This window comes from Ceratotherium simum, chromosome 3, assembly GCF_057802395.1.
Source record: "Ceratotherium simum simum isolate JZ-2026a chromosome 3, ASM5780239v1, whole genome shotgun sequence".
NCBI lineage: Eukaryota > Metazoa > Chordata > Mammalia > Perissodactyla > Rhinocerotidae > Ceratotherium > Ceratotherium simum.
In genome coordinates this window covers 92,995,572-93,139,750 of record NC_141902.1, presented here as the reverse complement: position 1 = coordinate 93,139,750, position 144,179 = coordinate 92,995,572, and the positions used below count along the sequence as shown (strand labels likewise).

Below are 144,179 nucleotides of genomic sequence, written 5' to 3'. Positions count from 1 at the left end.
TCTAGAGGGCCCCTGGAAAATCTCAAAGAATTTGCTCTCTCACCTGGTAAAAAGAGAGGTATTAAATTGATTAGATTTATTTTATATGTTAAATTACATGGGAATCATTGTAAAAAAAATAATGTTAACCTTCTTTAAGTTATATTTGTATGGATATGTGTTATTAATATAAGTGTCTCAGCAATTCTATGAAATTCCTAGAAATTTGTTAATGTCCTTACTGTCCATGTAATCAGTCATAATTCCAGTTATTATCTTAAAATGTTGTATGCCACAGAAGTAACAAAATTTCCTTATCAATTGCATTATAATGAACTCTCATCAGATCTTTAACCATGGCATTTTAAGTCTTTTGTCATTCATAGACAATTATTGTTTCACTCTGATGCCTTCCTGAAATCTTTTACAATTAGCTATAATCCCAAAGTACTTAATCTTCAAAGAGGTTCATGGAAAAGACTCTGACAAATACTCTGGCGTACAAGTTTCTGATAACTTTAAGATCTTACCACTGGACTGGATAAGAATTTCCAGGACTCTAATAAAGAAGCTAAAGGATTCATAGAATTGCTAATGCAAGATCAAGCAGAACAAGAATTAATTACATAGAACTGAATAAACTGATGAGGATGATTACAGATTCTTTATGGTCTTTTTGTTTAAAACTTTGCTGGTTCTTTAACGTTCTATTTTCTGGACCTAAGAAACACTTTTTCTCTTTTCTTATTAGCTATTTATAACTTACAGCAGTTCAGTAAATTATACCATTGTAAACAGAAATAGAACATCGATTTTTCTCCTGACCTGCTATAGACTGAATGTTTGTGTTCCCCTAAAATTCTTATGCTGAAACCTAATTTCCAATGTGATGGTATTTGGAGGTGGGGTCTTTGGGAGATGATTAGGTCATGAGGGTGGAGCCCCCATGAATGGGCCTTGTGCCCTTATAAAAGAGACCCCAGAGGGCTCCCTCACTCCTTCCATCATGTGAGAACACAATGAGAAGACAGCAGTGTATGAACAGAAAGTGGGTTCTCACCAGACACCAAATCTGCTGGCAACTTGATCTTGGACTTCCCAGCCTCCAGAAGTGTAAGAAATAAATTTCCATTGTTTGTAAGCCACCTAGTTTATAGTATTCTGTTATAGCTGTCTGAATGGATTAAGACACTGCCTGATCCCTCCAGAATTCAGAAATTCTTATTGAGCCTTGTAACCAGTATACTGGGGCAACAGCAAAGCTGTAGGGTTTCCAATGCTAGATCAGAAGAAGCTTTGCGATTTCTGCCTTGTTCTCTTAAAACACTCTATATAGGAGCCCTAAGGTGCCATATAAGAAATCTGGCTACCCTGCTGGGAAGACTATGTGGAGGGACCCTGAGACAACATGGAGAGGGAGAAAGGCCAAACTGAGCCCAACTTTTCAGCTATTCTCCACAGAGCACTAGGCATGAAAATGAAGCCTTCTTGGACCTTCCAGCCTAGCCTGGCTGCCTGCTGAATATCATCCAGTGACCCTTGTCAATTCTATATAGAAGCTGAAACATCAGTCTTGCTGAAATTCTTGACTCCAAAGATTGTGAGATATATTTAAAGTGTTGTTTTTTTTTTAAAGTCACTAAGTTTTAGGGTAGTTTGTTATGCAGCAATAACTAGCTGGAACAATAATAATATAGGTCAAAAACCTTCATTCTATTTATTTAGTTGTTTGTTTTATTTCAGTTGCACAGAATTTAGATTTTCTTCAATTGGTCTGTGCAAAGTCTCTTTTATTTTATTTTACTATTTTTTCCTCTATACCTCTGGCCTTGTAGGCACCCACTCTAGGTATATACCCTTCCAATCTACCATCTATGTTTGTTTAGATATATGTCTATTCTTGAAAATACACAAAGTCCTATTTTTTGCACATACTTTTAAAGTTACATAATTAGTACTGTACTATAAATCATGTTCTGTGTTTTACTTTTTTACACTCAACTTGTAAGTTTCTGAGATCTCACCATTTGCTTCATGGAATCTAGGTCATTTTTCCTGAGTGCTACATAGCCTTCCATCAAAAAAATATTCTACCTTTTCCTCATCCATTCTAGTGGTGTTGAGCCTAGCTGGCTTCCAGTTCCTTGTTATCACACACATCATTGTTGTAAACCTGAGGAATCTTTGCAAGATAGCTTTTTGGGACATGAAGAGGAGAGGGGGTATGTCCTCAAGAGAGAAATTGCTGTGTTGTAGGGACTGTGTGTTCTTAATTTCATTAAGTACTGTCAGGCTGCTCTCCAGACAGCTGCACCACTTTATAGTCATACCAGTTAAGACCCAAGGGCTCTTTATTCCCACATATTCTCCAGAACTTGATAACATCTAACTTGCTGATTTTAGTAAACTGGTGTCCGTTGTTTTGATTTGCAATTTTCTCACGCCTGGTGAGATAGAACATCCCTCCATGTGCTTACTAGCTAAGTGTGTTTCCCCTTCAGTGAATCATCTATCAAATCCTTTGCCCATTTTAAAAATTGGGTTTCTTGTCTTTTTCTTGCTGATCTGCAGTTCTTGAACCTTCTAGCTATGACTGTTCTTGGCTTTGCACAGATTTTTCTCAGACTGTTGTTAGTCTGCTCACCTTGTCTGTGGGGCACTCTGTTGAACTCAAATCTTTAAATGGTGAAATATTTTGATTTTTTTTTTGTCTTTATGCAATTTAAAAAATCTTATTTAAGAGCTGATGCCCTCTCCGAGGCTATAAAGCTATTCGTCTGTTTTCTTCTGATCGCTTTTACCCCTGAACCTCCACCATTCCTTCTGGGACTCGGGGTCACCTGTCAGCAGACCCCACGGCATCTTCAACCTTTTCTCTGAATACTCCCTTCACATGCACCTTCTTGCTCTAAATGCATCCTGCCTCTCCCCAGGAATGCTACTGAACCCAGGGCTACTGATTACACTCTTGAGTGCTTTGGGATAAATTAGAAAAAGGTGTCCCCTCTGGGTGACAGAGCCCTCAGGCACAGGGATGGTGAGGGAAGTGTGGACTGGATTTCCTCTTCCTGCTGGCCCTCTCCCTGGGCACCCCTGTGCAGGGCACACTCCTGGCCAAAGTGTGGTTTTATCCTAGCCCCTGTCAGCTTTTACCTCAAAAAGCTCACTTCTTAAGCACTGTACTCTTTGACCACCTCCTCCCATAGTTCCTGCTCCATCAATGCCTCAACCTGCAGGAACCTCCAATCCATTGATCTCCACTTTCTCAGTGGGCATTCACCATTCCCTCCCACACTCCCACCCAACTACCCTCGTTACACAGTTTAGCTTCCACTATCACATCATTATAACCACTCCCTTGCACCCTCAACTCTCCTGGCAAAACTCTAACCCAGGTTACATCCAACCTCCCACTAACGTAGCTACACATGAACCAACTGCTGAAAATTCATGATCATGCTGAATCCTCTTCACTTTTGTGACCTAACATCTCAATGTCCTTATTGACTGTTCCTTCAGTAAAAACTATTTGCCAATTCTGTTCCATGCTGTATCTCCAGCACGTAAAACAGTCTTGTCACATAAGAAGCACTCAGTAAATATTTTCAAAATGAATGAATGATGGTGGCCTCCAGGAAGGATGTTTCCAAAGTAATAAAAAAAATTGATATATTACCAGACATGTTTGATAGTATTAAGAGGAGTTTTAGAGTTCTGGTAGAGAATTTGGGTATGCATTAGTGATAGGCACAGAGAAAAGCACACAAATTTAAAAATAAAGCAATTACTAATTCCAGAAAAACAAAAAGTTATTTCCAGAAAAGAAGTGTAATTATAGAACCCTACCTGGCTCAGCTATGAATGTTTATTTAGTCATAATAATGTAATCATTGAAAAATGATTTAACCAAAAATTGTGACATAACTATATTGGTTCAATGGTGAGTAGGGAGAGAGGAGGAAGGAAAAGTGTTTATATGTGGTGATGGTAGGGTAGCTGAGTGGGGTTTGTGTGTGTACACGGTAGCTAATCCTAATCTTCTGTAGAGAGAAATCAAATGATAATGTCCTAAACTGAAAAATCAAGAAATAGGTGTTTATGCATACTGTTTAGCAGATGAGGTTGTGTGTGTGGGGGGGGGTGGAGTTTTCCTTGACCCTCTGCGGGTCCCTGGCTGGGTCTGAAAATTAAACTGACAAAGACAGATTAACAAGAGAAAAGCCTATAAATCTTATTGAATTTTCACATATACATAAGAGCCTTCACAAGAGAATGAAGACCCAAAGAAGTGGCCAGAGCAAGAAGCTTTTATACCTTTTAAACAAAGAAACAATAAATTTGTGAAGAATTGACAAGACAAAGGGGTTGGGGTAGGGATAGTAAATAGTAGAGAGGTATCTAGGATGATAAGGATTAGTGGAACAAGGTTTGTTTACACAGCCTTCTGGGCCCTAAATCCCCTGTCTCTGGTGATAAGAATGTCTTCTTTCCTCCTGGGACAGAGAGGGTACCTTTCACACGGGAAATTTGTGACCTGTTTCAGGGAAGAAGGGTGAGCGAGGGGAGATCAGAGTGGCCTTCCTGATTCTGCCATTTTTTAAAAAATTCCTTCAGCTTAAGAAATGTAGTTTGTAAAGGTGCCATATTTTGGGGTAGTGTGTCCTGAACCCCCTCGAGGTAAATACTAGAAAAAAAGCATACTGGAGTTAAAAATGGTTGCTGTTCAGCAATGAGACTAAGCAGTGGGGTGGGAGTAGTGAGACAGGGACTGTGGCTTTCCGTGGTAAGTCTTGTGGTTCTATTTCTCCAAAAAGAACTATTTAGTAACTAATAGAACTACTTGTAATAAATGATAAAAAATGGAAAATTTGAAAAAATTAACTTCTATGCTGCTAAGAACTGAGGCCATTTTGGAAAATAAGATATTATAATATTATGCTAAGATAAAAATACAGTAGCATGTTTCTCCAAAGAAGATAGACAAAAGGTCAACAAGCACATGAGAAGCTGCTCAACATCACTAATCATTAGGGAAATGCAAATGAAAACTACAATGAGATACCACCTCACACCCATTAGAACGGCTACTATCAAAAAAACCCAGAAAATAACAAATGCTGGGGAGGACGCAGAGGAATTGGAACCATTGTGCGCTGTTGTTGGGTACGTATAATGGTGCAACTGCTATGGAAAGTAGTATGGTGGTTCCTCAAAAAATTAAACAAATAAATACCATATGACCCAGCAATTCCACTTCTGGGTATACGCTCAAAAGAATTGAAAGCAGGATGTCAAAGAAATATTTGTACACCCATATTCAAAGCAGTATTATTCGCAATAGCCAAAAGGTGGAAGCAACCTAATGTCCATCAAAAGATGAGTAGATAAACAAAATGTGGTATTCAACCTGAAAAAGGAAATCCTGTCACATGCTACAACATGGGTAAACTTTGAGGACATTATGCCAAGTGAAATAAGCTCATCACAAATAGACAAATACTGTATGATTCCACTTATATGGGTACGTAGAGTAGTCAAATTCATAGAGGCAGAAAGTAGATTGGTGGTTGCCAGGGGCGGAGGGGAGAAGGACGTGGGAGTTGTTTAATAGGTAGAGAGTTTCAGTTCTACAAGATGAAAAGAGATCTGGAGCTGGATGGTGGTGATGGTTGCACAATTATGTGAATGTACATAATGCCACTGAACTTTACAATCAAAAATGCTTAAGAGGGTAAATTAATGTTATGTGTTTTTTACCACAATTTTTTGAAAAGTGAGATTATTTTACAATTACAACAAAGTGCCAAATTTGGAACATATGAATATTATAAGTAAACATGAGCTTAAAGTTAAATTATGTTTAACATTTTTTTTTTTTAGATTTTATTTATTTATTTTTTCCCCCCAAAGCCCCAGTAGATAGTTGTATGTCATAGCTGCACATCCTTCTAGCTGCTGTATGTGGGACGTGGCCTCAGCATGGCCGGAGAAGTGGTGAGTCCTTGCGTGTCCGGGATGCGAACCCGGGCCGCCAGCAGCGGAGTGCGCACACCCAAGCGCTAAGCCATGGGGCCGGCCCTATGTTTAACATTTTTTAATGAAATAAAATAAAAATTAAATTTTGTTGGGGTCCACCTGATGGCCAAGTGGTTAAAGTTCCGTGTGCTCTGCTTCGGCAGCCTGGATTTTTGGGTTAGGATCCTGGGCACAGACCTACTCCACTCATCAGCCATGCTGTGGAGGCATCGCACATGCAAAATAGAGGAAGGTTGGCACAGATGTTAGCCAAGGGCTAATCTTCTTGAAGCAAAAAACAAAACAAAACAAAACCCAAAAAGAGGAAGATTGTCCATGGATGTTAGCTCAGGGCAAAACTATCTCACCAAAAACATAAATTAATAAATAATTTAGTTTTGTCCAATTGTACCTTTAACAAATTGGTCCCTATAAAACTGAAATAGTATTGCAAATTTATAGACCTATAGAAATTTTCTACTTAAACTTTCTGGATAAGATATTTAAAGTGTACCCACACATCTATGGACAGCTAATCTTCGACAAAGGAGCCAAGAACATACAATGGAGAAAAGAAAGTCTCTTCAACAAATGGTGTTGGGAAAACTGGACAGCCACATGCAAAAAAATGAAAGTAGACCCTTACCTTACACAAAAATTAACTCAAAATGGATTAAAGACTTGAATGTAAGACCTGAAACTATGAAACTTCTAGAAGAAAACATAGGCAGTACGCTCTTCGACATCAGTCTTAGCAACATATTTTCAAGCACCATGTCTGACCGGGCAAGAGAAACAATAGAAAAAATAAACAAACGGGACTACATCAAACTAAAAAGCTTCTGCACAGCAAAGGAAACCATCAACAAAATGAAAAGGCAACCTAACAATTGGGAGAAGTTATTTGCAAACAATACATCTGATAAGGGCTTAATCTCCAAAATATATAAAGAACTCATGCATCTCAACAACAAAAAAACTAACAACCCAATTAAAAAATGGGCAAAAGACCTGAACAGACATTTCTCCAAAGAAGATATACAGATGGCCAACAGGCACATGAAAAGATGTTCAACATCATTAACTATCAGGGAAATGCAAATCAAAACTACAATGAGATATCACCTCACGCCCGTCAGAATGGCTATAATTAACAAGACAGGAAACAACAAGTGTTGGAGAGGATGTGAGAGAAGGGAACTCTCATACACTGCTGGTGGGAGTGCAAACTGGTGCAGCCACTATGGAAAACAGTATGGAGATTCCTCAAAAAATTAAGGATAGAACTACCATATGATCCAGCTATTCCACTGCTGGGTGTTTATCCAAAGAACTTGAAAACACCAATGTGTAAAGATACATGCACCCTTGTGTTCATTGCAGCGTTATTCACAATAGCCAAGACTTGGAAGCAACCTAAGTGCCCATCAAGGGACGAATGGATAAAGAAGCTGTGGTATATATACACAATGGAATACTACTCAGCCATAAGAAAAGATGAAATCCAGCCATTTGTGACAACATGGATGGACATTGAGGGTATTATGCAAAGTGAAATAAGTCAGAAGGAGAAGGTCAAATACCGTATGATTTCCCTCATTAAGTAGTAGATAATAACAACAACAAACAAACACATAGAGACAGAGATTGGATTGGTGGTTACCAGACGGGAAGCGGGGAGGGAGGAGGGCGAAAGGGATAATTCGGCTCATGTGTGTGGTGATGGGTTGTAATTAGTATTTGGGTGGTGAACATGATGTAATCTATGCAGAAATAGAAGTATAATGATGTACACCTGAAATTTATACAATGTTATAAACCAATGTTACTGCAATAAACAAAAACAAAAACAAACAAAAAAGAATGATAAAAACCTGGTGACTATAATTGATAACACTGTATTATATAATTGAAATTTGCTAAGGGAGTAGAACTTGAATGTTCTTACCAAAAAATAAAAGGTAAACATGTGAGGTGACAGATGTGTTAATTAACTCGATGGGGGGAGTCCTTTCACAACGTATATGTCTATCGAATTATCACATCATACACTTTAAATATTTTACAATTTTATTTGTCTATTATACCTCAATAGAGCTGAAAAAATTAAAAAATAAAATAAAAACCTTGGGGAAAAAAAGATTTTTAAAGTGTATTATTTTTCTAATTATTATTGACAGTAATATTCATATATTTTAATATTAACTTTATTTTTTGACAATCTTATGCTTTGGGTATTTTGAACAAAAACAATACTGACTTTGAAAATATCTCAATTTATCCAAAGACTTATGAATAACTGGAGTTCAACGGATTATTGCCTGTGATAAAAGATAATGTCATAGATAAAATAAATGTATACATTAAATTTTTAAAATGAGTCTGTATCTAGCTATACAACCTAAAAAGCAAAAGAATTTTGTCTATACCTTGAAAGTGTATATTTCTCCATATTCCAACCTTTATTACTCACCTAAAACTCGATCAACAAATAGGTATTCTTTCTAATATGTCCTTAAGGATATAGTAAAACTCCATTTCTTTTTTTTTTTTTGTGAGGAGGATCGGCCCTGAGCTAACATTTGCCAATCCTCCTCTTTTTGCTGAGGAAGATTGGCCCTGGGCTAACATCCGTGCCCACCTTCCTCTACTTTATATGGGACGCCGCCACAGCATGGCTTGACAAGCGGTGCGTTGGAGCGGCCTCCAAAGCGGAGCGCGAGCACCTAACCACTTGCACCACCGGGCCAGCCCCTCCATTTCTTTTTAAAATAACCAGTATCGTGTTACAATGATGCTAATAATAAAAATCATCTAGACCTATACACTCTAAATCAGTCCCAAGAGATGTAAGCCCAAAAGAAAAGGAAAAAGCACTCATGGCCACAGTACAGTCCCTACGTGAGCTCTAACTCTGTATTTTTGTCTAATTATAAAATAAACTAGCTCTTCCTAAACCCAAAATGTTATTAGGTACTAGTCAGATAATTTTGTGTTATAGGTTTGATCTCATAGTTTTCCCATGTATGATTTAACTATGTTTTAAAATTAAGGCTTTTATAGCTCTAAATAAGATAATAATTTAACATAGTTTGCTCTAACAGTCTCTCTCATACATATGTATAAATGTGTGCTTTGTGTAGAGAATACACTTACTTTACATTTATCTCTTCCCATTTTCTGAACTATTCATTTAAAAAATTTCTGTCACAAACCACATTCTTTTAGAAAGTTTAGTGTACTATGTTTCATATGTGTGATTGTATACACATATATGTGAATCAGGACTAAAAAGAAACAACAAAAAGTCCTCCTAGTTCAGAATCGGGGGAGATAAACATAAAGTCTACTCTAATAAACAGTAGACAAACGGAGATGGTCTAATAAGAATTCTTATACAGGAACTTCCACATGTAACCCACATTCAACCAGAGAGAAACTGGTCTAAATTCTTGTACATGGCGGCCCATGTTTTCCACCCATCTCGTAAAGGAGATTTCTTTTCATGTTAGCAACTAAACACGTCTGCCGAGTATGGAGGAGTAGCTGAAAGCTCTACCAAGTATAAATTGTAAGTTATTAGAACACTACCACCTTAAATTTGAAAATAAACGTGAACAATTGGATCACGCTACGGGAGCATTCACACAATCACAGCAGAATCAGGAGTAATCACCAATACCAATCACCAGGTAGATGCATTCACCATATGGCTGCCGAGGACAACTAGAATGCTAAATTTTATTATGCCTTCACTAGTTATATTATCAGTGCTGATATTATATTTTATCTCAGGATAAAACAAGTAATTATAGCTTTAATCAGATTTTTAGTTAAGGCCCAAATCACTTAATAAAAGGAAAAGGGTAGCAAATTTAAACACTGACGACAAAAGACTATTGAAAGAGCCCAACCTGCCGTCAGGATGCACTTGTCCATTGATGGCATCAGGGCCACGAACTTTAGTGGCCAAATTATAACAGGAATCTGCTTCACTTGGAATTAGCAAGACTTTTGGAATACAAAATAGGATTTTGAAAAATAAACTAGATGAATTTTGCCCAGAATCCTAATTCAGATGGCCCGATGCTTTGTCATTCTACAGTCAACAAAAAGGTGGAACTCTCCCTCTGCAGTCAGGATAAACCCCTTAGATATTCTCTGCAGATATTTATCTAATGTAACCATATTCACTGATCTATTGAACACACTCTTGCACGTGTTTTTGAACACATTAAAAGGTTTTTGTTTGAATGTATTGATTATACTTGAACATTACTATATTCACAGGAATCTTAAACACTCCCATGAGAGCCCCATCTTAGAAACACAGCCTTCCTTAAAACAACACTATAAACATATTCAGTATACATGTATTTTCTCATACCAAAATATGGAATAGATAAACCACAAAATAAATAAAATGATTACCTATAGTGGAGGAAGGAGAGAGGGTAGAAGGGACAGAGGTAGAAACTATACTTCTCTGAATATACCTTGTTTTGTAGATTTGACTCTAGAGTTATGTGAATGTTTAACATAAGAGTAAAACAAACAAATCAAAATGTATTGGCAATTTGTGTCTTCCTTTCTGCTTTCTTGATCAGTCTGTCTAAAGGTTGATCAATTTTATTGGTCTTTTCAGAGAACCAGCCTTTGGCCTCATTGATTTTCTGTAATGTTTGCCCGTTTCCTATTTTGTTGATTTTCGCTCTTATTTCTACCCCTCTACTTTGAGTTTAATTTGCTCTTCTTTTTCTAGTTACTTAAGGTGGAAGGTTGATTTTAGAAATTTCTTCTTTTCTAATGCAAATATTTGCACAGCTATAAATTTCCCTCCAAGAATGTTGCCTATGTGTATGCATATGTGTGTGTGTTTGTGAAGATTTTGTTTTTAAATTACAAATTCAATGTCTTTCATAGATACAAGGATATTCAGATTGCCTATTTCTTCTTATGCCAGTTTCAGTAATTTGTGTTTTTCAGGACTTTTCAGGGAATGCCCTGGGTTTTCAGCGAGGCCCTGCACTCAGGCTGGCTGGAACCCACACATCTCTGAGCCCTGCATGAGCCCTGGGAATTGTGCAGCTTACAGCTCTCAGGTAGTTGTTCTTTGCCTACCTTGCAAATATGGACACTAGGTGAATGCATAGCTTTGGGGTTGGAGGGACCTTCTCCCAGGCCCTCTCAGTGGACAGAGCGAGGGAATATATATAAGCGCATGTCTATATGCATCGTTATATCTATTTCTTTTTTTTTTTTTTGTAAGGAAGATTAGCCCTGAGCCAACATCCATTGCCAATCCTCCTCTTTTTGCTGAGGAAGACTGGCCCTGGGCTAACATCCGTGCCCATCTTCCTCTACTTTATATGGGACACCGCCGCAGCATGGCTTGATAAGCGGTGCGGGGTCAACGCCCAGGATCCCAACCGGTAATCCAGCGGCTGCCAGCAGCAGAGCGCACCCACTTAATCACTGTGCCACCGGGCTGGCCCCCTTATATCTATTTCTTTATCTACCTATATTGAAAACCGTAAGTTCACATGACACCTCCAATTTCAGTCCAACCTGCAGGCGACACTGTCGCATTCTCCCTTTATGTATTCATAACCCCCTTCTCTGACAGTGAGAAACTTGGTTCCCATTGTCTTTGACATATTAAATTATATGATTAATCCCCTTGTATGGAGCCAATCTCTAATTGCTGCTGCCCCTCTCCCCCCTCCCCTGGACGCCTTCCTCACCCCTCGTGGGCTCTGCTGCGCCACGGTCACCTCCACAGAGACTCTTCCCACCCCTCACCTCACACCAAGTCGTACCTCCCCTCAGCGGCCCTCTAACTCTGTTCAGACTGTGATGCCCCACACCAGGCTGCCCCTAGGGGAGGACAACCCCGCCCTGTCTGTGCTGTGCCTTCTTGCCGTGGGCGCCGCCCACCCTACTCGGGCTCTCGTGCCCCGAGCCAAGCTGCCCTCCATGCAGACCTTGCTCTGCCCATCCAAGCTTTAGTACTGAATTTTCCAGGACAGGGAAGGCTGTTCTATAAAGTGCAATATCATTGGAAATAAGATGTTAATTCTCTTGTATCTTCCAATTCGTTATTCCCAAGTGGTAATAACTTTCTATTTGGATTAATCATTATCCTTGATTTATGACACACCCTCCACGCAGGGCCTGCTTTTATGTATTTAGGTAGTTAGTGTTAATGACGTAGTGAGTATACATTAACCCACCAACTAAAACAAGAGCAAAGATCATGACAATAATTTACATCTAACCATGTTCGCTCCATATCTCTCTCCCAGACCTCTCCCAAGGTATCATCCTGAATCCTGTGTTCATCATTTCCTCCATTTCTTTTGTATAATTTTATTGCATTTATATGTATACCTAAAAAGTGTATCTTTTGTTTTAGTTGTTTTCAGTTTTATCAAAAAGGGTATTTGCTGTATGTAATCTTGTGGGCTTTACTTTTTATCTTTATATTTTATTTATAAGATTCATCCACATGGTTTTGTCTCACTATATTCATTCATTTTGACTGCTATATATTTGATTTTATGAATTTACCGTAGTTAATACATCCATTTCCCTATTGATGGGCATTTAGATTATTTCCAGACTTTTGTTTGTTTGTTAAATTGTTTTACAGCTTTTTCTCTTTTTCTTGGAATTTGAAAGTTCCTTTGGGATGTGACAACATGTGAATCCTTTCTTCAGAAAATTTCCCAGCACCTGGGGGATGCTTTTAAATTTAACCCTTTTTAGTTTTTTCAGTCTACAGACCCTATCATGATTATTTCCAGGTTTTTGATATTTTAAATAATGCCGTCATGAACATTCTTATATGTGTCTCTGTGTGTGCATGTGTACGAGTTTCTCTTGGATATGTATCTAAGAGTAGACTTGCTGGGTCAGGATGATTTTATTGTTTTCTAAACTGGTTGCATCAGTTTACATTCTCACCAGCAACGTTGAAGAGATATTATGGATTCACATTCTTTCTATTGCTTGATGGTATCAAACTTTTTAACTGTTGCCAGTCAAATATATGCAAAATAGTATTTCTTTCTGGTCTTGACTTGCATTTACCTGATGACTTTTTAATATCTCTTCATTTGTTTATTGGTATATGTAGTTCCCTTTCTATAAAATGCCTGTTCACATCTTTTGCCTATTTTTCTATTGGGCTATATGCCCTTTTTATATTAATTAATGAAATTTTTTTTTTCCTAGTAAGTATTTTATTTTATTTTATTTATTTATTTTTTTTAATTTTTTGTTTATTGCAGTAACATTGGTTTATAACATTGTAAAAATTTCAGGTGTACATCATTGTACTTCTATTTCTGCATGGGCAAAAGACCTGAACAGACATTTCTCCAAAGAAGATATACAGATGGCCAACAGGCACATGAAAAGATGTTCAAAATCACTAATTATCAGGGAAATGCAAATCAAAACTACAATGAGATATCACCTCACGCCCGTCAGAATGGCTATAATTAACAAGACAGGAAACAACATGTGTTGGAGAGGATGTGGAGAGAAGGGAACTCTCATACACTGCTGGTGGGAGTGCAAACTGGTGCAGCCACTATGGAAAACAGTATGGAGATTCCTCAAAAAATCAACGATAGAACTACCATATGATCCAGCTATTCCACTGTTGGGTAATTAATGAAATTTTTAATGCATTTTTGAGCTGAATTCTTTGTCAGTCTTTGCCTTTTTCTTTCTTTAGGTTTTCCTTTGAGAAAAACTTAATTTTAATGTAGTCAAATTGTCAATCTCATATTTTATTGTCAATTTTTTTGTAACTTATTTGAGAAAATTTTCCCTACTCCATGTTCTAAAGGATGGTCCTCTAAGTTCTCTGCTAAAAACTTTCCAGTTTTGTTTTGAAATCTAAATTCTTAATTCTTCTGGAGTGGATGTTTGTATATGATGTGAGGTAGGGATCTAATCTTTTCCTGCACAGATAACCATTTTTTCAGCTCCTTTCCAGCTGAGCAGACATATTATCTCTGTCATTGTATATACTGTATCAATATCCAACGATCTTAATTATAATAAGTTCATATTAAATCCTGATATCTAGTAGGGAAAATCTTCACACTCTCTGTTCTTTGTCTTTAGAAATGTCCTGGCTATCTTTGGCCTTTTATTTTTCCACATACATTTTAGAATAGTCTTAATAAGTTCTATGGAAAACTCTGTTGAGATATTGATTGAAATTGCATGGAATATATAAATCAATTTGGGGAAGATTGACATCTTTATAATAATATGCGTTCCTATTTATAAGTGTGCTATTTCTCCATCTATGTAGGTCTTCTTTAATATATCTTAATAAAGACATTATTTTCCCTTAGAAGTCTTGAATATCTTCTCTTTAATTACATTTTCTAGTTTGCTGTTGGAGTAGAAAAATGCACCTAACTGACTTTTGTATATTAATCTTTTTTTTTTTTTAATTTATTTTTTCCCCAAAGCCCCAGTAGATAGTTGTATGTCATAGTTGCACATCCTTCTAGTTGCTGTACGTGGGACGTGGCCTCAGCATGGTCAGAGAAGCAGTGCGTCGGTGCGCGCCCGGGATGCGCACCCGGGGCCTCCAGCAGCAGTGTGCACGCACTTAACCTCTAAGCCACGGGGCCGGCCCTGTATATTAATCTTATATCCTTCCATTTTGTTAAACTCTCCTATTGTTTCTAATAATTTGTGTATAGATTCTTTTGAGTTTTCTATGTAAATGATTTATTATCTACAAATAATGAGAGCTTTATTTCCTTTTTTCCAATCATTATGCCTCTAATTTATTTTTCTCATATTATTACATTGGCTAAGACCTCACATACAATGCTGAATAGAAGTGATGATAGTGGGCATCCTGTCTCATTTCTGAGTTTAAAGGGAATACTTTTCAAGCATCTTCTTTTAGAATCATGTTTACTCTAGTTTTTCTTTCTTTTTAAATAAATGTACTTTATCAGATTTAAGAGGTTTCTTTCTACTTCTAATTTACTAAGAGTTTTTTTAAAAATAATGTATTGGTGTTGAATTTTATCAAATACTTTTTATGCATCTATTGAGTGTTTATATGGACTTCTGTCTCATAATCTTTTAATATGGTAAATTACATTTGTGGATTTTTCTAATCATCCTTTCATTCCTGGGATAACTCTACCTTGGTCTTTCTGTATTATCTGTTTTATACATGTTGGATTTGGTTTGATAATATTTTGTTTAGAATTTTTGCATCTATATTTATGTAATTGTCCTTTCTCATAATCTTTGTCTGGCTTTAGCATCAGGATTATGTTGGCCCTGTAGAGTGAGTGTGACAGTCTGTGTTAAATTGAGTTGATCTGTTCCTTGAAAGTTTAGTAGAACTCTTCTTAAAATCTTTAGGCCTGGTGTTTCCTTTATGAAAAGATTTTCAACCACTGATTAATTTTTTACAATAGTTGTAGAAACCGTTCAAACTTTTCATTTCTTCTTGAGTCGATTATGATTAGTTATATTTTTCTGAAAATAAAAATATTTTTGTCCAAGTTCTAAAATTTGTTGGCATATAGTTGTTCATCATAATCTCTTATCCTTTTAATCTGTATTTTCTCTGTAGTTATGTCTCTATTTTCAGTCATAATATTTGTGTGTTATCTTTTCTCTTGAGCAATATTGCTAGAAATTTGTCTATTTTATTTGTTCTTTTTCAAACAGCCAATGTTCACTTTTTGGTCAACTCTGTTGAATCTTTGTTTTCTGTTTTATTGCTTTCTGGTTGTATTGTCTTTTTCTCTCTATTCTCTTGTTCTTTCTCTAACTTCTTAATGTGAACACTTAGCTCAGTAATTTTAAGGCCTTCCTCTATTCTAAGTATTTAAACACCTTGAAGCAAAGATTTGCTGTACCCCACATAGTGTGAGATACACTGTTTTCATGTTGTTCTGTTCTAGTTATTTTAAATTTCCATGATGACCTCTTTTACCCATGTATTATTTAGCAGTTGTTTTAAAGTTTCCAAATATGTATGGATTTTTTCTTACCTTTTTGTAATTAACTTCTTTCTCATCTAAGTTTTGCTCAGAGATTACAGTCTAGATAATACCTATGCATTGACAAATGTGTTGAGGTTTACTTGATCAATTTTTGTTAATGTTTCATGTGTGATTGAAAAAAAAGAAATTGTTTTCTCTCACTGTTGGATGCACAACTCTCTCTCTAGTCTGTTAATTGTGTTGTTCAGATCTTCTATATCTTTGCTGAATTTTTTTCTGCTTAGCCTATGAATACTCAAGAGAGATGTGTTGAAATCTCCCACTTTGATGATACAGTCAAGAATTTCTCCCTGCATCTTATAGGGAGATATATTACAAAAAAAATAAATTTTTGCTTTATATACTTTATTAGATGCCTACAAGTTTAACCTTGCTATAACTTCTTGGAGAACTATGTCATTTATTATAATACAGTGACTTTCTCCATCTCTAATAAGGCTTTGTCTTAAAGACCAATTTATCTAATATTAATATGATTACATTACCTTTCTTTAGTTTATATTTGCCTGATATGTCTTTTTCCATCTCCTTTTAGCTTCAACAATTGTGTGTCCTTGTATTTTCAGGTGCATTTTATATAAATAGTGTATAACTGGATTTTTAAAAATCCAGTATGTCCCCTTTTATCTTTAAAAGGAGTTTTAAAATTATTTTAATTATTAATATAATTGGAAATGTTCCTACCAACTTAATTTATTATTTAAATTTTTGTTTCTTTTTATTTTTTTAAAAATTGATATCTATTGGCCGGCCTGGTGGTGTATCGGTTAACTTCACGCACTCCGCTTCAGAGGCCCGGGGTTCTCAGGTTCGAATCCCGGGTGCGCACCAACGCACCACTTGTCAGGCCATGCTGTGGCGGCGTCCCATATAAAGCAGAGGAAGATGGGCACAGATGTTAGCCCAGGGCCAGTCTTCCTCAGCCAAAAGAGGAGGATTGGCAATGGATGTTAGCTCAGGGCTAATCTTCCTCACACACAAAAAAATTGATATCTATATCTCCCTCCTGATAAGACAATAGTCCCATCATGTTGATATTATGAGTATGTCTACCCTTTAGTTTCATCTTAAATTCTTTTTAAGACAAGTTTGATCACTTTTAATTCTTATATTGCTTGTAGCATCTGCTAGATTTGTCTCTCCTACTGATTATATACTTTATTTAAACGTATTTCTAGTGTGGATCTTTCTGTGGCAAACCTTCTCAGGTCCTGGTATACTTGATGATATTTTTTATCATGTCTTTATATTTATTTATTTACTTATTTTAATAATTTTATTTATTTATTTTTCCCCCAAAGCCCCAGTAGATAGCTGTATGTCATAGCTGCACATCCTTCTAGTTGCTGTATGTGGGAAGTGGCCTCAGCACGGCCGGAGGAGGAGCAGTGCGTCGGTGCGCGCTCGGGATCCGAACCTGGGCTGCCAGTAGCGGAGCACACGCACTTAACTGCTAAGCCACAGGGCCAGCCCAATCATGTCCTTATATTTAAATGAAAGTTTGGCTGGATGTGAAATGTTAGGTTTCTAGATTCTTTTCCTTCAATCGTTTGAAAGGAAGGCTCCATTGCCTTCTTGCATCGAGCACTGCTGTTGAAGTATTGATGTAAATCTGGTCTTTGTTCTTTTGATAAAATCTGTTCTTTTTCTTTTAAACTTTAAAGTTTCACCGGCCGGCCCCGTGGCTTAGTGGTTAAGTGTGCGCGCTCTGCTACTGGCAGCCTGGGTTTGGATTCCGGGTGCGCACCGACGCACCGCTTCTCTGGCCATGCTGAGGCCGCGTCCCACATACAGCAACTAGAAGGATGTGCAACTACGACATACAACTATCTACTAGGGCTTTGGGGAAAAAAAAAAGGAGGAGGATTGGCAGTGGATGTTAGCTCAGAGCTGGTCTTCCTCAGCAAAAAGAGGAGGATTAGCATGGATGTTAGCTCAGGGCTGATCTTCCTCACACAAAAAAATAATAATAATAAAAAAAATAAAGTTTCTCTTTGTCTTTGACATTCCTAAATTTCGCTATTATTTCTCTAGGTGTGGGTTTTCCTTGTCACTCTCCCTTGGCCCTCGTGACCCATTTCAATCTGCAATCTTTCATCTTAGTTTAATCCTGGTGAATTTGTCTCCATTATTTTCTCAGTTATTTCCTCCTCTCCAATTTTTTTCCTCTTTCTAGAGTTTCATCTGTTTTTCCTGTTTAACTATGTTTTCTATCAGCAGTACTTTTTTGTGGTAGGCAGGATAGCATCCTCCCAAACATGTCCACATTTTTATCCCTGGGACCTGTGAATATGTTAAATTACATGGCAGAGGGGAATTAAGGTTGCGGATGGAATTCAGGTTGCTGATCAGCTGACCTGAAAGTAGGGAGAGTATCCTGAATTATCCAGTTGGGGCCGATGTCATAACGAGGGCCCTTGAATGTGGAAGAGGGAAGCACAGGGTTGTGTCACAGTGATGAGATGTGAGAAAGACTCGAGTGTGCTGGCTGTGCAGATGGGGGAAGGGGCTGTGAGCCCAGGCACCTGGGCAGCCTCTAGAAGCTGGAAAAGGCAAGAAAATGGGTTCTCTCCTAGAGCATCCAGAAGAGAATGCAGCTCTGCCCACATCTTGATTTTAGCCCAGTGAGACCCATTTTGGACTTTTATGTTCCAGAACTGTAAGATAATAAATTTGTGTTGTTTTAAGCCACTAAGTTTGTGGTGATTTGTGATAGCAGCAGTAAGAAACGAATATACTTTTTAAAACCAAATACACTTAAAAAATTGTTTTTCTTGTTTTTCTCCTACCATTTGTGAGATCGATCACATTTTCTGTGTGCTGTTTTTTTTCTCACTGATGGTTTGCAAACTCTATATCCTATTTCCGTTATTCTGGTGGTTACCCTTAATGTTTTCACCTTTTCTCAATGTTTTATGTGCACTTAGTGCAAGAGTCCAATCACTGTATGTGTCTTGTTATGAAAAATAGCTGTCTCCTCCACCCCCCCCATTTCCTCTTCCCCAGCAGAAACCACTTTCAATCCTTTAGCTGGTTCTTCTCATGCTTATTTCTTCATCTCTGAGTAATACGCATGCACTGCTACTTCTTGATTTTTCACTTTTAATCATCATCTGTCGACTTTCCACTGGAGAGGATCAAGATCGAACTCTCACTCTCAGTACACACACACACACACACACACACACACACTTTCCCAATCTTCCCAAGCTGGTAGGATGTAGGAGAATGAATGAACAAAATTCGGTATGGTCACACAATGGAGTATCATACAGCTGTGAAAATGAATGAACTGTAGCTCCAGGCAACCACAGGCATGAATCTGGACAGTATAATGATGAGTGAAAAAGCATGTCTCAGACAGCCACACAGTGATACTCTTTTTTTTTTTTTTTTAAAGATTTTATTTATTCAGTTTTTCCCCCCAAAGCCCCAGTAGATAGTTGTATGTCATAGGTTCACATCCTTCTAGTTGCTGTACGTGGGACTCGGCCTCGCGTTGGACGGAGAAGTGGTGCCTCGGGGCGCTCCCGGGATCCGAACCTGGGCCGCCAGCATCAGAGCGCGCGCACTTAACCGCTAAGCCACGGAGCCGGCCCAACAGTGATACTCTTTATAAGACTCTACACCAAGTAAAACAAAACAATACATTGTTCAGGCACCCATATAGGTGACAAAACTATTTTAAAAAGCAAATGAATGATAAACACAAAATTCAGGATGGTAGTAACCTCAGGATGGGAAGAGCAAGGAGCCCATAGAGAGTTATTGGCTAGTTGGATGATGGGCTTATGGGAGTTCATTATATAAATAAATGCATACACAAGCAAATCAAAGTAAGTAAAACGAGAGAACATGCATAGGCTACACAATGTAGTGTGTTCTTACCTATATAAAAGTGTTCACAGCAGTACTGTGCATCATGGCAAAAATTCTGGAAAATTGTATCAAATTAAGTTGTTTTGTAAATAGTTTCCTCTCCTCCGTTTTCTCTGTTTTCTTTTTCTGGACTAATTATTTGACCATTGTACCTCCTGGATTGATCCTCTATTTTCTATTTTCTCTTCTATTTCCCATCTCTTTGTCTCTTGCTGTTTTCTGGGAGATTTCCTCCACTTTAACATCTAACTCTTCATTTCTGCTGCTATGTTTTTAATTTCCAAAAGCTCACTTTTTATTCCCTGAATGTTCCCTTTCTATGGTATCCTTTCTTTCTTTTTTTTTTTATTTTTTTAATTTTTATTTATCTATGGTATCCTTTCTTTGCAGTATATCTGCTTCCAAATTATGCTCTAGGATTCAACTTTCTTGGGTCCGCTGCATCATGTACCATTTGTCCATCTATTTCTTGTCTTGCTGTTTTCCTCTCTACCGTTCTCCACTTCCTTGTGGGTATATGCCTTTCAAAAAATATTTCGCTATAATTTTTACTGTTTTTTTAGGACGTTTTCTACCCTTAAAATTTTAATACAAATATTTAGAGCTGTATTTATATGTCAGTTCTAGAGTTTAATCAGAATTTGTATTATACCTTCAAATAAGGCAAATCTTTTACCCTTTTCTTCCCTCCCTATTTCTCCCCCTCTTCCCACCTCTCACGTTGAAATAATCAGAGATTCTCATTCCAGAGTTTTCTTTTAATCATCACCTCCTTGGATTTATCACAAAATTGTACTGGCTTTTTTGCCCATCTCTACTTCTTATGTCCCACATTTTCCTCTTGGATTCTGCATTAATTATCTATCACTGCGCAACAAATTACCACATACTTAGTGGTTTAAAACAACATACGTGTATTATCTCACAGTTTCTATGGGTCAAGAATCCAAGCAAGGCTTCGCTGGGTCCTCTGCTTCAGAATCTCTCATGAGGCTGCAGTCAAGGTGTTGGCCCAGGCTGGGGTCTCATCTGAAAGTCTGACTGGGGAAGGATCCAGGAGTTAGTTTCTTTTGGCTGTTGGACTAAGGGCCTCAGTTCCTAACCAGATGTTGGATGGAGGCCTCCTTTGGGTCCTTGCCATGTGGGTCTCTCCGCTGAGCATCTCAACATGTCAGCTGGATTCCTTGAGCAAACAAAGGAGAAAATCTGCTAGCAAAACAGAAGGCAGACTACTTTGCTGGGTTCTTTTGGTTAGAAGCAAGTCAGAGGTCCCACCCACACTCAAGAGGAGAAGGTTACACAAGAGAGTGAGCTGCAGGAGGTGGGTGTCAGGCAGGACCATCTTAGTGTCTGCCTGCCACAGACTCCTGTTTTTTCTTGTTGGAGTACCTGCTCTAACCATTCTTTCCTATGTGGTTCTTGGGTAGTAAAATGTCTTAGATCTCAAAGGCCTAAAGTAGATTTGTTTTGTCTTCCCACTTGACTGGTGATATAGACAGGGGTAGAATTCTAGGCTCATAATTTTTTCCCTCACAACTTTGCTGTTATCTTCTTGTATCCAGTGTTGCCAAAAGAAAAGTTGATGTCAATCTAATTGTTTGTCCCCTTTTGGTTGATCTGTTTTTCCTCTCTTAAGGATTTCTCTTTTATCCTCAGTATTGTGAATTGTCAGCACACTGTCTCTAGGTGTAGATCATTTTTTTCTCCCTTCTTGGTTGGTGTTTCTTTCTGCTCTGTGGTTTGCATTTCAACTGTATCCATTCTGCTTTGTGGTTTTTTTAAATTAACAACTGATTGTCAATTAGCCAAAATCTCAAATTAATTATTATTTTTGAATGTAAACTTCTCTTTTATCTATCTGAGGGTATTATCTATAATTAAAGTCTTATTGTTTCTTCTGCTTGTTGGGTTTGGTACCTGTGTTTCAAGGTGTTGTTAATCTTCAAGTATTTTTTGGATGTGTGCTTGTCTTCATGTTTGAGTATTTCTGTTAGCTTTCACAGAAGACTCTGGCAATGAGCTACTGATAGGTATTCTTTTCTTGCTTCCTAACAGAACCCTGATTGTGTTTGGGCAGTCACATGCCCAGCCAACGCAGGTGACAAATCATGATTGTACTAAATCAATTGTTGCAATTCTAATACCTCTCTTTCCCAGCCTCCCGTGCAGCCAGGGCTGGCATGTGACACAGTTTTAGCCAATGAGATACAGCTGGGAACCTATGGAGAAATTTCTGGGAAATCTTTTACTTTATTAAAAAAGGGCACTTTTTTGAGGAAAATTCAATGATACTGGCTCTTTCGCTTTCTTCTTTCCTTTGTCATAGATGTGATGTCTGGAATGCAGCAGCATTTGTGGGACCATGAGGCAGCTATGCCCCAAGGATGGTGACGTGGAAAGGTGGGAAATCTGTTTTCTGGAGAGATACATTGAGTCAGAGGCATCAAACCTGGAGCCACCTCTAGAGAACTCATGACAATGTCTTTTTTGCTTGAGCCACTATTAGTCAGATTTGTTACTACTTGTGTAAAACATTCCTGTCAAATATGGCTAGTGTGTGAACATTGTAACTGTTTGCTACATCCTGAGTCCGCTGATTATGGTGAAGGAATGGAACACTCTGCTGGGTGGGGTGAACCAGCAGCTTATGTCTTTGGCCAGGGAACCTTTATCTTGCTCCTACGTGTCAGTGGCCTTCCAGGGCACTGCCCTGCTTTTTGAGCTCAAGTGCCCGCCTTACTCCCCCTGACCGCAGGCAGATGCCTCTGCTGCCCTCCTCTTGGCATAGCCAGGGGAGGAAAGCGGAGAGCAAGTCTCCTGTTCCTACTGTGATGCCTCAACCAACCACCTTCCAGTGGCCCCAGAGCTTCCTTCCGTTTCTCATATCTACTGTTTCCGAGCTTAGAGCCCCTCGGCTGCTTGACTTCTATAGCAGTCTTGTCTTGCATGTGGTTTATGCTGTGGTTTCCTCCTCAGTCTAGTCTCATTCTCCTGTCTTTCAAGTGTTCCTGATCATTTCTGGTCTACTGAGAACACTCCTTGTTTTCCAGTGATGCCATAGTGTGTGTGTGTGCACGTGTGTGCAAACATGTGTCTACCTCACATCTGATCCAATAACTATGGTTTATATTCATGAAAAGAATAGTCAGCCTTATTTTTAAGTATCTAAATGCTCTTCCAGGGATCTATCTGAAAAAACAGCAGAATTGTGGTCAAAGTTTTATATTCAAAGATTTCCTTTCCAGCATTATTTATGTGATAGGATTAATATCTCAGAGAGTATTGTGGGAGATCAAGATTTGGCCACCCTGAAATATATCTCTTTACCTTGATTGTTTTCTCTGAGGGACATTTGACCTCCCCCACTAACTGCCTAAAGAATTTGACATGGTGGCTCCTTCCTGGAACAGATCTTCTATCATGATGGCTGTAAAGATAATATAGGATAGAGGTTATAATAGGAAAGGCACCAAGCCTCTTTTATCAAAAACTTTGTCTCTCCCTGACCACATTATCTATAGATGACCCTGAGAAGAATTGTCCTCCTGCCCTCTGAAGTCCCAGGCCACTACCCACCCCCAACACGTTCCTCGCCTTTAGCTGCAGTACTTAAGCAAGCAGCTTAGACAGAGGGGCGAGTTGCTCATTTCTGAGTTTCTCCCATGTATACATGTTATTAAACTTAGTATTATTTTCTCCTGCTAACCTGTCTTGTTAATTATTTGGCCAGCCATAAGAACCTTAAGGAAGAGGGCGGAGGGAGATCCTCCTTCTGCCCCCGACAGTATCAAAGGGTCTTTTCAAGTACATGACTTTCTTTCTGTTTAGCTTAAAGCGTCTACCTGCCTAGAAGTGGAAAAGGAGGCATGGGAATGAGAAGGGGAAATACTAAGATTTACTATAATTGATCATTTCTAAGACTTACATTTCTTTGACATTGGAGTTGCTCTACAATCAATGTTGGCTGACAGTGGCTGCTGGCTAGGCGACAGTCATGATGTAGTTGTCCTTGTCTACACATAGCAAACTTGGTCTGAAGACCTTCTATTAACGTCTTCTATAAGGCTTTTAAAAGGCTGGGGCGGGGGGCGCGGCATAAAGACTTGCAGGATGGGTGTCAGCAATTAGGAAGAAAATCCCAGAGGCAGTGACAGATCTCTTCATCTCTGGGTTAAGAGCTCCTGTGTCAACAACACTCTCAGTGCACAGACAGCAATACTGTGGGGAAAGACGCAATCAGCACCAACTCTGAGTTGAAAACGGATTCAGAAGCATCATTCTCTGCATCAGTCTCTTCTGTAAAGAAGTTTTAGGAATACTTTCTAATTTATTTTGCTTCTATTTTCCTTTTTACCTATGCAAAAGAGTGATATATGATAAAAATGTATGTCTAAATAAGTCTAAAAAGAGCTTTTTCAATAAGCATAAACTAAAATTCTAAATGATAAGAAAGCATTGTTTGTAACTTAATTTGCAGCTCATTTTTCTTTCTTGGGAGTACCTAAAATAACAGTGCATCTTACAACTGCTGTCATTCATTTCAGTGAAATGCAAAATTGTAGAAAGTGTGGAGAGAGAAAAAGGAATTAATATCCAGCTTCTGACATTCAAAATAGAATTATGCAGCAAGACATTAGCCTTGCAAAACGGGTGTTTGGCTTAAGAGAAATTCTTCTAAATTCTTTCCTTTTGGTCCGAGGCACACACGCAACCCCCTCCTTTAAGCATTTCAACAGCCAAGCCCAGAAGACCCTCAGCCTGTGGGGTCCTCCCTAAGTGGAGAAGATAATCCTTCCAGCCCTGGAAGGCAGGTCATGAGGCTCGCTGTCCTACACTGGAGGGACGTGGGACAGAGCAGGGTGAAACCCGCCTGTCTCAGGCCCTGGGGAAAGTGGGAAGATGAAAGCAAAGGAGGAGAGAAAGAAGAGAGCAAGTCACGCAGGCTGAGACTTGAGTCAGATCAGTCCGGAACTCTGTGACACCCATGGCAGGGGGGGCTCCACCTCTCTTCCTGCTTGGAGCTCCAGGAGAAGGCTGCCTCATGGAAAGCCCTGTAACTACCTGAGGCACGGTCACATCAATTAGGGCGCAGTTTGACAGGTGGGAGCCCTGCAGTTCTGGCTCCCCCAGCCTCTGTCGTGCCCCCATGGGTGGGTGGGATCCTAACCTAGCTGAGAGTGGGCTGTGAAGTTGCCAGAGGGCATCATTGCGACACAACATCACTCTGGATTCGGAAGGTACCTGAGTGAACCCTTGGCCAAAGACCCCAAGTGTCCCTCCCACCCCTGCCCCTGGGATCCCAGCAGCCACACTGCTTCCCCTTATACTATCTTCCTCAGACACCATGTGGACAGTAGGGGGAGACTGACCATTTGCCTTGTAGAGATGGAGTCTTGCATATAAAGATTATTAGAGAGGACTAAGATTTTAAAAGTAATTTTTTTCCCCCACACTAGCTACATTTTTTCTTCATACCCACAGTATAGTTGCATTGCATTTTGAGACCCTGCTACATTTATAAAAACAAAAGCTTGGAAATGACTTAAATGTGCTGCAATGGGAGAATGGTTTAACAAATTACACATGCATAAAATATAATTTTACAGTTATTAAAATTATGTTATGGACTATTTTAATTATACAATAAGTGGAAATCAGGAAAAAAGTGTGTATATATTGTAAGATCTTAGCTATATATCAAAACTAGAATGGAAGAAATTCACTAAAATGTTAACAACAGTTATTTTGAATGGACAAGTATGGGTGATTTTAATGCTTTATAAGTCTCTGTATTTTCCAGATTTTCGACAATGAGTATGTAGATCTGAAAAAATAATAAATAATAAATTTTTAAAACCAAATCTTATATAGCAAATGTCACAAATGGATTTGTGAAGCCCTTCGCTCTTCTCAAATCAACATAACCCAACTGCGGCAGGTCGTGGGCCACTCGGTGGAGGGACAGAGTACAGGAAATGATCGCTTTTCCCTGTTCCCCAAAATCCAGTCCAAGTATGATGGTTTGCAGGGAAGAGTTGACAGGATATCTCTATAACGCTAGCCCTCAAAGCAGAAATACAGCAGTAGAGTCTCTCCAAGATCGGTCTCAAACGTTACCATTTAACACCATCTGTTTCTTTATGGACACGTCATGAGTAATTTTCCATTCAGATTGGCATCCGTGCAGACAGCTCTGGGAGGACCCCCAATTCTGGCCTTCTAATTCTCAGAGGTAATTTACTTCTCCATAGGCACCTAAGACAAATAAAGATTTAAATACAATCCAAATGTGACTGATCAGGCAGAATGGTGTCCAGCAGTCAGAGCTGAGGAGTGTGGCTGGAGGCCCCTGAAGTGAAGCTCGTGGAAATCACACTGGCCTCTCCCACCTCTGCTCTGTCAAAGGGTTTCCCTACGGTCAGCATGACAACATTTACACCTTTGAATGTGAGGCATTTATCTTCTAAGACTCAGCGTCTTACAGATAGCAGTCTTACAGATAGCATCGAGGATAAGAACACCTAACACCACGTCAGGGGGTCAGGAGTCTCAGGCACCTCTGACACTGCAGCTGCCCCTGGGCAGACCTGTGCCCAGTGTGGAGGCTTCTAGTCCAGGGAAGTTTTATTCTGTTCCTAGAAACAGAGAAGTTTCAGGTGCTCTGGGCAAACCAACCATACCAGGGTGAGGAGCAGTGGACAATTAATTGAAAGAGGACACTCTTTAATATTCTGGAATGTGAGTCTGGCAATAAATGGGAATCCCCTTAGGGAAACTTTGCTTCAAACAGTCGGTGAGAGTTACTGTCACTCAGATGATGCCCTAGCATGGTGGGAGGCACCAGCGTCATTATGCCCTAAGCCCTGAGGGGTGACTGTCACTCTAGGGGCTCTGATCGGTCTAGAATAGATAGATATACCTAGAAAAATAGGTGCAGGGGGGAAATTCAAGGTCATATTGAGAAGAGTTACAAAGGGAACTTGCTCTATTAGTTACTGGAATATCTCATTAAACTGTAGAAATTAAAACTGTGGTATCACATGGACAGATCAGTGGACTAGAATAAAAAGCCAAGAACTATTTGAATTAGAGTATCCATATTTTAAAAAAAAGGATGTGACAAAGATGGCATTTCAAATAACATTTTGGGGATGTATTTAGTATGAGGAACTATTATAGATTAATAAGAATTAGCTCATATTTAATAACTGTGGACTCCATGGCTTATATATATGTTTTCTAACACCCTAATAGCTGCATTTTTTACAATACTCAAAATTGCGATAGAAGCAACCCAAGTGTCCATTGATGTTTGAATGGATAAACAAAAGATGGTATATAAGTGTAATGGAATATTATTCAGCCTCCAAAAGGAAGGAAATTCAGTCACATGCTACAACATGGATGAACCTGAGGTTGCTGTGCTAAGTGAAATAAGCCAGTCACAAAAGGGCAAATACTGTCTGATTCCCCTTACAGGAGGTACCTAGAGTAGTCGAATTCATAGAGACAGAAAGTAGAATGATGATTGCCAGGGCCTGGGGGAAGGGGAAAATGGGGAGTTATTGTTTAATAGGTACAGAGTTTTAGTTTTGCAAGATGAAAAACATTTGGGAGATGGATGGTGGTGAGGGTAGCACAACAATATGAGTGTTTTTAATGCCACTGAACTGCATACTTAAAAATGGTTAAGATGTTAATTTTTTTTGAGTCCCCATTCTATTTTATTTGTTGGGCATTTACTATATGCCAGGCACTTCCGAAAATATAATTTTTTTATCCTGAATACAAGTGTGTAATTTAATAAATCAAAGTGTTGTAAGACTTAGAAGAAATGGTAAGTAATTCCCTGCCTTCCTCCTCCTGCTCCTAATTGCTATTCCTTTTAAGATGTTAAATTTTATGTTTTGTGTATTTTACCATAATTTTTTAAAAATAATTTTATTTATTTATTTTTCCCCCAAAGCCCCAGTAGATAGTTGTATGTCATAGCTGCACATCCTTCTAGTTGCTGTATGTGGGACGCGGCCTCAGCATGGCCGGACAAGCAGTGCGTCGGTGAGCGCCGGGCATCTGAACCCGGGCTGCCAGCAGCGGAGTGCGCACACTTAACCGCTAAGCCACGGGGCCGGCCCTACCATAATTTTTTAAAACTGAAAAGAAGCAAGGGAATGATAAGCACAAAATTCAGAATGGTAGTTAGTTTTAGCTGTGGGAGGATGGGAATGGGAAAGGCAAGGAGCCATAGATAGTTATTGGCAATATTCTAGTTGGGTGGTGGATTCATGGGAGCTCATTATAGAAATGCATATGTAAACAAATCAAAGTAAATAAAATGAAAGCGACCATGTATGGGCTAAACAATGATAGTGTGTTCTTATCTAAGAATTATAATCTAATTACACGCACTTGGGGTCCAAATAGTAAAAATCATTTAAAAAGTGCACTTGAAACGAAAACAAGCAACTATAGGGCCGGCTAGGGGGTGCAAGCGGTTAAGTGCGCGCGCTCTGCTGCGGCAGCCCTGGGTTCGCTGGTTTGGAACTGGGGTGCACACTGATGCACCGCTTGGCAAGCCATGCTGTGGCGGCGTCCTATATAAAGTGGAGGAAGATGGGCATGGATGTTAGCCCAGGGCCAGTCTTCCTCAGCAAAAAGAGGAGGATTGGCAGATGTTAGCTCAGGGCCGATCTTCCTCGCAACAAAAACAAAACAAAACAAAACAAAATACAAGAGACTATAAATCACTCATGATTTATTAACTATTGTTAATATTTTTGCAGTCTTTATATTTATATATTGTGTGTGCATATATATATACATATATTACATGTGTGTGTGTGTATATATATTTGTGCTAAACCTGGAATATGGAACACTCTCTTTTGTAACTTTATTTTTCACCTAACAATAAACTGATAACATTTTTGCATGTCATTAAATATACTTTAATAGTATTTTAAATATAGTTATACAATTCCATTGTATGGATGTACCATAGTTTATTTAAATAAATGACTCTTGCTGGAATTTAAATTGCTCCTATAATTTCCCTATTATTCACATGCTGGGTTTAATATCCTTATAGCTTCATCTTTGCACCTGTCCCTGATTCTTTCCTCTGGGGAAATTCGTGGACACGGAATGGTTGGGGCAAGGATATACTAAAAAAGTTAAGGCCTTTGATATAAAAAAAGTCCAATGATCCTCAGGAAAGGTTTACCAATGCCCACTCCCACAAATGAAATATACAAACCATACACTAGTCCATTTTCTCATATCCTCTTCATTATGAGCTATATGAATTTTTAAATCCTTCCTAAAATATCTTATTTCCCTGGGGCCGGCCAGGTGGTATAACGGTTAAGTGTGCACGCTCCGATTGCGTGGCCCAGGGTTCGCGGGTTTGGATCCTGGGCACTGACTGACGCACCACTTGTCAGGCCATGCTGTGGCGGCGTCCCATATAAAGTAGAGGAAGATGGGCACAGATGTTAGCCCAGGGCCAGTCTTCCTCAGCTAAAAGAGGAGGATTGGCATGGATGTTAGCTCAGGGCTGATCTTCCTCACACACACATACAAAAAATGTCATTTCCCTGATGTTTTTATTTTTTTTATTTTTATTTTTATTTATTTATTTATTTATTTTAATTTTTTGTTTATTGCAGTAACATTGGTTTATAACATTGTAAAAATTTCAGGTGTACATCATTGTACTTCTATTTCTGCATAGATTACATCATGTTCACCACCAAAATACTAATTACAACCCATCACCACACACATGTACCGAATCATCCCTTTCACCCTCCCCCCTCCCCCCTTCCCCTCTGGTAACCACCAATCCAATCTCTGTCCCTATGTGTTTGTTTATTGTTGTTATTATCTACTACTTAATGAAGGAAATCATGCGGTATTTGACCTTCTCCCTCTGACTTATTTCACTTTGCATTATACCCTCAATGTCCATCCATGATGTCACAAATGGCTGGATTTCATCGTTTCTTATGGCTGAGTAGTATTCCATTGTGTATATATACCACAGCTTCTTTATCCATTCGTCCCTTGATGGGCACTTAGGTTGCTTCCAAGTCTTGGCTATTGTGAATAATGCTGCAATGAACACATGGGTGCATGTACCTTTACAAATTGGTGTTTTCAAGTTCTTTGGATAAATACCCAGCAGTGGGATGGCTGGATCATATGGTAGTTCTATCCTTAATTTTTTGAGGAATCTCCATACTGTTTTCCATAGTGGCTGGACCAGTTTGCACTCCCACCGGCAGTGTATGAGAGTTCCCTTCTCTCCACATCCTCTCCAACACATGTTGTTTCCTGTCTTGTTAATTATAGCCATTCTGACGGGCGTCAGGTGATATCTCATTGTAGTTTTGATTTGCATTTCCCTGATAGTTAATGATTTTGAACATCTTTTCATGTGACTGTTGGCCATCTGTATATCTTCTTTGGAGAAATGTCTGTTCAGGTCCTTTGCCCATTTTTTAATTGGGTTGGTAGTTTTTTTGTTGGTAAGATGAATGAGTTCTTTATATATTTTGGAGATTAAGCCCTTATCAGAAGTATGGTTTGCAAATATCTTCTCCCAATTGTTAGGTTGTCTTTTCGTTTTGTCGATGGTTTCCTTTGCTGTGCAGAAGCTTTTTAGTTTGATGTAGTCCCATTTGTTTATTTTTTCTATTGTTTCTCTTGCCCGGTCAGACGTGGTGTTTGAGAAGATGTTGCTAAGACTGATGTCGAAGAGCGTACTGCCTATGTTTTCTTCTAGAAGTTTCACAGTTTCAGGTCTTACATTCAAGTCTTTAATCCATTTGGAGTTAATTTTTGTGTATGGTGTAAGGTAAGGGTCTACTTTCATTTTTTTGCATATGGCTATCCAGTTTTCCCAACACCATTTGTTGAAGAGACTTTCTTTTCCCCATTGTATGTTCTTGGCTCCTTTGTCAAAGATTAGCTGTCCATAGATGTGTGGGTTTATTTCTGGGCTTTCGATTCTATTCCATTGATCTGTGTGTCTGTTTTTGTGCCAGTACCATGCTGTTTTGGTTACTACAGCTTTGTAGTATATTTTGAAATCAGGGAGTGTGATACCTCCAGCCTTGTTCTTTTTTCTCAGGATTCCTTTAGCTATTCGGGGTCTTTTGTTGTTCCATATAAATTTTAGGATTCTTTGTTCTATTTCTGTGAAAAATGTTGTTGGAACTTTGTTAGGGATTGCATTGAATCTATAGATGGCTTTAGGAAGTATGGACATCTTAACTATGTTAATTCTTCCAATCCAAGAGCACGGAATATCTTTCCATTTCTTTGTGTCTTCTTCAATTTCTTTCAGCAATGTTTTATAGTTTTCGGTGTACAGATCTTTCACCTCTTTGGTTAAGTTTATTCCTAGGTATTTTATTCTTTTTGTTGCAATTGTAAATGGGATGGTATTCTTAATTTCTCTTTCTGCTACTTCATTGTTAGTGTACAGAAATGCAACTGATTTTTGTATGCTGATTTTGTATCCTGCAAATTTACCATACTCGTTTATTACTTCTAAAAGTTTTCTGGTGGATTCTTTGGGGTTTTCTATATATAAAATCATGTCATCTGCAAATAGTGACAGTTTCACTTCTTCCTTTCCAATTTGGATCCCTTTTATTTCTTTCTCTTGCCTGATTGCTCTGGCTAGGACTTCCAGTACTATGTTAAATAGGAGTGGTGACAGTGGGCATCGTTGTCTGGTTCCTGTTCTTAGAGGGATGGCTTTCAGTTTTTCACCATTGAGGATGATATTAGCTGTGGGTTTCTCATATATGGTCTTTATTATGTTGAGGTACTTTCCTTCTATACCCATTTTATTCAGAGTTTTTATCATAAATGGATGCTGTATCTTGTCAAATGCTTTCTCTGCATCTATTGAGATGATCATGTGATTTTTATTCTTCATTTTATTAATGTGGTGTATTACGTTGATTGATTTGCAAATGTTAAACCATCCCTGCATCCCTGGAATAAATCCCACTTGATCATGGTGTATAGTCTTTTTAACGTATTGTTGTATGCGATTTGCTAGTATTTTATTGAGGATTTTTGCATCAATGTTCATCAGTGATATTGGCCTGTAATTTTCTTTTTTTGTGTTGTCCTTGTCTGGTTTTGGTATCAGGGTAATGTCAGCTTCGTAGAATGAGTTAGGGAGCTTCCCCCCCTCCTCAATTTTTGGAAGAGTTTGAGAAGGATAGGTATTAAGTCTTCTTTGAATGTTTGGTAGAATTCACCAGGGAAGCCGTCTGGTCCTGGACTTTTATTTTTGGGGAGGTTTGTGATTACTGTTTCGATCTCCTTACTGGTGATTGGTCTATTCAAATTCTCTACTTCTTCTTGATCCAGTTTTGGAAGGTTGTATGATTCTAAGAATTTATCCATTTCTTCCAGATTGTCGAATTGGTTGGCATATAGCTTTTCATAGTATTCTCTTATAATCTTTTGTATTTCTGAGGTGTCTGTTGTAACCTCTCCTCTTTCATTTCTGATTTTACTTATTTGTGCCTTCTCTCTTTTTTTCTTGGTGAGTCTAGCTAAAGGTTTGTCAATTTTGTTGATCTTTTCAAAGAACCAGCTCTTGGTTTTATTAATTTTTTCTATTGTTTTTTTGGTCTCTATTTCATTTATTTCTGCTCTGATTTTTATTATTTCCCTGATGTTTTTAATTTACATTTCTCTGATTACAGCTGAGATTGACTATTAAGATGTTTCCACAGTTTAAGAAATTAACTAGTTTTTAATTGAAAAAATAATTCATGTATATGGTAAAAATATCAAACAGCATAAAAAGATACACTGTAAAACGTAAGTCTCGTTCCCACCCTGGACCCCAGTCCGCCTTAGGCGGCCACCGTGATCAGTTTCTTGTTTCTCACTCCAGAAATATTATGTACATAAACAAGCACACATGGAAACAGAAATGCATTTATATATATATATATATAAATCCTTTTTAACACAACGAGAACATATTTTTAGAGTAAAATACAAATTCTGAGCCCTACCGCTCAGCTCATTTGTGCTGCTCTCCCCGTCACCACACTCCAGCTGGACTGGCCATCTTCGTGGTCCTCAGCCCTCTAAGCCCTTTCTGGCCACAGGGCCCTTTTCCTGGCGCCACGCTGCCTCCACTCGAATGGCACCTCCAGAGAAGTCCTCCCTGACCATCTGTTCTAAAGCTGCCCACTGCACCCCGTCTCTCACTGTCATATCTCTTTGCTGAGTTTCCTTCCTGGCATTTACCACTACCTGAAATGATCTCATTTCTGGGTTGCTTTATTTGTTCATTGTCCCTCTCCACTACCGGGATGTAGGCTTCACAGCAGCTTGGATCGGAGCTGCTCTATTTCTATTCCGCAGTACCTAGGACAGTTCCCAGCATAGAGGAAGTCTCCAATTAATATTTGTTGAATGAGTGACTGTTGGGCACACTGTACCTACTGTACCTTGCTGTTTTTACTTAACAGTAAGTGAAATAGTTTGATGTTATGTGCAAACACACATATGTTGTGTACTATGTATATGCTGAATTCTTTTTTATGGCTGTATGGTATTTCTTTGAATTGATATTTCATAATTTGTTTAGCCAGTCCTCCAATGATGGACATTTAGGTTGTTTCTAGTATTTTGCTATTTCAAACAATGCTCACATATATGTCATTTCACACATGTAGGAATGTATTCCTAGAAATATTTATATTCCTAGAAAAAGAATTGCTGGGTCAGAAGGCATGTGTGTTTGTAGTTTTAATAGACATTGTCAAGTGTCCTTTCAAAAAAGCTGCACCAATTAACACATGTATTTTCCCCAGAAATGTTTGTGAGTGTCTATGTATCCACACTGTAGCCAAATTTATATTATCAAATGTTCTGATCTTTACCAAACTGGGGGAAAATATGGATGAAAGCAAAAATTGGCTTTCACAGAGACTACAATATAAATGGCTTATAAACTATATTAAAAGATGCTCAACCCCACTCAATGGTTTTATTTGCCTATCTCTGATCATGAATAAGTTTCAGCATCTTTTAATATATTTATAAGCCATTTGTAAATCTAGAACAGTGCTACTCCCTTTTCCATGCTGTTGGCATGTCAGTGCAGAGATTCTAAAATTTAGGGAGCCAGATTCATCAGTCTCTTCTTTTATGGCTGAGACTTCAGGTTTTGTTTAAAAAAGTCATCCCACACTGAGATTATTAAGCTTTTTTCCATGTTTTCTTCTGGTATTTTTACAGTACTTTAAAATATTTGTCTTTAATCTCTTGGGATTCAGTTGTCCTGACAGCATTTATTGATCTGTCCATCTCTTCCCTTCTGATTTGCAGTGGCACCTTTATCATAGACTAATGTTTCATGTGCTCCCCGACACCCTTGCTGTGGGGATGGGGAGCCACACATGAATGTGTGAAGCTGCCTTCCTAGAGATTGTATTTTGGGGAAGCCTAAAAATCTTGAGGCGTATGCTATGGGGAGGGAAAGGATGTAGTTGCCTTTGAGAGCAGCAAGAAGAGGTGTCTCCCCAAACTATGAAGAGGGCAGAAATCTGGGGCTCTTGGTCAGAGGGACTCTGAGCCCCCTGTCTCAAGGGCACCAGGAATATGGTTGGGCCCGACGGTGTTAGAGCTTGGGAGACGACTCAAAGGAAAATTTTCAGCCTTATAAACTCAAATTACTATACCAGCTAGAAAGCAAATAAATGGGCTTAGCATTCAACTCAAGAAATGTTAAAAAGGACTACAAAATAAATGTAAGGAAAGCAAAAGGAAGGAATTCATAAAGCTGAAAAGAGAAAATAATGAATTAGGAAACAGAAAATTGCTAGAAGTAACAAATAAATTCAAAGAATGATTTTTGGAGAGAAAAAATTAAAAACTGATAAATAACAATGAAGAAAAAACAGTAAAGCATATTCATAGAAAGATAGTTTTCTAAAATATTAACAAATAATTTTTGTCTATTTCATCTGTTCTGAGCTGAGAGAGGTAAATTAAAGTCTTCCATTTCTATTGTATTTCTGATACACATGCACACATTTTTTTAGATTACATTTCCCCTTCATTAACCAGTGTCACTCCCATTCCAATTCTATTCTCCCTTCACCCTCATGCCCTGGCACCCACTTTAATGTATTTAAATGTGTGTCCATGGTTATGTATGTGTCATTGAATGAAATATAGTGTTACGATCTAAACTGTGTGTCCCCCACCACAAGTTCTTATGTTGAAGTCCTAACCCCTAGAACCTCAGAGTGTAACAGTATTTGGAGATAAGGTCTTTAAAGAGGTAATTAAGTTAAAACAAGGTCTTTAGGGTTGGCCCTAATTCAGCATGACTGGTCTCCTTATAAGAAGAAATTTGGACACAGATGTGTGTGTGCACAGAGAAAAGACCATGTGAAGACATGGGGAGCAGGCGGCCATCTACAAGCCAAGGAGAAAGGCCTCAGAAGAAACCAGCCCTGCTGACACCTTGATCTTGGGCTTCTAGCCTCCAGAACTGTGGGAAATAAATTTCTATTGTTTAAGCTACGCAGCATGTGGTACTTTGTTACGGCAGCCCTAGCAAACTAAGATATCCAGGGTTGGTGTATGGATGTATTTGTTTTTTAATTTACATGTATAATTTAGATACAGACCCAACCTGTTTCTTTTTTTTCACTTAGTGCAATTTCTAAAAAATTTTTCTTTTTGCTTATCATATTTTCTACAGTGGATATGTACATTGGCTTTTTTAGTGTTTTTATTGTGATAAAATATATCTAATGTAAAATTTACCATCTTAACCATTTTTAAGTGTATAGTTCAGTGGCATTAAGTACATTCACATTGCTGTTGGGCATCCGTCTCCAGAACTTTTTTGTCTTCCCAAACTGAAACTCTATAGTCATTAAACAATAACTCCCCATTCCCCCTCCCCTCAGCCCCTGACAACCACCATTCTATTTTCTGTCTCTATGAATTTGACTACTCTAGGTACCTCATACAAATGGAATCACATAATATTTGTCCTTTCGTGTCTGGCTTATTTCACTTAGTAGAGTGTCTTCAAGCTTCATCCATGTTGCAGCATGTGTCAGAATTTCCTTCCTTTTTAAAGCTGAACGATATTCCATTGTATGTATACACCACATTTTGTTTATTTATTCATCCACTGATGGACACTAGATTGTTTCTACCTCTTGGCCATTGTGAATAATGCTGCTGTGGTGTGCAGTGTCTCTTAGAGCCCCTGATTTCATTCTTTTGGATCTATACCCAGAAGTAGAATTGATGGATCATATGGTAATTCTATGTTTAATATTTTTTTTTTGCTGCCTGGTTTTTGTTTTTGTTTTATTGAGGTCATAATAGTTTATAACATTGTGAAATTTCAGTTGTACATTATTATTTATCAGTCACCATATATATGCGCCCCTTTACCCCTTATGCCTACCTCCCAACCCCCTTCCCCTCTGGTAACCACTAATCTATTCTCTTTGTCTGTGTGTTTGTTTATCTTCCACATAGGAGTGAAATCATGTAGTGTTTGTCTTTCTCTGTCTGGCTCATTTTAGTTAACATAATACCCTCAGGCCCATTCATGTTGTTGCAAATGGGATGATTTTGTCTTTTTTTATGGCCATTTTGAGTTAATTTTTGTGTATGGTGAAAGATAATGGTCTACTTTCATTCTTTTGCATGTGGCTGTCAGATTTCCCAGCACCATTTATTGAAGAGACTTTCCTTTCTCCATTGTATGTTCTTGGCTTCTTTAGCAGTCCATAGATTTGTGGCTTTATTTCTGGGCTCTCAATTCTGTTTCATTGATCTGTGTGTCTGTTGTTGTGCCAGTACCATGCTGTTTTGATTACTATCACTTTGTAGTATGTTTTGAAGTCAGGGATTGTGATGCTTCCAGCTTTGTTCTTTTTCCTCAGGATTGCTTTAGCTATTCAGGGTCTTTTGTTGCCCCATATTAATATTAGTACTCTTTGTTCTATTTCCATGAAGAATGTCCTTGAGATTCTGATTGGGATTGCATTGGATCTGTAGATTGCTTTAGGTAGTATGGACATTGTAACTATGTTTATTTTTCTAATCCGTGTGCATGGAATATCATTCCATATCTTTATGTCATCATTGATTTCTTTCAATAATATCTTATAGTTTTCATGGTATAAGTCTTTCACCTCTTTGGTTAAATTTATCCCTAGATATTTTATTCTTTTTGTTGTGATTGTAAATAGGATTGTATTCTTGAGTTCTCTTTCTGTTAGTTTGTTATTAGAGTATAGAAATGCAACTGATTTCTGTAAGTTGATTTTGTACTCTGCAACTTTGCTGTAGTTGTTGATTATTTATAATAGTTTTCTGATGGATTCTTTAGGGCTTTCTATATACAAAATCATGTCATCTACAAACAGTGAGAGTTTCACTTCTTCCTTGCCAATTTGGATACCTCTTATTTCTTTTTCTTGCCTATTGCTCTGGCCCAAACCTCCAGTACTATGTTGAATAAGAGTGGTGAGAGTGGGCACCCTTGTCTTGTTCCTGATCTCAGAGGGATGGCTTTCAGTTTTTCCCCATTGAGTATGATGTTGGCTGTGGGTTTGTCATATATGGCCATTATTATGTTGAGGTACTTTCCTTCTATACCCATTTTACCGAGAGCTTTTATCATAAACGGATGTCGGATCTTGTCAAATGCTTTCTCTGTATCTATTGAGATGATCATGTGGTTTTTATTCCTCATTTTGTTAATGTGGTGTATCATGTTGATTGATTTGCAGATGTTGAACCATCCCTGTGTCCCTGGTATAAATCCTACTTGATCATGGTGTATGATCCTTTTACTGTATTGCTGTATTCAGTTTGCCAATATTTTGTGGAGGATTTTTGCATCTATGTTCGTCAGCAATATTGGCCTGTAATTTTCCTTCTTTGTGTTGTCTTGGACTGGCTTTGGTATCAGGGTGATGTTGGCCTTGTAGAATGAGTTAGGAAGTGTTCCATCTTCTTCAGTTTTTTGGAATAGTTTGAGGAGGGTAGGTATTAAATCTTCTTTGAATGTTTGGCAGAATTCTCCAGAGAAGCCATCTGGTCATGGACTTTCATTTTTGGGGAGGTTTTTGATTACTGTTTCAATCTCTTTGCTTGTTTCTTTTTTTTTTTTTTGTGAGGAAGATCAGCCCTGAGCTAACATCCGTGCTAATCCTCCTCTTTTTGCTGAGGAAGACCAGCTCTGAGCTAACATCTATTGCCAATCCTCCTCCTTTTTTTCCCCCCCAATGCCCCCGTAGATAGCTGTATGTCATAGTTGCACATCCTTCTAGTTGCTGTATGTGGGACACGGCCTCAGCATGGCCGGAGAAGCGGTGCATCAGCGCGCGCCCGGGATCCGAACCCGGGCCGCCAGTAGTGGAGTGCGCACACTTAACCGCTAAGCCACGGGGCCGGCCCCTCAATCTCTTTGCTTGTGATTGGTCTATTCAGGTTCTCTACTTCTTCTTGATTCAGTTTTGGGAGGTTGTATGAGTCTAAGAATTTATCCATTTCTTCTAGATTGTTGAATTTGTTGGCATGTAGGTTTTCATAGTACTCTCATAATCCTTTGTATTTCTCTGGTATCCATTGTAATTTCTCTTCTTTCATTTCTAATTTTATTTATTTGAGCCTTCTCTCTTCTTTTCTTAGTGAATCTGGCTAAGGGTTTGTCAATTTTGTTTATCATCTCAAAGAACCAGTTCTTAGTTTTATTGATCCTTTCTACTGTTTTTTTGGTTTCAATTTTGTTTATTTCTGCTAACTTTTAGTATTTCCCTCCTTCTGCTGACTTTGGGGTTCATTTGTTCTTCTTTTTCTAGTTCTGTTAGGTGTAGTTTAAGATTGCTTATTTGAGATTTTTCTTGTTTGTTAAGGTGGACCTGTATTGCTATGAATTTCCCTCTTAGGACCACTTTTGCTGCAACTCATATGAGTTGGTATGGTGTATTTCCATTTTCGTTTGTCTCCAGATATTTTTTGGTTCCTCCTTTAATTTCTTCATTGATTCATTGGCTGTTCAGTAGCATGTTTAGTCTCCACATATTTGTCACTTTCCTAGCTTTTTTCTTGTAGTTGATTTCTAGTTTCATAGCATTATGTTCAGAAAAGGTGCTTGATATGATTTCAATCTTCTTAAATTTATTGAGGCTTGCCTTGTTTCCCAACATATGGTCTATCCCTGAGAATGTTCCATGTGCACTTGAGAAGAATGTCTATTCTGCTAATTTTGGATGGAGTGTTCTATATATACTATTAAGTCCAACTCATCTAGTTTTTCTTTTAATTCCACTATCTCCTTTTTGATTTTCTGTCTGGATGATCTATCCATTGATATCAGTGGGATGTTGAGGTCCCCTATTATTGTGTTGCTGTTAATTTCTCCTTTTAGGTCTGTTAATAGTTGCCTTATGCACATTGGTGCTCCTGTGTTAGGTGCATGCATATATGTTTATAAGTGTTATGTCCTCTTGGTAGAGTGTCCCTTTTATCATTATATACTGCATCTTTTTGTCTCTCATTGTCCTTTTTCTATCTTGAATTCTACTTTGTCTGATATAAGTATGGCAACACCTGCTTTCTTTTGTTTGCCATTAGCTTGGAGTATCGTCTTCCATCCCTTCACTCTGAGACTGTGTTTGATTTTAGAGCTGAGATGTTTTTCCTGGAGGCAGTATATTGTTGGGCCTTTTTTTTAATCCATCCAGCCACTCTGTGTCTTTTGATTAGAGAATTCAATCCATTTACATTTAGAGTGATTATTGATATGTGAGGGCTTAATACTGCCATTTTATCACTTGTTTTCTGGCTATTCTGTATTTCCCTTGTTTCTTGTCCTGTGCATTTCTGACTGCCGGTTCATTTTGGTGTTTCTGTATGATGGTTTTTTCTTTATTTATCATTTGTGTCTCTGTTCTGATTTTTGTTTAGTGGTTACTGTGAGGTTTGTATAAAAGATCTCATAGATGAGATAGTCCATTGTCTCATAGCCTCTTATTTCCTTAGTCTAAGCAGGTTCCATCCCTTTCCTCTTCCCCATTTAAGTTATTGTTGTCACAACTTATTCCACTTTGTGTTGTGAGTTTGTGATAAAATGAAGTGATTACAGTTATTTTTGATGCTTTCCTTCTCTCTGTCTTTAATGTTATGATTAAGTGTTTGCTAACCTTTTCTGATAGAGAGCTGCAAATTTCTGATTTTGTCTATTTATTTCCTTGCTCAAGGCTTTGTAAACTCTTTTTTTTTTTCAGGTATGAGGGCCTTCTTGATCATTTCTTGTATGGGGGGGTCTTGTGGTCTTGAACTCCCTCAGCTTTTGTTTATCTGGGAAAGTTTTTATTTCTCCATCATATCTGAAGGATATTTTCGCTGGATAGAGTATTCTTGGCTGAAAGTTTTGTCTTTCAGAATTTTGAATACATCATTCCACTCTCTCCTAGCCTGTAAGGTTTCTGCTGAGAAATCTGCTGAAACGTTGATAGAGGTTCCTTTGTAGGTTATTTTCTTTTGCCTTGCTGCCCTTAATATTTTTTCTTTGTCGTTGACTTTTGCCAGTTTTACTAATATATGCCTTGGGGAAGGTCTTTTTACATTGATGTAATTAGGAGTTCTACTGGCTTCATTTACATGTAATTCCCATCTCCTCCTCCAGGTTTGGGAAGTTCTCAGCTATTATTTCTTTGAACAAGCTCTCTGCTCCTTTCTCCCTCTCTTCACCCTCTGGAATACCTATAATCTTTATGTTGCATTTCCTAATTGAGTCAGATATTTCTTGGAGAATTTGTTCATTTCTTTTTAGTCTTAGTTCTCTCTCCTCCTCCACCTGAAGCATTTCTATATTTCTGTTCTCTAAATTACTAATTCTGTCTTCCATAATATCTGCTCTGCTTTTTAAGGATTCCAGATTTTTAAAAAATCTCATTCATTGTGTTCTTCATCTCCAACATTTCTGATTTTCTTTTTTATAGTTTCAATGTCTTTTGTGAAAAAGTCCCTCTGTTCATTAATTTTATTCCTGAGCTCACTGAACTGTCTTTCTGAGTTTTCTTGTAACTCATTGAGTTTCTTTATGATAACTATTTTGAATTCTCTGTCATTTAGATTGTAAATTTCTGTGACTTCAGGATTGGTTTCTGGTACTTTTCATTTTCCTTCTGGTCTGGAGTGTTAATATATTTCTTCATGCTATTTGACAGGGTGGACTTTTGCTGGGGCATAGAGGTAGTATCTGGTTGCAGATTCCACCTGACACCACCGGGGGGGCAGGAGCTGTTTTCTGAGCCCGCCGCATCCTCTGGAAGTTGTGCCTGTCCATTGGAAGCTGTGCCAATAGGGCTGTCTGCATCTGGCTGCTGTACTTTATACGCATAGGCACAGGCACTCTGGTGGGGATTTCCTGCCCAAGCTGACTGGCTGAGCTGATGCACCAGGAGGGATGAGGGGAGGTGGTGCCTTCTTTCCTGCCTGTGCTCCCACTCTGCATTCACTGGCTGCCTGCTTGGGCTGTGTGGCTTGGTGGGGATGCCCCCATGGTTGCTTAGCCCCCTTGGTGTAGAGCATTCCTGCAGGCTGGGAGGCAACTCCAAGAGCAAAAGCATTCCTGTGGAGGGCTGCCTTTTCCCCCTTCTCCTCTCAGAGTCACACGCCAGCCACTAGGCGAAGTCCCATGCCCTAGGTCACTGCCACTGGGGAGGGAGAGGAGATCTGCTTACTTCCTTCCACTGCCTCCTGGGGGGGTTCAGCACCCCCACCTTCAGACATATGACTGTGTGGATCTCTCAGATGTCTATCGTGTTGTGTGGATGTCTTCTGTTGGTTTATGAATGTCCTTTTCATTTTATCTTAGCAGAGAGAGACTAAGGAGAGCTCATTCCATCATGATGCTGACGTCACTCTTATGTTTAATGTTTTTGAGGAAACTTCATATTATTTTCCACAGCAGCTGCACCATTTTACATTCCCACTAGCAATGCACAAGGGATCCAATTTCTCTACATTCTTGCCAACACTTATTTTCTGTTTTTGTTTTTATATAAAGCTATCCTAATGGGTGTGAAGTGGTATCTCATTGTGCTTTTGATTTGCATTTCCTTCTATAGCTTTTTGATTTTTGAATTTAATCTTACTGTATTTGACATGTTAATATTATCTTCATTTAATTTCTTTGTGGACTGTAATCATTAGCATTATAAAGTTCCCTTTTAAAAAAATCTCATTTTGGGGGCTGGCCTGGTGGTATAGTGGTTAAGTGTGTGCTCCACTTCAGCAGCCAAGGGTTCACAGGTTCGGATCCTGAGGGCGGACCTATGCACCGCTTGTCAAGCCATGCTGTGGCAGCGTCCCACATAAAATAGAGGAAGATGGGCACAGATGTTGGCTCAGGGCCAATCTTCCTCAGCAAAAAGAGGAGGATTGGCAACATGTTAGCTCACGGCTAATGTTCCTCACCAAAAATAAATAAATAAATAAAAAATAAAAAATCTGATTTAATGCATTTTGTGTTAAGTTCAGCCTTGTCCCTTATTAAAAGTGTGACTCTTCCATATTGGTTTGCAGTTTTCTACTTGGTCTTTGCCAAGTCCTTTTACATTTATCTTTCTGGGTCATTTTGTTTTAGAAAATTCTTGTATATGATTGTGTTAGATTGGTTCCTCAGAAAGCAAAGCCTGAGACAAAATCTGCCTAGAAAGTGCAATCCTGGGGAAGCCAGAGGAAGGGAAAAGTGCCGAGGGGCAGGAAAGGAGGAAGAGCAAGTCTAAGGGTGCATTACTCAACTGGTCACCACTTGGAATTAAGAGGGAGTCTGATCTTATGGGACCAGCTTCCAAGAGGCTATTTCAACTATATTTCATCACAGTCTGTACAGGGAGAGAAAGGAAGAAGAATTTATCTGCCAGCTTCTGTCCCCCATTGGTCAAATGTTCTCTCTACAGGCATTAACTCCTCTGTACTTAAAGGTTGCCTAGATGGCCCTGGTGTCCCATGCTTCAGCATCAACAAGGACATCCCAGGGCAAGAGGGGACAGACCAGTGACACAGGAAGGCTTGAGGCACTGTTGGATTGTACCCACATGAAGTGAGTTGAAATGCATAGTTTGTCATCTCAGCAACAGCTGGAATGGAACAAACAGCCAAAGGCCCCAGAGACAGGTGAGGCAGAAGGTCCAGCCCTAGCACTACCTCTCAGATCTGCTTGTGCCACTGCCCACCCAACCTGGCTGCCATGCTATAGAATGGGACCTCTGTTTTTGTGAGGAAAAGATCCCTTATTCTCAGAATTTACTTCAAAGTTGTGGCCAGCCACACATCTCTGGAAAGAGTTAAGGCAAGAAGATCAGTGAAACAAGCTACACTCCCCACTATTGCAGATGGTTCCAAGGGTGTAATTTATATTCAGCATGTCCTGTCTCCACCACCCATCCCAGGTTTCCTTTATCCTCAGCTGGTGCCTTGGTTGCTTTGCCTGATGGAGTGACCCACACCATCATCCCCAAGGGATCTGAGTTTTCGCTGCCTTGTCTTTCTCAGTCTTCTCTTGCTCTGGGCCCTTGAAGCTGGCAGTCTTCTGAGTCTCCCAACACGCAGATCACAGCAGTGTTGCCAAGAGTGATGTACACTGACTCCAGTACATAAGAAGCCCTCTAAGCACCGTGCTCTTTCTTAGGTGCAAGGTGCAACAACTTGTCCTTTACTTTAACAGAAATGTCTCAGCGTATCCAAGACTACTAGATCCCTAAAAATTTCACCAGTGTGGTAGACTTTTGAATTCTTTGTGGGCTTTATATCTCTTTCATACGTATTTTACTAAAGCATCTAGGGTACTTGCCAATTTCTGCTCACCAGGTCCAATTAGGATGATGTCATCAGTATAATGGACTAACTTAGTGTTCTGTAGGATAAGATGATTGATGCGCCTTTGATCTGATTTGTGACATAGAGCAAGACAGATGTCATAGCCCAAGAGAAAAATTGTGACTGTGTACTGCTGTCCTTCCCACGTAAAAGCAGGCAGATTTTTATCCTCTCAATGAATGAGGATCAAGAAGAATTCATTCATCAGCTCTAGAGCTGCCAACAAAGTGCCAGAGGCTGGGTTGGTCTGATCCAGGCTGGGCAACTGAAATTGCAACTTGCCAGGTGGTCCTCCAGGAGCTCATGCTGAGATGGGATTAGGAATGCAAGAGGTTTGTTGTGAGGTAACACCTGTGAAAGCTAAAAAGAGAAAGAAGCAGGATTGGGCAAGCAAAGTCTTCAGACCACAGTGCAGATCTAACACCTATAAATGGAAAGGTGGAGGGGAAGCAGAATGGGCCAGGGAGAGCCTCAGAGAGTGAAACAGATCTGGTAAGGTCTAGGCCAGCCCAGTGGGAGCTTCAGAGCAAAAATCAACCATTACAAGTTTGAACAAAAGTTTGAATTGAACAAAAATTTCATGGAACCCAGCACCCTTAAGTCCTTTAAGTCTTTGAGAATGGCACTACTTTCTGCAATTCCTCCCAGGATGTGATACTACTTCTGATTTACTATATTGTCTAGCGGATGAGGAGGCAGTGTCAGAGGCTTCTACTGGCTCTTCCTACCACAATGGCCCCTGGTCCCCAGGTCAGGGAACCAATGCGAGCTTCCTGCTAGCTTCCAAGTAAATCGTTACAAATTATAAATTTGGGAACTAGGGGAATTACCACAGGGTCATTCCACAGACCCACTGGACCAACTGAGAGATAGAGTTGGGTCAAAATTCCATTTACTGCCTAACTTCCATAAGCCCACTCTAATAGGAGTATCATAATGGCATTTTGGGTCCTTTGGTATCAGCATCAGCAAACACTCATATTTAACAGTTCTTTAAAATTCTGGATAGCCCCTTACCCCACTGCACTGTTATCCAGTCAATGGCCACAGATCCCTTTGGCAGAAGGACTGGAGGACTATTTACATATATACTTATGGTGCTGTTTGTGGTTTAATAAAAAAATATTTAGTGTTTGTCCTGGTTCATGGCACAAAGCTCCTAAAAACCTGGAAACTTTCTGAATGATAAAGGTGATAGGGGCATCATTTGCTCCTATCTAATGAGGTGAGCCTTGGTGGGCCCCTGGATGGCTTCAGGATAGGGGCTGGTTGCCAGAAAGACCAAGGCTTGATTAGAAGCTTGGAACTTTCAGCCCCACATCCCAAGCTGCAGGGAGGGGATAGGGACTGGCGATTGAGTTAATTATGACTGGCCAGTGAGTTCATCAGTCATGCCTATGTAATGAAACTTCGAAAAACCCCTTGGAGAGCCTCTGGGTTGGTGAACGCATCCATGTGCTGGGAGAGTGGCCCACTCCAACTCCAAGGGGACAGAAGCTCCTGCACTTGGGACCATTCTAGACCTCGCCCTCTGTCCTCTTCTGGCTGTTCATTCACATCCTTTCTAATAACTGTATGTAGTAGTAAATACAGCATTTTCCTAAGTTCTGTCAGTTGTTCTAATAAATCACCTAACCCGAGGGGAGGAGTTGTCAGAACCCTCGAGTTTGTAGCCAAGTCAGACAGAAGTGTGGATAACCTGGGGACCTGATACTTGAGACTGGTGTCTGAAGTAGGGGGCAGTCTTGTGGGATGGAGCCCTTAAACCTGTGGAGTCTGATACCAATTCCAAGTAGTGTCCTAATTGAATTGAATTGTAGGACACCTGGTTGGTGTCGGAGAATTGAAGTGGTTGGTGTGAGAAAAAACCTCTCAGTGTTCCTCAAGGGGACTCAGCCCCTCTTTCAATGGACTCTGGGTCTGAAAACTGACTCAGGTCTGGGGATTGACAAGGGACCACAATTTTCCATAGCAGCCTTTAATTAATCAACTCTTGATATATGTATGTATATCCTCTTTTATTTATGAGTCTAGTTCTATGGAAGTATCTACTCCCATCAACCACACGGGGCATCTCAAAGATACCAGTGGCTCTGTCTTTCCTCATTGCCTCTGGGCCTTCCTGGGCCTTGAATCAGATGGGGCATTCTCAGGTGTTACATAGTAAATCCCTTCTAAAATTCCCCTCTTTCTGAGCCTTGTAACCACTTCCTCAATACTGTGTCAGGAAAGTTCTGGCACCTCCATCTCATTGTTATGTGCAAGTTTTCTAGCCATCTCCACATACTATCAAGACTAGCTCCATGTATCCTTGCTAGAATATTGAATGCCACATGGCAGGTGAATGCCCCATGTCAATAGATTCTCTCTAATCCAGCCTTATATTCCACTCCCCTTGGTCGTTCATCTCAGATCCACTGCCACATGGCTTCCCTTAGTTCCCCATGGCACGAGTTGGCCAGGACCTGCGATTCCTTGGTGTGTAAGATGATCCTCTGGGAGTAGGGATTGTACCTTCCTGCTCAGGTTGTGGTGAGACCCGATTCTGATTATTGGCCTGGAGGCAATGAGTGGTGATGGAGGCGGATCTTTCTTAAGAAAAGCAAATGACATCTTCCAAGGCCTCTGCTTCCAGTGAGGTCTTTGCACTGTCTCCACATTAGGGGAGGGGCTGGCCACTTCTGCTGGCCAGAAGAGTTCAGGGGAATTTGAGGGTTCAAGGTTTTCTGGCTCATCCACCCAATGTTCCCACCCTAGGGTTCCACTCTTTTCCTAGCTGGGCCTGAATTTGACAGGCGATCTGTCAAAGCTGCACGTTCAGCCTCCTTTGGCAGCTCTGTCACCTTTACAATCAGCTGCTGAGCCTGACTTTTACCAGTTTTCCCTGAAGCTGCAGGAGATGAGAGCCTCCTTAAAAACTGCCATAGGGCTGGCCCCGTAGCTTAGCGGTTAAGTGCTCGCACTCCACTGCTGGCGGCCCGGGTTCGGATCCCGGACGCACACCACACCAACGCGTCACTTCTCCAGCCACGCTGAGGCTGCATCCCACATACAGCAACTAGAAGGATGTGCAGCTATGACCATACAACTATCTACTGGGCAAAAGATAGTTGGGGGAAAAAAATAAATAAAATTATTAAAAAAAAAAACTGCCATAAAGCTCCCCATGGCTTTTACATATCCTTAAGTTGGCTGTTAGCTACCCTGAGCCTAGCATTTTCTTTTTTGCAAGGTTTCTTATGTTGTTAATAAAAGCTGGCCTGCTCGACATTTCTTATAATTATCATTGCCCCACCCCGTACTATCAAATGCTACAGGCACTCCATTTCCCAGCTCAATTTCACCTTCCACCTGCACCTCACCCCAATTAACCACAGATGAAAACCTTAGTAATGCTGATGCCACTTCATGCCAAGGGTTATCACCACCCACTTACCACTAGCAATAGTGTCCCTATTGCCTTCAGAACAATCGGTAATCCAATTTCACAATCCTATCCTGAGAGTCTTCTTTTAAAGACCACCCTTGGGACCAATTGTCTCAGGGGACAAGTGTGGTGTGGCCATGAGGTGAAGTGTGGGGGATTGTTTCTGCGTGAAGTCAGTTGGAGCCCAAGCAGAGTTGGTCACTATGGAGAGGCTAGGACAGGATAGGTCAGAGGCACTGGGCATGTGAGGACGAGGGCTCTGATGTGGCATTAAGAGATGTCTGATAGAAAGGCATGTCATAGATTTCCTTTCCAAACAAGGCTTACCCCATTTGCATTTATTGATGTTGTGTGATGGATAGGTTTAGTTCTCATTCTGGCATCTTATTTGATGTTATGCTTTCTCTCTTGAGTGCTTCCTTTGTTTTGCATTCTTTCCTCTATGATGTGTACGTGTGTTTTCTGCAGGCTATTTCACTGCATTGTGGCAATTTGGCACTCTTTTTCTTCTGGAACCACCAGACTTTGTCAAGACAAGATGTGTCAGATACGCTAAGATGTGATCTGATGCATGAAACCCAAGACTCCACACACACATGCACTCCTCATTTGTCTTACTGTTACATATGTGTGCCCTACAGGAATCCTGATAAGTTCTATTTTGCCCAATGCCCATCACAAGAGAAAAAAAAAGTTAGTGTTTATAATTACATGCACAGTTTTAGCAAGAATGTTCCTGAAAGAACTTCCATTTTGATAGGATTAATGAGAACCAAATCCTCTGCTTACAATTTTACCTGTACGATGCCTGGAAGAATTTTCTACACACCAGCTTCTGGCTCCTTAGGTTTCACACCTTGTTCCTTCTCCACTCCCCACAGTCTCAGCGCCAGGCTCTCAGGGCACGTTTCTGCTGTGATATGACCCATTGCCCTGTTCCTTCGTGTCACACCCTTTGCACCCTACACCAGATGAGTCAGCACAGAAGGTTTAAGGCACTCCTACACCAGGACAGCTGGCAAAAACTGAATGACAGACCACATCAATCTATGCCACAAAACCCAAATTAAATGTATCCCATGTCAGGTTTCCCTCACTCAGATCTACTCCAACCTCATCTGACATGAGGCAAAGGAGAATTTGGGCAAGAAGAGATAATGGTCTTAACTGACTGCACCAAAGCTACCTAATCTATGAAAATTTTACAAAAGCATATGCCTATGTGAACACATTGGGTCCTTCCAACCTCGTCCTTAAAAGGGGCCCACGGAACTGAGGGGCCCAAAGCTTAAGCTGTCTCCATGTTGTACCTTGTGGTTTAATAGAGACATTAATAAACTGCAAATAGGTGTAAGAAAGTTCTAGTTTCCCATGATGTTTGATGCTTTTTAGGAAATAAATATCAAAACCTTTCAAAAAAAATGTTTTCTTGTTCTTTTAGGTTCCCCTGTCTCGTTGGCACCTGGTCAGCTGATTGTGCTGAATGGGGTCTCTGCAAACAGAGACCAATAAGCAGGAGATTAGTCTTCCTAAGAAAGGATGTACAGGGCCGGCCCCGTGGCTTGGTGGTTAAGTGAGCGCGCTCCACTGCTGGCGACCCGAGTTCGGATCCCGGGCTCGCACCGACGCGCTGCTTCTCCGGCCATGCTGAGGCCGCATCCCACATACAGCAACTAGAAGGATGTGCAGCTGTGACACACAACTATCTACTGGGGCTTTGGGGGGAAAAAATAAATAAATAAAATCTTAAAAAAAAAAAAAAAAAAAAGAAAGGACGTACAGCAGCTCTGCCCGATAGAACTTTCTGCGATGATGGAAATGCTCTGTATCGGCGCTGTCCAAAAGGGTAGCCACTAGCCATATGTTGCTAGCTACTGAGCACTTGAAATGTGGCTAGTGAGACTGAAGAATTGAAATTTAAATTTTATTTGAATTATAAATATTATTTAAAATTTATTTAATTTTAATTAAAATTTAAATAGCCACATGTGGCTAGTGGCTGCCATATAAGGCAGTGAAGATTTGGAGCCAACTGAGGGGGAGATGACACAGAAAGGGGAAGGAGGAGAGGGGCATGCCAGCCATGTGGCTGTGACCAGCCTTGGGAGTTTGTTTTTTAAACCATTCTACTCTCTGTTTCTATGAGTTTGATTCCTCCTGTAAATGAGATCATGCCATATTCGTCTTTCTGTATCTGGCTTCTTTCACTTCCAGCTTCATCCATGTTGTTGCAAACGGCAGTTTCCTTCTGTTTTAAGGCTGAATAGTATTCTATTGTATGTATATACGTACCGCATTTTCTTTTTCCATTCATCCATTCATGGACGTTTAGGTTGCTTTCATGTCTTGGCCATTGTGAATAGTGCTGCACTGAACATGGGACGGCAGATATCCCTTTGAGATCCTGATTTCAATTCCTTCAGATAGATACACAGAAATGGGATTGCTGGATCATATGGTAGTTCTGTTTTTAATTTCTTGAGGAACCTCCATACTGTTTTCCATAGTGGCTGAATCAATTTACATTCCCACCAACAGTGCACAAAGGTTCCCTTTTCTCCACATCCTCACCAACACTTATCTTCTGTCTTTTCATAATAACCATTCTAACATTTGTGAGGTGACATCTTATTGTGGTTTAGATTTGCATTTCCCTGATGATAAGTGATGTTGAGCAGCTTTTCAAATATCTGTTGGCCATTTGTATGTCTTCTTTGGAGAAATGTCTATTCTGTTTCTTTGCCCATTTTTCAGCTGGGTTATTTGGTTTTTTGTTATGAGTTGTATGAGTTCCTTATATCAGCCCGGGGAGTTTTGAAGAGAGAGCCAGAGGACAGTCCTGCCCAGAGGGCCTTCCCACCAGGGCTCTTGTATGTCCTTCCTTCTCGGACATTTATGGAGCAGCCAGGTAGGCCAGACAGCGGGTAGGGCCAACTAATCCATTAGGTACAATGCCCAGGGTCCACGAAAACGTTTTAATTTCCTTTAAAATCAGAAGAAAAAAATGAATTTTTAGGCCAAAGAAAATGTTTGAATATATAATATTAATATATTAATCTTTATGTCAACCCAGTCATAAAATATAATTGAAAAAGAATCGTTTTAATTGAGGAAGGAGCCCGTGAAAACAGAAGTGCCTAGGACCCATGAAAGTCATAATGTGTGTGGGGGAGAGGGTGCTTCTTCTACCCCAGACAGCTCATCTTTCACTCCCAGGTATCTACCTGCCACCTCCCCTTTAATAATTTTTTTTCCCCTTTAATAATTTTTTTTTTTTTTTTTGGTTCCCCCAAAGCCCCAGTAGATAGTTGTATGTCATAGTTGCAGATCCTTCTAGTTGCTGTATGTGGGACGCGGCCTCAGCATGGCCGGAGAACCGGTGCGTCGGTGCGCACCCGGGATCCGAACCCGGGCTGCCAGCAGCGGAGCGCGTGCACTTAACCGCTAAGCCACGGAGCCGGCCCTGCCACCTCCCCTTTAAATGCTCCCCTGGGAGGCCACACCTGGACTCCATGAATGGGCCCACTTCTCCCGGGTCTTGGCACAAAGGAGTCAAACAAGAGAACCAAGGATCTTCGACCATCCCTGCGTCAGAACAGATCCCTGCACCCAGGCTTGGAAAATTCACCCCTAGACAGTAGGGACAGTAGGGAGCTGGGGAGGGGTCCAAGAACTGTGCAGGAAGATGGAGAAGGGCAACGCTACGTTCTAGAGTGAGTTCATTAATCTTTATAACCCCTCTGATACTGACCCCATTTTACAGTGGAGGAAGCACGGGCTCAGAGAGGTTGACTAACTTGCCCAAGCTCACACAGCTGGGATTCAAAACCTTGGTATGTCGTTGGCCTGACACCCAAGCTCAGGCCCCTTTGTCACAGATCCCTGGAACCCCTCTCTCGGCCACTGTGGGACCTCGGGAGGGGCATAAAGAGCAGCTTCTGTGCTGATCACCCCGCTCTCCCTGAGGGCTGTTCCCTTTTCTTCATTCCTGCTCCCTGGAAACCCATCCTTCCAGAGCTGATCTTATAGGATCTCTGGGCCTCAATTTCCCCTTTGTGCGTGTGTTGTGGTAGGGGTCTCCCTCCAGTAGCAAGGAAGAGGGAGGGAAAGGGAAGGACGTGGCCTTTTCCCTCTCACCATGCTAAGGCCCTGGCCCCGTCTCTTCCCTGAAGCCCACCTCCCACCGCGCAGCGTCCGCGGGCAGGAACGGGGCTCGGCCCCTTTAAGTGCCGCCCGGGAACGCCCGGGGCCGAGCCGCGCCATTCCCGGATCCGCAGCTGGGGCTGCCGGTCTCGGCGCGTGCCCCCGCGCTTGCCCTCGCCGTGCCCCACGCCCCGGGCCTCGGTCGGGGGAGGATGAGCCGCATCTACCACGACGGCGCCCTCGGGAACAAGGCCGTGCGCAGCGCGCAGCTGCCCGGCGCCTGGAACCCCGCCGCCCACCAGGGGTAGGCCGCCCGCACCGCCGCTCGGACGGCCTCCCTCGGCCCCAGCTCGGCTTCCAACCTGGGCTTCCTGATGGCGGACGGCGCGCCCGGGCCAGGGTGCGGGTGGGAGGACAGGCGGGGCTCGCCACAGCCGCCTCTCGGGCCCCCAGGCCGCTCCTCCCGGCCCCCCGCCCCCGGAGCGCAGCCCTAAGACACGGATGGCTTACATCCCCCCTCGTGTCCCCATACCCTCGCTGGAGTCCGGGGCTCAAGAGGCGGGGCTTCCTTGATGCCGACCTCTGTCTGCCGGATCCGCGTGACTGTGAACCGCACCCTGCCCCGCCTTGCCCAGCCTGCGCTGGCGCCGGACGGGACGGTGTGGGCCTGTGACCAGAACAGCGGGGAGAGTGTGCCTGGCTGCGCTGGGGGAGGCATGGCCTGCAAGGAGGCGTGTGTTGGAGGGGGAGGGCCGGGCCTTGCCATCACGGGGACACGAAGGGACCATTCCGTTTGCAATTCTAGACACTAAATGTAGGGGATGAGGGTGGGTAGGGGCAAGCAAGGTACAGCGAGTTTTCGCTTTTCATCTCCATCCCTTCCGCTGTCCCTACCTCTCTCCCGTTTCTTTTTTTTTTTTTATAATTTTATTTATTTATTTTTTCCCCCAAAGCCCCAATAGATAGTTGTATGTCATAGCTGCACATCTTTCTAGTTGCTGTATGTGGGACACGGCCTCAGCATGGCCAGAGAAGCGGTGTGTCAGTGCGCGCCGGAGATCCAAACCCCAGGTCGCCAGCAGCGGAGCGCGCGCACTTAACCACTAAGCCACGGGGCGGCCCTCTTTCCCGTTTCTGTGGTTCTGAAAATGGAAGCCCACAGGTTCTGCTTTTATGAAAATTGGTATAGGGAAGCAGGGTCCAGCTCCTCTCAGGGACCCTGCGATCTTGGGCTAGTCACAAAACTTCTGAGTCTCGGTTTCTCCACCTCTAAAGTGGATATAGATGAACAGGAATATGAAAGTGCTTTAAAACAGGTGTAAAGGGAAAATACTTTATAGCAGCTTAGACCCCCCCCAAATTTGGTGAAATAAAAATGTAAAATCCTTTATATTTAGTAAGCACTTAATAGTTTACAAAACACCTTCATAGACATGACCTTATGTCGTCATCATAGAAGCAGAGAGAGGCAGCTGTTACTGTCCCATTTTGCAGATAAGAAAAATGAGGCTCTGGTTATAGTAACCCCTGCAGGAGGGGCCCCAGCTTGGTCTTGCAGCCTGACCGGGTTCTTCGCTCTGGGCAGCGCCCCAGCCTTTGGGACCCTCAGGAGAATGCAGGCCCCCTGTGGGAAGCACAGAGAAAAGGGCCGCTCAGTGCTTGGCCTGCTCAGGGGCCGGTGAGTAGGAGATACGCGTGGGACTTGCTTCTTTCTCAGTACAGACTCAGACCTGGGCCATCGAACTGTGTTTCTTCCCTGAGGACTGACAGAACTAGCTGGTCCCTTCTTTCCCTCTCGTTCCCAGGGGAAATGGCCTCCTGCTGGAGGGAGAACTGGTCGATGTCTCTCGGCACAGCATCTTGGACGCCCATGGCAGGAAGGTGAGGATGTTTCCTTGGGGCACCTGCAGGCCCCTGGCTTCACAGTCCTCACCCACCAAGGCATTTCCCTGTGCTTGGCCCGGCCGGTACCAAGACATGGGGTCCAGTTCTTTCCTTGAAGGGCTCACAGGGCAGGTGGGAGGTGGGTCGGGAGATTAGCAGTCAAAACGGGCCACCGAGTGGAAGGGGATCGGTTAGGGCTGTGCTGGGCAGTGGACAGATGGAAGGGCCTGTGTTCTTCCTGGGAAGACAGACCAGTTCTTAAACTCAGGTGGTGTGTTTGGGTCTGGGATTGGGAGGGTTGAGAGCAGGAAGGGTGAATGGATGAGGTGAGAGGTTCAGGACTAAGGCTGTGGGTGCTAAGAGGGCTGCAAGGCCCTCTGGAGAGGTCCTGTTGCCTTCTGATGGAACAGATTTAGAGTACTGGGAGCCTTGCTGGGGTGGGCAGCATGAGTGGCTCTTTATCCTGGGAGGGCTGAGGGCCCAGACTCCTGTCCTCTGGTCTGGTGTTCCTTCTCCCCAAGGCCTGGTGGACAGGGTCAGAGCAGGTTATCGGCCTGTGTGGGTGCAGGGGCAGCAGCCACCTTCCCTTTCTGAATACCAGCCCTGTTCCTGGGAATTCATGTGCACGAATTTGCAAAGTGGTGAATCTCTTGGCATGGGCTTGCTCATCTTTTAACATCACTGTGTTGTGGCTGGGCCTTTTGGAATGTTCGGTTTTTATAAAGCAGGTCACTGGTGTGGACCTGGGCCTCCACATGTGTACAAGTGGGAGCGCATTGAGGTGGAGGAGGGTTGCTGCACTGGGGGCCTGTTTCCAGCCTGAATGTGAGTCTGCATTGCTGACACTGCCTGGGGCTTCAGTTCCCACGTCCCTGCTCTTGTGCACTTGTCCCCTCAGCCTCCTGGGGTCGTGCCCTTTATCACCACCCCATTTTAGGTGTCCGCAGACACACCTGGTGTTCACCATCCTGTACTAGCCGGTGTCTCTTTCTTGAGCACTAGTTCTGAATTTCCACCCCCCTTGCAAATAGCCCCCGCCTCGTGTAGTGACCCCTTTATCTCCTCGGTCTCTACAACTGAGCTCATCGAAATGCCCTCTCGAGGCAGGCCAGAGGCTGCACAGAGCCTGTTTCTCTCACACCTCGAGAGAACAGCCTCCGCTCCCTGCACAGCACTAATTTCATGCCAAGAGATGCTTTGCTGCATCCTCTCCTCCTTAGCTCACAAGTCAGCAGGGTGGGCACACCAATCTGGAGCCCCCAGCCAGCCTGCCCAGGAGAGCCCAGCAGTAGCTCCACGCTGACCTGAGGCTGACCTGCCTCAGCTGCCCGGCTGCCCTTGACAGCAGGGCATTCTCCCAGCCCCTGTCCAAGCCTGCCTCCTGAGTTCCCCCTTCCCACTGGTCATGCAGTAGCCGTCCCGCCCCGGCCTGCAAACCCCACTCTCTCTTCCTGCCCCTCCCCCAGGCAAGCAGTCTGGGCCTATTGGCCTCCCACTTTGGCTGTCCCTCCCCCCGCTCCCTTCCCTTCCTCTTTCCACATCCACTCACCTCACATGGGCCCTCAGGGACTCAGCCTGTCCTCATTAAACCTGGCCTCTGCCCCTCCTGCCTTCTGGCTGCCCCCAATGCTCATTCCTGCCCTGCTGCCAACTTGATTCCTGAAAGACATCTCTGAGCGTCTTGCTGCTGCTGAAAAACCTTTCAGGATTCCTTCTTGTGTAACCAAATAAAATCTACCTCCAAATGCCAACTCAAGGACCGTCTCAAACTGATCCCACTTGCATTCCCAGCCTGGGCTCCCCCGAGGCCTCCAAGGGCCCTGCGTCGCTCAGACATGCACACGGGACCTTGACTCTCATTTTACGTGCCTGTCCCCGGCTTTCAGTATTCTTCCTACGCTTATCCCGCAGTTGCAGCTCTCTCCACCTTTCTAGACTTTGCCTTCTGTTTCTCCCAGGAGGTGGTTTCCTCTTCTTCAGTCTCTAGGAGCATTTCATCCGCCTGCTTTGATTAAAGTAGCTGGCAAACAGCATTTACGGCACACTTCATGCTTTATGCTGTGTTTGCTTCTTCCTTATCTCCTTGAACCCTTACAATAGTCCTGAAAGTAGACGTCACGTTGTCCCTCAGCGACAGAGGAAACCGAGGGTAGGAGTGACTTGCCCAGGTCCCACATCTGCTCGAAGAGGCACAGTGGCTGCCCTCACTCACAACTCCCTTTCGGTGCCCCTTCCATGCACCTTGGCTGCTTCCACTCCTGCTCCACAGTATTTGGGGTCATTGGTACTTGGGTTATGGTTTTCTGGATATACTTTCTGTCTCTGGCTGTGTGGAGCTCTTGGGGTCAGGCCCTGGGCCCACCCTCTCATGGACATCTAGCATGGTTCATTATGTGTGGCAGGTGCACTACTAGACATATGAGTGAAGAATGAATGAATGGCTGTTGGAGTGGGGGCATCTGCCCAGCTTGAATATCTTTTGGGGTAGAAAGTGAGGTTGGGGAGAGCTGCGGTTGGAGCCCTGTGGAGAGTGTGTGTGTTGGAGGGTGGGGGGTGCAGCAGCCCCCTCACTCTCTTTCTGCCTTGCCCCAGGAGCGCTACTATGTGCTGTATATCCTGCCTAGTCGCATCCATCGCCGTAAGTTTGACCCCAAGGGAAATGAAATTGAGCCCAATTTCAGCGCCACCAGGAAGGTGAACACGGGCTTCCTCATGTCATCCTACAGTAGGTATCCTGCGCCTCTCCTCCCTTAGGCCCTCCTTTGCCTCCCACTGTGGCCTTCCTTTGTCTCTGAGAGTCTCTTGGCCCCTAGAAAGTGTCTTCTCAGTGTAGTTGGCCTTGAAGCCCGTGTCTGGCCTGAGGGCCCCTGGGCTGGACTCCTTCCTGCCTCCCATTCACTCAGGGGATCCCCACCTCAGTCCCAGGGACCTAGCTGGCCTTCCCAACGCCTGCCACCTCCTGCAGTCTGGAGAATTGTCCATGAACCTGGTTCTGGGCTCTACCTGCCTTTGTGCAGAGCCTCGGCCAGGCCCCCATGGCCTCCTTTTTTCTGCCAAAATTCTCATTTTGTTCTTGGGTCCTCGGTGATCCCATTCCTCCTCCCAGTGTTTGGCTGTGGAAGGACCTCTTTGCTGTCTGCCCCTGTGTGAGAAGGTTTTGAGGTTGAGTGAGAATCCATTCACCCCTCTGTCATTTTATTCATTTGTGCTTTCAGCCGCTCATTAATTCTCTGAACATCTAGTGAGCATCTGCCTTGTGCCAGGCACTGAGCCGCATGCTGAGGGTCTGGGGACGAACAAGACTCAGACTGGCACTCAAGACATTCTCAGTCTGGTGGAGGAGATGGACAGGCCCGTGCCTGGAGCCCGAGGAGGCTTGGTCAGGGGGTGCTCTGGAGGAGGCAACACCAGTACAGAATCCTGAAAGATAAGCAGGAATCAGCCGGGGTGCCAGGGCTTGGAAGGCTGTTTCAGAGAGGGGCAGCGTGCCAAAGACCCCCTGGGAACTGAGGGCTCCTGCTGCAGGTGAAGAGAAGCCAGGCAGGGAGGGCAGCCTGAGAGGCAGGGGCCAGGTGGAGAAGGACCAGAAGGGGCACTCAGTTCAGGGTGCAGGGGAGCCCTGAGTGGTTTTCAGTGGGTGAGTGATGAGATTGGATTTATTCTTAAAAATCTCCGGGGAGGTGAATAGACTGGAGACCTAGAGGCCTGTTAGGAGGCTGCGATGCAACCTAGGAGGGAGGTAAGAGGGCCGGGACTAAGGACCTGTCAGTGAGAATGGAGAGACTGGACAGACCCAAGATAGAGAGGGACAGTGGTTCTAGGAGGTGAGGCGGTTTATCTGGGGGACGTTGGGCAGGGAAGGGTTGAGGAGGATGGAGCAGACTGCAAGTCCTCCGTGTGAGCAAGGTGTCTGGGGAGTCGCCGCAGGCATCCCTGACGAGGCTCGGCAGAGGTTTTACACTGTGAGTGGACCGTGCTCAGGTCTTTGTGGGCTGGCTGGAAGTTCTTCCCCGGAGTGTGGCCACCTGGGTGTTGGCATGGAGAAGGCAGCCTGTCACACGGCCCCAGGGTTGCTGTGCTGGGCGCCTGTGCACGTCTTCGTGAGGTCTAGGGCCTTGTGAGCACTCCCAGCCCTGCGTGGCCTCGCTTCTAGTCTGGGACCGCCCCGCCCCCACCTGGATATGCAGATAGGGGACTTTCAGGGTAGGAAGGAGAGGCTATTGGAACCCTCCCTGAGCCTCAGGGCTCTGTCAGGGCCAGGATGAGCAGGACAGAGAGAAGATGAGGACCAAAGTTTGCTGCTGGGTCCAGCAGACCCCGCCCCAGCCAGGAAGACCCTGAGAGCCTGGAGAGAACCCTGCCTGGTCACTGGCGTCTCAGTGGGAACGCAGAATTGTGTGGAGGGTTCGAATCCTGCCTCCTCCACTAACTAGCTGTGTGACCTTGGGCAAGTTACTTAACCTCTCTAAGCCTTGATTTTCTTATCTGTAAAACAGAAATAAAAACATTAACACTCACTGAGGGTCGACCATTTGCCAGTGCTGTGCTGAGTGCTTTACGTGCATTATTTCATTGACGCCTCATGTCAGTCCCGTCAGGTGGGTACCATTTTATCCTTATTTGTCAGACACAGAGAGGTTAAGTAACCTGCCTGAGGTCACATTGCTTCTAAGCAGGTTTGCGCCAGGCGGCCTGGCTCCAGAGCCCATGCCCATAAGTCCTCTGCTGTGAGCTCCTTGAAGAGCACTGGCAGGACGAGCCCTCAGAGTCCCACCCCGAGGTGCTTGTGAGCATGTGAAACCCTCAGCCCTCGCCTGGTTCCTAGAAGGCCCTCCCTAAGTGCTTATTATGGTGGTAACAGCCCTCTTGTGCTGTGTGTCTGCAGAGGTGGAAGCCCAGGGGGACAGCGACAGACTCACGCCCGAGGCGCTGAAGGAGCTGGTGAATAAGCCAGAGCTGGTGGCGCTGACAGAGAGCCTCACGCCCGACCAGACGGTGGCGTTCTGGATGCCTGAGTCAGAGATGGAGGCGATGGAGCTCGAGCTGGGGGCCAGTGTACGGCTGAAAACCCGAGGCGATGGCCCCTTCCTGGGTGAGTGGTGCAGCCGCCACTGTGGCCTGATGTTCCCATTTGGCCTGTGGGGGTCCTGGCCTCCTGTTAAGGCTCCCCCAGCCCTCCTGCTTAGAGCTCATGGGAGGAGGCCAGGTCTGGCTTCTATGAGGACATGACCCCTTGAGATTTATTCCTAAGTCCCTGGACAAGTGCCCTGGGGCCAATAGCCTAGACACTCTGGATGCTGGGGTGCCGCTCAATGCCATGGTTCCAGTGGGATCCTGTCCTATCTAGTGTTTTGGGGGTGCCCCCCTAGGGCCACCTTGCACACACCTAGACCTGAAGAGCACAATGGCTTTACCCAGACGTAGAGGATGCCAGCAGAATGGGCCAGCCCCCGCTGTGTTTCTGCCACAGGGAGGGAGGCCATTCAACTTCTTCCTTTCTTTCAGATTCATTAGCCAAACTTGAGGCTGGAACAGTGACCAAGTGTAATTTCGCTGGTGATGGAAAGACAGGGGTGTCCTGGACAGACAACATCATGGCCCGAAAGTCTTCAGAGGGGGCTGCAGTGGAGACCCGAGAGCAGGGGGCTGGGGCAGAGGACGAGGAGTGGGTAGGTCAAGGGAGACAACTGTGGACCTGGCGTGGGCATGGTTTATCTCCGGGCAGGAGTTTTGTACTGGTTGTGGTTGGGTGTAGGACAAGGAGACAGCAGCATAAATTTTACCCCCAGCCTTGGTGGAATTCCATGGAAGGCCTGAGAGTATGTTACCATCAGGAAACGTCCTTAAAGGTACGAAGAGTGACAACCTGGGGCCTTTCTTCTTGGTGGGTCTGAACTGTGCTCATTACAAGAAACCCCCAAAGATTTATAAAAGTGAGGGATGGAAGGAGTGGAGTGCAGAGGGGAACACAGACTTGATGTCATCAAGTCTCCACACATTTCCTCTTCAGGTGACTACATCAGCCATGTCAAGGCGGTAGAGCAGCTGAATGGGCATTTTTTTCTCCTTTGTTCTGGGCTCCCTGCCCAAAGTGGCTGGAAAATGGCTGACTTGGTCCTTAATAGTTTTTTTTTTTTGCCAAGGGTCAGCCCGTTGGTTGATCCTCAGCCTATTCACAGTTGATTTTGTTTTTCTGAAGTATATTTCACCTGAAGATTTAAATTGATGTCAAAAGGCCCCAAATTAAACATTTAAAACAAAGTCACAGAAAATGGCCTATTTATCTAGGTGATGAAGATGATGACATTTGTCAGAGACAGCAGGGGCAGGTAGGGTAGAAGGTCTGGATTCCCTTTTGTCTTAATAAAGTGAGTCTTGGATGGAAAAACCATTGAAGCTGCCAGGCCACCTCCCTGGGCCAGCTCTGATGAGGTGAGGCCAAGGCAGGCGGCCAAGGGCCCCACTGGTACCTCTTGATCACACCCTTGTTTGTCCGATGACTTGTAGAAGACTTGCATGGAAGTGCTCTGCTCACGTCTCTTTACTTTCTCCCCTAGGATGACTGAGGTTAGTGGGAGATGGAGTGCCTCCGGGGCCCACCAGCACTTGAGAATTTCTTCCATTGACTTCCACTCTGGAGCTCAAGGGGGCAGTCCACCAAGCTCACCTGGTTCTTCTCTACAGCCGCCATGGAATACCCTTTGAACAAGCTCTGCTAAAATCAAATCCAAGCCCACGATGTTAGCAGTGTGGCCCATGCTGTGGCTCATGCGAGTCCCTCCCTGGACGTGAGTCTAGCCTTCCTAGACACTTTCATGATGGCTCTTGCCCTGAGTGGCAGCCTTGTTTCTGGACGCAGGCAGTGGGTGAGTCCCCAGGGTAGTCAGAGGAACTGGACTTGCTCTTGGTGCAGAATCGGGGAATATCCCTCATCTGCATTCAGAGTGGCTCAGAGGAGAAGTCAGCGGGGCTCCTTTCTCTGCCCTTGTATTTCCTGCTTTCCTTCCACACCCACCCTCCTCCCCGACACTCTGTGTTGTAGCCTCTGCTCTCCTGCTCCAGCCTCCTTTCCCCGATGCCGCTAATTCTTTAGTCCTCCTCTGGTTCTCTGCCACCTTAGGGTTCCTGTCTCCTGACCTCCTTGGCTGCTTTCCTGGGGATGCTGTTCTCAGGGAGGCCTAGAGCATTCACAGATGTGGCTGGCTGGTCCCCACCTCTCACACTCACTCTGCTGGGCCACATTTTTGATAACACCTTTTTTGTTGTTTTGTACCTTGAGAACTTTCTATGAATGAGTAAATCTTCAGAAAAGGATTCCTCTACAATGACTGGGTTATTGTCAGGTGTAAACAGTCTTCCAGCTGAGCCATGTCCCTATAGGAGGAAGGCCATTTCTTTTTGGTCATGAACATTGCCTTGCTGGGGAGTGTGCCCATGCTAAGATCTGTGAAGAGATCTGGAGTTGAAATCTGCCTATGCTAAGAATGGTGGAGACTTGGTGGCATGTGGATCCTGCTTGCCCCAGGGAAAAGAGGGGGTGGTGGTGAACTAACAATTATTGAGTCCCCTCGTATTTAACACAGCACTAGATGCTTTCCATAATAGTAATTACAGCCACTGACTCTTGAGTGCTTCCTGGTGCTAGAACTTGTGCTAAGCACTTGCAATATCTTACCTAATCATCACAACAATCCCATGAGGTACATGTGATTATTCTCCCCATTTTTTTCATATGAGACTGAAGCTCAGAGGCTCCGTGGATAGCATATAGAGGAGAGAGTAATTTAAGCGCGGGCAGTCAGATTTCAAAGTCCATAGTGTTAACTGCTGGATTATTCTGCTTCCACACGTATACTACAGGGGAAAGGGGGGCCTCAGAGAGGTGAGCAACTTGCCCGGAGTCACACAGCTAATAAGTGGCAGAGCAAGGATTCAAATCCAGAGCTGTCAAAAGCAAAGCTTATTCTCCTTCCCCTGTCCCCTGCTTCCTTGGCCTACAGAAGGGCCTTGGACCCAGGGACCAGAGGAGGGCCTGGCCCTATGGAGCAGGGTTATATTCCCAGACTTTAGGGAAATTGCATAAGCCCTTGACTGCTGATCTGCTGAGGCTGAAACCAGCCCTACAGGTATCAGCAGTTGAGCAGGTGATACTGTGCTTCTAGCATTTATTATTCATGGTTCCAACTTTCCTTTGCCTTCCTGCGTATTTGAGCCTGGGTTCAACAATATGGCTGTGAGCTTGGGATTCACATTTCACTTAGGCCACCAGAAGTCATGAGTCCCTGGACTGCTCGCATGCATCTTCTGTTCTTGTCTTTTTCTTAGTTCAGATCCTTGTGATCTCTCACTTTGACTATTGTGGAAGCTGCCTCCCGGGTGTCCTGTGTCTGAATGGGGCTGTTTCACTGTTGAGCTTGCTGGGACCTCAACCATGGGGGTGGCCAGGGAGGTGGTTAAGCAGGAGGAGGACTGGGGACGCTGACTAGGGGTAGAGGCACCTCCTGAGGGCATCTCCCTGCCCAAAGCACTGTGCCCAAAGGGTATGGCAAGCTCATATGGGCAGGCCACCATTCCAAACAAGGAGGCCCAGTGTGTCAATGGGGGAAGCCCTGGGCAACAAGTGGGCTTGGTATCTTGGAGACGCTCCTGGAAGGAAAAGGCCTTTGAGGCTGGAGCTCAGAGAATGGGAGGGGTGGAAGTGTGTTTGAGATGAAGCTGGAGATTGGGCCTGGCATCTTCTATATGTTAAGTATTTTGGGACTTTATGAAGCTGGTGATCCCAGGGAGGGTGATAAGATCTGATTTGTGTATTTCAATGATCTTTTCAAGATCTTTGTAAAATTCAAAGATATTTTCAAAGTCAGGTCTTGCTACAGTCAAAGGCTTGACCACAGAGAAGCTGAAGGCAATGAGCCCAGCTAGGGGGCTGCGGCAGTTGTTGGGGTGAGAGCTGGGTGGTTTGCTGTAGAGCGGTGGCAGTGGAGATGGAGGAAATTCAGGTATACAGAGAAGGAAAGGGACCTTCCAGCAAGAGAAGAGCTTGGCAAAGCCATGGAGTGGGGGGAGGGGCCTGCTCTGGAATATGCAATTTCTCTACCTGCTGGTTGTGACCCTGTGCCTACACATAAAATCTGATAATGCTTTTTCAATTAGTGTTATATAATCACTTTCCATATTGCTACATAGTCTTCATAACCACTGTTTTTAAGATTGACCACTGTTTTAAGCTATTAAGATTTAATAGCTCTATTTAAACAATTTTTAGATAATTCATTGATTCCCTATTTGGAGCTAATATAATTAATGTGTCAAAAACTGTTGTAAATTATATAGTTTGCTCAGCCCAGTCACCTACCTCCCCCCACCACACACACGCGCACACACACACACACACACACAAACACATTATATTTCTGGGTTATTTCTTTAGGGAGAGATTCCCAGGAGTCAGATTACTGGGAATCTAGGAATTTTGTAAAGTCTTGTTATATTGCAAAATTGCTTTCTAAAAGTGTTGTTCTAAATTATAATTTCACCAGCAATGTAAGAGAGGACCATTTTCATGCTACTCTTGCCAAAATTGGGTATGATAACACTTTTAAAGTGATACTTGATAAGGTGAAAATAATATTTTAATTTTAATACTTTAAATTTAATTAAGCTTTTTCCCCATTAATAGTGGGGAAAAACTGGAAAATTCACAAATATTTGGAGATTAAATGAACAACCAATGGGTCAAAGAAGAAATCAAAAGAGAAATCAAAAAATACTCTGAGACAAATGAAAATGGAAATATACCAAAATCTGTGGGATGCAGCAAAAGCAGCTGTAAGAGAGACATTCAAAGCAATAAATGCCTACCTCGAGAAACAATTAAAGTCTCAAATAAACAACCTAACTTTTATGATAAAACCCCTCAACAGAAGTGGGTATAGAGGGAACATATCTCAACATAATAAAGGCCATATATGACAAGCCCACAGCAAACATCCTACTCATCGGTGAAAAGCTGAAAGCCTTTCCTCTAAGATCAGGAACGAGACAAGGATGCCCACTCTCGTCACTTCTATTCAATGTAGTATTGGAAGTCCTAGTCAGAGCAATTAGCAAGAAAAAAATAAAAGTCATCCAAATTAGAAAGGAAGAAGTAAAACTGTCAGTATTTGCAGATGACATGATATTTATATAGAAAACTCTAAAGAATCCATCAAAAAACTGTTAGAAGTAATAAGTGAATTCAGTAAAGTTGCAGGATACAAAATCAATTACACAAAAATCTGTTGCATTTCTGTACACTAATAACAAACTATCATAAAGAGAAGTAAAGAAAACAGTCTCATTTACAATTGCATTAAAGATTAAAATACCTAGGAATAAATTTAACCAAGGAGGTGAAAGACCTGTATATTGAACAATATATGACATTAATGAAAGAAATTGAAGAAGACACAAATAAGTGGAAAGATATTCTGTGCTTATGGACTGGAAGAATCAATATTGTTAAAACATCCATACTACCCAAAGCAATCTACAGATTCAATGCAGTCTCAAAATTCCAATGTCATTTTTCAAAGAAATAGAACAAATAATCCTAAAATTTGTATGGAACCACAAAAAAAAACCCAAATAGCCAGAGCCATCTGGAGAAAGAAGAACAAAGCTGGAAGCATCACACTCCTGGATTTAAAACTATATTACAAAGCTGTAGTAATTAAAGCTATGGTATTGGCATAAAAACAGACATATGAATCAATGGAACAGAATAGACAGCCCCAAAATAAATCCACTCATGTATGGTCAATTTACGACAAAGGAGCCAAGAATATGCAATGGGGAAAGGTCTGTCTTCTCAATAAATGGTGTCAGGAAAACTGGACAGCCACATGCAAAAGAATGAAACTTGACCAATATCTTATACCATACACAAAAATTAACTCAATAGATTAACTAAAAAATGGATTAAATACTCGAATATAAGACGTGAAACCACAAAACTAGAAGAAAACATAGGCAGTAAGCTCCTTGACGTTGGTCTTGGTGATGATTTTTTGAATCTGACGCCAAAAGCAAAAGCAACAAAAGCAAAAATAAATAAGTGGGACTACATATTAAAAAGCTTCTGCACAGTAAAGGAAACCATCAACAAAATGAAAAGGCAGCCTACTGAATGGGAGAAAATATTTGCAAATCATATATCTGATAAGGGACTAATATCCAAAATATATAAAAAAATCATACAACTCAACAACAAAAAACAAACAATCCGATTAAAAAATAGGCAGAGGACCTGAATAAACATTTTTCCAAAGAAGGCATACAGATGGCCAACAGGTACATGAAAAGATGCACAACATCATTAATCATCAGGGAAATGCAAATCAAAACCACAATGAGATACCACTTCACACCTGTTAGAATGGCTGTTACCAAAAAGACAAGAAATAACAGGTGTTGGCAAGGATGTGGAGAAAAGGGAATCCTTATGCACTGTTGATTGGAATGTAAATTGGTGCAGCCACTATGGAAAACAGTATGGAGGTTCCTCAAAAAATTAAAAATAGAACTACCATATGATCCAGTAATTCCACTTTTGGGTATTTATCCAAAGAAAATGAAAACACTAACTGGAAAAGATATATGCACCCTCATGTTCATTGCAGCATTATCGATAATAGCCAAGATATGGAACTAAGCTAAATGTTCATCAATGGATGAGTGGATAAAGAAGTTGTGGGGCCGGCCCCGTGGCTCAGCGGTTGAGTGCGCGGGCTCCGCTGCTGGGGGGGTTCGGATCCTGGGTGCGCACTGACGCGCCGCTTCTCCGGCCATGCTGAGGCCGCGTCCCACAGGCAGCAACTAGAAGGACGTGCAACTATGACGTACAACTATCTAATGGGGCTTTGGGGGGGAAAAAAAAGAAGGAGGAGGATTGGCAATAGATGTTAGCTCAGAGCCGGTCTTCCTCAGCAAAAAGAGGAGGATTAGCATGGATGTTAGCTCAGGGCTGATATTCCTCACAAAAAAAAAAAGAAGTTGTGGTATATATACATAGTAATATTATTTAGCTATGAAAAAGAATGAAATCTTGACATTTGCAACAACATGGATGGACTTGGAGGGCATTATGCTAAGTGAAATAAGTCAGACAGAGAAAGACCTTATGATCTCACTTATATGTGGAATCTATAAAAAAAAAAAAGAAACCAAGCTTATAGATACAGAGAACAGATTGGTGGTTGCCAGGGGCGTGGGAGAAATGGGTGAAGGGGTCAAAAAGTAAAAAGAAAAAAATACAGTTGATGTAAAATAAAACAGACATAGAAATTTTGAATCATATTCAAAATATTAACTTTACATATATACATATATGTTTATGTATATGCTAATGTATATTATATAGGTATATTATATATAATACATATAAAAACACTGATGCATACCTATTATTTCTAAAATAATAAAAATGCCACATTCTAAATCTTTAAGATTGAAAAAAAAAGAAAATGAGTGCTATAATAGACAATGCAAGTACAAAGTGCTATGATTGCAGAATCTTCTAGAAAATAGATTATTTCTGGGATTATGGCTTCTTGAGTAGTCGTTACTTTTTTTACATTTAATTAAAAAAATTAATACTTTATATAGACTTTTCCCCCATTAATATAGTGAGCTTAAACATTTTTTTCACGTTCATTTCCTAGATGTATTTCATGTTTTGTTACTCCATTCCTTTGCTCATTTATCTACTCAGGGGGAGAGGTCTTTTTGGTTTATCAGAGTTATTTATATTTTAAATATAACCATTTACCATATTTTAACAACTTTTCCATTTTTAAAAATTGATTTTACAAATGAAATCTATATAGATGTATCTGTTGACTTTTTGTGATTTTTATTGCTTCTAAGTTTGTGTTCTCTTTTCAGATGTTAAATACTCAGTTTCACTTTCTTTCATTTTGGTTATTATCTGGTTTTATGTACTCTTTAATCCACTCTGCCTTTAATTTATGGGAGGGTATGAAGCGAGATAACTAAATTGCTTATTTTCAAATTGCTAACCAGTTATCATGACATCATTACAAAATCCTTCCCACTATCAAGTTATGATTTCTCCTAAATCACATATTAAAATTATTTTATACCTAAGTTATCCATTATATTTCAATGTCTCCCTATAGTGACAATTTGAACTAATATAGTAGGTTTTAATAGTAGGTAGGGCTAGGTCCCCCTCATTATTCTTCTGTTTTGGAATTTTCTTTGACATCCTCCTCAACATTTGGAACATTTTGTCAAGTTTCAGTGCATTTTTATTGCCTTTGGCTTTTTTAAAATTAAAAAACTCTGGCTATGAGTAATATATACTTATTTTATAAAAGAATAATATATAACTCCACCACCCAAAGATGTATGTTAAATCACTTATGTAGTACTCAGTGATATGCTGTGCATTGCTCCAAGCGCTTACAAACATTAATTCCTTTTGTTTATAACTGAGGCAAGTAGAATCTTTTTTTTTCAAAAAAAAAAAAAAAACAGTTTTACAGTAAAGGAAACTGATGTTATGCCTGTTTCACAGATGAAGACACTTGCTCAAGGTGCCCAGGTGGTGAACAGAGCCAGGATTTGAATCAGGGCAGTGTGGTTCCAGGGGCCTGGGCTGAACGCTATGATGCCATTCCATCAGACACAATTATTATCCATATTTTGGTGTATCTACTTCCAATCTTTTACAAAGTGGGGTGTCCCTGTACATACTTTGTATAATCTTTTCACTTACAGATATGGCATGGAACATTTGCCCATACTATGGTATAAGTCTTTCACAGCACGATTTTTAATAACTTTAATATTTCTCGTATGCATGTGTAACAATGCATTTAGCCAATTTCTCATTTTGGAATAATTAGTTTGCTTCCCATTTTCCCCAGTAATAACACTGCTGAGATGTACTTTCTTGAGGCTAAATCTTTTCACAGATCCACAATTATTTTATTATAAATTCTAAAACTGGAATTGCTAGGTCTAATGTTCTATACATTTCAAAGGCTTTTGATACATATTGCCAAACAGTCCTCTGGATAGATTTGCAGCTTTATCTGCAGCATAGGGACATGTTTCACCTCACCCCCACTAAGTCATTATAAGAAAAAACAAAAACTACCAATTTGAGATCGCTGGTACCTTTTAAATGGAATTGCATTCAATATTCCTTAATTCCCACTATGCACTATCTACCATGGAGAAACAGCCCTTTTGCACGAGGACATCTATATAATTCCCTGCAGCATTGTATATAATACTGAAAAATAAAAATGAACTTAATGTTCTCCAACAGGGGACTGCTAAGCAGCCGGCATCCGCCCACGGCGGAGCGTTCCGCGCGCTTTAAGGCGGAGGCGGGACCGCGGGTCCAGTGCAGACTGTGGGGACGCGAGGCCTCCGCCGCCTCCCCGGGGAGCGGGGCTGCTCTCAGGGGTTTCTGCTCCTGGATCGGCTTTACGCCGGACTCGGGATTCTGCAGCAAGCGGTCGGTCTGTTGCGAAGAGCACAGATCCAGGTTCGCGCCCTGGCCAGGCCCTGGGTGGGCAGCCGACGGTGGCCGCGTGACGACCCTCCCCAGCCTCGGTGTCCGCACAAGCCCTCCCTCGAGAGCCCGCCGCCCACCCCGGAGCCTTCTTCAAGGCATGCAGGGAGACCGGACCCTTCGCGGTCGGGCCCCTGGGCGCCGGGGCAAGTTTCCGCGGGCCACTCTCAGCAGCGCACCAACCGGAAATGTCCGTGTTGTGGCGGAAGGAGATGCTCCCCGGAAGCAGCCAGTGCTGACAGAAGCGTGGCGGGCAAAGATGATTCAGGCGATTCTGGTTTTCAACAACCACGGGAAGCCGCGGCTAGTGCGCTTCTACCAGCGTTTCGTGAGTGCGGCCCAGCCTCATCACGTCCCTTCGGGGCGGCCGCCCCCCTTTCTTCCCCTAGGCCCCTACGGCGCCCGCGGGCCCGGCAGGTGACCCCTTGGGGCTCCTGCCCCTTGCGTGACCTCAGACCCCTTAACCTCCTTCCGCGGCCCGGGGCCAGTGTCAGGCTTGCTGCCCCCGCCCTCCCCGACCCCGCCCTGGACCCGGCATTTCCGTGCGGTTTGGTGACACTTCCCTTTGGGTCTCAGGGCGCTCTGAGTGACGGCGGGGGTGTGCCTCATTGGGAACGTGAATGATTGCAGTCACTTTAGCATTGGTGGGTGTTGAACGCAGTTCCATGAGGCGGAAGAAATATGCAGCTGCTTAAAAGTTTTTGCTTTAGCCGGAGGGTCTGGAAAAGTGCTTTCTTGGGATTATTTCCCTTCCATGTTTCCTGGGCCTGCCCCGGGACTGGATACCCTGCGCTCTGTCGAGTTGAGGGAAGTCAGTTTAAAAGTGAGGAATGATGAGAAATTATAAATGCTGCCGCGAGAATTTTCCAAAAACGTTTTTCTGGAAAAACGCAAACATCGTTATTTGCATCCTGCCCCTCAACGTTTTCTTTTTCTGGCTAGGTTTCAGAATGTTACATGCATAATTGGTGGACTGGTGGAAGCCCAGAGGGGAAAGACTCGGAGAATTTAGGTTTAGGTCTCAGCTCCACGTTTTTTACCTTTGGGTCTATTGACAAGTTAACAAACTCTTTCAGGCTTTATTTCCTCTTTTGTCAAATAGAAATGAAAAAATAGTTTTGCCTTTTTCATAGGATTTTTTTTAATCTAGATTACATTTTATTAAATAATTATATCGAGGTAAAAATATTAGCATTCAATATAACTGTTTGTATTTGTATTTTTGTCTGTGTCTTTTTTTCCCTCACTTTTAAGTGTTATTGAGATATAAGCCACGTACCATACAGTTCACCTATTTAAAGTGTACAATTCAGTGGTTTTTAGTATGTTCACAAAATTATGCAACCATCACCACAATCAATTTTAGAATATTTTCATTACCCCAAAAAGAAACCCCTACCCATTAGCAATCACTGTGTATTTACCCCTCAATTCCCCCAGCCCTAGGCAACCACTCATCTACTTTCTCTCTCTCTAAATTTGCCTCTTCTGGACATTTTATATAAATGGAATCATACAATATGTGGTCTTTTATGACTGGTTTCTTTCACCTAGTATGATGTTTTCAAGATTCATCCACATCATAGCGTTTATCAGTTCTTCATTCCTTTTTATTGCCGGATAACATTCCATTGTATGGATATACCACATTTCATCAGGTGATGTTTTCACCTGCGGCTCTTGTGTATAATGCTGTTACACACATTCACATACAAGTTGTTGTGTGGACGTGTGTTTTCATTTCTCTTGGTTATACACCTAGGAGTAGAATTATTGGGTCATGTGGTAACTTTATGGTGAATATTTTGAGGAACTGCCAAACTATTTATCAAAGTGGCTGCATCATTGTACATTCCCATCAGCAATGTGTAAGAGTTCCAATTTCTCCACCTCCCCATCAACATTTGTTATTATCTTTTTGATTAAAGACATTTTAGTGGGTGTAAAGTGGTATCTCATTGTGGTTTTAATTTCCATTTCTCTAATGATTACTGATGTTAAGCATCTTTTCATGTCCTTACTGGCCATTTGTATATCTTCTTTGGAGAACGTAGGATTTTTAAAATTTTTTTATATATTTTTATATTTTTTTGCAGGGGAAGAGTTGCCCTAAGCTAACATCTGTTGCCAGTCTCCCTCCTTTTTTTCTCCCCACCCCCCCCAAAGCCCCAGTGCACAGCTGTGTATAGTTGTAAGTTCTTCTTGTTCTTCCACGTGAGCCACCGCCGCAGCATGGCTACTGACAGACAAGTGGTATGGTTCTGCTCCTGGGAACTGAACCTGGGCCGCCGAAGTGGAGCATGCCAAATGTTAAATGCTAGGCCATCAGGGCTGGCTTGAGAACATAGGATTTTTATGAGAACCAAATTAGCTCATGAGTGAAAATTACCTTGAAAACTGCAGAGTACTAAAAGATATGAGGGATTATTAAAATAATTGAGTCATATAAGCAATTGGTAGTTTACCTTTTTGTTGAATTAGAAATTAGGTAGCCTCACCATTTCATACCACTTCCCCAGTGACTGCTGCCACTTCCCCCTAGAGTCAGATAAAAGGCTTTAGATTGAAAGATGTTTTTGTCACTTTAAAAAAGTGCTGATGCTTAGCATGTTTTATGTTTCAAAGTACTTAGACTTAACCCTTTAAAGCATCCTGGCATTGGTGAGCTCTGTGAGTTCTTTAAATGGAAACCAGGAAAATAGTGATTGATTCACCTGAACTCAGTGACCAGTGATTAGCAAGTTTGCGTTCATCCATTCAGTAAATACTGAGAGCCACTCTATATCCATGTTGAGTCAAAGTTATGAAAAGTGGTTTCTTCACAATGACATTTTCCCTGTTTTTTTTCTATTTCTTTTAAATAATTAACCAGTTCAAACCTAAATTGAATGCTGTAGAAAGAAAGAGATGAACATTTCTTGAATCTGTTTTCTGACTCTTAGGACAAGTCCAGTCTGAAGGTTTTCTTAAGCTTTGCTACTCCAAGCGTGGTGCCCAGACCAGCAGCATTGGTATCACCTGGGATCTTGTTAGAACTGCAGTCTTAGGACTTACCCCAGGCCTATGAAATCAGAATCTGCATTTTTAGCAACAGTCCCAGGTGATTCATTGCACATTAAGCTTTGAGAAGCACTGGTCTAGAGCTTTTAATTACTTTTTTCTTAATGACTGGTTTCTCTTTCCCATCATTCTTTTTTTAACCATACTTACTATGAACCTCATATGTATAAATAGAAATCGAATGGGAATTATCGAGAGATTCCATCACAGTTGACCTTTTTCATGTGTAGTAAGTGAATAGTAAGTGAAACAAAATATTTGTAGCTCTGTGATTGTCCAAAATTCTAATCTGTAAGTACAACTTTTTCTTTCTCAGTAATACTTTGTTGATGAATAACACAGCATCTTATATGTAATACCTATATTACCAGTACAAAAGATGGCAAATTCAGTTTGTTAAAACATGTGCATGATTACATCTTGACCTCCTAGAAGTGTTAGACCTGTTGACGTTTGTTATTTACCTGGCATAGATGTTTTTAGGGGAAGACACAATATTTCAGGACCAGACTTTCTAGTTACTCTTTGACCTTGTATGAGAGTTTATCAGTTCTCCTTTCCTTGTTTATTAACTAGTATATAAATACCAGCTTACCTATCAGGACAGTAGTGGCTAGTGACTATATATCTAGGTAAACATACCTTGTCTTATTTTCTGTAACAGAGCCTTGTTGTCCATCTTCCCATGGATTCACTCTTTATTTTTTCTCTACTCATCATTTTTATCTTCTCTGGAAACTGATACCGAATGTTCAGATTGTTCCCAGCTTGGAAGCACTTCTCTTCCTGTCCATCCCCATCAATGGGACGTCGTTTTCCAGACTTTCCCACTGATTCACTTTATTTCTTTTATTCCATAGCCAGAAGAAATTCAACAGCAGATTGTTCGAGAGACCTTCCATCTAGTTCTCAAGCGGGATGACAACATCTGTAACTTCTTGGAGGGTGGAAGGTAAACAGCTTCAGTTTTCTCCCCATATATCCACTGTTGGGTGACCTTGTCATTATTGCTTCTTCAGGCAGTACTCAAGTGTCAGGGTGGGTACCTGATGCAACTTGAGCTGATCTTAGCATCATCTGCTCAGGAGAGACCCAATTCTGTTCTGGAAGCTGTTGTGCTTCAGGTATTACTCATTTAGATGTTTGATTCTTGAGAGGATGGGCGGAAGAAAAGGTGAGGTAAAGTAGCTTTAGACATCTCTGCCCAACTTGGTTGCCTTTCACCTGGGAGAAATGGCCTATTCTTTGGCCTGCCCCTCCTCTTTCTACTGGTCCTGTTCTCCTTCCTTGTCACTGGGTTTCTCTTTGATATGTTTAATTAATTAACATTTAATTAAGGCATTTAAATGTTTCCCATCTTCCACAGTTTGATTGGTGGCTCTGACTACAAACTGATCTACCGGCACTATGCTACCCTCTACTTTGTATTTTGTGTGGACTCATCAGAGAGTGAACTGGGAATCTTGGACCTCATCCAGGTATGTGTAGTCATCTAATGATGGCAGCCACTTTAGAGAGTTTGCGCTGGACTTTTGAGTAACCAACCTGTAAGATCCTCTTGTCAGTCTCTTTACTGATACTGGTACAAGTTGCCAGACGTCCACCAGATGGTGCTGTGAGAAAGCTCCTGAGGAACCGTCAAAAATTCTTAGAGCTTTTGGATTCATTGGTTTCTACCCAGCCCTCTCACTGCTCTTGGTTTTCTTATACGATTCTGAGACCAATTACAGTGTGTGTGTTCCCTCCCCCCACCAAGCAATTAACTCAATTCTCCTTGGACACTGACCAGGTGTCCCATAAATTTAACTCAATTCTGACACTATCTACCTAGATACCAATCACAAGTCCATGTTGTCACCTGTGCTTCTGATGACTGGCTATAGATTGGAGGTTCCCATGATCTCCTCCTCGGGTTCAATTAATTTGCTAGAGCGGCTCACAGAATTTGGAGAAACATTGTACTTACTAGATTATCAGCTTATTATAAAAGGATATAACTCAGGAATAGCCAGATGGAAGAGATGCATAGGGCAAGGTATGTGCGAAGGGGCGCAGAGCTTCCATACTCTCTAAGTGCTGACACTCTCTCCAAAACTCCATGTGTTCGCCAACCCAGAAACTTCTCCAAACCCCCTCCTTTTGAGTTTTTATGGAGGCTTCATTATATAGGCATGATTGATTAAATCATTGGCCACTGGTGGTTGATTCAACCTCCAGACTCTCTCCCCTCCTTAGAGGTCAGGGGGTGGGACTGAAAGTTCCAACCCTCTAATCACATGGTTGGTTTCCTGGGAACCAGCACCCATCCTTAGCTGCTTTCCAGAAGTCACCTTATTAACAGAAACAAAAGACACCTTTATTACTTAGGAAATTCCAAGAGTTTTAGGAGCTCTGTGCCAGAAACGGAGATGAATGCCAATTAAATACTTATGATTATAAATTACAGTACCACGTGATGTTTTGAAATTTTTTTCAACTATGAAACCAAATGACTTTTAAAAATTTGTGCTTTATATTTTCACTTGTAATTCTAGCCTAAAGCAAAGAAACTTGATGTTTTCGTTAGTCTGTGCCATCTTGACATAGGTAAACATGATTTTAGTAGGCTTTTTGAAAATTAGAAATGACTTACAGATTCTTTTCATTACGTTCATGGAAACTGAGGTGTGTAGGGATACTAGCTTAGGAACCGTTAATGTAGTACAATTGCATCATTTTATACATGAAATTCTAGGTGGGCTTCTTTTAAGTGACTTGAAAAAGCCACTTAAGTAGAAAGCACTCAAATAGAAGCTTGCATTAAAACCTAGTTGGCAACAATTATAGAAAAGAAAACTCTCTAGCTATAAAATAGAAACCTTAAATGCATGCAACTGCATTTTAAGATAAAATTAAAGAAGCTAAATTTAATATACCCAAGGACAAATAAATGGAAATTTTGAGTGTATATTTTCATTTCAAATACACCAGACTCTTTTCTAAAAAGTGATGTTCTTCTTGGGCATAGAAATTTTTAAATTTTATTTATTTATACCCATTCACATTCAGAAAATTGTTTAAAACGATTGATTAAAAGTTCCATACATCATGGGCAGGCCCCGTGTCTTAGCAGTTAAGTGCTCGCACTCCACTGCTGGCGGCCCGGGTTCGGATCCCAGGCGCGCACCAATGCACCGCTTCTCCGGCCATGCTGAGGCCGCATCCCACGTACAGCAACTAGAAGGATGTGAAACTATGATGTACAACTATCTACTGGGGCTTTGGGGGAAAATAAATAAATAAATAATTATTTTAAAAAAATTTCATACATCGTATTCAGTTATACATGAAACTATAAATAAATAATGAGAACATCTAAAAAGATTCATCTCTAAGATAATTTTTAAATGCTTTCTTAACATCTGAGTCAGGTTGGACATTGAGAGTCAGTTGGCATAATAGAAATAGCTCAAGATCCACAATCAGAAAACCTGATTTGAGTCTTTGATCCACCATCTGACTATAGAAACATTAGGCAGTGTATTTTATTGTATTATAGACTATAGAATGCTATAGAAATGTGCATGTGATAAGAGTATATTTGAAAATAAAGGAAATATAATGATATATTTTAAAAATTGAGATGCAGTTATTAGAGGAAGTACACTTCAAATATCTATATTAAGACAAAAAGATGTAACTTTATAATGTAATGGACATTTATTGGATATTTAGTGTGAATTGGATTTGGGAAGATAGGATAGGTAAAAGGTGAAAATGATAGAAACTAAGAGTTTTGATCTTTGAAAAGACAGTAAAATCAATAAGTAGTTGGCCTAATATGAAGAGGATAAAAGCCAGAAATAGAAAACATCAAATGTTTTTAGGGGATGATATCCATGGTTATATAATCAATATACAGTCATGCCCCACATGACAATGTTTTGGTCAACAATGGACCGCATGTACGACGGTGGTCCCATACGGTAAGTGCCTTATAGCCTAGGTGTATAGTGGGCTATACCATCTAGGTTTGTGTAAGTACACTCTAGGATGTTTGTATGACGAAATCGACTAATGACACATTTCTCAGAACATATCCCCGTTGTTAAATGATGCATAAATGTATTTGAAATAGCTGACTACAAAAAATAAACACCCAAATTAGGTCAACAAAAAGGCACTTAATCCAATATTAGGATGAAATAAGACGGGTTAAAAAAAACCTGCCTCATAGATTCAGAATTTTTTTAATGTTGAAGCACAGTAAAACCTCTATGTTACTTACATAAGTTATTTTCTAAACTCAGAATAAAAAATCATACTGCTTAAGTGTATTTTACAGAGTAAATTGGTTGTGATATAAAAGCCTCTAAAAAAAGAAAATGTTACTCAAATATTGCATATTAATATTGGTACAAAATTACTAAATAAAATCTTGGCCAATAATCAGTTGAATCAAGCAGTCATGAGACCTGGCTCTTGTTTCTGACTCTCCAGTTAAGAAGCAGTGTGGCCTTAAATAAATCATTTAAGCTTTGAGGCCTTAGGGGGTTTGTGTTTTGTGTTTTGGCTCTTCTGTGTGTGTTTGTTTTGATTTATAAGTACACTAGATGTTCTTTGCTAGCTCTAAAATTCTTTCTCTCTCAGGAATACTGCATACTAGAAGAATTGATCATTGTGTCCAAATAGTCTTTATCCCAAGGGCGCAAGTTGGTTTAACAAAGAAAAAATCTTGGAGTCTATTACCGCAGTGAGAAAAATAGTGGAAACTAATATAATTGCATCAGTAGATGCCAAGAGAAATGATTATCCAAATTATATTCCTGAAATACTCTTAAATTGGAATAGGGAGCATTTTTATATGATTCTTTAGTGCACGTTTATTTATTTAGCATAAACCGTTGAAGAAATAATACATTTATGTGGCCCAAAATTCAAAAGGCACACCAAGAGTAGTATACAGTGAAAGTATCTTTCTTCGCCTTTCCCAGGGAAGAAATCTACAGGCATTCACGGAAACAAGGGTGTCTCTTACTGTTTCTCTAATTTGAACAAGCACTTGTAATGAGTGATAAAAATAGAAATCAAGAAGTAACATAGTAAAGGAAGAGAGAGATAAGTTATCACTGTAAGGTGGCCTAATTATGTACCTAGAAAACCTAAAAAAAAAAGCAAAAACCATAACCAGTAATTCATGATACAAGCAAAATGGCAGAATACAAGATAAATCCATCAAAACTGAATTTCCTGTTTCTGTGAAAACAGCTATAAAATTCATAATTAAAGAAATTTCACTTACAGTAGTGACAAAGGATATTTGGTGTTTGGAAATTAACTTAGTATGGAATACTTGACATTGATTCCAATGAAACTGTAAAATCTTAAAGGAAAAACATAAAGGAATACTTGAAAATGAAGCTACAAGCCCTCCACTTGTTAGGAAGAGTCAAGCAAAGATGACAATAGTAATCAGTAGGTTATTTTTATTTATTTATTTTTTTTGTGAGGAAGATCAGCCCTAAGCTAACATCCATGCCATCCTCCTCTTTTTGCCAAGGAAGACTGGCCCTGAGCTAACGTCCGTGCCCATCTTCCTCCACTTTGTGTGGGACGCTGCCACAGCATGGCCTGACAAGTGGTGCATCGGTGCGTGCCTGGGATCCGAACCCTGGGCCGCCAGCAGCGGAGTGCGCACTTAACTGCTATGCCACAAGGCCGGCCCTTTTCTTTTTGTGAGGAAGATCACCCCTGAGCTAACACCCATGCCAATCCTCCTCTTTTTGCTGAGGAGGACTAGTCCTGAGCTAACATTCGTGCCCATCTTCCTCCACTTGATGTGGGACGCCGCCACAGCATGGCCTGACAAGTGGTGTGTTGGTGCGCACCTGGGGGCAGCCAGCAGCAGAGCGCGCGCACTTAACTTTAGGCTACGCCCGGGGCCAGCCCCATAATCAGTAGATTAAATGGGAAACCAAGTATAATTCCATCAGGGGATCTTATAGAACTTGGTAAAGGGAAAATTTATCAGGAAAAATGACTGGCCAAGAAATGCAAAATTATGTTTTGAGGGGAAAAGGACAGTAACGTGGGATTGGCTTTACTGGGCTTCAGAATATGTAATGGTTGCAATGAAATTATTATCTGTCTAGAAAATCCAAAACACTCAACTGGAAAACAATTAGAACTAATAATAGAGGTCAGTAAGGGGACTGGATACAAGTTTAACATATAAAAATTAATAGCTTTCCTTTAGCAATAATAAGTTGGAAAATATAATATTTAAAAGGGACCCACTCACAATAGCACAAAGGTCCATAAGATACCCAGGAATAAATGTAAAAATGTTCAAGATCTCTCTATGAAGAAAACTTTAAAACTCTACTAAAAATCTGAAAAAAGAGCAAAATAAATGAATAAAACATACCTTTGCCTGTTGAGAAATCTCGTTAAAATGTCCAGATTATAAATGACTGAAAACCCAGTCAGAATCCCAGTAAGATTATTGTTGTTTTTGAAAATTATTTTTATTGTGAAACATATTGTATATACAAAAATGCAAACCATGCCTATACAGTTTAAAGAATGCTAGTAAAATGAATGCCCATGTACCTATCACCCAGATTAGGAAACAGTACATTCCTAGTACCTTAAGAAGCTTCTGTATGCCCCTCCCCAATGCCGTCCCCCTCCTTCACTGCATTCCTCAGACTTTTGAGTTGATTGTTCCTTTGCTTCTCTTTATAGTTTTACCATGTGATGTATATTTCCTTAAATGAGATTTTGCTTAGTTTGGAAAAACTGAGTGACAAGCACAAACTTAGCTGTATAAGGAAAGGGTAATTTGCCACTTTTAGATGAAGGCTCCCAAGAGAAGATAAGCTGAACAGAGTCTCTGGCTCACGGTCTGGCTTCAGGGTCCCTGAGAGTTTACAAGAGCCCCATCTGGGGAAGTCTGAAGGCAAGTTCATGTGAGTGAATCCCAGGAAACTTATTGCTCGCCACAGTTGGGGTATTGGACTCTGGCTGTCTAGCAGTAACATGGACAGGAGGAATGGACTGCTCTACATTTTCTGCTTCTCAGCTTGCCATGATCTACCTCTGTATTTCAAGAGTGGGTCAAAGCAGAACATTTTGGTGGGGGTAAAATGAATGGTCCCAGCTGATCCAGGCAGCAGAGCAGTAGGACAGTACTAGATAGTTCAATTGTTTCCATTTTCCTTTTTTTAATTAACGTGAATAAAACTACTGTAAGTCTTTACGCAAATTGTTGTGCCTATTCACACCCTGCTGAAAACAGAATTCCTGAGTCAAAGGGAATTAATATTTTTATTTATAATGCATGTTGCTAGATAGATACTCAGGAAGGCTGTATTAAATTATGATGCCTCCAACACTTCTGAGTTTATGTTTCTTCCTAGCTCAAACACTGAAATATGTCATTTTTAATTTCTACACAGAGGTAGAGTGGTACCTCACAAATGTCTGCATTTTTATTCTATTAATCATGCCTACTTTTTCCATGTGTGGGTCTACAATGTTCTTTTTCACGTAAACCTTTTGTAATATAATTGAGGTCTAGATCTTGGTTTATAATTATAATTGAAGTCTAGATCTTGGTTTATAATATATTTCATCTGTTCTAAGATGCACATTTTTTTCACACTTTAATAACTAAAATCAGGATGTGTATTACAATAGATCACATCTTACGATTATAATTGACAGCATTTTTTTCTTAACACAAAAATAATAGTTGGTCTTACAATCAATGAAAAAGTAATTCTCTGTATATTTCTGTTTATTTTCAAACTAATTTTTTCCAAACTTATTTTTTTCTAAACTATTATGTTAGGTATAAGTAATTCATTTTTACCTCCTCTTGTTGAAGAAACCTCAACGTATAATATATTAAGTTTACAGTAAAATCCAAACTACCTCTCAGCCTATAAGGCCCGACAGGATCTGGCTCCTTCATCTTTCTCAATCTGACCGCACCATATACACTCTCATCTTCACTGTACTCCAGCTGTCCCAGCCTTCTTTCTGTTCCTCAAACACAGGTACTTTTTTGTGTGAGGGCCTTTGCACTTGTTCTGTCCTCGGAATGCTCTTGCCCAGGCTCTTTCACTCTTCAGCTCTTCACATGAGTGGCTTCTTCCTCATTCATGACTCAGCTCAAACGCTATACCTCAGAGACTTTGCTAACACCCTATCTGAAGTAACCACATCATCCTTTTTACTTCCTTCAGAGCACTTATGACAGTAGAAAAGATCTTGTTGATTTGCCTCCTGTTCTTCCCACACCCAGAATATATGCCAGGTGAGAGCATGGCTTGTTGACCGTGGAATCCCCAGAGTAGAATGGTGCATGCCCAGTGCACAGTAATCATTCACTATACGTTGATCACATAGCTGTTTAATACATAGTTAGATTTAGTTTTTATTCTTCATTTTGTTCTACTGAGTTATGTTTCTTTTTCTGTATTAGTTTCACACTGTTTTATTTATTGTTGTTAATAGAGGTTCGTGTACCTAGTAGGACCAGTTATTCCCCTTGGGTTCTTTTTCATTATAGGAATATAAATATATTCATGGGTATTTATAACCATTTGTTCATCCATATACATTCTTGCATTATTTGTAAAGGTCCCAAAAGTCACTGTTGGATTTATAATTAGAAGTGAATTAAAAGTAGCGTTTCCTTCCATATTCATTTCTTCTTTCGATTAAAGTTTTGTTGTTGTTGTTGTTTTCAGAAAGTGTCCTAATCTCTCATGGTTTATTCTGGATTTTTAGGATATTAAACTTTTATTCATCATTATATTCGTAAATATTTCTTTACCATTACACAACCTTCCCTTTAATTCTTAACTTGTTAATTTACCATGTTTGTTTGCTATTGCACTTCAGCATAGTTGAAACTATCCGCTTTATGCTGATCTCCTCTACTTCTTCACTAGCCATAAGTTTATATTCCTGTCACAATTGGGACAAAATCCTAAACCATCTGTTTCCAATTAAAAATATACATATTATAAGCTTAACACAAATATTGATTTAAATCTTTTTAACACAAGATTTATTTCAATATATGCTGAGATATGGAACCAAGTTACTTTTTCTTCATATCATTATCCAGTTTCTCCAAATTATTCAGTCTCTCATTGTTTTTCTACTCCTAGTTTGACTTAAATTTCTGTATAAATTTAGGCCTAGGTCTGGAATTTCAAGTATGTTATTTTGTTTGGGGCTTTTTAAACTATACAAGTAGTACATGAATATTTCTTTTTATAAAAGATTCAAACAGTAAGTTTATTAAGTAGAGTGGAGAAGTCCTCCCCCTTAGAATTCATCCCCCTTTCTCTCATACATCAGTCTCTTTTCTAGAGATAACCACTGTTAAGTCTTTTAATGCATGTACACACACACGCACACGTGTGTCATATACATTATTTAATTTTTTAAATGAAAAGTAATCACTGTATACATAGTTCTGTAACTTGCTTTTTTATCACTTAATAATAAGTCTTGGAGCTTTTTCTACCTCGTACATACTTTTTAGTGGTACGTAATTTTCCTTAATATGGATGTATCATAATCTTTTATTCAGTACCCTACTTGTGGGCATTTAGATTTTCCTCATTTTCTCGCTATTGCAAATGATGCTGCAGTAACACCCTTGCACGTGTGTCTATATGCACATGTGTTAGTTTCTTTAGGATAGATTCCTAAAATTGGAATCATTGCTTTAATTAAAGGATGCGTGCTTTTTAAATTGATAGATGTTGCCAGATTGCCTAGCAAAAAAGGCCTGTTTCCACATCACCTCACCAACTTTAAATATTAAGAATATTTTCAAACGTTTACCAATCTCATGAGTAAAAAATTTAAATTCATTGTTTTCCCTAGAGTTTCCTTAAGTACTAGTGTGTATCTTTTAGTGTTTACTGGCCATTTGTATTTGAAAGTGTCTGACATCAGCATGTGTTCACTTTTCCAATGGCTCATTTGTTTTGTTCATTTGTAAGTGTTGGTTTTTCCCCTAACTTTATGGATATTAATCCTTTTTCTATTATATTTATTGCAAATATTTTCTCCTAGTCCATTGGTCTTTTAACTTTATGTACTGAAGTCTGCTGATCTTTTTTGGGGGGGCGGGGTGGGGGGGGGTGAGGAAGATTGGCCCTGAGCCAACATCTGCCAATCCTCCTCTTTTTGCTGAGGAAGACTGGCCCTGGGCTAACATCCCTGCCCATCTTCCTCCACTCTATATGGGACGCTGCCACAGCATGGGCCGACAAGCGGTGGGTCAGTTTGCACCTGGGATCCGAACCAGCGAACCCCGGGCCGCCACAGCGGAGCATGCGCACTTAACCGCCTGCGCCACCGGGCCGGCCCCTGCTGGTCTTTTTAATTATAACTCTAAGGTATAAAAATGTTCTCCAATATTGCTGTCATTTTAATTTTCTTTTGAGAAAACCATTTTTATCACCACCACCCAGCTATTTGTGCTAGATTATGTAGCAAATGGCCAGATCATCTAAAGAACATCTACATAACATTTTTTTCGTGTTTCAAGAGATGAAGATACCATAAAATGTGAAGTACAAAAGTGCACCAGACAGTGGACACAAAAAAATATATGTATGAGATTTTATCCCACCTCAGCTTTTGTATATTTGAAAAGTAGAGTTCGTGAACTAAAAAATGGTGCCCAGTCATGTTTAACAGAAGTGGATTAACCTGATTACAACACTAACACCTGTATCACTGATTTGATATTTACAGAAAGTCATATTTTTCTTTTTTTTCCAACTTTATTGAGATGTAATTGACATGTAACATTGTGTAAATTTAAGATGTACAACATGTTGATTTGATACACTTATATATTACAAAATGATTACCACCATAGCATTAGCTAACATCTCTTATCACGTCACATAATTACCATTTCTTTTTTGTGTTGAGAATCATATTTTTCACTAAATTAAAGTCAGTGCAACACCCACACAAGCTAGAATGCTAGCTGTTTGGTGAACAAGGACCTGACATCAGAACAAGAAGTCTGTAAAGTCCCAAACTTTAAAAGTGTGATCTTTTTCAAACTGTATCCATTCCTCACATTGAAGATGTGAAACCCTGTCCCATTCCTCTTTGTGTGTGGATTTATGATCTTGGCATTTCACATTAAGCATCTGGATTTCCAAATACTTCTTCCTCTTGCTTCAAAGTCTTATAACTTTCTTAATCAACTGAGCTACATCCAGCTTCATCTTCACTCTTAATACCCATTAATTTTCTAAATTTGACATTTTGGTCCTTGTTTTCAAAATTCAATTTATCCCATATTTAAGCAGGCTGGGATTTGTCCCCTTCTTTCTTGCCTTGCTGAAGTGTTTCCCTTTTTTTCTCTTGTTCAGCAAATTTCATTGGATTCATAGCTGCTGGGTTGTACTATCTAGAAACGGCTATTCTGGTCCCCAAGCTTTATCTTGTAGGGCTGTCATTTGAGCTGCCATAGCTATCTGAGAAGTTGCTTGTGTTCTTCATGCCAACAGGGCAGCAACATTGAGAACAAAATCTCCAGTAGCTGCAACTATTTCTTGTTGTTTCTGTTTTTCAGCCATTTTCTTTTCTCATTGTTCTTGTAATTTCTCTGTCCTTTTCTACCTCTTAGCTAAAGCTTCTTGGGCATCCATTGCTGTGTTTCTGCCTCTGAAGAGAGTCAGACTAGGAGTCCGGCTTAAACTTTTGCTAAATCTTCTTGGTTTTTCCCTTCTCTTCTTTCTTTCTCCACCTCTACTTGTTGTACCACTCCTCCTTCTACCCCTATGCCTGTGTCTTGAGCTTGAGCAGGAACGAGATCTGATCCGCAGTTTTCTTCCCAGCTTCAGGATCATGATTTCTTCCACTCCCTGCTTCTACTACGCTGACACCTTTTATGAGACCTACATCTTGAGTGACTTCTGCCTCTTGATGACTTACTTTCTTTGCATTTGTATCTGTCCTCACCATTTTCAGATGAATTTAGTTGCTGTCTTCTTGTATGAGAAGAATGTTCTTTATTATTATGTTCCTCAGATTTATGTTTCTTAGAGAATTTATTTTTGGATTCATGTCTTCTTATTTTGCTCTCTGAGTCTGCAGCATCTTCAGTTCAGTCTCTTCATGCATTTGCATGTTCTTTGCCTGCGTTTGGCTTTGGCTCCTGCGTTTTCTTCCTACATCATCTGACTTTTGTTCTTTCTCTTGACCCTGATTGTGATCATGAATAATGATGTTTCGAGGCTCTAGGAGAAACAGATGCATCTGACTGCTCTTTTGGGGGAAATATGTTTTCTGGAGCTAGTCCATCTCGTTCTGTATCACTGGTCTATTTGAGAACCCAACTGTTAACTATATTGTGTCCCCACAAAATTTATATGTTGAAGCCCTAAACCCCAATGTGACTGTATTTGGAGATGGGGCCTTTAAAGAAGTTATTATGGTTAAATGAGGTCATAGGAGTGGGGCCCTGATCCCATACAACAGATGGTGGTATAAGAAGAGGAAGAGACCCCTGAGAGCTCTCTCTTTCATGCACGTGAACTAAAGAAAGGCCTGTCAAGGACACAGTGAGAAGGTGGCTGTCTGCAAGCCAGGAGGAGAGTCCTCACCAGAAACCAATACTGCCAGAACTTGATCTGGGACTTCTAGCCTCCAGAACTGTGAGAAAATAAATTTCTGCTGTTTGAGCCACACAGCCTGTTGTATTTTGTTATGGCAGTCAGAGCAGACTAATACACCAATCTTAATTTCATTAAAATGAAAACAGCCCCTTGGTACAGTGCTGCTGAGAAATATGGTCTGCCTCTCCTCACATATGCTCTGAGCATCTTAGTCCAGAGTCCTGGCTGCTAGGGCAGCGCCTCCACTTGCTGCTTTTAAGAGTACCAACCACCCAGAAGCTGCCCACACACTGACTAAATTGTTCCCACGAGAGACCCTGATTGCACAAAGCGGATCTACCATTGCTTTTTTTTACATTTAGCTCATTAATATCTGTAAGGTATTTTTACGTCTGCATTGAGATAGGTAAACTGCCTTTATTTTTTCCCCCAAAGGATAGCCATTTGTCTCAACACTGTTTATCAACTAGTTCATCTTTTCTTCCACCAATTTAAAATACAGTCTTTATCAGAAATTGTATTTTCTTGGCATGGGAGGCCCCAAGCACAGTGAAGTGCCGCCCCCCACAAACCTGCCAGGATGGGGGAAGAGGAGGGAGAGGAAGAGGATTTGGTGGTGCCAACCATGGAGGCTACATGAATGTCATGCTGGGTATGGGGGTATGGGAATTATGGTATGGAGGCAACTTGGTGACAGCAGACTATGGTGACTTTTGTACAGACTGCTACGGCTATCATGATTTTGCATGTTCCTAGAGCATCTAAAAGTATTGCACACAAAATCAACTTTTTGCTCCAATTTTCTTAAACTTGAAAACCCAAAGTATTCATGCTGTGTTCCTGTGCTTCACTGGGTTTCTTAACCATGGCTTTTTACTGCAGCTTGTCTGAAACTCTTAGCCTGCGGAATTTAAGACAATGGCAGTTTTTATCATGATTTGCCTTTGAACTTGGTCATATTGAAGTTCACAGTAAGTGGAAAATAATTTTCAGAGAATATATTTTTGTTTGGAATTGCACAGAATTCTGGAGCCAGCATTGTTCAGCATTAAGGCAGAAGCCCACCTTTGCTTTTTATGGAAAGTATTACTTTATTTAAGAGACAGATAATCATGCATTTTAATCTACCTTTGTCTTAGTTTACAGCAGGTTTTGTATGAATTTTTAACCTCTCAACCGATTCTGGTTTATGCCTTTAACAGTACTGAAAATGACTTACCACATCTGAAAAAAAATGTATTTTTTTATAAACGTGTATGTTTCAGTATTTTATATTCTCTCTCACTGATCTATACTTTTATTCCTGTCTTAGTGTTACACTATTTTAATTACCAAAACTTTGCAGTGAATTTTGATACCTAGTAAGATAAGTCATTCCTTATTACTCTTTTTCCAAAAATTCTTGGTAGAGTGTTCTTTCACATTTTATTTTCTATAAGAACTTTAGACTTTGTCAGTTTCGTTTTTTTAAACGTCCTGTGAGGAACTTCCACCCTTCAAAGTTCATTTTCTTCTTTTAAAACTATGAAACGTAAATTTTGAAAGAACGTGTATACACACAAGGACAGAGAGAACAGGAGAGGAGACAATAGCAAGGAGTTTTTTTTTTTTTTAATTGATGTTTTAATAGTTTATAACATTGTGAAATTTTGGGTTGTACATTTTTTTTTGTCCATCACCACATATATGTCTCCCTTCACCCCTTGTGCCCACCCCTGACCCCCATTGCCCCTGGTAACCACAATACAGTTTTCTCTGTCCATGTGTTGGTTTATATTCCACATATGAGTGAGATCATACAGTGTTTGTCTTTCTCTTTCTGGCTTACTTTACTTAACATAATACCCTCCAGGCCCATCCATGTTGTTGCAAATGGGACGATTTTGTCTTTTTTATGGCTGAATAGTATTCCATTGTATATATATACCACATCTTCTTGATCCACTCGTCAGTCGAGGGACACTTAGGTTGCTTCCACTTCTTGGCTATGGTGAATAATGCTGCAATGAACATAGGGGTGCATAAGCCTCTTTGGATTGTTGATTTCAGGTTCATTGGATAGATTCCCAGTAGTGGGATAGCTGGATCATAGGGCATCTCTATTTTTAATTCTTTGAGGAATCTCCATACCGTTTTCCATAGAGGCTGCACCAGTTTGCATTCCCACCAGCTGTGTATGAGGTTTCCTGTTTCTCCACATCCTCTCCAACATTTGTTGTTTTTTGTCTTGGTGATTATAGCCATTCTAACCGGCGTAAGGTGATATCTTAGTGTTGTTTTGATTTGCATTTCCCTGATGATTAGTGGTGTTGAACATCTTTTCATGTGCCTATTGGCCATCTGTATATCTTCCTTGGAGAAGTGTCTGTTCATTTCCTCTGCCCATTTTTTGATCGGGTTGTTTGTTTTTTTGTTGTTCAGTTGTGTGAGTTCTTTATATATTATGGAGATCAACCGCTTGTCAGATACATGTTTTGAAAATATTCTCTCCCAGCTGGTGGGTTGTCTGTTCATCTTGGTTCTGGTTTCGTTTGTCTTATAGAAGCTCTTTAATCTGATAAAGTCCCACTTGTTTATTTTTTCTTTAGTTTCCCTAGTCTGGGTAGGCATGTCATCCGAAAAGATTCCTTTATGACCAATGTCAAATAGTGTGTTGCCTATATTTTCTTCTATGAGTTTTATAGTTTCAGGTCTCACCTTCAGGTCTTTGATCCATTTTGAGTTAATTTTTGTGAATGGCAATAGCAGATGGTCCACTTTCATTCTTTTGCGTGTGGCTGTCCAGTTTTCCCAATGCCATTTATTGAAAAGACTTTCCTTTCTCCATTGTATGTTCTTAGCTCTTTTGTCGAAAATTAGCTGTCCGTATATGTGTGGTTTTATTTCTGGGCTTTCAATTCTGTTCCATTGATCTGTGTATCCTGTTTTTGTACCAGTACCGTGCTGTTTTGATTACTATCGCTTTGGAGTATGTTTTGAAGTCAGGGATTGTGATGCCTCCAGCTTTGTTCTTTTTTCTTAGGATTGCTTTAGCTATTCAGGGTCTTTTGTTGCCCCATATGAATTTTAGTATTCTTTTTTCTATTTCTGTGAAGAATGTCCTTGGGATTCTGATTGGGATTGCATTGAATCTGTAGATTGCTTTAGGTAATATAGACATTTTAACTATGTTTATTCTTCCAATCCATGTGCATGGGATGTCTTTCCATTTCTTTATGTCATCATCGATTTCTTTCAATAATGTCTTGTAGTTTTCATTGGATAGGTCTTTCACCTCCTTGGTAAGATTTACTCCTAGATATTTTATTCTTTTTGATGCCATTGTAAATGGTATTATCTTTTTGAGCTCTCTTTCTGTTAGTTCATTATTAGCATACAGAAATGCAACTGATTTTTGTAGATTGATTTTGTACCCTGTGACTTTGCTGTAGTTGTTGATTATTTCTAATAGTTTTCCCACGGATTCTTTAGGGTTTTCTGTATATAAAATCATGTCATCAGCAAATAGTGAGAGTTTCACTTCTTCGTTGCCTATTTGGATTCCTTTTATTCCTTTTTCTTGCCTAATTGCTCTGGCCAAAACCTCCAGTACTATGTTGAATAGGAGTGGTGAGAGTGGGCAGCCCTGCCTCGTTCCTGTTCTCAGAGGAATGGCTTTCAGTCTTTCCCCGTTGAGTATGATGTTGGCTGTGGGTTTGTCATAAATAGCCTTTATTATGTTGAGGTACTTTCCTTCTATACCCATTTTGTTGAGAGTTTTTATCATAAATGGATGTTGTATCTTGTCAAATGCCTTCTCTGCATCTATTGAGATGACCATGTGGTTTTTATTCTTTGTTTTGTTGATGTGGTGTATCACGTTGATTGATTTGTGGATGTTGAACCATCCCTGCGTCGCTGGTATAAATCCCACTTGATCATGGTGTGTGATCTTTTTAATGTATTGCTGTATTCGGTTTGCCAATATTTTGTTGAGGATTTTTGCATCTATGTTCATCAATGATATTGGCCTGTAGTTTTCCTTCTTTGTATTGTCTTTGTCTGGCTTTGGTATCAGGGTGATGTTGGCCTCATAGAATGATTTAGGAAGTGTTCCATCTTCCTCTATTTTTTGGAATAGTTTGAGAAGGACAGGTATTAAATCTTCTTTGAATGTTTGGTAAAATTCACTGGAGAAGCCATCTGGTCCTGGACTTTTATTTTTTGGGAGGTTTTTGATTACTATTTCAATCTCTTTACTTGTGATTGGTCTATTCAGATTCTCCATTTCTTCTTGGTTCAGTTTTGGGAGGTTGTATGAGTCTAAGAATTTATCCATTTCTTCTAGATTGTCTAATTTGTTGGCATATAATTTCTCATAGTATTCTCTTATAATCCTCTGTATTTCTGTGGTATCGGTTATAATTTCTCCTCTTTCATTTCTAATATTATTTACTTGAGCCTTTTCTCTTTTTTTCTTGGTAAGTCTGGCTAAGGGTTTGTCAATTTTGTTTATCTTCTCAAAGAACCAACTCTTTGTTTCATTAATCCCTTCTACTGTTTTTTTGGTCTCAATTTCATTAATTTCTGCTCTGATTTTTATTATTTCTCTCCTTCTGCTGACTTTGGGCTTTGTGTGTTCTTCTTTTTCTAGTTCTGTTAGGTGTAATTTAAGATTGCTTATTTGGGCTTTTGCTTATTTGTTAAGGTGGGTTTGTATCGCTATGAGTTTCCCTCTCAGGACCACTTTTGCTGCATCCCATATGGTTTAGTATGGCATATTTTCATTTTCATTTGTTTCCAGATAGTTTTTGATTTCTCCTTTAATTTCGTCAATGATCCAGTGGTTGTTCAGTAGCATGTTGTTTAATCTCCACATTTTTGTCACTTTCCCAGTTTTTTTTTCGTGGTTGATTTCCAGTTTCATAGCATTATGGTCTGAAAAGATGCTTGTTATGATTTCAATCTTAAATTTATTGAGGCTTGCTTTGTTTCTCAACGTATGGTCTATCCTTGAGAATGTTCCATGCACGCTTGAGAAGAATGTGTAGTCAGCTGTTTTTTGATGGAGTGCTCTGCATATATCTACTAGGTCCATCTCGTCCAGTTTTTCATTTAAGTCCACTATTTCTTTATTGACTTTTTGTCTGGATGATCTATCCATTGATGTAAGTGGGATATTAAGATCCCCTACTATTATTGTGTTGTTGTTAATGTCTCCTTTTAGGTTTGTTAATAGCTAACCTTGGTGCTCCTGTGTTGGGTGCATATATATTTATAAGTGATATGGGGCCCCTTTTATCATTATATATTTCCCTTCTTTCTCTCTCTTAACCTGTTTTATCTTGAAGTCTACTTTGTCTGATATGAGTATGGCAACACCTGCTTTCTTTTGTTTGCCATTAGCTTGGAGTATTGTCTTCCATCTTTTCACTCTGAGCCTGTGCTTGTCTTTAGAGCTGAGATGTGTTTCTTGGAGGCAGCATATTGTTGGGTCTTGCTTTTTAATCCATCCTGCCACTCTGTATCTTTTGATTGGAGAGTTCAATCCATTTACATTTAGGGTAATTATTGATATATGTGGGCTTAATGTATAGCAAGGAGTTTTTTGAAAGCAGGAAATAATATAAATGCCTGATAATTGACTTGGCAAGCCCAGGGAAGCCACATCCCAGGCCAGTGGCAGAGAAAGCTGATGGCCAACCTGCTACACGCCACAGAACCCTCAAAAGGCACAGAGCAGGCATCACAGAGTCTCACTGTGGTGTGGGGTGGAGTGGACAGGGAAAGCTGTCTGAGAACCAGTCAGGTCCCTAAGTCCTTTCCCCAATTCCAGTTCTCCCGGTAATTGCCTTTCCCCCAGCACAAGATGAGGTTTATTCTATGCAGACGGTGAAAGCAGGCGTCTCTGGTTTGGGGGACAGCAGATGTAGTTGATGGTGCACGTCAGGGGGATTAGGTGAGCGTATGCCCTGTGAATGTTGTACACTAACTTTCCAACCCTTTTCCTGCCACTCAGCTCCTAAATTTCTAGCAGCTAGTCTTTTACTCTTCAGGCAGGAGATTAGAAATTTCTCTGGGAAATCTGACCAATCTAAGGGGAAAGAAATAAAAAAACCTATGGGGCTGGGGGGAGGATCCCCAACAAAAAGCCGTGATTGCAGAGATTCCAATCAGCCTTTCATTCTTATGAATAAAAAAACCAAGGATAATCAGACACCTGAGGAAAGCCTGTAACCTGGAAGATAAAGTCTAAAACTAATAAACAAACAGTACAAAGCAACTTAGAGGAAATAGAGACCATAGAAAGAAAGGAAAACAGTGAAACAAACCAACAAATAAAACTCTATCCTTAAACCACAGAGAAATAAAAGAAGGTCATCAAAAATGAGCTGCTAAACAAACAGGAAGCTCAGAACAAGATGATCTCTTAGAAATTAAAAACCTGAGAGGAAAATGGGGGGAAAATCCCCACCTCATTTGAAGTATGGGAAGATAAGTTAAGGAACTCTCCCAGAATGGGTAGAGATGGAAAATGGGAAGGAAAAGATAAGAAAATAAGGAGATCCAATATCCTAATACAAGTAGCTCCAGAAAGAAAGATTAGGAATGGGGAAGGGAGGAAATTCTCAACAAAATTACTTGACAAAATTTCCCGAAACTGAAGGACTTGAGTTGCTGGATTATAAAGACTTACCAAGTGCCCAGCACTGTGGTTGAAAATAAACCCCTTTTAAGTATGTAATCCTTACAGTGAACTATTCAGTCACTGTTAAAAATGTAAAGAGTTATGAATAATACTGTTATGAAATTGTTGTATGTGTTTTTTGGCATACATATGTATGCGTTTCTGTTGGGGATGTACCTAGGAGTCAAATTGTTGGGTCATAGAATATTAGTAAATAATGTCAAATAGTTTTCCAAGTGATTGGAAATATAATGTCCATTTATATCAATTTATACCCAGTCAAAAACTGAAAACAACTCAAATGTCCCCTCTATAAGAGAATGGATAAATAAGTTTTAGTATGAAATACTATACAGCAGTGAATATGCCAAGGTTTTATGACATCCAACAATATGGAGGAATTCACAAACATTGTTGAGTGAAAGAAGTCAGACAAAAAGGGTATATGTTGTATGACTCCATCTGAGTAAATTCAAAGACAGGCAAAACTCAACTATGATGATAGGAGTTGGGATTGTGGTTACCTTTGGAGAGGGGTGGTGTCTGAGGGGGCAAGTAGGGGGCTTCTAGGGAGCTGGTAATATTCCATTTTAATATGTACATGGTGGTTACTTGGTGTGTACATTCTGAAAACTCATTAAGCTGTACCCTTATCATTTGTATACTTTTTTGTTTAAATGTTATATTAAAAAGTTAAATTAGAGAGCCGGCCTAGTGGCATAGTGGTTAAGTTTGCATGCTCCACTTTGGCGGCCTAGGGTTTGCAGGTTTGGATCCCAGGCGTGGACCTACCGCTCATCAAGCCATGCCGCAGCAGGTGTCCCACATATAAAGTGGAGGAAGATGGGCACGGATGTTAGCCCAGGGCCAATCTTCCTCAGCAAAAAAGAGGAGGATTGGCAACAGATGTTAGCTCAGGGCTAATCTTCTTCACCAAAAAAAAAAAAAGTTAAAGAATTAAAATTATAAGCATATAAATTAAGTTGATTCATTGAAAATTAAGTTGATTCGTGGAAAGGTGTTCTGAAGTTAATGTTAATTGAAATTAGCAGGACAAAACTATGTTAACGCTGTAATAGTGAAAAATTTTTGTACATGTATACATGGAGGTTTGGGGAAAGGACATAATATTGTAAGTAGTTGGTATTTCAGTTTATTATTCTTTTATGTAAATTAGCATCTTATAAAGGAGGAAAGAAAACCACATGTGTCTGCTGGTTGTGTTGCTATTCTAAAACAAGATTGTCCTGTCCTAGATTATTGCCTCAGAATTGGGATAAGCTAATGATTGGTGATCAGCTAATGTTGGTAGTTTTTGTTTTTGTTTTTTTTTTAAGATTTATCATAAGGCAAATAGTAGCATGACTGACCCCTTTACTTTCAAATGTGACATTTATGAAGATGTGATATGTCCCTATTTCTCTTCTTTATCTATTTCTCCTTGTTTCCTAGGTTTTTGTGGAGACCCTGGATAAGTGTTTTGAAAATGTTTGTGAATTGGATTTGATCTTCCATATGGATAAGGTACCTTCTCTCCCAAACCAGAGTTACCAAAAAACTAAGGGCCTAGGACATCTCTAGCCACCTCTCTGCCTTCATGTTCTTTGTTTTGGTTTTTTACTCTAGGGATAGTCCTAGAACCTGTTTTATTTAATAACTTAAGTTTAATAGTTTTGGGGGTATTTTGCCAAGATCTGTTACCAGTTTTAACGCACACAGGATTATTACTGGGACTATATCATGGTTCATCTTTTACAGACAGACTTTTTGGTGTAGGACAATGGTATCACTAGAATGACTGGCTACCAGGCCAAAGGTGAGATAAATAGTTGATTTTATGTTGATTACAAATGAGTTTCCTAGACATAGTCCAATAACAGTGAGGCTTTGGAATAATCTTGACACAGGGGCTTTGACTTTCCTAGTAAAATTTATATTTTTCCTAAAGAGTAATGGAGTGACTAAGATATCAGTAACATACTTTGAGGTCAGGTGATATACTCTAGGGAAACCAACTGTCAGAGGCAGAATTGAAACGTTCTAAAGTACATGTTCTCCGATTTGTGTTGCTAGCATAACTGACATGGCCTATCTCCTCTCATGCCAAATTAAACATGGGAGATAGCCAGCAAGGGGATAGGAACTAGCACATTTATTTTGTCCAACTAGGCACATGCTGTACCCTGTGCTGTTCACTGGTGGAGACTGGTACATCTTAGGTTTGCTTGGTCCTGGTTTTTCTTCAGCTATTTGTTGTCACTACGATCTGTGGCCCTTGGAGGGAGATAATGATTTTTAGGAGACCACTACTCATTGCTAACCATGATCCTTTATTAACTTGTTTTCATCCTGATGAAGTAGGTGTTTTTAGATCCATCTAGAGGACTTTGTTGTCATTTTCCAATAGGATCTCCAGTCTCTGTTAACTCTCCCACGGTTCTCAGATGATACTTTCCGGGCTTACGCAATGAGTGCATTCTTTTTTTTTTTTTTTTTTTTTTAAAGATTTTATTTATTTATTTTTCCCCTAAAGCCCCAGTACATAGTTGTCTGTCATAGCTGCACATCCTTCTAGTTGCTGTATGTGGGACGCGGCCTCAGCATGGCTGGAGGAGTGGTGCCTCGGTGCGCACCCGGGATCCGAACCCGGGCCGCCGGCAGCGAAGCGCACGCACTTAACCGCTAAGCCACGGGGCCGGCCCAATGAGTGCATTCTTAAGGTTGAATGTTGGAAAGGAGTGAAGTTTTCTTTCTCAACATCTCGCTTGGCTCTGTGGCTTGATGAGCAGCCTGATGTGGGAGAATCCCAGAACCCCATTCCTTCTGTAGATACCTGACTTGGGGCTTCCTGATAGCCTCACAAGGCTTCCAGAGCTCACAGGTGCTTTTGAGGTGGTCACTCTCCCTTTTCTAAAATCCCTTTGAAAGGATTTTAGAAACTTCAGAGACCTCTTAGCCCCCTCTTTACAAGCAGTTGGAGTTGCTTTAGGCTTGTCAGTTGTTAAAGGTGCTGCTATCTTGTAATTTCTGTTAAGGAGAGCCATAGTTCAAATCTAGTTTCTTTTTGTACTAGTGGGAAAAAAAGGTTAAAGTTAAAGAGACTTGAGAATGTCGGAGGAATGCCTTCTATAGACCTTATTGTTATCGTTTTAAAACAATCTTTTTTATTGTGAAATACAAGATGTTACTTTTGGGGTTACCACCTAGTTTCAAAGTAGATACTTTTGCAGATGCCACCTGTTGCTTATCAGGCAGGAGATGAATCCACATCTCAAAGCATGGATTAAGGGATAGGTTTTACTAGGGAGAGGGGAAATTCCCAAGCAAGAGAAGAGAAGGAACAGGTCTCCCATCCTCCAAATGTCCCCATGGAGAGGTGTGTTGGGGCCAGTCTCTGCTGGAGTGACTCACCCTCCACCCTCCTCTGTAAGTGTGCTCTCTTTTATCAGGCAACTGTGGGAGTAGCCTTACCTGTGAGGAGGTACACAAACTGTGTGGACACCAGGCAATCTATTTGGGTGCTCACTGCTTATAGAAGTTGTCTGGGAATGCTAGCTGCCCAACTGAAAACTTTGGAGCCTGTGGGATGATACACCTGGAGGAAGCAATTGCAAGTCCCCTGGGAAATTGAGCTTTGGGTCCTTTGCATTTTAGTATACAATTTAGGGTCAGCTTATAAGTTACACACACACACCCCCACACATGCACACACACACCCACACACATATATACAATTTAGAGTCAGCTTATAAGTTACACACACACACACAGTTGGGATTTTGATTGGAATTGCACTGAATCTATAGAACATTTGAGGAGAATTTACATCTTTACAATATTGAGTTTTATCTGTATTATGGTATATCCATTTCTTTAGGTCGTCTTTGAGGTTTCTCAATGAACTTTTATAATTTCTCCCATAGTGGTTTTATATATCTCTTATTAAATTTGTTCCTAGATACCTGTACTTTATGTATGTTTTAAGCATATTCATTTTTTTATTTTTGCTATATAGATGTCACTTTATTTCTGTATGTTGATGTTGAATCCAGAGATTGTGTTAAACTGTTATTAATTCTGATATTTTATCTGTAAACATTTTGCCCATTTATTTCCAATCCTTGTATCTTTCATGACTTTTTCGTGCTTTACTTTGCTGACTAGGAATTCCAGTGTAATGTAGAATACAAGTAGTGATAGTAGGCATCTCGTTTGGATCCTGATTTCAAAGAGAAGCTTTCATTCTGTCACCATGAAGTACAGTATTTGCTATATATATAGTATTTGAAGTATAGTAGGTTTTTTGGTAAATATTCTTTATCAGGTTAAGGAAGTTTGCTCCCTTCTCTTCCTAGTGGGTAAGAAGTATTAGTCATGAAAGGGTATTAAAATGTATCAAAAGCTTTTTCTCCATCTCCTAAGGTAGTCATGATTTTTTGCCTTATCATTCTAATATTGTTTTTTAAATATTTGTAAGGATACCTGCTAAAGCAGTAAAGTAATTCCAGTCCTAACTATTTTATTGGGCATGGCTTTAAAAGGAAATAAAAGGCCATAAAAATGTTCTTTCTCATATGTCTTATCTTCAAATAAGTTCCATAAAATATTTTGCTGCTGCTGCACATTTCTTTTACAGTTTATAAAACTTTATTTTTAGTTGTTCACATGACATCAGGAAATTACTCTCCATATCTCCTGAGGTTTTTGAAAAGGGATGATGTAAGGAGTCAGAATCGCACTCTACTCACCTTTCAAATGTCTGAAGGTGTCTTGCAGCAGGTGATTTTCTTTTAGTGGGATTTCAAGCTTATCTCTGCCCTCACATAGAGCAGTTGCTAATTCAGACATATCTTCTATTGATAGTAGAAAATGGTCTTTTTACTCAGATAGGCAAAGGACCTGTCATAAGATAGTAGGAATATCACCTTGAATGCTATCCTTTTTTTTTTTGGTGAGGAAGATCAGCCCTGAGCTAACATCCATGCCAATCCTCCTCTTTTTGCTGAGGAAGACTGGCCCTGAGCCAACATCTATTACCAATCCTCCTCCTTTTTCTCTCCAAAGCCCCAGTAGATTAGCTGTATGTCATAGCTGCCCATCCTTCTAGTTGCTGTATGTGGGACGCCACCTCAGCCTGGCCAGACAAGCAGTGCATTGGTGCACGCCCGGGATCCGAACCTGGGCCGCCAGCAGTGGAGCGCACGTGCCCAACCACTAAGCCACAGGGCCGGCTCCATGCCATCCTTCTTAATTGAAGAATCTCTCCACCTAACATCAGAACTCCCATCAGTCCCTAGACCTTTACACTCTGCATTAGATTGTCACAGAGAGCTGCCCCATTACCCTAAGCAGATGTGGCTAGAGTAGCAGGCCTGTGTAAGGACCAGATATGACTGAATTCCTGCTGCCCTGGCAATTTGTTTATTTCTAATCTGGAGATTTCTTTTTCAGCTTCCTAAATTGTTTTTGTTAATACTCTTTTTTTAATCACTGCTGCTCTCTTTACTTCTTATCTCTCCTTTTCTTCCTGTCTTAAAGGAAGATTTGCTCCGTTCTGTTTCTAGAGCTAAGTCCTTTTCCTGTCTTTCCCCAATGTACACCACAATCTCGCTTCTTCAGCTCGTCTCTGAGGGGTCTTTATTTGTTCCTTCTTGTGTAACTACAGATCTTTCCACATGGCCCCAGTCTCTCACAGAATCAGCTCTTCCTGTGTTTCTGCTGCCCCTTTTAACTGTCGTTCCATTTCTATCATTTCATTTAACGTAAACTTCTTGAATGAGGGAGTGATTTACACCCAGTCTTGCATTTCTACTTCATCTGTTCCCTTTCTGGAGCCCCATAACCTGGTTTTCTGTCCTACCCAAAATTCGCTGATGATTTCCTAATCCCATTTGCCACTCATCGCGTTCTCTAATGCTTCTGCAGTATTTGATGCTATTCATCATTCCATGGAGCACTGCCTTCTTAATGCTTTTTCCATCTTTGTTTCTGTCACATAGAACCCTCTTGGTTTTACCCTTATTCTCTTCCTACCTTCTATCACTAAATTATGTTGTCATTTCTTACCCTGCTCTTCTCCGTTCCGTGTTTCCACTATAGATCTCATCCGTTTCTCATACTTAAACCGTTATCCATCTAGGTAATTTCCAAATTGGTAATTTCTAGTCCTGATGTATGGCCTGAGTCCTATTCCTATATTTCCAACTGCCTGAAGACATTTCTTCCTCATTTCTTTCTAGCGTCTTATTTCTTCTTGCCACTTTGTATCTGGAGCCAGATTCAGCATGTCTCCTGAAAACCGTTTCTTTCCCCAGCTTCCCTTTTCCAGTGGTGCTACCACCATTCTCTGTCAAATACACTCAAAGCCTTCCCTCCCTCATCCTTGCTTCCAACAGCCAGTCAATCACTAAAACCTGTTGCTTCTTCCTGTAGGGTCCGTCTTATATCTTGTTCTTAGATTCACCAGTTATTAACATTTGGCACATTTGCTTTTATGTCTCTCTCTGTGGATATATACTTCCTGAACCATCTGAGTTAGTTGCAGACATCATGACTTTTCATTCCTGAATACTTCGGCACACATCCCCTAAGAACAAGGACACTGTCTTATATAATATGTTGTGCATAATTCTCTAATTAACATACATAATTGCAACATAATTAATTAAATGAAAACATAATTAACATATTTGGGAAATTTAACATTAATAAATACTGTTGTTCAATATGTAGTTCATATTTAAATTTCCTCACTTGTCCCAGCAATGCCTTTTATATAGATTTTTTTTTTTAGGTGAGGAAGATCGGCCCTGAGCTAATATCCATTGCCAATCTTCCTCTTATTGCTTGAGGAAGATTGTTCCTGAGCTAACATCCGTGCCATTCTTCCTCTATTTTGTATGTGGGACGCCACCACAGCATGGCTTGATGTGCAGTGTGTAGGTCCGCGCCCAGGATCCAAACCCACGAACCCTGGGCTGCTGAAGTGGAGTGCGCGAACCCAACCACTATGCCATCAGGCCAGCCCCCTTTATATAGATTTTTTAAATCCTAATTCTGACCGTGAGTCAAGCACTGTCTTTAGTTATGGTGCCTCTTGATTTCAGTTGTGTCTATCACATTTTCTAATCTCATTTTCTCTTCTTTCTTCTTAATCCTGCACACTGGAATTAGATTTGTTTTCCTAAAGCACTCTTTAGACTTCCTTGGCCACAGACCTGTTTTGGTCCCCCATTATCAAGCCTTGACCCCCTAGCCAGGCGTTCAAGGCTGTCCATAATTGTCCCTCTTCTGTCTTGCCCTTACTTACCATTACTTCTTGGCAGATACCTTCTGCTCCAGCCAGAGTGGACCAGTCTTAGTCACTTTGTAATTCCTGCTCAGAGCCTCTGTCTGCATTGCCTTTTCACATCTTTTTGTAACTGAATCCAGCCTGAGCTTCAAGCTCAGCTCAAGTCGTACCACCCTAAATCTTGTCCTTGTTACCCTGGCCCATCGTAATCTCTGTGGACCATATATAGTGCTGTTTCTGTCCTTTTGTACCTTAGTTTATGTAAGTCTGTGTGTTTTCCCTACTTGATTAGACCGTCCTTATCTTTGTGTTTGCTCTTGTCCCCCTCACTGGATCTGGCATGGTGTCTTTTTCTGAGTGAGGTAGTCTTCAGGTGAGTGTCACTAAAGACTTTTCAGGTCTCTAGCCTCATAAAAGTGTTCATGATTGAAACTGCTGCAGGCTGGAGCAAAGTCTGGTTTCGTCTCTGGGGTAGTCCTCAGCTCTCCAGACTGTGCCATTTGGAGCTTATCTTGCCTCAGGCAGTTGGTTCCCTTTTGCCTTCAGAAATCCCCAGACACAGCTCAATATCGTGACTGAGTTGGGTATTGATGTGAATTATGGTGAGTTGAGTTTTGTTCAAAGAAAACCATGTGAGTAGCCTGATATTCCGATCTACCAGTATCTCAACAGCAAAGCTGGGTTTGGAATTCACTTGGGCTTTCAAGATTTGGTCATCAGAGTCACAATTCAGTGCCTATGTCAAGGTAATTTATCCAGCCTTTTTATAGATTTCAATCTGCAATGGGCTATCTCAGGAGAGTTGGAATGTATGCTTTTGGGCAGATCTGAGCCCGAGAAACCTCATAGTATGGAATTTAAAATCTCTGCTAAATATAGGCTGCAGAAATGGGAAAATGCTGAGGGCTCAAAATTGAAATGAACTGGTGAGCCCTAAGATGAAAGGATCATAAACAGTAATAATGGATTATTATGGTGCTTGTTAAATGTCCCTTCTGGGAAAAGAGCTTGTGATAACAAAGCTCATTAATGCCTTCCACACCCTCGTGATGTTGAAGTAGGTATCCTGATTGCTAGTCTCCAGGAATGGCGGAAAGAGTGAGGGATACATGTTTTGGCCTAGAAGAATAAGACATTCTGTTTGAGTTTTAGTTCATGTGAAAGGTGCTAGTTGGCATGTCTCACTGTCCCTGGCTACCTCTGTTTCTCTTTCTGGATGTGCCTAAGAGAGACAAGGGGAGATGAGGTCTGCCTTTTGTTCCATCGCATCCTGAGCCCTTCTCTGCTAATGCTTGATAGCTAAGAATTTTGTGGCAGAGTATTTTTCAGAGGCCAATATCTTATTCCCTCAGGACAAGTGACAGAGACCAGCAATAATGATTTCTTAAATTTCCAATATTGCTATACTTTGTTTTGAAAAAAGAAAGCAGGAAAAGCTAAGATTGCTCAAAGCTACACTTAATATCTACTATAGTACACACTCTTACTTTCCTTACTTGAACTTTGCACTGCCTCTATGCACAATCTCATTGATTGCCTGCCAATCAAAATTACAGGGAACCTTTTTGGTTTGTTTAATCATTCCTTATTACTGGTTAAGGGCATTAGGATGGCAGTGTACACAAAACAGCAAAATGTGACCTTTAGAGCTGTTTGTTTTTGGCCTTTTCAATAAAACCTAGTATTTGCCAGGATTGTAGTCAATAGTAAATCTTATTACCAATGATATTATTAGGATGTGTTACAGTTAAAACAAATTGTATATCACTTTGATTGCTGATGCATAGGCGCCCTAAAAGGCTGGAATTGAGATTCGGTTCTACTGTTCTTGCTATTATCCTTTAGGATGCAGAAGAGAATGGGCCTACTCTGAGATAAAAAGCAGAATTTCTTGATCCCTAGTTGAGAACCCTTTGCCAGGCTTGATGTTTGTATCAATCTAGGTAGGCTAGGTAATATATAACTCCAAAATTCTAGTAGCTTATAACCAACCAAGTTTATTTCTCACTCATTCATGTGGCCACTGTAGTGTCTCCATTCACTGGAGTCACTTGGTGGTCCAGGTGGATGGACATCCTCCTCAGCATGTACTTCCACCTGGCGCTTGTGTGTTGGCTTTTAAAGTGACACACCCCATTGCGCTCACGTTTCACTGGTCAAGGCAAGTCACATGGCCACACCTAAGGGGCAAGGGATGTGCAGTCTTACCATGTGGCCAGGATGGGGGAGAACTGAAATAGTTTTGACTATTACTAATGACTACCACAGTTTTTTCATTTATTGTCTTAGAGGAAACACTGACATTTGCTTCATATCATTTGGTATCAGAAAAATAGAGGAGAGGCCGGCCCCATGGCTTAGCGGTTGAGTGTGCGCGCTCCGCTGCTGGCGGCCCAGGTTCGCATCCCAGGCGCGCACCGACGCACTGCTTCTCCGGCCATGCTGAGGCCGCGTCCCACATACAGCAGCTAGAGGATGTGAAACTATGACATACAACTATCTACTGGGGCTTTGAGGGAAAAATAAATAAATAAATAAATAAAATTATAAAAAAAAAAAGAAAAATAGAGGAATGCTTTTATAAGAAGAAACATGGTTGAATCTTAGAAAAAGGCATCTCATGTAGCAACTTTTCAATTTCTCTAACAGAATATTTGGCATTTATATCTGATATACTTCCCAAGTAAATTTAAGATGACTTAAGAAATTAAAATTCCCTAACAGAATAATTGCTTCCATATCTGAGAAGCAGGTACCTCCCTCCTTACAGAGACTTTCCTCAAATCGTCTGTCCTTACCTTGGCTCTCTGACCTTGGAAAAGTACTAGTGTCTGTTGACAGTGTTTTTGTCTTTTTTTCTCTGATTATCAGACAAACAACAGTTTATTTTTTTTTTATTTTATTATTTTTTTTGTGGGGAAGATCAGCCCTGAGCTAACATCCACGCTAATCCTCCTCTTTTTGCTGAGGAAGACCGGCTCTGAGCTAACATCTATTGCCAGTCCTCCTCTTTTTTTCCCCCAAATCCCCAGTAGATAGTTGTGTATCATAGTTGCACATCCTTGTAGTTGCTGTATGTGGGACGCAGCCTCAGCATGGCCGGAGAAGTGGTGCGTCGGTGCGCACCTGGGATCCGAACCCGGGCCGCCAGTAGCGGAGTGCGCACACTTAACCGCTAAGCCACGGGGCTAGCCCCAGTTTATTTTTGATAAATTATTTATAATAAATTAACGTTTATTAATGAGAAGGACACTGTGCAAGATATGGAGATACGAAGATGGAAAAGACAGATGCCCTATCCTCAAGAAGCTCATAGTTCAACTAGAAAGATGGGTCACATGGAGACGGTCTTTGATCTTGGAGTAAGCAACATTTTTGGAAAAGGTACCATAAGTTGAATGTAATTTTTCAGTAGGCATGGTGTTATATGAGGGAGCTCTCATCTTGCACTACTTTAATTTATAGAAGTGATCACAAACACTGCATTCAGTCAAATATATATGGTATATCTGCATATTGTACTTCATAAAACTAAAGTATATGTAAATTATTTATACAGAATAATACAGTACCAAATCAGGAGCTCTTTTATTTAATGATTTTTGATGAGAGGTAGAGAAAGAAGAGTGGGTCTTGGAAGATAGGGCTGTTTCTGAGGCCAGGGTCTGAAATGGAGGTGGGCAGGATAGATGGTGGCCCATCTGCAGCTTTTGGCTGGGAGTCTGGGGTCCTGGATATGGAAGCCTGTTAGGTAACCTCCTGACTGAGTGCAGTGGCCCAGGCTGAGTGTGTAACAACATAGGCAAGGCTGGGCGAGCCTCACAGTAGTGACGGCCCTAAGTCAGATAGCTGGGGAAAAACACGAGCAATTTGAGGTGGTAGATCAATGCTAAGTGAGAAGAGCAATGAGGGCTGTATGAATTTTGAGTAGAGCAATCATCAAGGGGAGGGGGAGTCATTGGAAGGGAAGTGAATGTTGATTGGGCAGCTGCCAAGTGCCAGGCATTGTGCTAGGTACTTTATCCCAGTAATTTTTATAAAGTAGGTGAAAATGTCCCTGTATAACAGATCAGGAAGTTGAGGCTTAGGCTCAAGTGCGTGAAACTTAACCATGTTCTTTTCACTAAACCACAGAATTTGAGAATTTTGAAGTGTAAATATCATGATAGATATGATATGTAAAAATTTATGGAATTTGTCGATTTCTGTTTCCAAAACCAGAATTCTAGGAGACAAAGGCTCAAGGTATGGTGGGGGGTGGGGAGGAATGTGTGAACATTAAGGGTGAGGGCCGCTGGAGATTTGGAATTATGCATAAACTTCGGCTAGACAAAGGGTCTGCTGGTGAAGGCATTAGTGGCATTTTGGGCAGTACCATTTTTCATGGAATTGCTAGTGTTTAGCATCCCTGACCCCCTCTGCTAAATGCAGAGGGGTCAGTGGTACGTGGGAGTGGTATGTCCTAGATGAAGAGTACTGGGTTAGAATTCGGGGTGTGTGCATGGGATTAGTCGGAGAGAAGAAGTAGATGGCGATCAGACTGTGGAGAGCCTTCTCCTCTACATTTCTGAGTCCAGTGGACACTTCCTAGTGTCCTTCTCACCAAGCAGTTTTGACACTTTCTCTTTTTTTTTTTTTTATGTTTTTTTTGATGAGGAAGATTGGCCCTGAGCTAACATCTGTTGCCAATCGTCCTCCTTTTGCTTGAGGAAGATTGTCTCTGAGCCAACATCTGTGCCAGTCTTCCTCTATTTTGTATGTGGAACACCTCCACTGCACGGCTTGATGAGTGGTGCGTAGGTCAATGCCCGGGATTGGTACCTGCAAACCCCAGCCCGCCAAAGTGGAGTGCACGAACTTAACCACCATGCCACCAGGCCGGCCCCAGACACTTTCTCATTCTTAAAGCATTCTTTGGTCCTGGTTTCCGTTCACCTGATATTTTATCTACCTTTCTGGCCATTCCATATGGCATTTTGGGCTTCTTACCTCTTAAATGGTCCCCTTCTCTTTTCTTTTAGATACTCTCTTCTTAGGAAATCTCATATAATCCCATGGCTTCAGTTATCTGTCTGCTGGTGACTCCTAAATTACCATCTGAACTCACTGCACTTCAAACTCAGTTATGTCCAAAACTGAATCTCCAGCCCCCTGCGTCTCCAGGCTGACAATCTGACTCACCCTTCAAGGAAGTTAGTCTTCAGAAAACCTTTCCTGATGTTCCCCTCCTTGCCTATAGACTGAACTTGTCTTGTTCCCCCCAGCACCCTCAACTACTTTTGCCGTTGCATTTAACACAGTATGTTGTTTTTGCTTATTTGCCTGGCTGGTTAAGAGCACAAACTCTAGAGCCTTCGTGGCTGGGCTTGAATCCTGGCTCTGCCACTTACAAACTGTGTGACTTGTACCTTAGGAACTTATATGTGGACAGGGAATGGTGATAGTACCCAGCTTATATGGTGGATGTAAGCATTGAATATATGGAAAGTGCCTGGAACAGGACCTGTACATAGTAAGTATTTCATTCTTTGGTTTGTCCCCCGCCCCAGATATTATTAAGGTAAGGATCAGACTGTCTTGTTCACCACTGCATTTCCAGATATTAGCACGATATTTGGCACATACTGGTTACTCAGTTATTGTTGAATTCATTTATCCATCTACTGTTCTAGGGGCTGGGGAAATAGTTAATATAACATTCCTGTCTTCATGAATCTTATATCTACCAGGGGGATGTTACGTGGTGATAAGTGCAGGGGAGAAAGTAAAGCAGGCTGAGGGGTAGGTAGATATGGCTTGATATTTTATGTAGGGTGGTTAGGGAAGGATATCTGGTAAGATGGCATTTGAGCAAACACCTGAAGGAAGTAAGAGAATTGAGAGATATGTGGCTCTCCTGAGAAGAACATTCCAGGTAGCTGGAACAACAAGTACCAAGACTTTGAACCATAGAAGTGAGAAAAGTGGGAAGTAATAGATGAGTTAGGGGTGGGGAAGAGGATTGGATGAGTCATTGTAGGTCATTGTTAACCAAAGAAATTGGTGAGATTCACTACCTCTGGGGAGGGGAGCTAGGTAAGTGTGGGCACTAACTTTTAGAAATGTTGTACTGTCTGCATAAATTGCCTGTTTATCACCCTGGGTCTTTTAGGCCCACTGCACTGAAGACTACAGACAATCTTTTCTCTATGTAAGCTTTATTGCCTAGCACGGTAAACAGTTAAACCACTCTGCTGCTCAGAGGCAAAGTCTGAGCTTGAAGCCAGATAAATTGATAGATTGTCTGCAAATTATCCCTTCACCCTAGCCTGGGAGCTATGATTAAGGCCTGGAGCACACGTGGGGAGGGCCACAGGAGTGTGTGCACAGCAATGGAAATGGCCCAGAATGGCCTTAGGACACATCATGAGAGTCTGAAAGCAGATAGATCTGTGAGCTTAGTGAAAACGGTAGACTACGTTTACATCTCAGTCGTTAAATCTCTGTGGCCTTATATGCTTATGACTTCAAGAATTAAGGTTCATGTTCTGTAGAGAACAGATTGTTGACCCTGTTTCTGAAGTCAGCCAGGTCTGTACCAGGAGACATTTCCAGCAGCTTACAGCAGAAGGATGCGCAGGCCCATCCCCTCCGTGGTTTAACTACTAGTAGCACTGAAGGGAGGACATCCTCTCCTAGCCTGGAGCTGAGCACTTCCTTATTTTTTTGCCCAGTCACTACATAAGTGTGTCCCTTTAGATTTTCAGAATCCATATACCTGAATTTACCCTATAAGTATCATATTTGATGTTCGTTATAGAAGTCTCATGGAAGTAGTGGAAGATTCCCTGCCAACTGGGCCTGACCCCTTGGGTTTTAAGACTGCTATTCTTTTTCTTTCCTAGAGAGTGAGAGAAGTGGGCCCATTCCCCACAGCTCCGTCCCTGGCACCCTGCTGCCTTTCTCTTCGTGCATTCACCTTTGAGCATTCATCTGCTTTGACGCAGATAGGTGACAAACCTACATCTCATTTTGACCCTAGCTAAACACTTGTGTTTCCAGGAGTGTACAGCACCTTTCCATCTGAATGACCTGCCACCACTGCCAACTTAGTGTACACCAAACCACTCATTTTCTCCTCCCTACTCCACCTCCTTTCCTTCCTACCCTGTCACCCACTTGCCCCGTCACCCATTGTCTTCTCTTAACTTTCCTAGTTCTGTCAGCAGTACCATCTTGCTTCAAGGCATGAACTCCCAGATAGGTATGACTTCTTTCAATATTTTCTTCAGGTCCACCTCTTTTCTTTTCTCTATTTTCTCTTCCCGTTACTTGAATCCAGGTAACTAACATATCAGCTCTAGGTAACTACAGCAGCTACATCCAGTCTTTCCTCCAACGTCCCTCCTGTAGAAAACATTTCTCCCATTTTCCCTTCAATCTGCGATCTTCCCTGTGGTCTCCAAGGATCTCTGCATTAGGGACCCTCTTGGCTTTCAGGCTGTCTCTGCTCTGGGACACTGACCTCTCATGCCCATCAGATGTATCTTCCTCTGTCTTCCATACATACATCCCAATTCCCGCCTCTTTGCCTTTGCCCACACCCCTTCCCCACCCTGAATTACTCTCACCTTCCCCTGTCAACCTTTCCAGACTCAGGGCCTAGCTCAGATTTTACATTTGATGAAGTCTCTCTGAACTCCAGTGTTGTAGTTCTCCAAGCTATTTGTCTTCTTGCTCATGCTCTGAAGTTTTTAGTCCTAATTGTTTCCAGTACATTGTAAACTCTTGGAATAGTGTCAGTATGAATACTTCATTGGTTATCTGAACAGTGCAGAGCACTCAAATATAGTTGATTGGTTGATGTGTAATACGTATGTGTCCTAATTCTGTGTGGGTTTTTTTTTTTTTTAATTTTCAAAGTACTTTTCAGATAAATGTCAATTAGCACAGCTAGAGGCCTATTTTTAAAAAGCAGATTCTGATTAGACCTTGACTTTCAAGGTTATGACCTGTGCATGCTCCTGGGTTTCAGTAGGACTCCCTCAGCTTTGCCTCTGCTCCTTTGGGAGATAACCTCTGGATGGACTCAGGAGGAGCCCTGTGTTCCTCGAGTGGGATTCTGCCCGAAGTGGCCTCTCGGGCTTCTGGCTTTATGATTCTAACTGTGTGACTTAGGCAGCCTCTTAAAGACCTCTTTGTGCCTCAGTTTATTCAGTTGTTTTACAGGGATGATACCATATTTCATCAGTTCTCAGACTCCTTTTTTTTGGAATAGTTATGATTTTAACATCTCAAATCACGATTTGTCTTACAGTTGTTGACATTTCATTGTTTAATTAGCAATGTTTTTCTTTTTTAGTGGTACATAAAATAATGGTGTGTTTTATAATCCATGGAGTCTTAGCTTTAATGAAATAGAGTAACATCCACCATTCATAGTTATTTTGAGGATTAGAGTTAGTGAATAATTGCTTAAAGGCTCAATAAATGGTGATTTTGTCTTTATTTTTACTTTTTTCCTACTCTTCTCTCTGCCTCCGATATTATCCCCTTAAATCCATCCTTTACACACCAGCCTAATGACATATTAATAATGTGTTTTTGACTGTCTACCTCTGTTGTTTGAATTATTCAGTGGCTGTCTTTTCCCCATAGCAGTAATTCTTAAGGAGAAAGAGGACATGCCTCACTCCTTCCCCTGCCTTCCTCAGAACCTTATGAATGCCAGATGACACTGAGTGATTGAGGGAAGTGTGTTATGCAAGTGCATTTTCATGAGTTTAGAAAAAAGGTAGGAGACCACTGCCTAAAGAATGGGGCTAAGGCCCCTTAACATTGTTTACAAAGATCTCCGAGATCTCTCCCAGCCTGCTGCATCTCTAGCCTCACCTCTTGCCATTTCCTGCTTTGAACTTTGTGCTGCAGCAGCGCTGAATTATTTGTATAACTTGTCTTTAAGGATGTTATAGCTCTGTAAGTTTTTGACCCACCATGTAAAGGGCTAGAGAGGGTAGAGCAGGGCCCAGGGCCGTTCCAGGAGCAGTGCTTTAGAAGGAACAGGAACTGTGGGGGTGGAGATCATCTCCTTAGAAACATGTTTGTGGATCCAGGCATGCATTTGGAATTTTTTCTTGATGGTCAAATAAATTGTGCTTCACTTACTTAACTGCCTGTCATATGGTCATATTAGGAAGAGTGATAGAATCTCAGGGTAGAGGGCAGGGACTTATTCTTTGCTGCTCCAGGTGGCACAGGGGATGGAAATGGTTGCATTTGCATTGTAGCTCAATACAGTTAAGAACTTTCTGACAATTATTGCTGCTCCACCGTAGACTGGGCAGCCTAGGAACAGTAGTGAGCTCTTCACCAAGCTGAAGGATCTATTCTGTCTCAACAGCCAGAGAATAAATTCCTGCATTGGGAAGGAGGTTGGCAGGATGACTTTGATTATAATTACTACATTAGCTAGTATTCGTCAAGTACTTACTTAAGTGTCAGGCACATAATAGCTAAGTGCTTTAATTACAATGTCTCCTTTATTTCCTGCATCATCTTATTTTATCCTTAGAATAGGCATGTCAGATAAGAACTCTAGTTCTCCACATTTTACAGATGAAAAAACTGAGGTTTAGAGCTAGGACCTGTCAGTTTCTCCAAGGTCACACAGCTATTGTAAGTGGCAGAGACAGAATTCAGACCCAGGACTCGGATTCCAGAGCCTCCACTCTCCATACTGCTATGCCGCCCTTCACGTTCTCTCCTGCTTTAGCATCCTCATCGTGGAAAGGGGTGTATTTGGGTCATGTTTTGTTAGCAGATAACCAACCAGAGAGAGGATAAAATTCAAGAGGACAAGGACTGGATCATTTTCTTTACCCGGTACTGGCCTTAGCATTTGGGACCAGTATTGCCGACAGGCAGCAAATGAGAGAGGGTGAAACAGTAGATGAGAAAGGAAAAAGTCCTGCTGGAACATTTTTTAAAAAGTACAGAGAGGGGACGGCCCAGTGGCACAAGCGGTTAAGTGCACGCGCTCCGTTGCGGCGGCCCAGGGTTGGCCCGGGGTTCGCCGATTCGGATCCCGGGCGCACACAGACGCACCGCTTGTCAGGCGATGCTGTGGCAGTGTCCCATATCAAATGGAGGAAGATGGGCGTGGATGTTAGCCCAGGGCCAGTCTTCCTCAGCAAAAAGAGGAGAATTGGCAGATGTTAGCTCAGAGCCGATCTTCCTCACCAAAAAAAAAAAAAAATTAGAACTCTGAGTCATAATAGGAATTCATTTTTTAAAAAAAGGAAGGAATAACATGCAATGAGTATACTTTGCTCCAGTCAACTATACACACTTAAAGAGCATACAACAAAGGCAGCGAGTGAGTGACCCTTTTATTAAAGAAGAAGAATTATTAGCAGAGCATGAAGACTAGTTAACAAGTTGCTGGGCGATTTGCCATTCCCTCTGCCTGGATGCCTTCTCCATAAACCAGTTAGTTTAAGCCCCATCCCCCCCTAAACTTCCATAGTAGTTTGTACTTGGGTCATGGTGCTTATCACAGTCTTCCTTTTATCATAGTTAATTCCATACATGCTCTATCTTCTTTACTTGATTCTAAGCCCTTTGAGGACAGGGTCCACATCTTATCTTCATTTCCTCTTTCCAGCTCTTAACATTCTGTGATGTTAAGCATATTTGAAAATAGACATTGTAACAGATCACTTTCTTTTGGTGAAAGTGAGTGAATTCCTTGAACCTAATGCATTATCTTGTGTGTAGTGGGTACAGTGGGCTCACATACACATATTCAGCTTATACAGATTCACCTCTAACCATTGGGCAAAAAGAAAGAGTAGACAGGTGCTCCACTCACTGCCTGGAGTGAGTGTGAGGTGAAAGATTTGACTCAGCCTTTCTTTGCCTCTGCTCACGTGTGCCTGTCCTCTCATAAGCATCGTATGGTGCTTAGAGTGATTTTAATGCTTAAAGATGCAACACAGATTTTCAATTTATGTGGTCCCTAAACAAGCCAGCCACTTCATCTAGTGCTCAACTGGGGGAAAAAAAAAGTATTCAGTTCCATCAGTGGAGGAAAAATTAGCCGAGTTGGACTACATAGGTGATTTAAAGAATTTTTGGCAATGTATGGTTTCCGTCTTACTTGGTGACTTTGAAACTTAAATGTCACATAAGATGAGATTCTACTAGATTCATTTGTTTCCATTGAAAGAATGTATGATCATATGAGTGAAAGAGAAAGAAAGAAAGCAAATCAAGGGCTAGAAATTGAGTCTTTTGGAATTTCATGGCAAGAAGACATCTTGAGAAAACCATGGAAATTTGCAGTCTGAAGACAGAGAAAGGTCATAAGATTGGTTCAGGAGACACTAATAGCAAGGAAAAGAGAAAAATAGAACTTTACAGAGCAGGTTGCTTTCTTTGCCTGCTTTCTTTACATTAGCAGAACTGCTTGGGACCAAGGAACCCTGTACGCCTGAGAGTTCCCAAGGATATATCAGCATAGAGTAAATTCATTAATTGACATTAACAGTGGGTGACAAAGAAGAAGCTAGGTCATGTTGAAAATACTCTGTTTTAGAAGTCATGGGAGTGTGTAGTACACTTGAAGGTTTCCATTAAAATAGATAATGGTGTTTTAATGTTTGACTGTTTCATGCATTATTTTGTCTCCCTGGCTAGAAAGTCAGCTTTTCATTAGAACTGATATTTCTTTGTGTGTCCATATTGTTCATTGCAGTTATACCTATGTAGACACTCAACCAACAGTTGTTGAATCTTTTTTTTTTTTTTGTGAGGAAGATCAGCCCTGAGCTAACATCCGTGCTAATCCTCTTTTTGCTGAGGAAGACCAGCTCTGAGCTAACATCTATTACCAATCCTCCTCCTTTTTTTCCCCAAAGCCCCGGTAGATAGTTGTATGTCATAGTTGCGCATCCTTCTAGTTGCTATATGTGGGACGCGGCCTTAGCATGGCCGGAGAAGCCGTGCGTCGGTGCGCGCCCGGGATCCGAACCCAGGCCGCCAGTAGCGGAACGCGCACACTTAACCGCTAAGCCACAGGGCCGGCCCACAGTTGTTGAATCTAATTGCCATGGTGTGTTCATTTGTAGACAAGGAAGATGAAAGGCAACCCACAGGGAATGAGGATAGGCAGTCCTTAGCATGTCTTAAAACACTGATAAAACATTGGACTTTGGAATAAAAGTGGGATTATCTATTAAAATAGGAATAAAAGTGGAATAAAAGAGAGAAGAAGGCATATAAACTAGATTTCTGAAAGGCGTTTTTATGCCTTCTTCCCCTTTTCATTTCTTTCTAAAATGGATAATATGGAAACTAGAGACTGACTCTGGGCCAAAATTACTCAAATGATGTTCTCGTCTCCTCTCAGTGCTGAGTCCACTTAGAGTGTCCTCCTACCCTTTGGCCTATTAAGAGCCACCATACCCTCCAGCATGGACAAGAAGATGACACATACCCCATCCACCAAGAATCTCTTCCCTCTTTACACTCTGGACGCCTTTCCTAGGAATTAATGAAACCAACCAAGCCAAGAAGGGATAGAAAAAGTTAACAGCATTTACCTTTTTATATAGTAGACTAGATCTCTTATCAGTGATTAACAATTCTTTTTTTTTTTTTTTTAATGAGAAAGACCAGCCCTGAGCTAACATCTGATGCCAATCCTCCTCTTTTCTGCTGAGGAAGACTGGCCCTGGGCGGACATCTGTGCCCATCTTCCTCTACTTTATATGGGACGCCGCCACAGCATGGCTCAACAAGCAGTGCATCAGTGCGTGCCCGGGATCTGAACCAGCGAACCCTGGGCCGCCGCAGTGGATTGCGCGCACTTAACCACTTGCGCCACTGGGCCAGCCCCAACAATTCTTTTTTAAAACTTGAGTGTTTTAATATTGGCATCCTTGTGTTCCAATACAGGACCATGCTCTTTTGTATTTGTTTAGTGTTTTATTGTCTTCTGTGTGGTAACACAGTTGTTTTAAGAAAGATATGACAGTATGAATAGGCAGTGGGGTTGTGAGCCCTTGTCTTTTGTGGTACAACAGGCTGTTGTCTTTCAATGCAAAACACGTGGGCAGGGATTGATCTAGTCTAGAGGTTTCTATGGATGTGATTGAGCTTGGGGTGTGGTGTGCATTAATGTACCACTACTGTCTCAGAAGATCTTACCTACCCTCTCTGCCCCTGGAGTTCCACTAGGTGGGTTCCTGCTGTCCCAACATAAAACTGCGTTTCACTACAGTATTCTTCATGGTACTTAGTTGTAGCTGCAGGAGGTGGTACCACATTCTAGGTGGCATTATGGATTTAAGTCAGCTTTTTTGAGCTGCTAATATGAGAACCTTACTTATACCTATAGAGAAATACATTGTAAGTTTAGTACTTAAAAATAAACTTTTGGAACATGGCCAGTTTCAGGTCTGGAGGCTATGTGTTTTTACTAGAGGAAAAAGAATAATTAATGTCTTATCTTCAGGCTCCAGATCACTTTGCTTTTAGTGATGGTCTCTGTCGACTTGGGATTGGATTCAGAACTTTCTGACTTCAGTGAGAAACATAACCAAGGATAGAACTCTTGAGGATGCTGACCCCCCTGTCCTTGGACAGGGTTGTGGTAACTGACTTGTCTCCATCTCCAGCAGTTCCAGAGCTGTGTCCCTAAGGAGCACCTCTATCCTTCAAGTGACACTTTTATTTTCCCTCTTAGACTCTTGTCAATCCTGACATGAAACTAGAAAGCTCGTTTTAACCCACTTTTATCTGTAGAGGTTGACTCAGGCAGTGTCTCAGGTAGTAGAGCATATTTCTCAGTACCAGAATGGGAAGCCAGGCCATTGTCTCCTCATAATCAAGACTTTTGAACCAGGTGAGCCTCTTTCATCCATTCAGCCAGCATTTATGAAGTACCACTGTTACCAAGCACAGTGCTGGGAACTCAGAGATGAATATGACATAGTACCTGCCCTCAAGGAAGATCATAGTTGAGGAGAAGAGACAAAAAATATGACAGTGCACTGAATTAAGTACCTCAGTAGAAATGCGCACTGGGCACAGTAGTATCATTGAGAAGAGGGTGATTATCTCAGCCTAGAGGGGTCTTAGCCTTTCTTGAGTTTACTTGGCCCACGCCTTGGGTATTTGGCACCTCAAATCCTGGACGAATGTCTGATTTTTACAGAACTGCTTGACAGGATCAGCATGAAGAACATTAGAAGGTAATGAGGATTAGGATTAGCAAATCTCAGCAGAGTCAGCAGCACAAGTCCTTGTTCCAGCGTGGACAAGTGCTTTCTTTCCATCAGGAAGTCCCAGCAAGTTAGACATTCGTTTAACTCTCCTCTGATGCTACCCAGTATTATTTTTGCCTGTCTGTGCATTTTCACACTGGGACTGCTGGCCAGGCTTTTCTTGGCACAGAACCTCTGATTCAAGCTCTTCAGAACAGGAGAGTCACACCTTCCAGGAGTCCCAGAGCTGTACCTAAGCACTGTTGAATCCTCAGCATGCACCAAATTTGTTCTTCCTATTTCACCTATTAGTAAACTGGGTCACAGAAGAACTTCCTGGGAGAGCCAAGGGCACAAACTTATGGGTCCCCATCCTGATCAGGACATTCATATTGCCTCTGGGGAATGAGATGGAAAAGGTCTCTGCTAACTTATATGACAGAAAAGAATAATGGGGCCAATTGGATGCCCAGTGGATCTAGTTATAGAAGCAAGTACCTTCAGGGGAGGGAAGACGAGGTGACAGCTTCCTAGAAAAGAAAAATAAAGGAAGACAGATGTCCAGATGTGTGCAGAGGAGAGAATAGAGGCTTGCTGGCAGGTTAGATTGCCTTCAGAGGAATAGAAGTTTTGATTTTGGTAATCATTCCTACTTTTTGACTGTTTTGAGGAGTTGTAAGAGAAAAATTTTAATATGACAAAATTATAAAGACCAATTTTCATTCATTCAAGTGTGGCCGTAAGTTTATGTATCTTGGTCTTGTAGAACATCTGTTTCCACCCAGCATTTTACCTGTTGAGATTTCAGATTCATCACCCAAAGTATTTTCTCAATTTTCTTCCCCTTACATCAAGGTAACCTTTTGGTTTCCTGGGGTTATCTTAATTTTTATGTTCAGATGAAACTCTTCCTGGTCGCGATTATTCCTAGGTCAAATCACCATTAGATTTGTCAAGAACTAAGAAATCAGTAGCACTTTTGTTTGAATTCTCTTAATAAACACTTCTGAATTAATTTTGCTATGTCATTATTTTAGATGGTTGCTGACATAGCAAAAAGCTGTGAATTATTATTACTTGATAATTCATATTTGTTCATTGCACGCTATGTGTTAGGCTGGGCTTAGGGCTCTTGAGGACCTTTACCTCTGCTTTTTTCTATTCTTGTGGTTTTTACTGCCAACATGACTCAGATTTCCCTTTCCCCCGCCTCCCTTTGGTGGTTTGATACTTTAACTCTCAGTGTTCTCTGAGGTGTTTACCTGCATTTCTGCTGGCATCCTCAAGATCAGTCCATCAGTCAACTCCTGTCATTTAACCATTCTTTGTGATCTGACTGTGTGTCTCTAGTATTTTACGTCCATGAGTGTAGTATTGATTCTTGGCGGCCATCTCCCCACACCCATGCTTGGCAACCTCCAACTTTCTCAGGTACCCTCTGTCTCCACTCAGAAAGTGTTATCCATCTTTCATGGTCTACTTCATGTTCAGTGGAAGAGATCTTCACTGACTTGTCACATTGACACGGGCAGTTGGTAAGCTGATCCCTAGTTGCTCATCCTTTGCTCATTTACACCACATGAGTCACTATGTTACCAGAGGTCAGTTGTGATGTTTTCAGACCTGTTGATGCCAGTTACTGGTTAATTAATAATATACAGATAATGAGAAAAGAGAATTGTTCTATGAAAACTAAGGTGAATGCTTTGGAAAGGCAAGTTTACTTAAGAAAAGAAAATGAAGGGCCAGCCCTCGTGGCCTAGTGGTTAAGTTCGGCGCACTCTGCTTCAGCGGCCTGGGTTCAGGACCTGGATGTGGACTTACACCATGCATCAGTGGCCATGCTGTGGTGGTGGCTCACAGTGAGAATAGAGGAAGATTGGCAACAGGTGTTAGTTCAGGTTGACTCTTCCTCAGCAGGAAAAAAAAAATTGAATTAGTTTTGGGCAAGAGAATAGGTTTGGGCAAGATAACTATAGAAGACTAGAGGTGGAGGGTGCCTAAAAATCTAGGATGATTCTGTACTTACTGCTTCACGGAGTGTGAGTTCTCCGTCTACTTGAGAGAAGCTGGAAATTGTAGGTGATGCGTTATGGGAGAATTTTATGCAGGAAAGCTGGCATAGAATTCTAATCAGCAGTAAAGATCTTGTTGGCCTTAAATCAAAAGTTTGGTGGTTCTCAAAGTATTGCTTACAGCAAATGATTTTAGGCTTGGACATTGGCAGAAAAAAGTCACAGTATAAGTCATAATAACTGTATCTTTATTATGTGACTTGTTGGTTTTAGATGCTATCCGTTGACTCTCAGTTATTGAGGATGAGGAACTCAGTGTTCTTATTCTGCCTCCCTCCTTGTTTCCCCCTTGTCTTCCTAATTTTGGCTGGTTGTAGCTTTTCTGCTTTGTCAAAGCATATAGCATTGACCTTCTGTTGTCGCTCTAATCCCATTTTAGTCTTAGTCCTGCTATTAAGTAGATTCAGTGCTCACCGCCAGTCCTGCTGCCATAGTTTTTCCAGTTGTCCCTTGGTTGGCAGAAATGTTTCCTTTTGTAGATTCTTCAAGGAAGGCTCATGGGAACAATATTTGCCATTACTCTTGATTGACAATTGACTGGGTATAAAATTCTTGGGTCACACTTTCTGTTCTTGGGAATTTTGTATGTATTGCTCCTTTTTCTGCTAGCTTTGAATTTTACTGTGGAAATTTTCAAGATTTTGTCCCTCTTTTAAGTGATTTGATCTTTTTGCCAGGTTGCAGAAATCCGTAAATCTTACCTTCAAGGTCTATCTTGGCACTGACTCTTCTGGGTCAGTTTTCCCTGAGATACAATGTGCGCTTTCATATGTAGATCCTCTTTTATTTCAGAAACATCTTGAATTATATCTTTATGTAATCTTTATGAACAAATCTTTACATATTTGTTTCGTTCCATGTTAGGTTTCTTTTATGCATATGTTGCATCTCCTTTGCTGTCTTCTGTACTCTCAATTTCTCTTTATTCCTTTTTTTTTTTTTTTGTGAGGAAGATCAGCCCTGAGCTAACATCCTTGCCAATCCTCCTCTTTTTGCTGAGGAAGACCAGCTCTGAGCTAACATCTATTGCCAATCCTCCTCCTTTTTTTCCCCAAAGCCCCAGTAGATAGTTGTATGTCATAGTTGCACATCCTTCTAGTTGCTGTATGTGGGACGCGGCCTCAGCATGGCTGGAGAAGTGGTGCGTCGGTGCACGCCCGGGATCCGAATCCGGGCCACCAGTAGCAGAGCACGCACACTTAACCGCTAAGCCACGGGGCCAGCCCCCTCTCTGTTCCTTTGAACTCATTTTTCGTTTCATTTTACTTGCTTTTTTTCATTTCTCTCCTTTTTGTTCCTTGCTATGTATTTAGCAGTGTCTCTTCTCCCTTTTGTTCCTTCCAGTTTCATCTTCATTTCTCTACGTTTTTTTCCTGAACTGTGCTAGTATATGTCTTCTTGTCTCCCTACTTCTCTCATAAGCTCTTGGACTTCCGCTTCGAGCTCTTGCTTTATAGTTTTTTTTTTAATTTTGCAGAATATTTTATAATTTTATCTGCTCCATGGCAGCACTTTTCCAGTGTGTAATCTTAGTCTACCTTTTGGTTTTCCTGTTTCTTTCCTAATTTTTTCTTGTGTCTTTATATAGATCCTCTGCAGATTTCATTTTTATAACTGAACCTTAAATAGGTGAGTTTTTCAGGGACCAGCTATTTGCAAGATGCTTGTTTAGGGGAGGCACCAAGTCTTTGTTGCAGGCTGGCTGCAGTTGTTCTCATGATTTAGGGTTCTGGGTGAATTTATTTACCCTTTATTTCTTTCCAGCCAATAGAGATAGGCATCTGTGAGCTTTTCCGCGATGCAAAGGCTATCTTCTCCGCTGCCAAGAGACCAACTCTGTGAGGCAAATATAGCTGGTTTGTGGAGTTTCTCATTCAGCCCCAACTCCAGGTCCAAGGAAGTTCCTGCCTTCCAAAAACAAAGAATGTTTTGTCCCAGAGGGTGTGTTCTTTACCTACAGGAAGTATATTTTTACAGGTCTTTCTGAGCTCTCCAGCCCACGTGTGCTCTCTGTGTAGCATCCTTCCTTCTTTTCCTTCTCTAAAAGAGAAGGAGCCCTTACTTGTGCTCCCTGCTTTTGACAGCTTTTCCACCTATTTTGGGGTCTGGGATTTTGGTTATCTTCTAGTTTTGTTGAAAATTGAGTTTGCATTTTTATTTATTTCTCCTTTTTGCACTTAGAACACATTTAAATAACATTTTAAAATTATGACTTCGTGATGCAATGTTCAAATCAGAAGTCTTAACTGATGTTTCCTTTTAACCAACCACTGATCCCTATGATATCCTCTATTAGGCCTTTTACTACACCTTCTCCATAAGGCCTCCACCACCACACTGTCATCCATCTTTGAGCATCTAAAGCCCAAGGAATAAGCTACTCAGACTTAGGAAAAGCCTTTCATTCATTCAACATGCCTACTCCACACTGGGCATTGTTCTAGGCCTTGGGGATAAAGCATGGAAGGATTCATATAAGATCTTTGACACACCAAAGGCAAGTCTTAAAATGATTCCACACGAGTAGGGGTAAGGGATGAATGGGGTGGAAGACACAGTTTGGGATTTTGAGGGAGTATGGTGGAAAGGGTAGAACGTGAGCTCTGGAGTCAGACCTAGATTCAGTGCTCAGTTCTGTTACTAATATACGTGACGTTGGGATAGTCTATTGACTTTTCCACGTATCAATTTCCTCATATATAAAATGAAGATTACGTTACCTAGCTCAGATGGATGTTGTAAAATTAAAATGTTACATGTAATGTGCTCAGCACATAGTGGATGCTCAACAAGTGCGACTTCCCCCCAGGAAAAAGGAGTTTGTTAAAAGAAGGAACAAATACTAGGAATACTGGTGTAGAGACCTATTTTTTTAATTGTGGTAAAATTGACGTAACTTAAAGTTTACCGTCTTCATTTTTAAGTTTACGATTCAGTAGTATTAAGTACATTTACATTTTTTGCACAACCTGTTTCCTCCAAACTCTTCATTATGAAACTCTATCTCCATTAAACAACAACTCCCCATTCCCTCCTCCCCTCAGCCCCTGGCAACTACCATTCTACTTTCTGCCTCTATGATTTTGACTACTAGGTGCCTCGTATAAGTGGAATCGCACCATATTTGTCCTTTTGTGTCTGGCTTATTTAACTTAGCATAATGTCCTCAAGGTTCATCCATGTTGTAGCATGTGTTAGAATTTTCTTCCTTTTTAAGGCTAAATAATATTCCATTGTGTGGGGCTGGCCCGGTGGCACAAGCGATTAAGTGCGCGTGCTCCGCTGCAGCGGCCCGGGGTTCGCCGGTTCGGATCCCGGGCGCGCACCGATGCACTGCTTGGCACGCCATGCTGTGGTGGCGTCCCATATAAAGTGGAGGAAGATGGGCATGGATGTTAGCCCAGGGCCAGTCTTCCTCGGCAAAAAAAAAAAAAAGAGGAGGATTGGCAGATGTTAGCACAGGGCTGATCTCCTCACACACACACACACACACAAAATATATATATATATTCCATTGTATGTATTCACCACATTTTGTTTATCCATTCATCCATCAGTGGACACTTGGGTTGCGTCTATCTTTTGGCTATTGTGAGTAAAGCTGGCATGAAGATAGGTGTAGAAATATCTCTTTGAATCCTTGTTTTCAATTCTTTTGGGTATATACATAGAAATGGAATTGTTGGATTATACAGTAATTCTATTTTTAATTTTTTGAGGAACCACCATACTGTTTTCAGAGGGCTGTTTCTTGATGGGGAAGTATAAACAGTATAGTTCCCCCGGGAATAATTTTAAGACTAGTCATCTTTAACATTTTGTAAATTATCTAAATATGAGAGTTTCGGCATTAAATCTCCATTTGCGTATAAACAATGAAATAATTCATATTGTATAAAATTTAAGAATGCCTTATGAGAGTGTATATGCAGACAGAAAAGTGGTTAAAAGACTCAATGTAGAGCCGGCCCTGTGACTTAGCAGTTAAGTGCACGTGCTCTGCTACTGGTGGCCCGGGTTTGGATCCCGGGCGCGCACTGACACACCACTTCTCCAGTCATGCTGAGGCCACGTCCCACATACAGCAACTAGAAGGATGTGCAACTATGACATACAACTATCTACTGGGGCTTTGGGGAAAAAAAGGAGGAGGATTGGCAATAGATGTGGGCTCAGAGCCGGTCTTCCTCAGCAAAAAGAGGAAGATTGGCAAGGATGTTAGCTCAGGGCTGATCTTCCTCACCAAAAAAAAAAAAAAAGACTCAATGTAGGCAAATATACTTTATTTGTATTTGAATGTATGCTTTATTACACTCCCTCCCTGAGGTCAGGAGAAATACCCTAGTTACATCTGTTAGTGCATTCCTTCCACTTACTACGGGCAAAATATGGAGAACTGACACGCCAGGGAACTTCATGTGTCAAAATGCCCATGCACAAGCACACAGACACGTCTTTTTTCTTGACTCTTCATTGCCTACAGAGTAAATTGGCCCTCAAATCCTCCACAGTCTAGTCTAGACTCTAGATCAGTGAGTCTCAACTGGGGGTGATTTTGCCCCCCAGGAGACATTTGACCGTGTCTGGAGACATTTTTGGTTGTCACAGCTGCAGGGCTGCTACAGGAGTCTAGTGAGCAGAGACCAAGGATGCTGCTAAACATGCTACAATGCACAGGACAGCCCCACAACAGAAAATAATCCAACGCGAAATGGCAATAGTGCCCAGATTGAGAAACCTTGCCTTAGACCCAGTCTACCTTCCTAGCATTGTCTTTAGCCTCCCTCTTGCGTAAACCTGACATTCTAGCCAGACCCAGGTGCCCCTCATACCATACACCAACTGAATTGCTTCTTACAGCACCTTTCACCTGAAATCCTTCTCCCTGCTTCTCTGATGTCAGAGCCCAGCTTCAGTCCTCGCACATCTCTCTGAAGCTATCTCTGGTGTCTCTAGCTACTGCTCTCTTCCTTCTCTAACCTGTAAGACTATTCCACTAATTTGGCACTTAGTTAACAATACAAAGTGGTACTTGCTATCTTTCCAACTTGACTGAAAGCACCTTGAAGGCCATGTTGATAGGTTTTGATTTGAAATATGAGGTACCACCCCTTATATTGCTCAATGGGCACCTCCGACTTGACCCACCTGGGGCTTCCCATGGCAGCTTTCCTGCCACCGTGGGGTACAGCGGTTGAGTCAGCACAGCCCCTCAACTGTCACAGCAAGAACACTGGGATTCAGCTTTGTTGCGAGAACTGCTAGCTGGATGGAACCTGAGTCCAAATGTGAGCCTCATGCCCAGAAAAGTATTCATGCTGAACCTGGTTCTTATCTAAGCTACAAGATATGGGATGAGGACGGCTACAAGGAATGGACCTATTTTGCCTCCAAAAGAGCACAGGAGGATCTATCTTACGAAGCCTGGGAGACATCCCATTTCGCATGGAAATGTGCTTGGATAGGGATTGTTCTGTCGTAACTGGACCCACTTAATGCCAATCAGTGTTGAAGATGATAATATTAGTAATGAAAGACATCAGTATTTATTTAGAACCCACTGTGTGCCAGGTACCGGGCTAGGTGCTTTACACAGGTTGTCTCATTTAGTCCTCACCACAGTCCTGAAGGAAGCTGAAGCCCTGAAAGGATCATTTGCCTGAGGTCACCTAGCTGACAAATAGCTGAGCTGAAATCTAGCCACGGTCTGTCTGACTCCCAAGTCTGTGCTCTCAGCCGCCACCTCCCTGCCTGAATGTAGCCAGGCACCTCTAGCACTGCTCATGGAGAGAGTCATGTTATGATATGCCGAGACGTGGGGGAAACCCGTCTGGTCTCACTTGAGAGATGGAGATCCAGGGGGCATAGGTGTGCATTGTGAAGCAGGCGCTAGTGTCTGGTCTGACTGCTCTGCTGCTGCAGGAAAGCCCACGAGGTTTCCTTTTGGGCCACACCCTGTGACTACCACCCAGTGCTCTAACCCTTCTTGTTTTTGCCTCCCCTTTAGGTGCACTACATCCTTCAGGAGGTGGTGATGGGTGGAATGGTGTTGGAAACAAACATGAATGAAATCGTGGCTCAGATTGAAGCTCAGAACAGGCTGGAGAAATCCGAGGTGAGTACGCAGCTGTACTTTTGTCCTGGCTGGTTAGAGAAGACCTGGGCAGAGGAGGAGTGGATACACGTGTTGGTTTGTGTTGCTGTGGAACCGTAGGAGTGTTTCATACTCATCTTCTGTCTTCCTTGAGTCCATCAAAACTCACTGATTTGAAGGCCAGCCCTGAAAATTAAACAGGTAAGAATGAGGGTAAAGTGTGAATGGAAAAGCCAAATGGCACGGGAGGGCAAACAACTTCTGGCTCAGGGGGTTATGGCCTATGTTCGTGGTTTGTAATTCCTCCTCTCAAAGCCACACGTTCCCTGGAGGAACCCAGAATCCCCTTCTCTGATTCCAGCGTGGTTTCCTCATTTGTGTGCTGTGTGAGTCTGGTCTCCCAGCAGCCATTTCTTGTTGTGTCTTTCAGACCTCAGAGTAGCCCATTTCCTTATTTCCAGTTAGCCTTATAAAAAGCTACAGTGGAGTTTGGGCTGGGTTTGAAAATAACATACCCCAGTCCACCCCCACATGGTGCTGGGCTTGATACAAATGCTCGCAGTAAGAGACTCAGAGGAATAGAACTTTTGATTCTGGTAATCATTTAGATCTTTTTCTTGTCTTTTGTCCTGTCCCCCTGAGGTCTCTCCATTGCTTTGTCAGACTTACCAGGGAGTGGAGGTTACAGGCATGCACCTTTACATGGGGCAGAAATAGCAAAACAGATTACCTCTTTGGTTATCTGAATGTCCTAAAGAGCTTCATTGCTTTGTGTAACGGAACTTGATCTTGCAAAACCAGGAATTCTTGTTTCTGTGAGGACTGGCCGTCCTGCTGAAGAAGCTTTTCCAGACCACAGCTATTGTGGTAACTATAGTTCTTTTAGAAATGCAGGCTGGGACGCTTCCAGGAATCATAAGTGAGTCAGAGGCAGGGGATTTGGAAACCAGAAGAAATGGTGGTTTGCTGGGTGAGGGTGAAATTGGAGTTGGTGTCCCGAAAGTAGTCAATAAGGAGGAAATGGTTTTGAGAGAGTCCTTGTCAACTTCTCCCCTTCTCCACACATGGAGTGAGCCTGGAGGGTGAGGACTGACCGTAGACACGTTTGCTGTCTGTGTTTTGTTTCCAGTCCTTCCATATCTGTGGGTTCACTCCCCTCCTACGTGTCCTTCCTCCCATCTTGTTGCCACATGACATTTTCAGAGCCAGCTCTTTTCCATTGCACATTATTAGTTGGCAAATAGTTGCTCTAAGCTGTGACATTCCTTTTCCTCTTAAGAATTTCTCTGTGACTGCACTTGTTTATAAGTCATCAGTCTCTTGAGAAAGGGTTTGGTTTTATTTTGGTTTGTAACCTGAAAAGTGCCCTGATACTGAATGTGACTTGGTTAAACCATCTCAGATTAGTTCAACAAGCATTTATTGAGCACCTACTATGTGCCAGGCACTTTTAGGTGCTGGGGCTATAAAACTGCATAAGCCACAACCCGAGCTTTAGGAGTGCAGAGTTTGGATCCCTACACCATGGTCCCCATCTAACCTAAAGATTGTTTTGTTGGCTACCTGTGAGGAATAAGGAGGAAAAATCAAAAACTTGCATTGTATGTACTCAGTTTGGACATTTTCTAGGCCTCCGTCACTTGTTTTTCTTAAGCATTAAACAGATGACACTGAGGGTTTGTCTTATGCCCACCTCTCCTTTCTCCTAGGGTGGCCTTTCAGCAGCCCCTGCCCGGGCTGTGTCTGCTGTGAAAAACATCAACCTGCCGGAGATTCCTCGGAACATCAACATTGGCGATCTCAACATCAAAGTCCCCAACCTGTCCCAGTTTGTCTGAGGGTTGAAGACTGGGCTGAACTGGAGTCCTTGAAACAAGCAAAGCCAAGCCAGTCCTGCAACAGATCCCACTCCAAGCCTTAGAAATCAAGCCTTGGGCCCTGACCCTTGCTGTCTTGGCATGGGGGCGGGAATCCTGTGTCCATTCCTAGCATGTGCTCGGTTCTCACATGTGCAGCCTTGCCGGTCTCTGATACACGTGGCCACTGCCGATGTGAGGGGTCCCTGGCTTCCTCAGTGGGGGGTCAGCATGCCCAAGCCACTCACACCCTTTACCTCCTGCATGCAGCTGCTCCCAGGGATTGAGGACTGTCTTGAGAGGCCCACCTGCTTCCCAGAACCCCACCACTAGGACATTCTCTGACTGGGGCCTTCATCCTTAGCACCACAAGGCTTCTGAGGTCCTGTAGCATTTAGTTTTGCTGGCAAGGTGCCATAGCTAGAAAAGGGCTGACCCTTCAGATTTTGGGATGTGGTGAGTGGCAAACCTGGCAGGATTTTATGAGAACCAGAGTTGCCTACTGACTCGACTAGGGTTGTCATACCCAGCATCCTTTTGTATTAGCCAAGCTTTCTGATTCCCACCTTCTACAGAATACATTTGCCCCAATGCCATGGTCCTACCTCTGCTCTCACAGGTTTTATGTGCAGGACACAATCCAAATCATAAACCTGGGGCATGCCCACCACACTTCTGCTAATAGGGAGAGCACCCCCACACGGCCATCCCTCCAGGGTCTTCCCTCACAGGGGAGAGGCCCAGTGTCTGTAGAAGGTGAAGCTGACAACATGTGGAACACCTCAGAATTGTGACTCTTTCGAGGTTTGAAATACATTCTCCTCACGAGGAGCAGACGAGTCAGTTGCTGTGTTGTGAAGGATGAGTCTTCCGTGTACTGGAAACCCACTGCCATCTGTACCAGCTTCTGGAGCATGAGAGCCTGAGCTGGGGTCACCTGTTCTGGACCTGGCAGAGGGGAAGGTTGGGGATGCGGGAAGCGTGCTGGCGGAGACTGGTCACAGTGCAGCATCTTCTCCCCACGGTGAGAGGGGTCCCTCCCTGAGCTCTGCTTACGGGCACGCCCTCTGCCCCTCAGGTGATGTTCTAGAGCTAGCTTTGGAAGCCTGTAGATGTTTATGTGTGATGACAGTCTCTCTTCCGGTGGTTAATTTAGAGCTAAAACTGCTCCTTGGAGTAGTGCCTCTTGCTCCTGCACTGCCCGGAGGCCAGGTCTCAGGTACAGTGTGAGCTGCCTTGAGATTAGGGGGCTCACTGCACCTTCCTGGTAAAGTCTCCCCACCTGGGGACTTCTCGTGCCTGCTGGCGGGAACCCAGACTGTTTCCCAGGCCTCCTAATGCTGTCTCAGAACCCGTCGGAGATGGTGCCCAACAGGCACCATCTTTTCGCTCTTTGAATAGTGCTTCCTGTGCTTGCTGCCCATTGCTTCCTACACCCTGTTGTCCGCACGCTTTCAGAGCCCCTCAGAAATGGGCGGTGTTGATCGGAAGGTGGGCCCTGTTATGTTGGAAGAGGGAAATGTAGGTGAATATATCTGATGTAAAAACCTCTGATATCATTCTTTTGAAGGGTTTAATTTTTTTTTTATAAACATTTCAGCACATTCACATTCCTCTCTCTCACATTTGCTGAATGTCAAATAGGAACAGAGGAAGGAAACCGATGCTTATTTTGCCCCTACTGTAAGGTGGTATGAGCAAGATCCTTCCACAGTCCTTATAACAGACATTATCATCTCCATTTTGCAGATGAAGAAAGTAAAACTCAGAGGTCAGTTAACGTGCTTTAGGTCACACAGGGCTAAGAATTGACACTGTCTGCTTGCCTAACTCCATAGTCTGTTTTTTTTCACTGCTCAAGATGGCTTCTCCCAATTTTATCTTCTTTCTTATAGATAGGGTAACTGAGTCTCAAAGAGGTTAAGTAGCTTCTCACAAACTGTGATAAAAACAGGCTTGGTTTTCTAAGGTAACCAGTGACACCACCACAGAGTGTGAGAGCGGGAGGGCTCAGCGTGTCTCCCTTGAGCTCACGAAGAGACGGAAGCCCGGAGAGTTACGTGTTGTGTTGAGGGTCACAAAGCTAGAACCAAGCCATTCCTCTTGAATTTATTTATTTTGTGGTTTAATGGAGGATATCCACATGTCCTGGATTTCCTGAGATAGTCTTCAAATGTTTTGCCTGCCAGAAACTAATCGTTCCCAAAAACCATGGACTGGTCCTAGAGCCTCCAAGAGTGGGCATCCCAACAACGTCCCTCACACTGCCTCTAAAAATGGCATAAAACTTAAGCCTGCCTTTTTATTTGGAAAACTCAATCCCTTTGGACAAGCCACAATAATTGTTCATTAACTACTTGAGGTTGCCTGCAAATCCAGCTAGCTTTCTTGCCTGCAATCAGCAAAGCCATAAGCATTTTTTTTTAAGTAAGTTAAGAGGAAATCCTCACTGGCCTTTTTTTGGAGAGGGATAGATACTGCTGCTGAGAGATGTCAGTTATGAACACAGGGGCTAGGCTTGACTTAGGGAGTCCTTGCCCCTAGATGGTTACACTGAGGATTTCCTAAAGTGGTACAGAATACTGGGTTTTCAGGGCTCACTGCCACTAATTAAAATCTAAAATTCATCCATTGTGCAATTTCTAAGTGCCTGTTGAGTGCCAGGCTCAGTGCTAGGCACTGAAGAGAGAGAAACGAGACTCTGCTTCCTACTGTTGTCTCTGCTGAGAATCTCTGAGTGCTCAGATGGAGTCTGACTGGGAGCCTGAATTTGTGGAGACTGGAGTCAATGACTTTGTGTTATATGGGATATTTAAAGGACAGTAACCCATTTCCCACCCCCAGCTGACCCCATCATGCCCTGCTGGGCCGTGCTCGAAACAGCCTGTCTTAGTTCAAGCTGTTGTAATAAAAATACCATAGGCTGGGTGGCTTAAGTAACCAACATTTCTCACGGTTCTGCAGGCTCATCAAGATCTAGTGAGGGCCCGCTTCCTGTTTGTCATAGACAGCATCTTCTTGCTATGTCATCACACGGTGGAGAAGGTGCTGGGTGGCAGTAGAGGCTCCACCCCCGTGACATCATCCAAACCTAATTATCTCCCAAAGGCCCACCTCCAAATACCATCACATTGGGGATTAGACTTCAACATATAAATCTGGGGGGACACAAACATTAAGTCCATACAGTGCATCTAATTACCCTCCTTTATTCCAGACCGGTTGTGCTTGTCACCTCGAGGATTAAGTCAGGATACCAAGTCTTCTAAAGTCCTGTTATTCAGGCCTCTGCCACACACACAGCCAACCCTCCCTCCCCACCACCTCCACGTCTATGGAGCCACCCTAGTGAAGCCCTCTCTGGCCCCAGCTTCATCAGAAAAGAAACCAGGGGAGTATGGCTAAAACCAGGCTGCTGGCTAAGTCCTGCCATGTAGATCAGTCTTTAGTAGGGGGTCTCCTTCGTGTGGCCATCTGTCCATGGCTTTCCAAATAGGATGCAGAGTGATTGGTGCCTGCAGATAAAGATCAGGAGTGAGTGCCATAGCCAAGGTGGAGAGCCACTGAAGTATGAGAGACCCAGGGGGTCGTGGGCTGCTGGAAAACACCCTGGTCATCAGTCTCCCAAGGCCTCTACCCTACCACCGAGAGGGTGCCTATCCCATTGTGGTCATTGTTAGCCTGATGTCCACATGCACTCGTACACCAGTGCATGGTCAGGGCTCAGAGGCTGCCTAATGGTTGTCCTCATGGTTCAGACTTTGCCCTCAGGAGCACTGGGGATTCTGCATCTGCAGTGTTGGCAGCAGCTGACAGATATACAGACAGGCCTCCTTTAAGGAAATAGTTCCGTGAAAATGAATAATCATTTCCAAAACACTTTAAATTCTTTCCTGTTTCAATGAATTAATGTTTTAAAAAGGAAATACATTCATGTAGTTCAAACTTTAAGATAACAAAAGTCTGTTCAGCCGGACTCCCACACTGTTCCCCCAAACCTCCAAGCACCCCCATCCCTGGTAGCAACAAGTGTTTCCACTTTAAAGGAGTAAGAAACAAAGCCCCTGGATTTTTATTACCAAAACTGCGAGTGTGTCTTCTTGAAAGAGTTATGTTCCATTTGACCTCGGTGAGTGACCTCAGCCCGCTACAACCATGCCATTCTCTGTAGGGAGGGGGGCGCCTCCCAGGCCACCTCGTATAAAATAGCCCCCCTACTTCAGCACGACCTCTTCTTGCTCTGCCTTTCCTTTTTCTGACATACCGTGTGTTTGGGTTGTGGTTATTGTCTGTTCCCTACTAGGATGCACGCCCCTCAAGGGCAGGGGCTTGTTGTTCAGTGCTGTTTCCCAGCTGCTGTGAACAGTGCCTGGTACATACCGCTCAATAAAGAACTGTTGAATGAGTGCATAGTTGGACCAGTGATTCGTTCTTACAGTAACTCATAGCTTATGCTCTCCTGGGCCCTGTGCTCAGCACTTAGGGAAGGAGAACCAGGGTAACGGCATTGGGAGCAGCAGGTGGGGAGGGACCAGGTGATGGCCTGTGGAGGATGAGGGAGAGGAGAAAGGCAAAGCTGATGACTGTGGAGCCCAAGTGACTGGAGGACCAGTTGAGAGAGAAGGAGGTGGTTTGGGAGGGAGAAAGTCCAGGGTTTGGATGTGGACATGTTAGGTTGGAGTTGCCTGAGAATATCTGGGGGCAGATGTCCACCAGCCAGCTGGGAACTTGGGAGTGGGCAGGAGAGGAAGTGAGCGTCCATCACAGGGAGATGGTGGTTGAAGCTGTGGGGGCGAGCAGGGTGGCCACAGGATGAGAGGAGGGGGTTGAGGGACAGCCTGTGGGCAAGGGAAGGGCGAGGAGAGTCTAGATAGTGGAGTGACTTCTAGTCAAGGGAGAACTTTTTCAATGAGAAGGCCCCTGCTGAGAGGCCAAGAGGCTGGGCACTAGGAAGAAATGACCTCTCTCGGGCTTGCATTTGCTCTTGGTGGCAGCAAAGTGCCACAAGTGAGGCAGCAAAATAAGGAAACTTTGAAGGGGTGATTCTAGCCAAGTGATGGGGCAGGTCCAAGCCACAAGGAGGTTGTATAAGAGTGTGGGTCCCAATCCAGCTCTGTGACATACAGAGTCCTCACCCATAAAAGGGGTACCAATAACTCCTGCGTCAAGGGGTTGCTGTAAGGATTAACCGAGAGAATTGGTGTAGACCACGAAGGGCTCCATACACATGCTGCTGTCATCATTGGGATTTTTGCAGAGGGAATGGGAGTTGAAGTAGACGCAATAAGCTGGGAGAAGCGTGGTGGTGCTGGGAAGGAGAGACAGCACTGCATGGTGCTCATGTCCTGGCAGAAGGAGGAGGGGGGCACCAAGGTGGGCCTCAAAGGAGTGGGGCTGCAGAAGGATGATGGGGACAGTGGCTGCTGGCCGGGCCCCACCAGTGGGGTCCCAGACCCATATCGAGAGGCCACCTCTGGATAAACTGTAGGGGAAGTGATGGAGTCTCTGGGGGTGAAGCTTTCCTTACAGTGAGGAGTTCAAAGATAGAGCAGCAAGCTTGTGATTGGAGGGACCAGAAGTGCGGGAGACACAGCCTGGAACTCCCTTCCCCCCGCGTCAGCAGAAGTCGAGAGGTCCTGCAGGCACAGTGGAAGGAATCAGCGTTCAGCCAGGACTGTGGTGAGGCCTGTGGCCAGCAGGCCTGGCTGAGAGTTGGGGTCCTGCAGGGACTCCACCCTTCCCATGAGAAGTGGGATCAGTGGGCCTTCTCAAGAGCAAACCTTATATTTTTGCTCAGCTCGGACATCAGCCTGGCCTGAGAGCACTTGGGAACAGGGAGGCCCTCCTCTGCATCCTAGGACTGGGTCACGCCTTCAAGAGGGCAGGTTCAAGGTTTGGGGAGCGGAGTAAGCAGAGACTGAGAGCAGTGGGCAAACTTTGGGGAGGGTGGGGTCAGGGGAGGGAAGGGAAGCCGTGTGCACGGAGGACGCCAGCTTCCCAGAGGCTGCCGGTTTGGGCAGCACGCTCAGAGGACAAGCTCAGGTTAGGGAGTGTGGGCCATGCCCCCAGGGTTTCTGCAGCTCAGGGGGGAAGGTGGGGGAGTGGTGACAGGGGGGGATGCAGAGTGGGCCTCTGGTGGCTGTTAGTCCCTAAATTTCCAGAACAATAAACTGGGCCCTGGTGGATGGGAGGACCCTGGCGCATGGGGAGGAGAGAGCCGCCCCCCCGGGTGATGGTGCCCAGATCAACAGGCTGGATGACATGTGTGGAGCGCTTGCATGCTCTCCAACCTGTAGAAGGGGCTAAGCAAGAGCGACAATAACAATAGTGAAAGCAGCTGTGGTAGACACTATTACTGGTCAAAATATCTGTTGCCTCTCTCTGGGCGAGCCTGACAAGTCCCACACCTTTGACTTCAGGCTTGGTGACCTGACTGGCTCTGGTCAATGCCCTGAGCATAAGTGAGGTGTGCCACTTCTAAGCAGGAACTTCAGGGATCACGACATGGCACTGCCATGTTCACTTTTATCTCTGCTGGGAGACCCACAGTGTCCCAGATCTGGGCTGCTCCGCAGCCTCAGTCACGGAGCGGAGCTGACTTGGTGCAGAGCTGCATCCAACTCATGACAGGCATGTGGGGTGAGCAAGAAATGAACCTTGTTGGAAGCTGCTAAGGTTCAGGAGCTGTTTGTTACTGCAGCATAACATAGCCTCAGCTGACTGCTACAGCGGCTCCTGGACTTGGAGGGCTGACTCTGCACCAGGGGCTGTGCAGTTGATCCTGACAAAAGGGTGCACACTGTGTAATTCCATTTATATAAAATTCTAGAAAATGTAAACTAATCTATAGTGGCAGGAAGCAGATCAGTGGCTGCCTGGGGATGGGGTGGGGAAGAGGGGGACAGGAGGGAGGGATTAAAAGGGACATGAGGGTGTCCTCTTGGGGTGACGGATCTTAATTGTGGGGATGGTTTCATGAATATATACACGTCAGAACGTGTATATTTTATGTACTGTTTATTGTATGACAGGTGTACCTCAATAAAACTGTTTTTAAAGAAAACTCAGCTCAGTCTAGAATTCTAATAAAATTCTTATCACTGTGTTACCGATGAGGAAAATGAGGCTCTTTGGGATCAAATTACTTGCTGATGGTCACACAGCTATTAGAGGTGGATCCAGAATTTGAGCCAGGTGTGCTTGAATCCAAAACCTGTGCCTTGAACCTGGAAGGATTCTGACTGGCAGGCCACAGTGCAGGGATGAGGGTCCCCAGAGACAGCCCCCGCTTCAACGTGGTGTTCCCCGAGAGTCACCTTGGGGTGAAGAGGAGGTGGGCAGATGCCTGGCCCCACAGTTTTCAGAGCTGCCCCACGTCTCCTGGAAGAATGAGCCCGGCACAGGAGCAGTGGGGTTCCGGAGCCGGCTTGTACCATCTTGGGAGGGCCAACTGTTAAAATTACAGGAATTTTGCGAGCCAGTTGTAAAATATAGCCATTATGAAAAATTAAATTATATATGCTTACCATTAAATAAAGTATATTAAAAATAAAGGTAACACTCAAAACTCACGGCTTCCTAATTACATTCCCGCGTCTGGCTGGGACTTCTGCTCTTGAGGTGCTGCACACTGATTGTGTCTGTATGCTGGAGGCACTCGGATTGCGTCTGTATGCTGGAGGTGCTCCGCAGTGCTGCGACCCGGTGTCTCTTCCCAGCTCCGCCTCCTGCAGTAGCTTAAACTTGGATGTGGTGGGTTTATTTTCACCACAGAGATCAGAAAATGCTCAGTCAGGGCTAAGCTCAATCAACATCTAACCGTCATATCTCTGAGCCCTAGGGTCTGGCCACTGCACAGGCCCAGGAGCTGAAGGGAGGGGCAAATACGGTCAGAGGCTGAGGCCCAGGGCTGCCAGTTATACCGCTGATAAAATGGCCAGCACCCTTGAGCCCTGCTGCCTGACAAGTCTTCTGTGCGCTCCCTCACTTAATCCTCACCACAGCCCTCTCAGGCAAAGTGCTGTTACTATCCACAGATGAAGACGCTGAGGCGCAGAGAAGCTACTAGCCCAGCTGCAGGGAATAACTGTCACAGCCAGGACGCAAAGCCTGACTCTTAACGGCCACTGTCCACACCCTGCCCCCCCAAAATTACCAGTGTTGGACATGGGGTCTGGCCCAACCCTCTCCTGAAACATCTAGCAGGTGCAGACCCCAGGCCCCCTGAAGCCTGGAGTGGGCTTCAGTGACCACCGGGCCCACGGCCCTGCTTCTCCTGTGGACAGCCAGTCTTGGGGGCCATGTTTTGTGCAGATCCGAGTGCCGAGGAGAGGACAGACCCATCTCCAGTGACCTAGGCCAAGGGCAGGTGGACTCCTGCCCAGAACAGCCTGGGGCGCCTCTTGGAGGCCCTGGAGCACCAGGGGCCAAGCTGGGCTTGTGGACATCTCAGAGCTTCCTGAGGGCTCTGAAGAGAATTCCAGGAATGCCGCAGCCTGAGGGTCCTCTAGGTTAGAGGGGCCTCTAGGTGTCTGGGGCTTAAAGAAGGGAATTCTAGAACAGGTCTCAGACTGTCAGAGCAAGAGTAGGAAGCCCTGGGGAGAGAGACAAGTTGAAACAGGTCTCCCAGGTCAGAAGGTGAGGCCCCCAGGGTGGGCGGGCAGGAAGGATGTCGGGATTTTCTCTCTGGTGCTAGAGGCAGGGGAGCTGTGATGTGGGGTATGGGGTGAGGGGTGGGTGTGCTCTAGCTGAGCCACACAGGGACTGGGCAGAGGCTGGCTCGCAAGAGGCTGAGGGGCTGAGGAGGACCCCAGGGCCCTGCTGGGCATAGTGGGTTGAAGGGTGGCCCCAAAAAAGATATGTCCAGGTCCTAGTCCCCAGAACCTGTATATGTGAGCTTATTTGGAAAAAGTGTGTTTGTATTGGATCACTCAGGTGAGCCCTAACTCCAGTGACAGGTGTCTTTACAAGAGACACACAGAGGAGAAGGCCAGGTGACCACAGAGGCAGAGATAAGAGGGATGCTGCCACAAGCTAAGGATGCCTAGAGCCACCAGGACCTGTAAGGGGCACTGAAGGATCCTCCCCTGCAGGCTGTGGAGGGAGCATGGCCCTGCCGATTCCTTGATTTCAGACTTCTGCTCCAGACGGTCAGAGGATAAATTTCTACTGTTTTAAGCCACCCCGTCCGTGGTATTTTGTTACTGAAGCCCTAGAAAACCAATACAGTGGGGGTGAAAATGGGCATGTTACAGAGATCCCCCCACTGCACGGGCCGCACCTGGGCTGGAAGGAGGCTCACAGACTGGCAGGCAGGAGATCAAAGGGAGAGCCAGGGAGCGGGGCTGCTGGGTGGAGACAGAGTGGGCTCAGGCTGGGTGGGCAGAGGAAGGCCTGTAGAGGGTGATGGATGGAAAGGACTGGGGGCAGGAGGTGGGCAGAGGCCTGGAGTACTCAGAGGGATGGGAGATGGGGGTCCGGGAGGGACACCCAGGAAAGGGCAATATCAGGCAGGGCACTTCCAAAAGATGGCAGGGCCTGGGAAGGGATGTGGGAGGGATGGCCAAGGAGGCAAATGGGGAAACCCCCAGAGCTGAGGCTTCCTGGGGAAAGAGGCTGATGTCCCTAGGGAGAGGCATGGCCAGAGAGGGCACTAGCTGTGCCGAGCTGGTCAAAGACAGACCCTTCTCAGAGAGCATCTGTGGACGTACATTACTGGGGGCTTCCTATGGGCAAACGTTGGTAAACGCCGTGCACGCTTTTTATCATTTAATTCTCACAACAGCTCTATGACTGTCCCCACTTGACTGATGAGGAAGGTGAAGGCTCCGGGGTAAGTAACCCCTTGAGGTCGGTTGCCCAGCTTGTTAAGTGTCAGACCCCTATAGGAAGCCACGTCTCTGACTGCAAAACTGGCTTCCTGCTGAGCCTGCCCCTCCCTCTCCCCCTGCCTCGGGGACCTCTGCTCCTCCCGCTGGGCGTCAGGGTCCGTTCTGTGCCTTCCACGGCTGGGACCCCACTGGGCCCACCTTTATATCGGCAGGCTCTGTCCCACTTCCTGCCTGGCCAAGACAGATTGCTCTAAAAGCTGCTCTTTGTCCTCCTTTTTTTCAAAAATTGTGTGTTTAATCAATTTTATAATAAAACCCAAACTGAATTCTTGAAAACAACAGCAAGGAGAAATAAGAAGAAAAAGTCTCAGCTCCGGGGAGCACTGACTCCAGCTCCACCAGCTCCTGCCCCAGCAGCAGCCCCGCTTTGCCTCCTTCTCTCTGAACCCTGCCTCCCCTGCCTGCAGCTCCTGGCCATGAAGCCTCCTAAATATCCTGAACTGCCCTCTCCTCCAAGCCCCTCCGTCTCTGCCCTGCCCCCTCCCAACTGCTCTCCCTGCCTCCCATTTGACTCCCCCTCCAAGCTGGTCCCCAAACTGTCCCCAGAGGCTCACTCTAAAAGGCAAATCTGACTCCATCAGTGCCCTTTTCTCAAAATTCATAGAGCCTAAACTCCTTAGCACGGCACCCAAGTTTCCGGTGTCCGGTACGCGCCCTCCCCAGCCTCACGCCCTGCCACGCACCTGACCCGCTGCCTTTGTATATGCTGGTCCCCCTGCGTGGGACCCCCTTCCTCCACCTGCCCATCAGGCCCTCCTCCTCACTGTCATGACAATTGTGTGGAACTTGGTTTATTCATTCACCTGATATGTGCCAACTCTGGGCTAGGCACTGGGGCATGGCAAAAACAGGGCAGACCCAGCCCCTGCACCCTCAGAGTTTCTTATCCCTGCTACATCTTGAGTAGCATCCCAGGTACATCTTGAGTCCCCCAGGACAGGTACCGCCTGAATCCACAGAGCCAAGCTTGGTGCTGCACCCAGTGTGTGCTCCTTAAGTGTTTGTTGACTGACTGACAGAGCAAATGAGTGAGTGAATAACCATAACTCTTTCCCTCTTCACAGTCCTCCCACTCCTGGGCAGGGGCTGTGTTGGCCTCTGAGTTGAGTCACCTGCTCACAGGAGGTGCTCAGTTCTAGAACACACGGCTCCCCTGGGAGAGGGAGGAGTGTAGGGAAGGGGACAGTGAGGGCTGAGGACAGAGTGCTCCGGGTCCTCAAGGCTGGGGGGCCTGGGAGTCTGCACCCCTCTCCCTTCTACTCACACACTACTTCTGAACTCCTGGGGAGAGGCAGGCCTGGAAACGACTGCCCACGTCCCCAAGGGCCTCCAGCTTGGAGGAGCGGACTTCCAGGGAGCGCCCCCACTGAGCTGCCTCCAGCTGGTCCCTGCACCCCCCACCCCCCGACATCTGGCACTCTCCCCAGCTCTGCCCAGCACCTTGAGCTTGGAGCAGGGTCAGGGGCCCCGAGAGGCCCCACACAGTTAGGACAGGACCAGACCCCTACCCTCTCCCCCTTCCCCAATGCGTTCTTGTCTCCTTTTCTTTTTCATATGGTATTTTAATGGCTTTGATGGTGGTGGTGGTTGCTACAAAAATAGTACACGTTTGTTCTAACAACTTAAAGAATACACAAGTATATAAGGATAAAACGGTCGTCTCTCCCCCTCCCCCCATCCCTCCTGCATCAAGTTGACCTGAGACCAATTGGGTTAATCATTTGGCAGGTGCATTCCCCCTCCATCCCAACACTCGTGACACGACAGGAGTGTACGTGCACCAAGAGCTCTTAGGAAGATGGGGTGATAGTAAATGCATTACTTTGGCACTTGCATTTTTTTTTTTTTTTCTGTGAGGAGGACTAGCCCTGAGCTAACATCCAATTCCAATCCTCTCCTTTTTTCTTGAGGAAGACTGGCCCTGGGCTAACATCCGTGCCCGTCTTCCTCTACTTTATATGGGACGCCGCCACAGCATGGCTTGACAAGTGGTGCATCGGTGCACACCAGGATCCAAACCCGTGAAACCCGGGCCGCTGCAGTGGAGTGCGCGCACTTAACTGCTACGCCACTTGGGCCGGCCCCTGGCACTTGCTTTTTTAACTTAAAAACTTACTATGGACATCATTCCAGGGTAACATGTACAGAATTAACTCATTCTCTCTAACTGCTATGTTTCCTGGGGATGTTTAATAATTTATTTAAATGGCACTGTATGGACACTTCGGCCTTTTTTTGCGTGTGAAACAAGGAATACTGCAATAAACCTCCTCCCACTCGTCCTTAAGTTCTGGTTGGGTTCCCTGGGTTTAGAATAAATTCTCTAAAGTGAGGTCACGGGGTCAAAGGGTATGTGCATTTAAATTTTTAATAGGTCTTGCCATTTTACTTTCTCAAGCGCCCAGAGCAATTCACAAGTGTCCCAGGAGCGAATGGAAAGCTGCTTCCCCCCGCCCCGCACGACTCAGGTGTGCTCTCTCAGTTGTCCAAGCCTTTGCCAGTGTCATGGGCAAAAACGGACATCACATTGTTTTGGGACTGTGTTTCCTAAATATGACGAAGGTTGCACATCTTCTCATGTGTCAGTTGGCCTTTTTTATTTCCTCTTCTGTGAGTTTTTGAATCTAATCCTTAGCCCAGTTTTCAATTCTGGCGTCTTTATTTTTAAAAATCATCTTGTAGGACCAGCTTGAACATTATTGATATTAATCCTTTGTTATATGTGTTGCAAATATTATACTCCAGGGTAACAGTTGTCTTTTGCATACAGAAGTTTGTATATACTTAAATTATTTTTAACTTTTTATTACAAAAATTTGAAAACATACTCAAAAGTAATAAGAATAGCATGATGAGCTCCCAGTGTATGCACCTCTCAGCTCCAACAGTGATGGAGACAAGGCAAACTTCCCCTGTGTGAAGTTTTCCTTGTAACGTTGTTTGCGGTGGTTCTTGCCGTCGTGTAGTCACGTCTCTCAGTCTTTCCGCTCGTGCCTTCTGAGCTTCGTATGCTCCTTAGAAAGGCTTTCCCACTCCACAATTATTAACCAGACCAAACCACACATATTCTTCCAGTACTTTTAAAACATGATTGATTATTTTTTAAATGGTGGCATAGTATTTTTTCACATGGAGGACCATCGTTTATTTAACCAATCCTCAATTACTGAACACTAGGTTTTTTCTGATTTTCCTCTATTTTAAATCGTGCTGTATTGAGCAGCCAGCCCTGACTTCTCCCACTTCACCCGGATTATTTCACAGCAAACCCCAGACATCAAATCATTTCATCCATAAAGACAAAAGTTTTACTTTTTTTGTGTGTGTGTGAGGAAGATTGGCCCTGAGCTAAGATCTGCCAATCCTCCTCTTTTTGCTGAGGAAGACTGGCCCTGGGCTAACACCCCTGCCCATCTTCCTCCACTTTATGTGGGACGCCGCCACAGCATGGCCTGACATGCGGTGCGTCAGTGCGCGCCCGGGATCTGAACCGGCAAACCCCAGGCCGCTGCAGCGGAGCACAGGCACTTAACCGCTTGCGCCACCGGGCCGGCCCCCAAAAGTTTTACATTTTTTTATAACAAAAAATCTGTTAATCTTCTGGTCTTTTTGTCCTGCACTTTTAATTTTGTTTATATTTTGAATAGACTGTATTCACATGGTTCAACATTGAAAAAAGCAGAAGGATACATTGAAGAGTTTGTTTCCCACCCTACTCTCCGGCTGCCTAGTTCCTTTGCTGGGAAATAACCAGTGTTATCAGTTTCTTGTGTGCCTTTAGGGTCATTATATACACGTATAAAAGCGAATTATGTGCTCTTCCCCTTTTAAAATACAATAGCTAAGCTACACGATTATATGCTTTTGTTACTTAACACATCTTGGAGATTGTCTCAGAGGGAGCACCCTAGTTCTTGTTTCTAGCTCCACACATTCCCTTGCACAGACGTGCAAGCAGAGGTCGACTGGCCCATCTGGACCTGTGCACGTTTGGGTGCCTTCCGGCACAGACAGTGTTGCAGGGAAAAGCCTTCTACATTCGCCGTTTCGCTTGTGTGACAGGATATCTCTAGGATAGACTTCTGGATGTGGAAGTGCTGACTCAAGGGGGCATGTGTTTATGTTTGATGAATAGCGCCAGATTACCTCTACCGAGGCTGAGCCAGTCACACACCAGCCGGCCGAGCAGGAGCGTGGGTGCCCATTCTCCTCCCACTCCTGCAATGGTGTGTGTTATCACGTTTTGTTTTTTTTATCTCCACTGATCTGATAAGTGAAGAATAGTATCTTTGGAGACATAACTTTCAATTATCTTTTTAAGAGTGTTATTGAGCATCTTTTCACATGTTTAACAGCCTATTTGAATTTTCCCTTTTCCAGTAACTGTTTTTTCATAGCCTTTGTCCAGTTTCCCCCATTTGAGTCATTGTTGGTTCATTTTTAAATGATTTATGGGAACTCTTCATATATTAGAGAAATCAGCCCTTTGCCTATGTTATGAGTTCCAGTTCATGTCACCCCCCAACCCCAGCTTAAAGTTTTTCTTTTGACTTGGCTTGTGGTAGTTTTTGCGATGCAGAAATTTTAATTTTTTTACATAGTCCAATTTATCAATCTTTTCTTTTGAGCCTTCGGGTTTTGTATAATAATTAGGAGGGGCTTCCCCTCTCTGGAATTTTTATTTTTTTAATTCTCCCATGGTTTCATTCAGTATTATAAAACATGATCTGCTTTTTGTGCAGGACAGTATTTCTTCAGATGGGAAGACCATCATTTATTTAACCAATCACCTAGAGCTGAACATTTAGGCTATTTTGGATTTTCCTGAATTAAAACTAATACTGCAGTGGAAAGCCTTGTCCATAAATATTCTATTTTATTAGGCTAAATTCCTGAAAGTGACCTTCATTCCTCTCCCCGAACTACCCTCCAGAAAGTCGGGCTGCACTTCTGCCTCAGGGCATGTTTATTCGTCTAAAAATGCCCTCAGAACCTAAGGCAGAGAGGCGGGACCCAAGGTGGAAGGTTCTTTCTCCGCCCCTTGAGCCTTTCCTGGGCTTGTCAGTCACGGAGAGAATTCTGTCGATTATGCTGGAGGAGGAGGCCAACCAGGAGGAGACTGGAGGGAGAGAAGGAAAACCCAAAAGAGCTGCTGGGGTCTCACTCAGAGCCTACTTTCTCTTACTTTACACACAATTCTATATACCAATAAGCTTGCGACCTGGCTTTTAAGAGTACAGCAACACATTAGGAAGGGGAAGCAAGGCTGCTCCTTACAGGCACCCTGGCCCACTGCGCAGTTTCCAAAGGAAGAGCAAGTGCAAGTATAATAAAACGCAGTCAGTCAAAAAGCAACCAGTCTGGACTGTTCAGTGCGGTGCTAAACCATCCCACAGATCCCAGTAATGCACGAGGAAGAACTGATTAGATTGGGTGATCTCTAAATTTGCTTCTAAACCTGAGATTCTGGGCTGCATCTTGAATGCTGTGGTAGGCAGAATAATGCCTCCCTCCCCAAAGATGTCCTCCTCCGAATCCCCGGAATCTGTGAATATGTTATGCTGCATGGCAAAGGGGAAGTAAAGTTGCAGATGGAATTAAAATTCTAATCAGCTGACCTTAAAATAGGGAGATTATCTTGGATTATCCAGGTAGACACAATGTAATCACAAGGATTCTTAAAAGTAGAGGCGGGAGGCAGAAGAGTTTGTGTCAGAGTGATACAGTGTCAGAGAGACTGGATGGGCCATTGCTGGTTTGAAAACGGTAGGGGCCACAAGCCAAGGAGTGCGGGCAGCCTCTAGAAGCTAGAAAAGGCAAAGAAACGGATGCTCCCCGGATGCTCCTGGATGCTCTCCAGGAGGCAGCCTTGCGGACACTCTCGAATTTAGCCTAGTGAGACCCATTTTGGACTTGATTTACAAAGCTGTAAGATAACAAATGTGCATTGTTTTAAGTTTGTGTTAACTTGTTACAGCAGCCAAGTGAAACGAATGCAAATACCATCTGGTACGGCCCAGAGAGAGATGCGCAGAGAAGCAGCGTGCCCTGCCGCCAGCAGCACAGCCTCTGGAAGCAGAATCCGGATGAGAAGCGCATAGCCCTAGTTCGGGTCTTTTTTTTTTTTTTTTTAACTAGGTCCTGCTGCTCCTCTACCTTTTTAATGATGAGCCCCAGGTATCACGAAAGTTAAATTGCGTCCCCTGTGGAGATTCAGTTATTCACTTAGCCGGAGGACGCCCGCTTTCTCTTTCTGGATGAGTGAGGCTCTCCCCCCAGTTGGAAGGGCGAGGCTCCGTGCCCCACCCCGGGGCAGATGCTGTCCAGATGTGGACGGGCGGGGCCCGGGGGCTGCGGCCACAGAGGGGCTCGGTGAAGGGGTGAGCGGCTCCAGGCGCTGCGAGCCGGGCCGTCGGCGGCGCGGCCTCCCCACCCCGGGGGCTCCAGGGAGGCTGCGGGCGGGCGGGCAGGAAGGGGTTAACCCGGGAGGAGTAGTGGTCGGGTCAGGTTACTTCCCTTTAAAAAGACGGGAGAGGAGGAGTCAGGTCCTGGTGGGGCAGTGGCGGGGGCCCGCTCGTCGTCCCGGGTGGCCGCAGGCAAGTGGAGCGCGGGGCAGGGGGCTGCGGGGGCCGAGGAGGGGGCGGTCGGGGGCGCCGCCGGAGGCGGGGAGGGTCCTCGCCGCGAGCGTGGCAGAGACCCGCCGTCTGCCGCCGACGCCCTCTCCTCGGATGAGTACACTGAGGTCCAGGGAGAGCGGAGAACTCTTCTGGCCAAGATGCCGCCACGGCCCCCAGCGGCCGATCAGCGGGTCAGGGGGCCTCCACCTGGAGAGGTGGCCCCAGGGCGGGCAGGGGGGCCACTGGAGCCTCTGGGGGGGAAAGATGGAGAGACCCCGCTGGTGTTGCGGACTCTGTCCTGCGCGGGTCTGAGGCAGGGTGGGGTGGGGACCGCACCAGCCGGGCTGCGTGATTTGGGCGGTCAGAGCCCTGGTCTCAGGCAGACCCGAGGTCTGACTGTGGCTTAGTCCCTGAGTCTCTAAATGACCTGGGCCTCTCTGGGCCTCGGTTTATTCAACTGTAAAAGGGGAGGCTTCAACCAGAGGGCCCCTCGGGTCATTTGCTTTTGAGGATGGGCGGTAGACAGGTGGGGTTGGGATGGGGAGGAATCAGGGCGTGGCCAAGAGGAAGTGGGTGGGCCTCCAGGTCACCGGAAGACTGGCCCCGCCCCATGGGGGCAGGGGAGCTGGGCAGGCGGGGCCGACTCCTCCCATCTCGCGGTACCCTGGCATCCTGACACCGTGTCCAGCCCTCGGCCACCAACCCACCGCCCTACGGAGCCCCAGAATCTCAGGCTGGACTATCGGTGGAAGCAGGCTGTCGGAGAGAGCTGCTCCCATTTCACAGATGGGAAACAGGCTCACCAGTGAGGGGCAGCCCAGCCTCCCGCCCTGTGCTTCCCCTAGAGCCTCCTGAGGGGTCCGAGGGGGGAGGCCAGCTCCTGACCACTCCCACAACCCCCAAGCCAAGTCCTCCATCCCCTTAGCTTCAAGACTGTTGCTAAGAATTCTGAGAACATAGGTGGGGGTCCCCACGTGGCCAGGGGCTGAAGTATCGGAATTGGGCCTAGTTCCTGGGCTTGTGGCTCTGGTGGAAGATCTGCGACCCTGTGCTGGGCGTTATTTGAGAGTCCAGGAGGGACCGGCATGGACGATGGGCCCGCTGCGCACACTGAGGCCCCTGGGTGCCTTCGGTCATACTGGCCCCCAGCCATCACCCCCAGCCTGGGCCTAACACAGGGTGCTGTCATCAGAGACCCTCTCGTGGCTGCGGCTGCCCCTGGGAGGCAGGGCCTCCTAGCTCCTCCACAGGCCTATGCTGCTAGCAGCCCCCAGCACTGCCCTGCTGACCAGAAGTTCCACTTCCTAGAACCACCCCCAGCTCCCAGTCCTGGTCTGGGGGCAGGGAGTTCATGGCCCATTTGCAGAGCTACCCAGCTCACTTCCATCCCGTTCCCAGTCTCAGCTGCTCCCTGCAGGAGCCACTCCCCCTCCCTGCCCCTTAGCGTGTGCATATAAAATTCAGAAGGGACACACAGTTCCCCTAAAAGATGATCAGACCCCGTGTCCTGCCCAGATCTGCTTTCTGTAACTTATGTGTTGTGCTAAAAGGTGTGTGTGTGTCTCCCCCCATGGTCTCTAACCCTCCTGGGCACTGCACAGTAGAACATGTGGGGAGCTGTGTGGAGCACGCTTTCGGAGGCATGTATAGTTAAGCCTATAGAACCTGCCATTAACTAGCTGCATGGCCTTGGGTAAGTCATTTAACCTCTCTGTGCCTTGGTTTCCTCAGCAGGCCAATGGTGGTGGTAGTCCTGGTGAGGCACATAGGAGGTGCTCAGTTGCACAGATGGGAGTTGCCAGGAAGGATCCACAGCCCAGAATGGCCCCTGCACGGCTGGTGTACTTCCCCCCACCCCACGAGGGCCCCTCTGCTCCTTCCCTCCTTAGGGCCTTGCCTTGGGCTCAAGAGGCTGAGCCAGGCGCTGACTTCCCACTGGGGCCTTCTGAGGTTCTCACAGGAGGGACAAGGTCCAAGGCTCCCAGAGGAAGCACCCTGGGGGCTGGCCCAGGCCCAGCCTCATGCAGCTGTGGGTGGAGGCTTTAGAAGCCTGGGGGAAAGTCAGGGGCCTGAGGGGCCAGAGCATGGCCTGCGCTGGCACCCCAGCCTCGTCCTCACCCCCCACTCACTGCCCCTTCAGAGCAGACAGGTGGGCTTCAGGCTGTCCCGTAGCTCCCAGCCTGCCCGGCCCTGCAGCAGATAGGAGGAGGCTGAGTGAGGGGAGCAGCAGCTTACCCAAGACCCAGCGGTCTGCGAGGGCGAGGGAGCCTGGATCACGCGATCCTCCGCTCTCCCCGCCGCAGCCCCTCCCAGGCTCCTAGGGATTTCATGTTTGAACAGACGGCAACTTGTACCCCCACATCTGAGACAAAGCTGCCTTTTTCCATTCGGTTGATGTCTTCTGCACGTGTGGCTATGCCTTAAATGTTCTCTAGCATGATCGTTGTCAACCTTAATTTTTTTTTTTAATTTAGAAGAACTTTTGTTCCCTGGACCAAGACGTAGATGGGGCAGAAATATATAAACCTGTAGAAAGACTTCTTTAGTTGAGACAGGGCTGCAGGTGCTTGGTTTCTCTCCCATCATGAGGTGAACAGTAAAAGGAACGCACACATTTTGCTCACCTGCAGAAAGGTCCCACCCCTGAGACAGTCTGAATGTGACACCGTCCCCAACCATTCAGGATGGAGAGTGATTCCCAAAGTGAGGCAGCTATACGATGATTTTAGGGGCCACCTAGATGAACAGCTTTTATTTATTTTTCATTTTATTTATTTATTTTTTGAGGAAGATTGGCCCTGAGCTAACATCTGTTGCCAATCTTCCTCTTTTCTGTCTTTTTTCTTCCCAAAGCCCTAGTACACAGTTGTATATCTAGTTGTAGGTCCTTCTAGTTCTTCTTTGTGGGACGCCACCTCAGCGAGGCTTGATGAGCGGTGAGTAGGTCCGTGCCAGGATCCGAACCAGAGAACCCCAGGCCGCCGAAGCAGAACGCACAAACTTAACCGCTACGCCACTGGCCCAGCCCTAGCTTTTAAATCGACAGTCATGAATTGAAATGTGTGTTGGAAGAAATATAACAACACATCCAACCAAGATTTCATGGTCATTTTTGCTCAGAAGGAGAGTAAGTGGTGAATTGCTTTAAAGAAAAATATTAAGTGAATAATGTACAGCAGGATCACAGAGATGGCAAAACTCACAAAGGTGGTTTGTGTGTACAGTCTGGGAGCCCAAGAAGGTGAGGTATTGGAGGGGAAACCTGTCCCGAGGAAAGAGTCTGAATTGCGCTGAGTCCCATCTTTACCTGCTGTCTGTCATCTTTTTACTGATGCGTCCATCCCACAAGCGTGTGTTGCCCCCCTGCTGTGTACTAGGTCCTTGCCTGGTGTGGAGGGTGCTATCCCCATGGCGCAGAGTCTTGGGGGCACTGGGAGGGCTGTCCTGGGACCCCATCACTGAAGTGAGCCTCCAAGACGAGTGGGTGGTAGGTGAGGGAGAGACAGAAGCTTTCCAGCCCCAAGGAGCAGCTCGGGGGTGGGGAGGGCTGGAAGAGGGAAGAGCATGGTGGGCTTGAGGAACCTAAAGAGGCCAGTGGGGCAGAGCACAGAGGGCGACAGAGGGAGAGGGCTTGAGATGAGATCAGAATCACTGGGGCTGGATTGGACTGGATCTATAAGCAATGGGAAAGACGGTGGATGCTGTCATTCATTTAGCCAAGATTCATTGCGTTCCTGCCCTGTGCTAGTCATGGAGGGGTATGCAAAGTCGCAGAGCCTTCCCTCTAGGCGCCTAGGCCTGGTGGCAGGCTTTTGAACACGTGGATGGGCTTTTCATAAGTGCCGTGTCAGAGGTGTAAACAAGAGGCCAAGGGAGCACAGAGGGGAGAGGGCTGCCATGTATGAGAAGGCAGTGACATTTGAGCTGGGTTTTGAAGAATGAGCAGGAGTTTAACAGGAGGAAGAGGAAAGGTGGCAGTGAAAACAGGGTGAGTAAAGGCACAGAGGCGTGAAAAAGCCCAGAGGGTCTGGGGAAATGCCGGCAGCTGGAGCCACAGCGGGTACTGGAAAGAGAAGAGGCCAGAGCGTCAAGTACGCAGAGGTCTTCAGGCTCAAGCCAGAGCTGAGGTTTCGTTCCACAGTGAGGAAGCTGGCAGTGAGGAGCTAGAGACCCAGGTTAGAGCAACAGAGGAAGATCCCTCTGCCAAGGGGTGTGGTGAGCTTGGGTGACGGGGGAGGACAGCGCTGCCACCACTGCCCAGTGGGGTGTGAAGATGGCCAGGCCTGGGCCACGGCAGGGGCTGGAGGAGGGGACCCTTTGCAGTGTTACAGAAGGTGGGGACTGCAGAATATGCTCTCTCTGTGCCCCCGGCCTGGGCTGGCATGGTGCCCGGAACAGCGACCTCTCGTTACAGGGCAGTGGGCTGCCTGCTGCCCCGACTTCGAAGACCAGAGGCCTTTTCCAAAAGAGTAAAGATTCCAGCCAGCTGGGCCCGTGGTCTGTGTCCAAAGCAAACAGGAAGAGACCACAGTGGGCAGGCAGGGCCTCTTTCTTTGTTTGGAGAAGGGATTAGGCCAAGCAGGCTTGTGGATCTTCCTGCTACAGAGACAGGAGGGGCTGCAGGCCAGTCAGGGACAGAGCGAAACTCGGTGCAGGGGGCGCATGGCCCTGGGTGCCAGCCTACAGGGCACCGTAAAGATGGCCTCCCTTGGCAAATTCTGGCCTTGACGGAGGGAGACTGGGAGCACGTGCTACGGCACCTTGGGTGCCACCGTTCCCTCTCACTGTGCCCAGGCTGGAGCCCTCTCCCGCTCACTCGGCTTCCCGCTGGTGCCCCTTGGCCGTCAGCCCGGGAAGTCCGTGCTGCCCAGACCAGGGCCCCGTGGCGGGTTTCTAGAGAGAAGGAGGGAAATGCCAAGGGCTCAGAGCACCCTCAGTCTGAAGGATGGGCACCCAGGATTGCCCTGAGGCACGCACTCAGGCCCTGGCCTCCCTGGCTGGAGGACAGGCAGCCGTCTTTCCCTCCTGCAGCTGTGCCTGAATGAATTAATCTATGCATCCGCTCAGTTCATGCCTGTGTTCATTCACCAAGCCCTCACACAGGCTCAGGATGGCAGGCCCAAGCTGGGGCAGGGAGCAGCAGCTGAACGAGGTCCTTCGCAGCTGACAAGCTGATGGAGCTGTCAGATGCGAGCCCTGAGATGCAGCTGCCCCTAACAGGGGTCCTACCTGTCTGCAGGGGTTGGAGGAGGGCTCAGAGAAGCGGGCAGACAGTTCTCCCAGGGCAAGAGTGGGGGCGGGGACAGGGGCGGAGGTGGGCTAGAAAGACTTCAATGAGAAGTGACTCCTGAACGGACTAATTCATTTATCATTCACCCATTCACCCGTGTGTGCGTTCACTCAACAGATATGTATTGAGCACCTACTGGGTGCCAGGTCCTGTGCCAAGTGCTGGTGAGCAGATACAGCTGAGGACCTGCTTTTCTGGGGCCTGCAGTTGGTGGGGAGACAGTCAGGACTCAAGTCATCACCACACAGACCAAATGGAAAATTACGCTGAGTTATTGGGCTTTGAAGAAGAGGTTTGTGGTGCTGATGGAGCTAATGACCTGGTCAGGGAGGTCGAGGCCTCCTCTCTGAGAAAGACTTGAAGGATGAATAGGAATTAACCAGGGCAAGAAGGGACAGAAGATGATCCAGGCAGAGGGAACAGCAGGTGCAAAGGTCCTGTGGTGGAATGACTGGATGAAGGCCAGAGTGGCTGGGGTACCGTGACAGAGGGGAGCGTGGTGAAAATGAGGCTGGGAAGTGGGCGGGCTGATAGCACCTG

General features: G+C 43.1%; 2 protein-coding genes, 1 long non-coding RNA gene and 1 pseudogene across 5 annotated transcripts; 2 read left to right on the top strand and 2 right to left on the bottom strand.

Annotated features, from left to right (window-relative positions):
• Positions 1-47,969: 47,969 nt before the first annotated feature.
• Positions 47,970-51,919, bottom strand: LOC147917686 (uncharacterized). Its single transcript, XR_015551632.1, has 2 exons — positions 51,792-51,919; positions 47,970-50,269 (listed from the first exon to the last, which is right to left on the bottom strand). It is a non-coding gene; the product is annotated as an uncharacterized LOC147917686 (long non-coding RNA).
• Positions 51,559-60,627, top strand: ARPIN (actin related protein 2/3 complex inhibitor). 2 transcript variants are annotated; one of them, XM_004431949.3, is made up of 6 exons: positions 51,559-51,733; positions 53,235-53,310; positions 55,906-56,038; positions 58,199-58,405; positions 58,819-58,982; positions 59,871-60,627. In XM_004431949.3, the coding sequence occupies exons 1-6, from the start codon at positions 51,642-51,644 to the stop codon at positions 59,877-59,879; spliced, it is 681 nt and encodes a 226-aa protein (XP_004432006.1). In that variant the 5' UTR covers positions 51,559-51,641; the 3' UTR covers positions 59,880-60,627. The 2 variants fall into 2 exon arrangements, with proteins under 2 accessions (XP_004432006.1, XP_087285069.1); XM_087428943.1 differs by lacking the exon at positions 58,819-58,982.
• Positions 60,628-68,082: 7,455 nt separating this feature from the next.
• AP3S2 (adaptor related protein complex 3 subunit sigma 2) lies at positions 68,083-126,252 on the top strand. Of its 2 annotated transcripts, XM_004431950.3 has the most exons (6): positions 68,084-68,228; positions 71,821-71,912; positions 72,327-72,438; positions 91,733-91,804; positions 119,900-120,007; positions 121,696-126,252. In XM_004431950.3, exons 1-6 carry the CDS (start codon positions 68,160-68,162, stop codon positions 121,822-121,824), a joined length of 582 nt encoding a protein of 193 aa, XP_004432007.1. In that variant the 5' UTR covers positions 68,084-68,159; the 3' UTR covers positions 121,825-126,252. The 2 variants fall into 2 exon arrangements, with proteins under 2 accessions (XP_087285068.1, XP_004432007.1); XM_087428942.1 differs by lacking the exon at positions 91,733-91,804 and having other exon boundaries at positions 68,083-68,228.
• Positions 82,046-84,240, bottom strand: LOC106802064 (arginine/serine-rich coiled-coil protein 2 pseudogene; annotated as a pseudogene).
• Positions 126,253-144,179: the final 17,927 nt, after the last annotated feature.

Coding starts and splice junctions, on each gene's coding strand:
- ARPIN (XM_004431949.3), top strand. CDS start 51,642: ATGAGCCGCATCTACCACGACGGCGCCCTCGGGAACAAGGCCGTGCGC. Junction 51,734..53,234: donor AACCCCGCCGCCCACCAGGG/GTAGGCCGCCCG, acceptor TCTCGTTCCCAG/GGGAAATGGCCTCCTGCTGG. Junction 53,311..55,905: donor TGGACGCCCATGGCAGGAAG/GTGAGGATGTTT, acceptor GCCTTGCCCCAG/GAGCGCTACTATGTGCTGTA.
- AP3S2 (XM_004431950.3), top strand. CDS start 68,160: ATGATTCAGGCGATTCTGGTTTTCAACAACCACGGGAAGCCGCGGCTA. Junction 68,229..71,820: donor TGCGCTTCTACCAGCGTTTC/GTGAGTGCGGCC, acceptor TTTATTCCATAG/CCAGAAGAAATTCAACAGCA. Junction 120,008..121,695: donor ACAGGCTGGAGAAATCCGAG/GTGAGTACGCAG, acceptor CCTTTCTCCTAG/GGTGGCCTTTCAGCAGCCCC.